Source organism: Mauremys reevesii, linkage group 21 (assembly GCF_016161935.1).
Source record: "Mauremys reevesii isolate NIE-2019 linkage group 21, ASM1616193v1, whole genome shotgun sequence".
Classification (NCBI taxonomy): Eukaryota; Metazoa; Chordata; order Testudines; family Geoemydidae; genus Mauremys; species Mauremys reevesii.
The window spans coordinates 17049655-17191754 of NC_052643.1; the positions used below are offsets into that span (position 1 = coordinate 17049655).

The following is a 142100-nucleotide window of genomic DNA, read 5'->3' on the forward strand; positions in this document are numbered from 1 at the left end:
GAAGAGCTCTATATATACAGAGAGACAGAGAGAGAGAGAGAGAGAGAGAGATGAATTTTATTATCAGGCTTTGGCTCTGACCCTCTTACACCAATCACTGTAACTGGCTTCTACTCTGGGTTATCTGTTTTCTTTTAATGCTATTGGGCCAGCCAATGGGGCCATGCTGCATTCCATGAGCTGAGGATCTGGCCTATTGTTCTCATGTTGGGCCAGATTCTGCCACCCTTATGTTGACTATACAATACCCCACAAGCAAGTCCCATTGAAATCAGTGTTAGAAGAGAGAGGTATTACTCAGTGTGAGATAACAACTAGAGCACCTCTGTCTTGTCTATTTATGTCCTTCTGCTTGTATGTCAGTCTGTGTTGTGATCCTGTGTGTCATATCAGTGCGCTTACATGTTCTCATACATTATACAAAGAAGTATCTGACAGATGTTCAAGGAGCAGATTTATACCACACAGATTTATGCATGCGGAGAATTGATGCATTCTGACTTGCATATTTAGGGGTTTTTTTGAAAGTCATAAAATGTCAACATAGAAGACAGTTTCGCATTGTATTATTTTGCAAATGTCAGTTGCATACATGCTGCATTGATCTGTGCATTTGATCATCACCAGCATGAATACACAGTTAAGTAATTGAAAACAATCACCCCACTAGATATGAAATTGTTCTTTTGTGAAAGGAGTTATGCTGAAGGGTTGCCATGTTGTCAGAAGGTCAGACGAATATAGGGCAAGAAGAGCTTGTCTTTTACCCAAAAAGGTCCCCAAGGTGGGAAAGCCCCTCAAGGGAAATTAGGATTAAGAGGGTTTAGTTGATGGCCCTTACTGGTTGTCTAGCACAGTTTGGGTCTAACATGGAGATGAAGCTGCCCATAAAAGGAAAAGTACAGGCAAGCTTGACACAGACCAAAAGAGGATAAGAAAGAGAAATGATGTGGGAAATATGCCATGAATTTTGTTGTGGTGACATAATTGTTAGATGAACAGTAGGAGTAGGGGAAATATAGAAGATAATTATTTAGACCTCGTTGGAAGACCTGTTATTTTCTAAAAGGTATTTATGGACTGGACAGCCCAACAGTTTTTGACATTTTATAAAGCCTCTAGCTTTGTGAAACAGTTTTCATGATGGTGGCAGGACAATAAACATAACAGTGTCTAGTAGAATGGAGAAAACATCCTCCCCAAAACAAAAATGGGTGCCTTGAATAAATACCCAGGGATGAACATGAAGAAAAAAGACACTAAAAATTATGAAAAGAAACCACCACAGAAAAATATGTATCTCGCTTTCTGTGTTTTTTGACAGGTGGGATATGAATTTGTTCCACGTTTAAGAATAGAAAACAGATCCAAAAATCAGTAGGTGTGCTTCTTCCAGGTCCAGTTATTAGGTAGCCAAAATCTCATGAGCGAGTCTAAAAATGGGATATTTTTTTTATGATCAGAGTCGGCGCCGGCACTGGAGTTGCTGACTTTCTTGGTTTCCTATAGATGCAAACAGACTTGGCAACAGTCTATTTGAATGATCTACATCTGCTTTTTCTATCCTACGCTTTTCCCAGGTTAATCATTACTGATGGGGAGTTTACATAAAGCCCCTGAAGATAGTATGTAAAAGTGAAGCATTAAAATGGCCTGCTTGAAGAGAGGTTACATCAAATTGCTTCTATGCTTTGGCTGGGCCAATATTTTTCTTGCCCATTCTGTCAAAGTAAAGTGTCTACACTTTATATGCTAACTCAGGGGTGGGCAAACTATGGCCTGTGGGACTGTCTTGCCCGGCCCCCGAGCTCCTGGCCTGGGAGGCTAACCCCAGCCCCTTCCCTGCAGCCTCAACTCACTCGCTCTGCCGCCAGCGCAAAGCTCTGGGCATCTGGGCTGCGAGCTTCTGGGGCAGCGCAGCTGCAGAGCCCGGCCTGGCCCAGCCTCTGTGCTGCGTGGTGGTGGTGGCAGTGACAGACTTGAAGGTGGCAATTTTGCAACAAAAAACTTCAAAAACAGACTCCAAAGAGAGACTGCTGAACTCAAATTAATATGCAAATTAGATACAATTAACTTAGGTTTAAACAGAGACTGGGAATGGTTGGGTCATTACACCAATAAGGTGCCACAGGATTCTTTGCTATTTCCCTATGTTAAGTTCTCCTCACACCTTCTATGGGTCATCTCAATTATCACTTCAAAAGTTTTTTTTCCTCCTGCTGACGATAGCTCATCTCAATTGATTAGACTCTTCCTGTTGGTATGCATACTTCCACCTTTTCATGTTCTCTGTATATATAAAGCTCTCCTGTGTGTTCCATTCTATGCATCCGAAGAAGTGAGTTGTAGCCCATGAAAGTTTATGCTGAAATAAATTTGTTAGTCTCTAAGGTGCCACAAGTACTCCTGTTCTTTTTGCGGATACAGACTAACACGGCTGCTACTCTGAAACCTAAAGTATTGTTGTATGTAAAGTAAATAAAAAAATTAAAATGTTTAAGAAGCTTAATTTAAAATTAAATTAAAATGCAGAGCTCCCCAGACCGGTGGCCAGGACCCGGGCAGTGAGAGTGCCACTGAAAATCAGCTCACGTGCCGCCTTTGGCACACATGCCATAGGTTGCCTACCCCTGGCCTAATCCGTTTAATCTATCTGAAACTGGAGTTCTAGCTGGCAGATGTGGGTAAAGGTGTCTAAGCATTTACATTCTATTGCTCTGTTTTCAACTGCTCAGAACTTTACAAAACTGTCACTTTTTGGCCTGAAATTTACCAAAATTGGCCTCTTCTTGGGGATGATTTTTTTCCCCTTGAAATTTTGAGCAAAAACAGTTCCGCCATTTTTAAGAATGAGAGGGGAAAATAACATTTCTCCCATTATTAAAATGATTGTGATTTTATTTTTAAGAAAAATCATGTCTGGCACTGAAGTAGGCAGGAATAGGAAGCTAAAAGCTGGCAGGAAAATTGCCTTTTGGGAGAAGTGCCTTTCAAAATTGTCATGACATTTGGTTTGAATTTATCACAGTTATGAAGATTTGAAAATTATACTTTGCACACGTACAGTCTATTTCAACAACATTAGCACTTTACTATTTGAAAAACAGGCTTCATGGGGCATGCACATGGCCTTATTAGCTGTACAGTTTAAAAGTCAGTGAATCTGTGCATTACATTGATTTGAACAATAACAGGTGTGGTAAGGCAAAAATCAGTAAGCAATATGGTGCAATAATCAGTAAGATGCAAAGTCAGTGAAACTCTATGCTATATACACAGGGCAGTTAGGACTTAAGCTTTTCGGCTGTTTGAAAAATCTGCATAGTACACTGAATTCCATGCAATTTATCTTCTTTGGAATAATTGACATGGGGAATATTTACACTGCAGCTGGGTGCGTGCCTCCCAACACTGGCAGATAGACACACACTAGGTCTAACAATAGCAGTGAGGATGATGTGGCGTGGGTGGTGTCATGAGCTAGCCACCTGACTATGGGGTACAGCGGGCTGGTACTTGGGTGGCTAGTCTGTGTCATGAAATCAACACTACTATTCTTAGCAAGCTATCTCGAGCAGATCTAGGGCATGTCTGTCTGTGCATGCTTGTAGACACGCTTTCAGCTGCAGCATAAACGCTCACTTAAAGGCTTGTGAAAATACCTGAGCAAGAATTTCAGAGGTTCTGAAGACCACTGTGAAAGTTAATAGCTCAGATAAGGAATTAGAAAAGAAAGAAGTTTGGAGTAAGACAAAGACTTTTTCTATTGCCTACTGCCCCACAGAGAAGCCTACAGGAGATAAATAGCAGTTGATTGATGCTCAACTATACAAAGTCTACATTTTTGAAGAAAAACATATTGGGAGGCTTATTTAGCCCTGTTTAACATCATATACCAAATGAATGGTTGAGGAATAAGCAAGGAGGGTGTTTTAGCAGCTAAACTAAAACTACAGCTAAGCAACCGGCTCTGACAACGCTGCAAAATTTAGCCTTAGGACACATACCGAGGCATTCTGAGTAGGTACAAGTCCTTGATATAAGGTTTGCAGCCTGGCATCAATCTAAGCTGGCCAGAGCTCAGTTAAGGGTTAACAGGAGGAAGAAAAGGAAACTCCACTTGAACTAGCAGAGGATCTGTGGTGACTTGTGTGTCTGATGTGTGGCGTATCCAGACAACCAGTATGGCCATCCAGATAACAAAGTGGTGGTGATGATGACCAACTGGACTTGAACTTGAAAAGTCCAAGGACACTTTGTGAACCTGTGGAATTTGTGGCAACATTAGAATCTTTTTGTGCAGCAGCCTAGTAGGGATTAAAGCCACCTATTATGAAGAAAGTAGAAATGATTCATTATGAATCCTGTGAGTACCAGTCTATCTCTGATATTCATGAGAAAGGGGATTCCAGTTGGATGCATTACATGTTTGAGAGGTTTTTGGGGGGAAATGTTAAATTTTGTTTGTAAGACAAAGAACATGGACAATGATGCAAAACATAAGGGCATCAGTTCCGCTAAATGCTACTTCCGTGAAAAAAATTGACCATAAAAGGATCATTATGAATTTTAGGCAAACCAGACTGGAACATCATAACTGACTAATGATAGGCCTCATTCGGCTCAGGAAATGGCTGACACCAAGCTGAATGGACAAGGCTTAGGGTTACTGATAGTAATTCCATAATATTTTTGTTTAATTCTGTGCAGTTAAGCTCCAGTAATGGACTTGGGTTATTGAATGTAAATTAAAAATATGAAATGGGTAGTAACTTTGTACAATTACAGTGAATAGAGCAAACTTTCTACAAAAGCTGGAGAATACAGGTTCTAAAGTGAAGCAGTATAGTTTCATATGGAGTAAGTGACTAGAGAACTTGTTCCCTCCAGTACAAACCGGGGAAATTGGGTTTAAGAAATGAACCTTTGGTATCTGAACAATTGGTCTGGAAAGCAAAGATAGTGGGTGAATTCAGATTTGGATTTAATTATAGCTAATGATTGTATAATATATGCTAATAAGGTGTCTTGTAGACCAGTCCATGGAAATTAATCCTGATAAATCATGCTATTTTAATCTAAATGTGTGATTGAAATATTAAATGTAATGAGTTGTGTCATCTTGAATTGCATTGGAATGTTTCATGTAACCCTGTGTTGGAACTAGAGGGGAAGAGACTGACTATTACTTAGCTAATCATTCAGGCAAGCTGCCTTAAGTAGCTTCAGAGTCTACTCTCAACATTAGCTTCACCCTGGAGTAATTCTGACTCTCAGGTTCCAGCCAAATAGCTGATACAGCGAATATCTTGATTAGCATCAGAAGGCTTGAGGCATTTAATATACATTGTCAGCTGCTAGTACTGGGCATAAGATGGTTTGATTTTATCAGTAATAGGGATGTATTATTGAGAAATAGCCTGGAGAGGACTGACGTTATAATCAGTCACTGCTGGTTGGCACTTTTTAGTCAGATTACCTGCCTTGGAGATCATGAGGGGACTTTGCTCAGCCATGGACTGGCAGCAGCCATGTGATTGTCCATGATTAATTTGGCTGCACCAAATCTGCAATAACCCCGTGGGGCTTTTAGACATGTAGAATAAAGCTATACAATGTGGCCATGGGTATTTGGCACTACGGACCCTCGCTGTCTAAGCGTGCTGTTGCTGTATTACTGTGGGGGCTGATAGCTTAACAAGACTGCTACATAGAGTCTAAATTACTACATAGAGTTTTACATAGGATATGGTTTGATCAACCTGATTAGTTTAACTTGATATTAATCCACTTCATTCTAAGTCGATTTGTTTATGTTTATAAACAAATCAAATAAATGTGTGTGCTTTTGTTTTGTTATTTAGTATGGATAGTAAAATGATATCAAACGGAAGCATGTGTGGTTTGGATGGTTCTTCCTTAGAGTTAGGGTCCCTGAGGAGTTCCAGGGTAATAAAAGAGACAACTCTTTGATGCACCTACTGGTGATGCATAGAACTACCTTGTAGTTCTGTTATAACTGGTGCCTGAGCAGGAATCTTGGTTTCTGAGGGAAAATTGACTTTTGTATTGCCCATTTCTTTCAATAAGCAACATGGGCTCCAGAAACTGTGAGGGCTTGGGATAGACAATATGAGCCCATCAACTTAAAGGCTAACCAGTTCCCTGTAATCAGATCAATACTCCTTACAAGCAGGTCAGAGGAAATGCTCGCTCAGTCTTTCTCTGCTTTTAGCAGAGGAGGGGATGTGCACTTTGACATCTTCTCCACAACTGCAGTTTGCTGCACTTATGTGAAGGGATCTGAGAGATCATTGTCTCAGCACCTCTAGCAAATGGTCTAATGCCAAAGGATGGGCCTCTGTGACTTAGTGGGAGACACCTAACCTGCGTAGGTGCTTTTGAAAATCCCACTTGATGACTAGCAGCATCTTCAGGCACATTTGTAAATCTGCACTAAGTTACTTTTAAAAATTGGGCTTAAGCCTCACGTACATGCTTTTGAAATGTTTATACCTGAATATTAGCTAAAAGCTATTCTTGGCAAACCCAGTATAATACTAACTTTGTATTTCTGGGAGTGAACACGCTTTGGGTGGCATACTTTACTCATGTTCTGCAGAAATCAGCTCTGCTTATTGTATTGAGATGGAAGCACTTCAAATGAATATTTGTCTCTGGAGAACGCAGCTTTCCCGGAGAAAGCAGCTTTCCCCAGGAAAACTATTCAGCAGCCTCTCATGATTGTCGAGTTCTGTATCCCAGCCCAGACTAATGATTTGGCAGTGGTGTCTGAGGTAGTAAGAGAGAAACTGGCAGATGGGGTATTCTCAAGCCTTCAATTGTGTGCGTGAAGGCAGACGCACATCAGGTTCAATGCTCAGCATTATCATTTTCTTGTGCAATGTGTTTCCTCCTGGCTAATGTGCTAAATTGACCTATTGGATGATTGAGGCGCGCGCTTTCACTGTTTTGTGTGTGAATACGTGAAAAGGGAGGTAAGGTTTGGGGGTATGGAGAACGCCCCTGACCCCAAGGTGATAACCAGAGTGGCCCCTTTCATTTTTTCCACTGGCTTCCTCCTTGATTATTTCCAATGACTTGGCTGCCTATGCACCTGTCACTGGTCCGGGGATGGTTGTGCCCCTGTCACTGGTCCAGGGATGGTTGCAAATCTGGAGGGATGGGGTTTGTGGTCGAAAACGCTCACGATCTGCTTCCTCCTGGCTAATGTGCCAAATTGACCTATTGGATGAGTGAGGCGCGCTCTTTCACTCGTTTGTGTGTGTGTGACATTATTGATATAAACTGGGACCATATAGAATATGGTTTGCAACCAAGGTCCTGTAGTGGCACCAAATCTTAGGTAAAGGGGGTCATATAAGGTGGCTAAGACCAGGTTATGGGTTGGTGGTTATGATTATGCTGTCTATATGTATGTATCATTTTGTAGTTGAAGTTATAAGTATTGGCTCTGTACTGTCTGTATTTTGTATTTGTGCTCTGCTTCTGGGTGACACTGCAGACAAGTTGGTGTTAGCAAAACTCAGATCAGTTTTGGTTGTGCTGGGGTGGGGGAAAAGACTGGATAATGTGCCCTGGTTTCCAAAGAAGACAGGTATTATCTGTGACCGCTGAGTTCTTAACAGGCTATTGATCATAAAATATTTAACCATATGTTGTGACTACTTACATTAAAGAAATCCATTCACCTTAGTTTAGGAGAGAGACCACTGATTGACAGAAATTAATCTGTTGTTGCAGATCCCCATAGTGTAATTGTTTTTTCTTCTCCACTGTCAGTGCAGCTTTCATTTTGGCGAGTTTTGCACAAAGATGCATCCAAAAATTCTGCAACCACTGGTCATCAGCCCAAGCCTTCATTGTTGCAGAAGATTTTTGCCCTTGGGAACGATGTAGGGTGAGACCATATAATACACTTACTGACTATTTGTGAATCAGCTTCTACACACAAGCAATGACGTGTGAACATGGGACTGGATTCACAGGCAAGAGTAATGCAGCAAAAGGCAATCCTAAAATTTGTGAACTGTTCTGATACTTTACATAGACAAATAATTATGAGATACTCTTTTAAATACTCAAGAGATGTGATGCAGAGTTTGATGGAATATAGGGAAATTATTTCACTGCATCAAGTCTCCTGTAGCAGTAAATTAGCACCGGGGAAGCAGATTTTTATATTTTTAGTGGCATCCAGAAAAGGTCCAAGGGCGTTTTCCTGTGGGAGGGGGATTAGAGTCAGTACTGACTTTACAATGGTGCCAACGGTGCCGTGGCACCAGGCCCACCCTGCATCTCACTGCAGACGCAGTGCTCAGAATTAAGCAATGTTCTCAACGCTATTGTACTCTGTACTAGTTTTCAGTTGCCAGCTACATGCTTCAGCCATTCCACTTTCTCGCTAGGCTATATCCTGAATATTGTGACTGGGAATGAGGCGGGGGCAGGGAGTGTAGCAGATGCAAATACGAGGTGAATATTGTCTTATCAATACTGTCCTGGGTTTTGATGCTTTATGCCATGGACTGAAGCAAAGTGGCTGGTGAATAACCAGGAATCTGGTTAATAATTATCTAAATTCAGCTTTCTTCTTTCTCTCTCTGTGAATTATCACTAATTCAAAATAGTAGTGTGCAAGTTGACTGGATAATGGTAATAGCATAATCTCTTGTTATAACATTGTAAACCATACTATCTGGTTTTTATATTAAACACCTACTATACATAATACAATAAATCTGACAGAAACAAAACCTAAGAAAAGTTTATTCTTTCTGCATCTTATTTAAAGTTTTACAGTAATCTCTTGCTTCAGAATGCCTCATGGGTCACCCATACTGTTTGCAATAGGATTCAACATGTGGCTTGTCAGCTGATTCTTTACTGATTCCTGAACAGCTGGTAGCTCAATATTAATCTGAGATAGATACTATATGCAGAAGCACAACTCTGTATATATGGGGAGGGGGTGATTATTGACCTTTGTGCATATGTATTAGTTTTTGGTGTTTGTAAGACAAGGTATAATAATGAACTTTGGAAAAGTTCCTGTTTGGTGTGAGAGATGTTACTTGTACCTAAATGCACTCCCCTTCCCCACTCCCAGCCCTATGCATGCTGGCTTGGGAATATCACTACTGTAGTGTCAACTTTTAAGAGAACTTCACATGCAGAGCCGTAACTAGGGATTTTTGCACACAAGGCAAGCAACAGAGGCAGCATGTCCGGCTCTTCCCTATTGGAAGGAAGGATCCACCAACGAATTTCTGCAAAAGAGCTGTATGTGCCGCCCCTCTCCATTGATGACGACCAGCGGCAATTTGGCAACGGGTCCCCCAGTCCCTCTCAGAGGGAAGGACTTGCTGCCGAATTGCCGCTGAAGGAGAGACTTTCTGAGCCCCTCACTTTCCGTGCCCGAGGCAAGTGCCTCACTCGCCTTGCCCTCGTTACGGCAATGTTCACATGCACCACTTCTACTATTACGGTAAGTTAAAACAAGCTACAGTACATTGGGACATTAATGCTCTATTACAGTGTTTGCATTAGCATATTAAAAGCTATAACACTGAACAGACTAGTTAGGGCCGGCTTTAGGAAGTTTGGGGCCCACCCAATTCAAACATTTTCGGCGGGGACGCAGCAGGGATGAATTTTAAAAAAAGAAAAAAAAGGTTTAAAAAAAAGCCTTTCCTTTCTTAGCATCTGGTTCCCTATAAAAAGTTCTGATTTAAGGGATGTGCCAGAGTATGTATTTTTGGTACCAATAGGGTTACCATATGTCCATATTTAAAAATTCCTCCCGGACAGCAATTTAAGAACCAAAAAGTCTGACATGTCTGGGAAAATGTGGCTGTATGTTAACCCTACCTACAGTTATTTTTTAAAAAGATGGGACTGAACTAGAAATGAGCTCCGTTTCACATGTGTGGGTCCCCGCCACTCCCGGGGAGTGTGCTAGGGTGACCACATGTCCTGATTTTATAGAGACAGTCCCAATTTTGGGGTCTTTTTCTTATATAGGATCCTATTAACCTCCACCCCATCCTGATTTTTCACACTTGCTGTCTGGTCACCCTAGGGTGTGCACATGTGTGGGGACCAGCTGCTCTCTTCTCCCATCATTGAAGCAGGTGTGCAGGGTTACTGCCCAGGGAATTGCAGGGCACCAGTGGACATGGGGCTGGCTGCAGGCAGGGCAAGGGGTGCGGCAAGGGGTGCAGCAATGGCTAGAGACAGGGGTGGGTGGGGTGGGGTGGGCTGGCTGGCTTCAAGCAGGGCCAAAGGGGGGTGTGGCAGGGGTTGGCTGGAGATAGGGCAGGGGGTGCGAGTACAGGGGGTACAGACCCCTGTATGGTAAGTGCTCCCTCCTCCCTCCCCCACCAGGGGCTCCCCTGCTTCCACAGCCCTGGCCATGTGCACAGCTGCCGGAGCCCTGGGGAAGCGGCGGGGCTCCAGTGGCTATTTAAAGGGCTGGGATGATAGAAGCAACGGGAGCCCCGGACTTTTTAAGTAGAATCTGGAGCGGTAAATGTTTCTGTCGTTACACCGGGCGCCCTGCGTGGGAACGGGCTCCGCCTGCGCTGGTCTCGGGGCGCCACTGGCCGTGGGGGGGCGGGGGGCGGCAGGGTGTCCTGCAGGCACGAGGCAATGCGCTGGCCGGGGCGGGGCGGGCGAGATGGGTCGCAGGTGGCCTCAGGAAGCCACTCGCCGTGGGAGGCCCGGGTCCGTCCCCCTCTCCCTGCCCGAGGGGAGCTGGACGAAGGGCTCTGCCACCTCTCGAGGGTGCGCGCCGCCCCGCAGCGCCCCAGCCAAGGGGCCAGAGCAGGGAGCCTGCACTGCCCGCGCTGGCCGCCAGGGGCGCAGCCGCTCCAGGGCTCCCAGAGGCGGCTTTCGCGCCCCCCCCGCCAGTTGCTTAGCAACAGCTGTCCACAAGCCGGGCACCTCCCCCGCCCGCGGCTCGCCGTTCCCTCAGCTCATTGGTCACCTCCCTGTCCGTCCCGCCCCGCCCCGCCCCGGGCTTTGTCAGGCTCCCGCAGGCCGAGCGGCTGGGCTGAGGCTGCTTGAGAGTCCAGCGTGGGGTGCAGGGGCCGCGGCAGGTGAGGAGCCCCGCCCCCAGCCAGCCCCCCAGCCAGCCCCCGGCTCCTCCCCTCGCGGCCCCGCCCCAGCCAGCCCCGACAGCCCCCGCCCAGCTCCTCCCCTCCTGGCCCCGCCCCAACCAGCCCCTGACAGCCCCGTCCCAGCTCCTCCTCTCCTGGCCCCCGCCCCAGCCAGCCCCCAGCTCCTCCCTCGCGGCCCCGCCCCAGCCAGCCCCCGACAGCCCTGCCCCAACCAGCCCCCGACAGCCCTGCCCCAGCTCCTCCTCCCGGCCCCGCCCCAACCAGCCCCTGACAGCCCCGCCCCAGCTCCTCCCCTCCTGGCCCCGCCCCAGCCAGCCCCCGACAGCCCTGCCCCCAGCCAGCCCCTGCTCCTCCCGGCCCCTCCCCAGTCGGCCCCAGCTCCTCCCCTTCCTGCCCCGCCCCAGCCAGCCCCTGACAGCCCTGCCCCTAGCCTGCCCCCATAGCCTCCTCCATCCCTGCCCCCACCAACCTCCTGCTGCCCCAACCCCAGCCAGTCCCTCTCCTGCTCCCGAGCCATCAGCTCCCTGCTCCCAACCCCTCCACTCCCTGCCCCCAGCCCCTAAACCAGCTCCCTGCTCCCCAGCCAGCCCTCCACTCCCTGCCCCCACTCCCTGGCCCCCAGCCTCTAAACCAGCTCCCTGCTCCCCATCGCTCAGCCAGCCCTCCTTCCTGTTCCCGAGCCCCAGTCCCCTGCTTCCCTTGGCCCCTCAACCACCCCCTTCTCCCTCCAATCCCTCAGCCAGCCCCCTCCTGCTCCCTAGCCACCTGCCCCAGCACCCCAACCTCCCTCCAGTCCCTGGCCCCATCCCCTAAACCAGCCCCTGCTCCTCCCAATCCCTCAGCTATCTCCCCTCCTGCTCCCTCAGCCTCCAGCCCCTCCACTCCCTGCCCCACCACCCCTAAACCAGATCCCTGCTCCTCCCCCCCAACAGCCCCGCCCCCAGCCACCTTCAATTCCTGCCCCCACAACCCCCTGGTCCCCCCAATCCCTGAGCCAGCCCTGCTCCTGCTCCCCTAGCCACCAGCTCCCTGCTCCCCCAATCCTGGCCCCCAGCCAGCCCCTGCTCCCAATCCCTCAGCCAGCTCTCCTCCCTCCTGCTCCCCACAGCCGAGATCCTCATCCACATTGGGCTGGTGTCCCCCATAAAGTTCCTCTCTGCCCCCTCTCCGGGGGGCAGGCCCCACAGTTTGCAAACCTCTGATTGAGAGGTATCAGGAACACAAATGAGGAAGTGTGATTTATAAAATTATAGGCCTTTTAACCCCGCAGGCTCTTGTTAATTCTTCCCCTCTCCATTTTGTGAAAGGCTGAGATTGGTGAAACACCATTAGAGAGATGAACTTGATGACAAAGGGTTTCAGTGAGCTCCAGGAATTAAGCAGCCGAAGGCAACAGACACCAGTATGGAAACTTCCCAGCGGTAGATCCACGCTGAGTAAATCAGCTCAAGCAGTCAGACGCTACTATGAGAACCAAGTATTTAATATGCTACTATTTTAATCACGTATTAGACATGATAAAATAGGATTTGATTTGGGAAGCAAAGGGTTACAAGGGACTGCCTTGCTAACACTATACACCTTCTGAGAAATACTTAGCACCTTGCAGGTTGGCATTTTGGGCAGCAGCTTCTTTCAGGTTTGAGCTCCAAAGAAAGGAAAATCCCATCAAGTAGAATGGATTCTGCACACCACAGGAGCCAATCATATGCCATTTGCTTACCCACAAAATATTGGGGCCTCTCAAGGCAAGTGCAGCAAAGGCCAGCTGTAATATGCAGATAATGGCAAGAAGTGGATTTTCATCCCTCCTATGCAATTGCAATGCTTTGTTTATCAGTAACATCATAATCCAACCCCCAGGATTAATGCTGGCAGTTTCAAAAGGGGTTAGGCACACCGTTGCAATGGGATTTGGGCATTTAACTCCCTTGAAAAATCTTAGTTGAAAGAAAGTGGGAGAAAGCCTTCATCAAATGCTAAAATTCCTTTCTTCATGAGAGTCTGATCCTGCAGTGAACTCAGTGCCTCCTCTGACATGCTGAGCCCCCTCTACTCCCTCCAACTTCAGAATGGAGTTGAGGATACTCAGCACTTTTCAGATCAGGCCCTGACCTTGAGCAGCCTATCATTGCTGGTTGTCACATCACAGAATGGACGTACACCTACCTTCCTGCCAACCTACAGTTAAAAAGCACTTTTTGAATAGGACACCGAGTTAATGGTCTAATTTCCTCCTCTTTGCCAGGCTGATATCAAACCTGCTGGCTTCTCTAAGTCAGAGTATGAGCCCCAGGTGGAGGAATTACAGAGATCTTTTCTAATGCGCCCTGGATGTCCTAGATTCAGTAACAGAGCAACTTCAACATCCCAGCTTGGTAAGGCTCACAAGAGAGATCAGCAAACCCCCAATACTCTTTCCTGTGATATATTAAGCTATTTCTCCCACATGATAGCCCTTATTTCCCCAGTACTCCCATTTAAGTCCTACAAATTGTTTCCCCATTCATTCAGCAAATTGCAGGTAGCCAGAGTACTGATGATTCCCTCAGCACAACTTTAACATGTAACACGAATCTTGCACTTGACTAGTATGTCTTATTTGCTAGTAGGGGCTTTCGACAGTATCATTTATTTAGCATTTCCTCAATGCTACCACAAAAAGTTAAAAAAGAAAAGCCTAGCTGGTAGCAAGTGAAAATCCCAAAGGCAAGTGTACATAATCCAAGAAAGAGGAGGCCAAGACCACCCAAACAAAAACCATCCTGCCTTCAGAGGGCCTCCAGCCCTCCAGAGTTCCAGCTTCTCCTATTGTTCTAGGAGGCAGGCAAGCTGTCTCCCTTTCCTTAGACAGCAAGTCAGGGAAGGAACAATTTAACTAAGTTCATAAGGCTCTTAGCTCCGAGGCTTGAGTCAGCGTAACCAAGCATATAATCAGAAAACAAAGTCTCTAAGCCTAGGTCAGGCTGGTGACCAATGGGAGCGGTGGGCCATTGTCAACAACACCACTTCTGGTTCCTTTCTCTCTCTCAGCTGCCTTTCCCTATTTATGTATAGCCCCAGGGCGGAACAGGGGGCTTCTTGATTGCACCCAGGCTGTTTAGGCTGTAAACTCCACACATCTCTTGAAGGGGTAGTCGCAGAGTAGGGGAGTCCTACTGAGAGGAGTTTTTCCCTATGTCCTGAACACCAGCCCCATTTGTCAGGCTAAGGAACCTTTGGGCTTATGCTGGGCTGTGACAGTTTCATGCTGAACGGAGTTTCAGAACTAGCTTCTGGATGCTCTGGTGGTCCCTTTTAGCCTGCTCTGTGACTGAAGACAGATTTTTCCTTATTCAGAAGGGTGAAGTGACTCAGATCTCAGCCCCTTTCATTCTATCATAAGTTTGTGTTACCATGACCAGGTAAATCTACCTGGATATTAAAGGTGATAGGTTCCTAAAGGATTGCCTGGCAGCATGGTATTTTGGGTAAGATCCAGCCTAATACTGACCTGATAATACCGACTAAGTGGGTATTCACCCACGAAAGCTCATGCTACAATACATCCGTTAGTCTATAAGGTGCCACAGGACTCTTTGCTGCTTTTAGAATCCTGAACTAGGAATTCAGTATAAATGTATAATATTTAAATCAGTCCATCTCATTTTGCATAAAACCCACATTCTCTTCACTTCTCTGAAACTGGTAAGAGTTTCAACCCTTTATTGTGACAGAAGGTATAAGGCAGCGTGCTGAGAATCTGGAATACGTCAAAATAGATATTTTTATTGCCAAAAACAAAAAAGAAAAACCACTTAGAAGTAACTAGGATATTTGTTTCAAACACAGAAAGTACTTCATCAGACATCCCTGATTTGGCCTTTAATTTGAGTACCATCAGTCTGTCCTCCCAACTCAACTTTGAAGAGTGGAATGCTGCCTTTCAGAACACATATCCATCAGAATTGGCCACCAAAGGTAAGGGTAAGGGGATGACTGTGAAGACTGTATGCGTGTGTGTTTTCCCAGAAGGGTGAAAATCCGCTGTGAAATCGGTGCTTTTGCAAGACAGCACATTACGTTGCTATAGGAAAAACCACTGGGCTTGCCTTGGTTGCTCTTTTTAACCAGTTGGTGGCATGACATGATCTCCAAGCAATATGAGCAACCTGCACCGGGTGGTAAAAGTGCTGCCTATAGTCCTTCACGGTCCCTGTTCCAGTCTAGGTGTGGTTATATGCAGGACACGGCACATACAAGTCCAGTCACGAGTTGGAGGATTTTGCTGATTAAGGTAGAAGCCAGCAGGCAGTTTGAACAAGACAACTCCTTTTGAAGCCTACCCATTGCAGGCTGGGTCACTGTTTTTAATTCAATATGGTAAATCTTTTCTGAGGAGTATTTTAAATGGTACAGTAAGTGGAACCCAAAAAGTTGAGGCTAGTAATAGAGATTTGTTGCCAGAAGAAATAAGTTTGATAGAACAAAAACGTTTTTCCAGTCTCTGGGTGATATTTAGATGAATGTTCTTTCCACTATTTCTCCCCCCGCCCCCAGCAGCTGGCCAGCTCCTACCCAGTAAAAGTTTCACTGGTCTCTCTAAATGGAAGAGTTTCACAGAAGGAATAGTTCCGGCTGAACAACAAAGAGGACCTATAGAGAGTAAAATCCCATGGTATATTGATGTAATCCGTGAGAAGGTAAGAAAATGTTGCTATAATACTTCAAAAAGAAGAGTAGACCATGCACATAGTTAATTGCAAAGTGATCCAGCTAGAAAATTCACTTTCTAAGGGTGTGATGTAAATTAAGTTAATTATAGAATTGTATTTTGATAAATGGATTCATCAAAGGATCTCAAAGTTCTTTTTCTAAACAGCGTGAAGTGCAGGAAAGAAGGGAAAGCAAGTAGAGAGGAGAATGGCAGTAAGTCCATGTCAAAATAAGAAAGAGAACCTAGGAGTCCTGGGTTCTAGTCCCTTAGACTAGATACCATACAGTAAATCATCCACTTGTATGCCACTCATCCATCTTTTTCCTGCCTACCAATATCCCATCAAACCTCAGATGCATTGTTTGAGTGAACACTATGCCTGTTTCTGTTCCCAGGAACGATGCTTGTTGATGATGGGAGAAGAGATTAATCGTCTTTCAAGATGTGAAGCAGAATGTGCAAGGAAAGATGATGTAATCTCTATCCTTAGGGAGGAGATGGAGAATCTGAAGAAGCATCTGGAGCTGCTCAGGAGGGGAAGTGTAATCACAAAGGAGGTGACTTACACTCATTTTCTCTGTATGAAATGAAGCACGCGTTTAAGATAGACTTCATAGTGAGAGACAAAATGGCTATCAGCAGTGGCCATCGCTAGTGGAAAAGCTGATGATGATGACCCTTGTGGTCCCTTCTGAACCTATGATTCTATGATGTAAGCAGATAGGGGATTTCCTCAAACAGGGGCTCACACACAAAAACCAACCAGACTGAGGAAGTGAGGTTCAAAATAAAAGCTATTTAAGGCCCTCCTTGTGCCCTGAATTCACAAGTAACACAGTGAGAGTGAAGAGCATTCTGGGTAATTATATGCAAATGAGACCCCTCCAGCAGTCCCACTTTGATTACGATCCTCATAAGGGATATAATAAAGCTACTGACTGTTACTGTGCCAGTCGGAGGCAATCTGAAGCAGAATGGAATGCTGAGAGTGCTCATTTGTGCATCATTTTCTAAACACATTATCAGCTTCCCCAGACCCATTGTGGAGGCCTAGCACTAAGAATTCAGTGACAAGGTGAGGTATAATTGCGGTTACTGCACCAAGCTCTTTCCTTTATGTGCTGCAAGCCAGGAGTGTGGAAAGCAGCTTCCTACTTTTAGCTTCCTAGGTAGTTTTCCTCATACTACATTTTCCCTTGCAGAAAGATGCAGCCTCAGAACCTGTAGCTGACGACAGCAAGACAAAGATGCCTAGGCTAAGCAGCTCAGTGCAGGATGGCTTAGGAGAAAGTGGCACTAAAGAAGATTTGAGAGAGGAAGTGGCATGCTTAAAATTAAAACTAAGCTACTCTGATAAAATGCTGGACTCTAAGATTGCTAGCCTGTCTGAGTCCTTGATGAAAGACCAGGAGGAACTATGGCAACTGGAAAAGGAGGTGAAAGAGGATCTTCACTAGTCCAGATATGGCAAAAGAAACTGACAGTAGAATGAGAGGAGTCTGTGCTATGATGTTATTTTCACACTGCTGCTAAAGGTGTCCTTTAGTGACTGCATCCTCTAGATCAGCATTTCTCAAATGTGACCACCAGGGGCTTTTCTTGCAGCCACAGCCTCTTGGGCAGTGATTCGGGCCCCGGGGGCAGCAAGGAGGGGTTGGGTCCTGCCCCCATCTTGAGCCACAAACATCGGCGGAGCAGACAGCCGGTGTGAGTTCGCCACCTTCCTGGGGGCGGTGGGGCTCAGGCTTCCGGCTTCAGCCCTGGTGTGGCGGGTGGCAGGCTCTGGCCGCAAGCTCTGACCGTGGGGCATTGGGCTCTGGACTCTGGCAGCTGGGCTTCAGACTCACACCCCACAGGATTGCCCCCCATGGCGCCGTGAGCCCCGCGCCGCTCTCAGCAGCGGCTGGCACCACTTCCCTGTGGCCCCCGGGTTGGGGGGCAGAGGGCTCTGTGCATTGCCCTTGCCTCCAGGCACTGCCTCCCGCAGCTTCCATTGGCCTGGAATGGGGAACCGCGGCCAATGGGAGCTTCGGGGGAGGTACCTGGAGGCGCGGCAAGGGCAGCACACCCGGCACCCTCTGCCCCCACCGCTCCTCCAGGGGCTGCAATGCTTCCTCGAGTGGCACAGAGTCAGGGACAGGGACAGGGCAGGCATGCAGGGAGCCTGCCCTGGCCCTGGTGCGCGCTGCTGCCACCCCAGAGCTGCTTTAGGTAAGCGGCGCCAGGCCGGAGCCCAAACCCCACCTGCAGCCTGCCCCCCAACTCCTTGCCCTAAGCCCCCTGCCTGCACCTTGCACCCCTCCTGCACCCCAACTCCCTGTCCTGAGCCCCCTCGTATACCCTGCACCCCAACCCCCTGCCGCACCCCTCCTGCACCCCAACCCCTGCCCTGAGACCCCTCTCGCAGTCCTCACCCCTCCTGCACCCCTGCCCTGAGCCTCCTCCTGCACTCCACACTCCTGCACCACAACCCCCTTCCCTGAGCCCCCTCATATACCCTGCACCCCTCCTCTGCCCCAATCCCTTGCCCTGAGCCACTTCCTGCACACTGCACCCCGTCCCGCACCCCACACTCCCTCCCCCCGGCATTGCATACCATTTCCCCACCCAGATGTGGCCCTCAGCCCAAAAAGTTTGCCCACACTGATCTAGACATTGTGAGGTCCCCAGGGCTCCAGTGCAGGACACAATAGACACTTTTAGATAAAGAAGAAGAACAGGAAGCACAGTTTTCCTGCATTTGGACTAGAACTCAAGAGTTTAAAAGGGAACCAGTAATTAAGCTGCAGCAGTTTCTGAGTCATTTTCTGAACCCGTGTCAATGTTTCACCATACATTACATTATTCCAGTTGTAAGGTCTCTGGCTCAGGGTTAGCGAGGTGCCCTAAATGCAACTCCAGAACTAGACTCCCGTCCCTCCAAACATTCAGCTCCAGAAATGGAGCCTTATATGACTAAAGCCAGTCTACCTAACGCTGCATTTTGCTTTAACTTTCAAAATTCTTCTGGTCCTTTTGTCCTTACAGTACTCAGAAATGCAGCAAAAGGGCTTGAGACAAGAGGACATGGAAAAAGCGCTTCTTAGTGGTACAGAGCTTGAAGTGGCTTCTGAAGAGGAGGGGGAGAATGAGGCAGAGGCAGAGGCAGAAGAGAAAGCATCCCTCATCAAGCTCAGAGAATTCCAGCAAATGAACCAAGAACTCTGTAAAGAACTGGAGAAAGCAAAAACGGACTATGACATGGCCACAGGTACCAGGACTAGCATACGGGGAACGCAAAAGACCAGAGAGTATCTGAAATTTTAGTGGCTAGATCCCAAACTCTTCCCCTATTCTGTGAACAATTTGTATGCTGGTTATGGGGAGCAAGAGGAAGTCATTACTGTGGCTCAGTTCCCTCTGTCTAGGAAGGATCTACATTAGATCTTCACTGAGAGGCTGCAGCTTCTATTCCCTCTGCAGTTTAAAGGCAGCTTCCCAACAGCAGCAGCTACTTTTTGAATTATGTTCCCTTACAGCTTGCCTGGGAAAGATGCCCATTACCAACCAAGGGCAGATTCTACTTAAAAGTGCTTGGTAAGGTTTGGACTGCTAAACAATGCGGGTGCTAATCAAGAGCAGCTTTTGAACAAAGAGGAGCAGCTCTGTATAGCTAGCAGCACCTCTGTGACGGGTCCAGCTTCTGTCACTAGCCTGGAGGGAGCTTCTGCATATCAAACTATTTCTAAGGGCTAGTCTACACTTACCTGCCGGGTCGACGCGGTGAGTTCGACTTCTTGGAGTTCGAACTATCGTGTCTAATCTGGACGCGATAGTTCGAACTCCGGAAGCGCTGCGGTCGACACCGGTACTCCACCACTGCAAACGGTGGTGGCGGAGTCGACCTTGGAGCCGTGGACTTCGATTCCGCGGCGTCTGGACGGGTGAGTAGTTCGAACTAGGGTACTTTGAATTCAGCTACGCTATTCACGTAGCTGAATTTGCGTACCCTAGTTCGACTCCGCTTCTTAGTGTGGACCAGCCCTAAGTCTTTTGACTCTTGCACAAAATGAATTTAGCTGGTATTAAGAAATGGACACTTCAATTCAGTGATGTGATAAAGTATCATGCAGCTGAAGTGTACTTCTGTAGTGACTGTAGTTCTAAGATAACTTATGTCCACAGCCAGATGACTTTTGGATGATGGAATAAAATTACTGGCCCCTTTTTCATCACCTGGGGGAGGTTTCCTGAGGGCTTTAACAGGGATTCAGTTGGTTCAGAACTCTACTCTGATTGTACAGGTGCCATCACTTCCTTGCAAAGGCAGCTGGCTTTCCAGGAGTCACAGCTACGGAGAGCTGAGTCTGAAAAGGAAATGCTACAAAAGGAGCTTCGAGAGCGGGGAAATCAACTACAAGCCATGTCTGCCAAGGTACAGTCACTCAGAGCACAACCATTGGCCACCAGTGGTGGGGGAAACTGGGAATTTATTCTTTGTGAGACTTTTTATTCCTTTTTAACAAATCAGGAAATCATGATTCTGCGACCTGTAGTAATGGGGCTGATGTGTTAACTGGAGCCTTTTCTCTCAGTTTTCCAGCCTTCGAGAAGAACGGAAGCGTGAAGAAATGATGGGAATAATAGAGAGAGAAAATTACAAACTCCGACAGGTGACTCATCAGTGCAAACTCCTGTGCTCAGTTACAGCAGCCAACACCCTAATTCTCCCTGCTGTGCCCCAATTAGGCCTAGGCCTGCATAAATTAAACAAAACAATCCCATTTGGTGAGCACCTTGTGCTCCTTTAGGTCCTTTCCTGGTCTCTCTCCAAATCCTGCACTGATGTCCTGTGTCTTTCACGCTAGTTACTCTCAACACTAAACCCATCCATATCCTCCCTAGTTTTGCAGGGGAGTCTGTCCCATGAAAAGCAGAGCTGGGATAGCCCTGGCCTGTTTTGTTTCTCAATACACTTTATTGCTCAGTTTAATTTTTCTAATGAGCCTGAATTGGTGAAGAAGGGAACAAACGTGTTTTAATGGCTCTTAATTAGAATGATTAAATACTATAGGTAAACTTGGCGGGGACAGAGTCCCAAACCAGTAACATTACTGGGCTACTGCTGCCTTCTGGGAAGTTTAGGAAGGGTTTGGAATAGCAGGGCAAAATCCCTAGCAAGACATGTTTGAGTTAGGCAGCTTTCTCCTCCACTCCTCCCGAACTGTGTTTCTCCTCAGGACATTGTGGAACAAGAATCCAAACTGGCCGAGAAAAACAAACTGATTGATGATTTGCAGAGCAAGATCAACCAGCTCCAGGCAGAGGTTATGGTAGCCCAGCACCACATACAGAAGCAGCTGTGCGACCAAAGTGAGACGCAGAGCCAAGTCGAGGCCTTGAAGCACGCTGAGCAGCAGGCCAAAGTTGCACTGGAGTGCATCAGTGCCAGGGTAAAGGTGGCCTCCTTCCTCCTTCACGGCGGGCCTCTCCCCTGAGGAAGGGCTCCTGCTAACAAGAACAAAGGCCCCCGTTTAGTCAGGGCCCAGACACAATCATTGGGTGGACTGCCTGGGGCTCCCTTTGGAACCTCAGCTCCAGCAGCAGGAATGGAGGGGCTGGCAGTTAACAGTCCACTTGTTCCTCAACCTTTCCCTGGAGGCTTGGGCTCCTGCGCTTGCCAGGGGCCTTTGTTTAAGTTATGGGTCTTATGGGATACCAAGAAAGAGAGACCCCGAGGTTTCAGACCAGAATAGTTACAACGCCAAACTTCTTTCTGAATTTTATCCCACAGCCTCCCAGCCCTTCTGGGGATCCCCCTCTCTCAAATACAGCAACAGGCTAAACAGCCATCATGGGAAGACATTTCTCCATATTTATTCTTACAGGGACATACTCAGACCTGCTGCAAGCAGGTGCGATGCCATCCAACATCAGGTCAGATTTGCTTAGGTTACTAATTCAGAGAGACATGTTGCCACTAGGTGTCTGTGTGGGGCTTCTGGTGAAGCCATCTGGTAATTGCACATACTCAGCCCAGGGCAGAATTTCACAGAATTTCAGTCCTGCCCCTCGCTGGTGGCCTGGGGACATTCGGAGACACAAGAACCTGTCAGAAATGCCAGCTGTCATTCCAACCCTCTTGTTGGCGTAGCTTAAAAGCGAGGGTTACTTTAAATTCTCCCTCTAGTGAGAGAAGGTCTTTGCTTGTGTCAGACAACATCCTTCTTTAATTGGAGGAAACCTGGTTAATTCCTGGTTAATTAAACTAAGGTCATTTTTTTCCCTCCTTTTTTAAATCAAAGTTTGAAAGATTTCGAAGCAAAATAATTCAGGCCACATACAGCAGTGCAGGTGCCAAATCCCCCCAAGCTGAAATTAGCGATGAGGAGGCACTGGAGGCTATGCAGGTATGTGATTCAGTGTGGAATGATGCTTCTGCTGGGGACCAGCGGAGAGGTGAGGGGAGAAGGAAAAGCTTTAGGATCCTGTCACCTCCATGGCTAATGCTGGATTCTTCTGTGAATGTGTCTGATTTCCAGAGAATAATTAGCGAGCGGCTGGATTTTCATCAGATGCTGAAACAGAAGGGTGTGAAGGTCCCGTCTCTCTTCAGCACTGAGCCAGCAAATTTGCCTTCTCCTAATTCTAAGACCACCAAAAAGAGTCCTGTGAAATAGGGTCTTGTACGCGGAGAGCTGATTCCTGCAGCTGAGTCACAGAGTCAGAAAGGCACTTTCTCCTGAGGCTCTTTCCTGGTTGCGTTTTGGTTTGTTCTCTGATGTTTTGCTTTTTATTGACAAATTAAACAATTATATTTGACTTCAACTGCGTTCTGTTAAGCCAGCTGATCTCTAATTAGTCTACACTGTTGCCTCATGATTGGAATTGGGGACTGGAATCAGGGCTCAATTTGCCATAAATCACTTATTCTCTCAGGTTTTCCATCTATAGAATAATCTCTGCCTCTCACGGGAGTTATGAGAGTTAATGTGAGTTTGCAAAGTGCTTTGGGGGTTCTTGGATAAGAGGAGCTAGAAAATGACAATGATTCCCTCTGTGTTGCACACCACCTGCTTTGGCCAGGTTATCCCATTGCTGCTCATCATGCTCCTTTTAAACACAGGGTGCAGGCATAATCATTGGATCACCAAGCTATTCTGACCTGAAACGAGCAGGCCTTCCAAACTTGCCAGATTCTAGCAATCACATCCAGGTCATCTCTGAGCATATCCTACAACAAGATGGTTCCCAACCACTGCTAGATATCACTAGTGCTGGCAATCTAAGCTTTAGTAATCAGTCTTCCCCTTCCCAATCTTAATGATAAACCACTGGGCCAGGCTCTCATACAGTGTCACTGCCAACCTCCCTTTCAGCTGTGCACCCTCGAACCCACCATAGAGTTTGGACCTGGATTCTATTCTGGCTCATGCGCCCTTATCAGAATTATTCATTGAGTTCCCATTGCAAAATCTTTTTCGTTGGCAATGCATGAGCCATAGACAACCTGCTTGATTTTCAGATACCAAGATCAAGTTTGCAGGCTTGGCGATTAGAAAAATAAAATCTTTTGAATTGCAAAGTGAGCATAACCGAGCAACAAACACAGAACCCCACTCTGTCATTTTTACAGTCACTTCTCAACTATACCTTATTGCCATTAATAACAGCAAGCTAGAAACCTGCGTTTGTGACCAAAATTTGTAACCAGTTCCATAATCAATGATGATCACCTCCTTGACATGCACACGGTTATTCCTTCTAACTAACAGAACAGGTCAAATACCCTAATATCTACTTTCCAGCAGACTTCTCCACGTGCCAATTCTGTGCTCCAAAGCCAGTTACAAATCCAAATTGCATGTTCGTGTTTTACTCCGAACCAAGACCCACACTTAGGAATTTCCCATTGGACAAAGTTATTCCAAATGCATAAAACAGCCTCCTCATCTGTAAGAGATTTCTGGCTGAATGATGTCACAGTAAATAAAAGGTCTGGTTCTCCAGGGCCTGGACCTTGTGACCTCATCTACACCAGTGTAAAGTGGTGATGAAACGCTGCGAAATCAGGATTCTCCACTCACTTGTACCATTTCACACCTACTTTGCAAAAGGGCACAGGGTGACAAGAGATTCAAATCCAAAGCCCTTAGGAAGGCTAAGGATGCCAACCTCTCTGCCACCGAACAGAACGATAGGTTCGCAACTCAGATGGTTGCCTCATGGTTATTTAGAAATGAAATCCATCCCCATGTGGCAGTCCCAGCCCTTTGCCTCGAGTTCTACAATGCTTGCATCCAGAGGTCTACTACAAAAGTCAACCAGGCTAAAGGACATTTTCCTCTTCATCTTAGCACAAGGCTGAATCTCCATGACGGACATCTGCCATTGTCCTCTTTGGTCTGAGCTTTGCATTTTTCTAGGTGGCGTCTTCACACAGCTGAATGTCTCTTGGAAAACACCATTGCAGATGGTTAGTGAGGGATGTGCCATTGCTTTTCTCTTCAGTTTTAATATTTCTAATACACCCAAACACAAAATCAACTTCCCTTTTGTATTTCCCTGTGAACTGATGAGAGATGCTGGACTAAGGGTCCTACATAAGCAAGCTCCGTAGGACCCTGACATTGGGCCTCCCCTCCGGCCTGGAGTGGACCATCTCTGGGAGCAAGACAGGAGTTAATTCCTTAGGCCCCTTGGAGCTGTGCCCTCTCTGCTGAGATGGATGATCCATCTCCCAGTTGTAAAGGTGATTTGGGGATGCTGACACCTGCCCACTCAGTACTGAACTGAGGCTACTGCCTCATTTCAGACAGGGCACCAGACAGCCTTCAGTTGGAAACAACAGACCAGAGCTGCATTGCAGCAAGCAATCTGGCCATGTGAAAGGCTCTGTATCCCATCAGCAACCTTCCCCCGAGCTGTCCAGTTCCCTAATCTGCACCATTAAAGACAGAAGTAGAAGTGAAGGATTTTGCTTCAGACTGATAATGCTGACTAGATCTCTGGTGCACTGTACCTATTCTGATCTCACAACACCGATGTAAAGCTGGAGTAACTGCATCACATCGATGGAGGACAGCATGAGAAGCTCTGAATCTAGCTCAGGAGGAGTAAGGGCTGTGTGAGTCAGGGCTGCGGGCAGAATTTACGGGATTACAGAATATTCAAGAGTGTCCCCTGCTAACTGTCCAGCTTCTCCCGGGGCCGTGCACTCCTTTCACTGGAATCTCAATGCTGTCATGGCACTGAGGTCCGAATGCTGAAATAAAGGAAGGACCAGGTCCAGTGGTCAATGTTTCTGGTAGTAACCCTTATACTCCTGCCTCAAATCAAGTCTTTGGCATGCATTCTCCATTGCATGCACCTCATTTGCCTTTAGACGGAGTGAGGTTAAAGAATCTGCATGTGGGAACTGTGGAAGTTTTGCCCCAGCAATTTCGCTGGGGAGGTCAGAATGTATGGAGTCAGCCAGCTGTAGCTGGCACCTGTGTTTTTGGCTGAAAGGCACTGAACGATGGACCCCGCCTCCTTCTCCGCTCCTCCTCTAAACTTGGTTTAACACAACAGCACACACAGCTGTTAAAAGCTCACAATCAACCCAGAAAGGAAAGAGCTAAAGGCAAAGGTTATTTTTCACCAAGAAACAGCTCGGAGCGGAGTCAGAGAGGGATTTTGAGCCTCAGGTGAGAGCACGCTGCAGCTTTAAACAGGCTTTGGCAAACTCGCTTTTCTTTTCTGACTTTTTTTCCACTTTTCCATCCTATTTTCAGGGGTAGAATTGCTGAAGCCCAGCTCTGCGCAAACATTAGGAGGAGAGGAGGAGTATAAAATCCAAGCCCACTCCAGTGGTAAACTACTTTTTACTGGTTGGTTTGGGGGAAGTGGAGAGAGGCAATATGACTGCATTTAAAAAATCTCTCAGCCACAAGTAATGTGTCTGCTCTAGCCAACTGGTCAATATGTTGTTTGAATACACTGATCGCTGGAGAGGATAGGAGACCTTTGGATCTGGAAATCATACAGAAGGCAGCTAGGGAGGCACCTGAAAGGAGCAGCTCCTCAACATCCCAAAGTGCAAGGATTCCCATTGGGCTGGGTCCTTCCCTGGGACCCTAAAGGAGAGTAGGCGCCTTGAGCCACCCCTGTACACTGTCAGATTGAAAAATGGGGCCAGATTCCCAGCTGGGCTGCAGCTATAGAGTGCCAGCAAAGCAGCCATATAACCCAGCAAAGTCAGGCAGTGGAATGTCCCCTGATGTGGAGGAATCCTCTTGTGGCACAGAGTGCCTCCTGCCCTGGACAACTCCCCCTTCCCTAGCACAGGAGGTGCAGCCTACCAAAGAGGAGGCTTGGCCAGGACACTGTTGTGTCTGGCTGATAGTCTGGGATAGTCCCATGTGGCCTCTGGAGATGGGTGTAAGTTAGAACAGCCTACAGGCTGCTCTAACCCACTTTCCACCGGCCCCAAGATTGGACAATTGCTAAAGTGGATTAAAGCCACGTTTGCCCCAATCTGATCCGGCACCACACTGTTCAAAAAGGGGCATCTTAAAAATATTTTTAAAATATCCCTCACAATACGCCAGGCTCATGCCAAGTTGCAGATAATAGTAAATGTTTCTAAAGACCTGCAATATGCTACAGAGATATGCACAAAGAGGCATTTAGATTGCAGAGCCAAAACTCTGAAGGGAGCTGCTGGGTCTAATCTCTAACATGGTACGTTAGCAAACACCAGTGCAATTGCTGGCACTAGCAGGCTTAGAATTTAGACCTTAATCAGGGACATTGTTATGTCAGCAAGCCAAGAACGTAAAGTCCCCTATTTACAAAACATAGGCTAGGATCCAAGTGGAAATAATCACAGTTAAAAGGGCAAATTGAAAATACGCCCCAGGCAGCATAATCCCTCCCAGTCCTGCCCCATCTCTGTCCCAGGTCCCCTTTCTTTCCCAGACACCCATCAACTAGCTGCATTTCTAGTTTTCTTTGTGCTGCTTCCCTTTCTTCTAGCCCCCTTCTGCCAGGCACAGCACTGGGTGCTTCGAGCCGAGCTGTGTCTCAGGAGCGGGAGGGCTGGGTCAAAAAGGAGGTGGCAACAAGGGGAGAATTTTAAAATTACTGCAAATTAGCAGTTGTAAAGTATGATCTGTTAAGTGTCGACGGCGTGTTCTCTACAAGACACAAATATGTGGTACTCCCAGTTTGGAAGAGCTTATGACGTGAGAAACAGATAGACAAGCTGCATTGCAGGACCTAGAGTAAGGAGTAACTTTAGACAACTCAGCCTTGGCGAGAGTTTTAGGTAGGCTTCATAAAATAACATTTTACATTTCTGTAGGGGGACCTTTCACCATGAGAATCCCAGTACGCTTCAAAAACCATGGGACATACGTACATCTCCGTACTGAAGTGCAGACACCTTTGGGGGGTGGAAGACAGCAGCTAGGTTACTGCAGTCCTTACTCTGCAGGGAGAAGACTCTTAAGCCTTCCAAAGATTTGTGGGTGTTTGGAATCTGGACCCGAGTCAGATGCATATAAAAGATTGGATGGGGACTCGATGGAGTCTTTCACCCCAGATTGTAGGTTTATTTGCCTGGGTGAATTGGTTTGATAGTCTCAGTCCAATTCCCAGTGAACAGGTGTTTGCACGTCAAAAATTATCATCAGCTCAATTGATTGATGTGTTTGGATCTATAAATGAAATCCCAGGAGTGGTTTCAGAGTCACCCATCCCCTTTTTTTAAGCTTGATCAAAGTTCCCATTCAAAGTCCTGTCAGACTCTTCAGGGGGATTCCGGTTTAATCCGGATTGGAATTGGTACATGGGGCTGTCTCACTGCTTTGTGCCTGTACTTCTCATTATTCTTGACAGCTACTGATCTGGGGTCAGTAAGAGAGAGTGTAACCCCACATGCTCATGCCCGGTGTCACATCATTGACTGTAATTGTCACTTGCATAAGGAATAAAGGAGAACAAACAACAGTTAGGAAACTGCATTAAGTTTTTCCTCTTGTCAAGGCATCAGCTTAACTTGTATTTGCCTTTGCCTCCTTCCTACAGTCTTTTTCCTTCAACCTTTTCCTTGGAAGGATGCAGCCTCAGGACACAGGTGTTCAGTACAGCAGGTGGAACAACAGTAGTCGTGATGAAGTCAGTGTGAACACATCCACTGCCGAGGTGTCAGGATGTAAAAGGTGAGACCCCCGTGGCTCAGCTGTCTGACAGGTGTAGACTCAACAACACACACAGGAAGACCAGCTGTCCAGAACCTATTCCTCTTCCCAAGGTGTTCCTCCTGAGCTATGGAGGATCCCTGCAGGCCCTCCTGCCCTTCTCCTTAGCCTTAGAGAGTCTGTCAACCTTTTATCCTTCTATGCTGGAAATAAAGAAACCCACATGGTTTGACTGCCAATGGTCAGTCAGCAGAGTAGCCCTTCATCCACCACACATGGTCCTACAACCAGACACACTGTTCCCCAGGATCTACCAAGAGCATTTCTGCAAGGCCAACACAGATCACCTTCTGGAAGATAATTGAGTCAGATCTTCCAGGATTGTCTCCGTCTCTCAGTTTAACGAGCAGTGCAGGAACACACAAAGGTTCCAATCGTACAGTGCATTGGATGTCAGTGAGATAGTGCCTTAGTATTGATTGCAGGAATGGGAACCAAATTTGGAATTTTTAAAGCAGAGAAATTGGGCTCTGTTCACAATCTAGCTGAAGTTACAGATACAGCTGGCTGCCATGTTACTATTTTAAAAGCTAAGCTGTCCGTACACAATTCTAAATAATTCCTTTTTTCTAACAAATTGCAAACAGTGACTGAGTGGCTTAGAGCATCGTGATTCTTTCCCCCACTCACCCTCACTCATAGAAAGGAAGAGAAATATGGTCTCTTGCTCTCTCCCCCCGTGTAGACTCCGTAACAACACTATTCACCCTAACATGTTTTACAATAAACTAGAATCACTTCACTTGCCACTAAAACCAACCACCTCTGGCCGGAACACAGCAACGCTACACAACAGTTCAGGGTGTGCAGTGAAAAATATTGTGTTGAACTGAAGCTTCAGAGAAGGTTGAGGGGGACAAAGTTTAATTACTCCAGGTGGAATGTGCCCTGCGTTAGGGCTAAGATTTCTACTCTGAGGAGAGAGACTGTAGAATCTTCAGTGAGACCACAAGCAGTCAGAGCCTGGGTTTTATGTTTCATCCAAGAGATGGCACAGCCCTCACAGCCCCTTTCTGAGGGCAGCTGATCACTACTGAATCACCAGCACCACTTCCGGTACCATCCTGGAGTTCGACAGCAGGTCTCCCAGTCAAATAGCAAGCTGAGTCAGCTCTGCTTAGCCTGTTAATGCAGCCAGGATTTCAGCTGACTACAGCTGTTCTTTATCCGTGTTTATCTCCCCAGAATCTACACGAAGCTGTGCACTGGGAAAATCGGCATTGCGGTTAAAGTGATTGGAGGAAACATCGTCTTTTGGACGGTTTTTGTCATTGGCTACGTGACAGGTTACTACGTGCACAAGTGCAAGTAGAAATAACAGTGAAATTCACCGGCAGGACCCAGGCCTGGATTTCTCTGATGAGGTAATCCCAAACCCCCCTGTCCAGTTCCCACCCCCAATCAGGCAAGTCAGCAAGCATGAGCACACAAAGGGAACCATCAGCGTCAGGATTAGGGAGGTGCACAGAACCAGTGCTAGATGCAGCACTTTTTGCTGCCTATGAGAGAACTGATTGTCCAATCTCAGCTGAAGGCACAACAAAGGCAAAGGAGGAACTAGAAATGGATGTGCTCTCTCTCATGAATCAGCAAAATGTGCTGTTTCCAAAATGTCACTGCTGCCAAAATGCCCTGTATTGCAATGAGAACAGCTTCTTGGTCCTGCGGTTTCCATCCCTACCCCTTATGACACAACCATCAGCAGGGCATCTGGGTACCGGTTTTGCATGGGCATGTTTTCAATGAGCTTCTTAATGGCATCTGCATATCTCCTGGCACATCTGTATGCATGTGAAAACACCTCTGTTCTGTGAGCAAACCCATTACTGGGCACCCAACCCGTTTGTGCACCTGATTAAAGTCTCCTGCATGTGCAATCAAAATTCCTTAGCAGTCACTGGAGCCCTTTGTTGATCACTGGCTTCTATTTGACTATGACTTTTCCAGGAGCAAGGTGCTGCTCCCTTACATGTGGGATCTTTCTCTTTTCAAGCCCTTATTTCTACCCCACACTTTACTAGAGGCTGTTAGTGCCGTGCCTGGATTCACAGGACTTGCTGAACCAACCTTTGAAACTTCTTTATGCTCCATCGGTCACGTCAGCCAGGAAGATTAAAGGCTTTTGCACACAAGCCCTCTACTAACTCTTCAGGAAGGCTGCATGCCAGCTCCCAGTGTAGTTGGGTTCATTATAAACCAGTGTGATGGGAACCTTTATTTTAATCAGCACCTCACTGGCTTCCCCCTGCGAAGGAACCTGGTGCTCTTTGTAATCATGTTAATGCTTCCTTTAGAAAGCTCTCTTCAAGGCCAGGGCTCTCTCACAGCCTGTTTTATAGGATTTTCAAACTGTGCAGCAGGCATCTAAAGTTCTGTATATTTCTGCAACGGAGTCAAATTATTTTAAGCAATAAAAAGCAGATTTAAAGCCAACAGGCTGCCCATGTCTCTGATCAGTGCTGGACTATGTGTCTCAGTGGGAAGGCATATACAGGGGAGACCACTGAAGTGTATGTATCTTGCTGTCTTCGTCTCATTTCCTGTGAGTGCAGCTTCAATAGGAAGTGTCAGGGAAACCTACTCTTGGAGTGGCCTGGGACTGTTCGTTATGTATTTGGGGGTCAACTACTTGAAGGTCAAGGGCTCCCCCAAAAAGAGTCTGGGTGTGATCCAGATTCCAGCTCCACCCCACCCAAGGTGGAAAGATTTGAGCTCAGACCTCTGCTAAACAATCCTGACAAGAATAATTCACCCCATCTGAGAACAGCCCCAATCCCAATCCCAATCCCACTCCCCCAGGCAGGCCCCGCTGGTAGAGCTCATCTAAGATGTGCATTAATGCTTTCCCAGCCGCATGTAGGACTGTTGCCATGCACACACGTGCAGCCTGTCCTGGCCCAGCCAAGCAAAGGGAAGAGATTGATGCAGTTATTTCAGCGATTTAGTACATGAGCATTAGCCAGAGTTATGCAGATTGTTCTCTTCCCACCTGCCCCCGGCTCACGGCTGTTTGCAGACAAAATGGCGGTAGGCCTTTGTTCTTTTCATGTCATTTTCATCAGCATATCCCTCTCTTCTTCCCCAGAAGACAGGGTTCCCTCAGGTACATGCTGCCTTTCCTCTCTTCTTCCCTCATTCCTCACTGGACCACAGCCCATGCAATGGAGCCTTTCGCCAGGATGCTTTTAAGAGCAAAGATGCTGAGACAACCCAGATCTGTGCTGTGGAAGGTCACATAAGGGAGAGGAAAAGCATTTGAGCCACCCTGTGAGCAGTATGTTTGCAGCAGTATCTATTGCTCTGGATGGACAGGCCCAGAATGCATCTGTGGGAGAGAGAGGCCAGCGCCAGAGAAGCCACATTCGATAGCACAAACTGCAAACTAAAGCAGCACAGAGTTTTTTATTTACCAAGGGGTCTGGGGTTTTTTTTAAGTCACTGGTAAAGAATGAAAGCTGGTCAGCAGCCTGGGGGGCAGATCAGGGCAGGAGCTCGGGAGACTTCAGGGTAACAAAAGGCTGAAGCAAGGGAGGATTTTGGGTTTGATATTCATTGTACTAATTTCTCAACTTCCCCTGCTGCTACTACCCACAATTCATGTATTGCCCTGAAATAGCTTCTGCGTCTGCTCACTAGTGTCACTGATCCCTAGGCCACTCGTACGTAGGGCTCAGAATCCTGATGATTGTGGGGCTCTCCGGGAGTTGTGGAGGGTAACGGCTGTTTAATAGGCATATTAAGCTCTCGGAGTGCTTTTCAGCCGTGGATCTCCAAGCAGCTCATTCACAGGACTGCTTATCAGAGGAGTGTGATTCATCCCAGCTGGACTGTCTGGCAATCACTTCAGTGAGGGTAAACACCTGTGGGGTAGGTCTAACTTGGCAGAGTTGCCTCTTCTCCTGTTTACAATGGTATTGCTTAACTTTTCATGAGAGGAGAGATCTTGGCTGTTAAAATAACTTTTCACCAGCTATCTCATGAGCAAAATACATTCCTGACCTAATCACCTGACCAGAATGAAAGAAGCAAGCACAATTAAACCTGTCAGCCAGCAGAAAGCAACAGAGCAGAAAGAATATACAAAAGCTGACATTTCTCCTCTGGCAATAGCCTTTACTAACCTGCCTTAATGCTGGTTTCCTTGTTTGTCCTCAAATGTGGTGGTGCTGCTAGATGGGAGCCGTCTCTTTCCAAACACAGTCTGACACCGTTACTGGGGGCCTGAATCGGTGCTTGTCCAAAGAGCTATCCTGAAGGGGCAGGAGCCTAATGTCCTCTGAGCACAGGCAGCAGCAGTGCCAACTTCCCCACGCTGTGCATCTGACACCCATCAGTCAGGGGTACTTCTGGGTCTGAGCAGAGTTCAGCCTCCACCTCAATTCTGTGCTCCCTCCAACAGACCACAAACAAGGATGCTCACTGGTGCTGGATGCAATGGTAGTTTTGTGATGTGATCACCTGTCCCTCCTGGAACTGGGCTCAGACCCACCCAATTGATTTCACACACAGGCTACCATGTGGTGGTAACTTTGGTTGCTGTTGACCTGGCTGAGATTTGAACCAAGCAATCTAGAGAAAAAAGTTTTCAGTAGAGGAGTGATTGCATTTTAAAACATTGTATGAGAGCACACCAAATCTTTGGTGTTGGAGATCGTTAGGAGATTGATGTGTGGCAAATTGAGCCAGTTTCTTATCTTACACCTACATAAATCCAGAGTAATTCCACTCCAGTATCTAGCTAAGGTATTTATGTGTTGACCCCTGTTGTATCTCATGCCTGACAGTAATGATGTGTGGAAGGAATTATGAAATACAGTTATCACTTAGCACACACTGGTCTCACTGATGTAACTTGTGCCAGTGTCTGACACATTGCTAGAGGCTGAAGCAGTGTTGCAGAGGAGGGAATATCACAGGCCAAGGTTCTGATGCAACCTTAACACTTACCTCTTGGTACAGCATTTGTGGATGTATCTTGATAACTGGTTTATTGCATATTTAGTCCTTTTCCCAAATATTAAAGTAGCACATTCCCAAGGAACAAGATGTACTGCTCAGGCGCTTTATTGCTTAAAAGTCTAATGAGTCAGCAGTTTGGCCAAAGTGGACTCTGATACCCTCATCCCACTTCCCCCACAGCTTCTGAATACTAAGGCTTGTAGTTCTTGTTTGTTTTAGGACACTTGTCAACCTGTTTCCCTGGTCCAGAAACTTGCTGTAACCTTTTAGGAAACACGTCTCCTACATTTCAAACCGATTTAAACAGAAAGAAAAAATCCCATGTGTGCCAGTGAGTGTGTTGCTAATAACGATGGCTGCTGTTGTGACACAGACCATTTTTGGTAATGCCACACGATCCTGCTTAAAGATCATCTTCAACCTTGATTTCCACTTACAGCAAGACATTTCCATCTAGATGCATATTTCTAGTGCACCAATCACTATGGTATGTTGGTCCCATTTCCTGAGCCCACTATGCTATTGTGTTATGTGTTTCATTGTGGATACACTGGGCCATCTGGTACAGATCAGAGTAACTTTACTGACCTGAACAAAGCAATGCTGATTTCCCCCACACAAAGATCATTTCTTATCCTTCCCAAATCCTCCAGGTAGAGCTGAGATGAATTATTTGTAATAAAATAACTGATAACTGAGTCTGCCTCAGCTTCTCTTTGTGAATTGTCTGCAAAGAAATGGTGAAATTTGGTACTTTTGGTATTTGAAATTACTTGTAAACTCTTGGAACTGTACATTATTGAACAGGTGCGGGTAGCTGTTTTCCAACACATTAGTCACATGGTGTTGATTGTGTTCCGATTGGATAATTTATTTAACTGGCATCACTATGTTGCTAGCACCTTGGAGTGGAAAATTCACCAATGGAAAAATCTGCAGGCTGGTCACTCTCACTGTTCAGAGCATGGGTCTGGGGAGGATCTAAGGCTGCAGTATTTTTGCACTGGGAATATAGCTGATTCCCAGCAAAGCTCGCACACCAGTGCACGATGGGGATGGTGGTGTCCTGCTCCAGTGTGGGGCTCCCCAGGGCAAATCAGCTCTGGTTGACCTGCAGAAGCCAGTCCCAGATGTGCCACATGCTGTCAGGGTCCAGCTGCGGGCTGGGCAGATCTGGCTCCCTTGGGACAGCCCTGCTCAGCACTGCCTGGCTCCTTCCCTGGCCGGCAGGTGCAGGCAGTGCCCATGCCCTTCCTTCTGGCCAGGCTCCACTCAGCCCCCACGTGCCCGGGCACCTCCCCTGGCCGGCCGCCCCCACTCCCTGCTGAGCCCTGCAGGCGAGGCTCTGCCATGGGGCACCAGCCCCAGCTGGCTCTAGGAGTCCCCATTGCATAGTAGGGACCTTCCTCCTCTGCTCCTGGGCCAGCCTGCCAGGACAGTCGCGCTTTCACTTACCAGCTGCTCCCATGGCAGAGCTGATCCCACTGCAAGGGGATGGGGTGAGGGCCACAGTTTATAGTGGGGGTGCTGAAAGCCAGCTAATGAAACTGTAAACCACGTGTCTTCAAAAGCAATGTGAAAAAGCGCAATTCCCGCTCACACCACAGCTCCGGGCTTCTGAACAATTGTGAAATGCTGCTAGGTTCATTCTGACAACACCAGCAAACTTTTCACAGCACAACTGGGGTGCTGCAGCACCTGCCATGCCTCTAGTTCCCACGCCCATGTGCCCTGCTCTTTCACTTAGCCGCCAGGCGTGAGGGAATAGCTGCCATGGTCTTAAAGGAAACCACGCACCCAACTGCTGTTAGCCTAGGCTGTGAGAGGCCACAAGCGTCAGCCCTCAGGGCACAGAAAGCCAACAGCAGGAATCCTGGCGCACTTTACAAGTGACCTGCACAAGCTTATTTTCCAAGCAGTAACAGAGCCCTGCAGCAGTGCTTCATTTGTGCCGGGGTGTGCCCAGACTCCTCTAGGCTTGGCCCTTCATATTGCCATCAGTTAGGAAAGTAAAAACATTGTTTGAGCCCTGGCACCTCTTTCACTACCCATTAAGCACCGCCCTCGAGGGGCTGCAACCTCCTGCGGAGCGCGGCTGCCAGGCTGAGCCTGACTCGGAGTACAAGCGCGGGAGAGAGGAAAGAGGGGTAGTCAAACGTCACCCACTGTCACTGCTACTTCGGTTTAGGAATGAAAAGGGCTTTGAGCAGCAGTAAAGTGCATGATCCATTTATGGAATTTTCCATGCCCTGCATTTACTGTTTTAGAAGATGGTATTTTGTGAGGAAGGGGGTGGGTAGGACACCAAATTATCTTCTATAGAAAAACACTACATACCACATTCCCTATATTAAACTAGGCACTTGCCCAGCCACAGAAACAGTTTCTGGAGGGTGGAGGTTAGAGCCCTACATGGATACAAAATTTATATCTGCATCCAATCCACAATCTGCAAAAATGATCCATGGCTATCCACATCCATGGATTTGGCTATAAAATTTGGATCCACATCCATCTGTGATCCGCCAAAATGGTCTGCGGGTATCCATAGACTTGCAGGGCTCTAGTAGAGGTGCTTCTACAGTAAGGAAAAGGCACCAGAACTTGCCTGTATGCACATCTCTTCTCCCCACCCACAGCAATACCTGCAGCTGTGGAAGTGAGCATTTCTGAATTGCAGAAAGTGTTACCTTAAGAACAGGGTAGTTTATAGTAGGGCTTGAGTATGACACAGTAACTCCTCACATATACTATTTATCTGTATTCTCCGTGTATCACTAGTGGTTTGAGTAGTACAGCTGTTCTCGTGTTGGACTGTGATTGGAGCGAGTACTGAGGTCCCTGAACTACAGGTTCAAGAACTAGGAATGGAGAAGACTCTAGTGAGAATAAGCAGAGTTTTGTAAAGCACTGCCCTAGCCGAGGAAGTATTTAATAGTACAATGCAGGAGTTCCTTCATGCTCTAGCAGGAACACTCAAAGCTATTTCAGATGACGTAGACCAATTCTTTGCAAAGCCTCTACTGTATTTTCATGGGGCATATACATGAAAAGAAAAAACTTTTAAGGAAACTGAAGGCAAGTTCAAACTGCTCTGAAAAACCCGCAGAAACCCGTCTTTAACTAGAGGCTGGCTTACTGGAAGGATCTCCTCCACACAGCTGTTTACTACACAGTTGTACCTCTGGCAGGTTACGTGACTTGAACACAACAATGCTAAAGACAACACTGACATCTGATTACAGGCATCCCTACTTTAGTTTTTCCATCTATTATGAAGATCTCTGCAAAATTCAATGTGTTTTATAGAACAGCGAGTGGTTCAACTACGGAGACACAGCCTGTCTCCAGGAGAAAAACAGTTTACATGTCATCCAAGAGTATGGAACCATTAGCATGTAGGCAGTTACTGAGTTAGTAGCTGGAATTAAGACCATCCCCCACACAAAGACTGCAAGGAATTTGTTAGTTTCTCCATTAACATTACCTGGCTGTTCAAAAAAGCTTTTCATTATTTCACCCAGTGCATTCCTGCTAATGAGACATTCCAGCTGGCGAGTCACTCTTCAGCAGCAGCTCTCTCTGTGCTGCAGGGTTAAAGGAGAGTTTGAGTGGTGCACAGCACAAGGGGGATCATCAATGCTTTTGCAAACAATAGACCTCAAACACAGGAGTGTGGGATAAATTCTGAGCAAACTCAACAGGCAGCTAATGTCATGGTTATGGGAAGGTTCAACAGTGGCTGATACTTCAATGTGAATGGATTATAGCTTCAAAATGCAGCATGATAAACACCCCTTGAAGTGGCTTGCTGGTGCTTTGGTGAGCAAGAGAAGCAGCATCATATCTATAGCAATATGTTGGAGTAACTATCATATGAAAGTTTCATTGCTGAAATTTAAAAAAAAAGATTTGGCTGCAGTTAGATTGAAGAGTTTAAAAAAACCACAAGAGGGTACAGGGTTTGCAGTGATTCAGGTTTAGTCCCATATAAATACATTACAAAGTAGAGTTGCATCAAGAAAAAAGACTCAGATGATGATGATAATCACCATTAGCTTTAACTCATCTTTTTATGGTATATTAGACAGCTGATGCACAGGTTTTGCATAATGTCTTTAGTACCAATAGATGGGATATATCCTTGTTGGTCAGTTTTTATGTTATCTATTAATTTACTCATTAAGTCACAAATAGGTTTCCACATTAATTCACACAAACAAACCAAAAAACAGGCTTATAAACAGACTGATTTTTGGGGAGCAGGCAATTTCATAAACTGGTATTTTGCTTCAAAGCTTCTTAGAACAGGTCAATGTTATTTCAACGTCCAAGGTCACCATATCTATATATTACAACTAGATGGGATAAGAATGCTCCTGAGCACAAAATATGTGAAATACTTAGATCCCAAGGTTAGCATTTAAAAACTGATTCACATCTCTAACCAGTTATAACATTGGGACTTTATTAATGAGACAGGAAAGAATGTAGTACTCCTTGCCACAGTTGGATCAAATCATCCAAGTTATGCATCCAAAAGGAGGGCACTTTACATGTTTTCGTAAAGACAGGGGTCTAAATAATTTAATTTTACCATATACAAACTCTGTATTTGTAAAATATGCAACAAAATTCAAAATCAAAGCATTTTACAAGAACCTTGATGGCTGTTAACGAATGATGGTTAAAAGAGACGAGACCAGAGTTAGGTCAGTTTTAGATGGATACAGTACTTTTAAGTTCCCATCCATGTCCACAACACGAACCTGCTCCACCATTAATGGAGAATTCTCTTGCTCTGCATTTTGGCTGGGATTTGAATTCACTGGTTCAGAAGTCATGTCTGATTCACCATCAGACACGGATTCTTCCTCCTTATTCTCTAAAGTGAATTTGTTGAGTTCTGCCATTTTCTGATTAGGAAACAAAAAGGAATCAAAGATTTCAATGTACAGGATAAACGCAGTAGATGGGCTGTGAATTGCTTAAAGAATTTCCAATAAGCAGGCCTGAGCTTTACATACTACTGAGGGACTGATACCATCAATGGAAACCTTCAGTAATCATTTAAGCATTTTTTTTTTTAAAGAAACTTACAGCTCTCTAGATAGAATTCACTAACCTATCTGAAATCCTCCTGCTACCCTTGTCCCCACATTCTACACAAGCAGGTTTACAAATCAGGCTTTGCATCCCAGCCCTTGGATTCTAAATGAAAAGAACCTGCTCCAGTGTCACTATTAAGGACTCTGCTTTCGACATATTTTAAGTTGTCCTCATTCCTGCCCTATATCAACTATGCATGTGTCATTGAACTTGGACTTTAGAACATGGTAATGATAGTTAATTAATGAAGTGTAGGAGGAGCGGAACCAGGGGGGTAAAGCATACATGAGTTTCTCTTTTCAGTGCAGGAGGAAAGCATCCATCAGACACCCTGGACTGCGGGACCTTCACATGAACAAAACTGCAACTCATCACAACAAAGTGTCATCAAAGAGGTTTAAGTGTGGAATCCCCCACTCTTGAAAAATGAGGCAGGCTGTATCTGGCCCGAGAGACCATTCGTGATGACTGGTGAAAGATCTGCTCAATCTGCCAGACTATTCTGGAGACCTGGATGGTGGGAGACTTTGAAGTGAATTGGAAGATAGATCTTGTCAGCCTAACTTCACATTTTTTTGGATGAGATTACAAGTTTGGCTGATAAAGGTAATGTGTTGATGTAATATAATTACACTTCTGTAAGGTGTCTGACTTGGTACCGCATGACATTTTGATTAAAAAAATTGGAATGATATAAAATTACCATAGCACACATTAAATGGATTAAAAACAAGACTAACTGATAAGTCTCAAAATGTAACTGTAAATGGGAAATAGTCATCGAGCAGGTCTGTTTCCAGGAGAGTATTGCAGCGATCAGTAATTGGCCTTAAGCTGTTTAACATTTTTATCAATGACCTGGAAGAAACTGTAAAATCATCACTGATAACATTTGCAGAGGATACAAAATTTGGGGAGTGGTAAACAATGAAGAGGACAGGTCACTGATTCAGAGTGATCTGGACTGCTTGGTAAACTGGGCACAAGCATGATGTGTTTTGACAGAGCTAACTGTAAATGTATTCAGCTAGAAAATCAATGTAGGCCAAACTTGTAGAATGCGAAACTGTATTCTGGGGAGCAGTGACTCTGAAAAAGATTTGGATAATCAACTGAACATGAGCTCCCAGTCTAACTCTGTGGCCAAAAGAGCTAAGGCGATCCTGGGATGCATAAAGAAGGGAATCTTGAGTAGGAGTAAAGAGATGATTTTACCTCTCTACTTGGCAGTGGCGTGACCACTGCAGGAATACTGTGGCCAGTTCTAGGGAGGGTTCAGAGAAGGGCCACAAGAACGATTAAAGGATCGGAAAACATGCCTTCTAGTGACACACACAAAGAACTCAATCTATTTAGCTTAACAAAGAGATGGTTAAGGGGTGAGCTAATTACAGTCTAAGTACTTACATGGGAACAAATATTTAATAATGGGCTCTTCAAGCCAGCAGAAAAAAGTGTAATATGATCCAATGGTGGGAAATTGAAGCTAGACACATTCAGACTGGAAATAAGGTGTACAGTTTTTCCAGTGAGAGTAATTAACCACTGGAACAGCTTGCCAAGGGCTGTGGTAGATTCTCCATCACTGACAATTTTAAAATCAAGACTGGATGTTTTTCTAAAAAGCTCTGCTGTATGGATTATTTTGGAGGAGGTTCTCTGGCCCGTGTTATACAGGTCAGAGTAGGTGATCACAATGGCTCCTTCTAGCCTTGGAGCCTATGAATCTATACAGAGGTGTGCATGTTCAACAGGCAGTAACGCATCTGAAGTCCACTGGCACTTCCTGATTAAGAAGTGGCATAGTCACATGCAAGAAAGTTACCAATAATAAATGTTCACAGTAACATGCAATAAAGACAAAATAAAGGGAGAAATTAAGCTCCATGTACCTCTCTATTCCAACTTGGTTCTCTTATTCAGGGGCACACACAAAGAACAAGCTATAGAGTCAGCTTACTGGAATACTTACTAGAATAAGGGTGTCCATGACATCTTTGCATATCTGGAGGCTGGTGCCGCTTGTCACTTCCAGAAATAGCTCACAAGTGGTTTTTCTAATCTGAAAAGTATTGCAGATGGACTCAGAAAAGGGAAGGTTGAATTGTAATATAATGAAATAGAAACTAGTGCACACAGCTCCATAATCACATTGGTGCATTTGTTTTTCAAAGAATATTTCAGCTTTATTTGAAAAACATCCACGTGCACAAGTAACTACCCGTGAATCTTGCTAACTTCATAAAGGAAGAACTGTATGTTTGCGCCTATCTGGGCAGCTCAATAACCAGCTGTCTCAGGCCGAACCATCGTACCTTTGGAACGGCTTACTACAGAGCATGGTTTCTCAGCCTGTGGGTTGCCATCCAAAGACCAGGTGGCCTGGATTTGTCAAAGGCTGTGTCTGCACTATGAGATAAGGGCATGATGCCCTTGTTTGCAAACACATACTCATGCTAGCTGTATCAATAGCAGTCTACCCCCTACAGCCATGCTGAGTACATATCTACTGGTTTCAGGGGGGTACATTCCCAGCATGGCTTAGCTGAGCCTCTGCTGCCATTACCTGTACTATGATGGCTACACTGTTATTTATACTCCTGCTAGTTTGATGACAGCTAGTACAAGTATATGTACACGATCACGGGAAATCACATCCCTAGCTCATGGTGTAGATGCAGCCAAACAGTTGAGTGGGAGGCATGGTCAGGTCCTGTCTTTGGGCAGATGGGAGGCCCTGGGATGGGGCAGGAAAGGGAGGCTCATCCCACAGCAGCGACTCCTACAGCTCCAGTCCTGCAGGGCTGGCTGGGCTCGTATTACTACCTGCTGCATGGGGTCACAGCACCACTTCTCCATCATGACGACAGGCTGCTGGCCGGGCCCAATGAGAGTGAGTAACCCTATGACCCCAGAGTGGGGAGCCAAGCCCAGCCAGCCCCACAGGACAGGAGCCCTGCTATGATATGCCCAGTGTTCTTGTTTAGTACTTATGACAGTAGCAGGCATTATACAATCTAGATACAAAATAGTTAGTAAGCCAGATTTTTTTTCTCTCCAGTAAAGCTATTCACTGGGTTGCTACAGGTCATCAAGGTTAAGCAGCACTGCTAAATAGCTTAACATAATTTTGACATTCAGCATTACAAATGCATAGTTTGATTTTTTTAAATCTAGCGCTTTTAGTATATAAACTTTAGACCTTAAAAGTTCAGATTCCAAACTCAGTCATGAATTTCAATGGAGACCTAAACATATGGCAAGATCAGGAGTATTTATTCCACAACACCTCTGAGTATCTCCTGACAAGGAGAGGATTGGAGTGATTTCATTTTGAAGCCTGGCCCATTTCCACTATCATTGAGACTCAGATATAAGCGGATTAAAAAACTTTTGTACCTTTGTTCTCTCACTGTTAGTGATTGGTGGGAAAGAAATCACAACACCCTCAGCATCTACTAGACAAGGATAGTTCTCTTTCCCATCCAGTAACTGAAGGTACCTGTCAAGGAAAAAAAGTGAAGATAATGGAAAGAGAACAATCAGGCAATAATAAATAAGACAGTTAGAAGAGTGGGAAAATGGAGGTTATGCGTTTCTGATCCAACACAGAAAAACATAACTACAGCATCATGACATCAGCGACTATACGGCCTGCACTGAAGGTGAGTAATGAAGTAATATCATGAAGCACTTTAAAGTTGAAGTAATATTCCGATTGCCAAAGTGATCAAACATGTTCTTAATGCTTTTATTGTGCCCAGTGCTCAAAATATAGCAACATTTTAGAGCTTCTTTTACTGACGCTTCGAGTTTGTATGTTTAAATTTAAGTCTCATTGCATATTTCTGTACGTGGTGGAGAAAGGTAATCTCCACTTTGTTTACCTGGTCAGTTTCCCCAAAACATGCATGATGATGGACATGTGAGATGATCCCAATACAAATGGGATGGGAAGGGTGTCGCTTTCCTTCAAATTAGATATATGGTCACTTAAAAGTTTCAGCTCCTTACAAGCTGTTCTATTGACAGAATTTTGGACATTTCACATAAGTAAACTAATTGTGCTTACATTTATATTCAGCTCCCCTCCACTTTCCAGCCTCTCAAACATCCACTGTCTTTAGGCACAATTTATATTGTAGTAATGACAATTTCCAAATTAACTCTTGGTATAATAGGAGGCACAACAACCACATTTTTGTAAATCTTTCCCTCCAACCCCTTTTTCCCCTCTCTAGATTTTCAGGAGCTCATGTTGAGTGTATATGCACTGTTACCATTACGTGTCGCCTTTCATAACTAAGCACAGAGGGCAAATCTGATGTTCTTTGCAGTTACGATACTGTGGCTTTTCACATGATCTTAAATTGGCCAAAATGTGTCTGATCAACCTGAAAAAAAGATGTGCATTAATACACTGACTTGTGCAATCCAGAAACATTCTGACGCTTCTTCTGTTTTCTTTGTTCCTCAGCCTCTAACTGCAACTGACGGACAAGATCCTTTGCCTTGATCTCCTTCCGACCCAGTGGCATTACCTGTATCAGAGAGAAAGCAAATACTTAAAAGCTAAGAGTCATTCACTGACGTCAGGACTAGTTCATAAGACCTAAAGGGATAAAAAATGGGGAGATTATAATATTTAACTGAAAGTTCCTCATAACTAATTCTTCTATTTCAATAAAGAGCTTGACCTGAGATACAGATCTTAGAACCATGGTTCGCCAAGGACTTTCCAGTGCTTGGACTATTTTAGAAGAAAAAACTGAATAGTTTTACTATTAACTCTTATGCCCTCTAGGCCTAATTTGTGATGTGTATATCTCAGATTTTACTTTACTATAAAGAGCTGTAGAGCTTAAATCGAGTCTGCAGAGTTTAGAAAACTCCCCCACCCCAATAAGTGCTGCTGAAGTCTCTTCTAGTTGTACTAGGTTTTATCAAGGGTGGCTGCTGTTACATGCTCAAGCAGTGATTATGGTCCCTCACTATTTGATCTGCTCTGCAATCCGCCTTCTCATTGGCGCTGCAAACAGACTGGAGCAACGCAAGACTCAGAGGGAGCAGCAGGATGGAAAACGGGTAGAAAAATCATCATTAAAAAAACAAAAACTTTTTATTTAACTTTACATGTTGCTAATTCTTTGCCTTCTACTTCTCTTTAGTTTAACTGCTTGTAGAACTTCAGATTTTACATAGAGATTTCTTTCCAAGAACCATCACCCTTCAAATGCTCATCTGTGCGGAAAAACGAGTCCAGAGCCTCCTAACATCCTTACTACGAGAACACCCACAAACTCAAACACAAAATGGCTACGCAAATAGCCCATGTTATATTTACAACTAACATCTTCTCTATGCAAAAAAATAAACGGACACAAATCTGACATCAGAAATCATAACACTCAAAAACCAGTAGGAGAACACTTCAACCTCTCTGGCCACTCAGTAACAGATCTGAAGGTGGCAATTTTGCAACAGAAAGACTTTGAAAACAGACTCCAATGAGAAACTGCTGAGCTTGAATTGATTTGCAAATTAGATACCATTAACTCTGGCTTGAATAGAGACTGGGAATGGCCGAGTCATTACACTACTTGAATCTATTTCCTTATGATAACTATCCTTACACCTCTTGTCAACTGTCTGTAATTGACCATCTTGATTATCAATATAAAAGATTTTTCCTGATGATAACAGGTCATCTTAATTAATTAGCCTTTTAGAGCTGGTATGGCATCTTCTCTGTATGTATATATAGACTCTTCTTCTATGTTCCATTCTATGCATCTGATGAAGTGGGCTGTAGCCCATGAAAGATTATGCTCAAATAAATTTGTTAGTCTCTAAGGTGCCACAAGTCCTCCTGTTCTTTTTTCTGATAGATTGTACTTCCACAAGTCAGGAAAGCTGAAATGCTTCAAACAGGCTATACTCCTAAATCACGGTTCAGTCTGAAGTCAGTCAATGGGACTTGCATTCCCATGTCACGCTGGTGATTTTGAAAACTCCACCCAGAGGTACTTACACAGGGGTTTTGGAGCCTAACTTTAGGCTCCTATATTTTAGCCTGTACATATAAAGGCCACAATCATTTTATCATCATATTGAAAATCTAAACTTCTTGTGATTAACACTGAAGCAAGCCATTTAAAATGACAAAGATGATTATTCTACTCAGAGAAAAATATTTAATAACATACAATTTTAGCCCCAGCTGCTGCAAACACTTGATTTTAAGCACAATGAAATCAATGGGGCTATTAGTGAGTGAAGTTATGTACCTACTTAAGTGTTTGCAGGATCAAGACCTTAGTTCTCAATGTGTTATTTTGCCTATAGCAGTTACATAAAACTGAAATAAAATACCCTAACAATAGTGCAATTAAAACAGAACCATCCTCATTTATAACCCAGCACAATTTTTTTTCATCTAAAGTTGCAATGGACAAAATCTAAAATTCATTTCATAAAGCCTCAATGTGATTTAAAACAGTTATTTGTATTTGTTTTAGATCAAGTAATTTAAATTATGACAATGATTTAGATGCCTTTATTTTAATCACTCCATGCTGGAAATACTCCTGCACAGCTGGGAGGAGAAGGTATGAAGGGGAGCTGTGTCCAACTGGGAAAACACACTATGGTTTGTTTCTAATAAGCAAATAACCCCTGCTTCACCACTTTGCCTCCTCCCACCACCTTAAAAAAAAAAAAGGGTTAGTCAATTACTCTCCTGTTGTATTAATGGAATGAGAAAAACACTTTTTTAGGTGTATCTCATAGGCTATTCCCATAGTTTGGTCAGCAATTAATGATAACGGCCAGAAAAAATATAGCACTGGCTCATACTATGAAGAACTACCCCACAATTTGGATTCTGGTACCTTTAGAATCATGATGCTGTGGACAATTGAATTTGAAGATCCAACAAAATCTTTCCCTGGTGACCCAAGGAAATAACTGGACCAAAGTCTCCAGAAGTGAAAGACGTGTTCATTAGCTTGCTGTATTCTGTGACTATCAACACAAAATAACTTGTATTAAACATGTTTACCTGACTCTGCTTGCCAATTGGGCAGTTAGATGTCCACAGTCTAGCATTTGCACCGGCAATTAAGGCCACAAGAGAGGCAATGAAGTTCAGGATTTATCTGTGATCTCTTGGCCAAAGTCCACATGTGCAACATTTTTTCTAATTTCAATTATATATGAAAGACTGGTTCCTGGATTCTACAGCTGGCTGGTATTGTTTGCTGTGAGTTAAATATATTCTGTGGAGTGGGTTCTCAAAGCCTTGTTTGATTAGGGATTACTTTGTGGGCTGCATGGTTTAAATCAGAGATGCTTTGCCATCTTGACTATTAAAAGTAAACAAAGAACCAAAGATTAGCAACATTTCATCAGGAAGTACAGTTAAAAGTGTTTTTGCCTTGGGCAACAGGTAGGTAAGTTTACTATAGCCTGTCAGTTCCTTTGTAGCAAGAGACAAGTACTGGACTTGTTCCAAGTAATTTCTAGCTTCAATGGCCTCAGTCCATAAGAAGGCAACTGTTGGAGGCCTGAGCCTCATCTGTATATGATTAAATGCTTTAGACAAAATGCATTAACTACTAACATTTGCCTGCACTCCTATGGAGCTTGAGAAATGAACAGAAATGCCTTGATGATTGCATTATTAGGGATGGAAACGAAGGCAGTCTGCATCTAAGAGTTCTAGCCAGCCAAAGTGAGGTCATGGGCCATGTTTCAGGACTCTATAGCTTCCGAACCTCAAACTCTCCCCCCGTTCCCCCCCGCCCCCAACCTGGTTTGCAATCACAGCATCTAGAATTAAACAAACTTTAGTGCCCTTGAAAATTTCTTCTGGCTCCCACTGTGCAGATGTGATGATTTAAGAGACCTACTCTTCTCTTCGTGACAACACATTGCCTACTATCAATACCAAGAGATGCACAAACACTGACAGAATTATGTGTGTTCAAAGAGTGCAGCTATTTCTGATAGAATATCCAAGTGTAATACTGAGTTATGTTTTACATTAGCTTCTTTCCAGTGTTTACCTGAGTTTCCTGTCAGGAGGCTAGCTTGCTCATGATTAATAAGAAGGAACCAAGAACTGGAGAGAGAGAGAATCTAGTTTTTAGTACTGCAAATGAACCTGAACACTAGAGTGCGCATCTCTGGTGGAACACAAATTGATGTGGACCAGATTGACTTCTATTCTAAGCATGCAGTGTTACTGTTTGAAATGGCTCATTACAGATGAGTTACTGCAGGAGCACCCAGAGCTTAGTTTTACATCCAAACTCTGGTGAGAACCTGCAGATTCACTAACTGGACACTATACCACCTTGGAGAAGAAACATTACTTTTGGCTCATGTAACAAATATTCTGAGAGAGCTTTTCAAGTGTAGGACCTCGAACATAGCATGGTTTTCTGCTACTTGTTACAATTTTGCCAGACATATTCAGTCCTGAAACTTACTTTCTAACATGAAGTACTACTCTCTGTGATAAAAGCTACCTTTGAAATGACTGGCACAACATCTAATTAATTTGAAAGCAGCAAGCGCATTAACCATCACAAAGACTGGTACAACCATCTTGCTATTATCATACACTGAATGAGGATAACTACGGTATCACAGCAGAAGCCATACTTGGGCAGTCCTGGGAAATGAAGTACACAGCCCTGCTGATTAGACCGTGTGCAGAGAGAAGAAATGAACAATGCTGAGCTACTCAAAATCCACACTACTCAGACTTCCCTGTTTAATTAGATCAACAATGAAGTTAATGAGTTCACTGACTTCTTCTTACAATGGCAAGTCACATAGGGGTTTCCTGAGCAGCATGTTAAAGTAACATTTTGTAGCATGGGTTTAAGTCTCTATCAAGTTTAGCTTAAGAGTGCGGTATACTAATGAGTTGTAAATGATTACATTATCTGGGGATGTGGCAATAGAAACTGCCAGAGAGACAGAATTGGTGAACGAACAGAGCCTGAATTTGGTTCAGCTGATTACCTTATAGACTGCTGCCGATCACTCCCGGTACATTCACGTGAATGAACACCTCCTATGCTGCACAACACTCCAGGTATATCCTAACATTTTATGGACTTCCACTGAACATTAACTTGGCAACAGCTCAACACAGATGAGAGGACCAGCAGTGAAACTGTTAACAGGGAAACACCAAGACCTCTGTCACCCTAAGCAAAGGTGCGTAACATGCAAGATCAAAATGCTCTTTATGGAGAAACACATATTGGACTGCTTTACCAGTATGAATTTTTAAGGTATTCAACTAGTGCTAGGGATTCTATGACTACTAGTAAGTCAGATAATTTGATAAACGTGCACATTCTGAAGGATATTTGAACAGTGAGGAGTTTTCTGAGCCTGATTTAGATAGGGATTGGTACAATGTTGGCACGCTTTCTGAACTTAACCGCCTGGTTCCAGTTAGATTTTCTCATTTCTTTAGCGTGCAAAATTGCATCTTTCCATTTCTGTACCACTCCAAAGTTTGATAAAGCAACAGGAAAAAGGTTATTTATCCTACCTTTAATTCGTTAGGTGGCTGAGCATCGTACAGCAGGGGCCCTTTGATCAGCTGCAGGTCATGTGTGGCAATGGTTGCTGCTGTTCGTTTCTCACAGATGTCATCATGAAGCTTGATCTAACAAAATGTGCAGGACACAGAAATATGACGTTATCAGCCAATGTTCTTCAGCATTCCTGTACCATTACCAACTTCAACCTTACTCTAAGTTGTCTTATTAAACTAGTCCCTTAGTATCCAAACAATTTTTCCCCCTCCATCAATTTAATCTTTTTCCATTTGACAAGCCTTTGCTTCCCCCTCTGTTGGATGGGACTGAAAGCAATAGTTCTCTTTACTTTTTTACAAAACAGAGTAATTCACCATTGTCCACGTGGCACTGGAAAGAATGCTTAATTTCCTGATTATAATTACGCTCTGTAGCACTCCATTTAAATGGACAGATGTTGGTAAACTATTTCAACTGACATACTGAAATTGACAGGGAAAAAAATACTGATTAGTTTTCGTTCCCGCTGACTGTTGCCTCCACCCACCTTGGACCTACAAGGACTGGGTGTCACCATCCCTGTGGCAGTGCAGGAAGCCCTCTGCAGCCCCTGCTCTCACCAACTGGGAGTGCTGGGGGTCTCTGCTCTGCTATACCAGGATGACAGCATTCTTCACCCCTTCCGCCTGCAGGGATCCAATGTCACCAGCCCAGGGAGCCCTCTGCAGCAATGCTGTCACAGCCCCACCCACTCACCAGCCAGGAATATGGAAGCCATCCCTGTGCAGGAATTGTTCAGCAGCAACGTGAGGCCAGGGGCTCTGCCAGGCCAGGCCCACAGTCTTCCCTGCACCTTGCACCCTTGGTCCATTCAGCCATGCAGGGAGTCTCCTGTATTCTCCTACTGTCAGTGCTGCCCTAACCCCAAATCTAACTCCTGCTTAATTTCCAGATACTGTAAAAATTAAGGTTATGTTTATATCGCAAAAAAAAGCCTGACAGCAGCAAGTCTCAAAGTCCATGTCAATGACTTGGGCTCATGCTACAGAACTGTAAATAGCAGCGTAGACATTCCCGTTTGGCTGGAGCCTGGGCTTTGAAACCTAGCAAGGGGGGTGTATCTCAGAGACAGGACTCCAGCCCAAGGAAGAACATTGACACTGCTATTTTTATCCCCATATGCGAGCCCGGGTGAACTCAGACATGCTGTCATGGGTAGGGTTTTTTGCAATTATTTTTTTTTACTCTAAAAAAAATTGTTGAAAGTAGAGAAAAAAAATCAATTTCTGCCAAGCCTAATTATAATGCAGAGACAGAAGAGGAGTTCAGATTGTAATTAGGGAGCAGATAAAATGCTTCTATTTAGACATTTAATATATCAATTACACAGACACAAGAGGAAACTTCCCTCCAGTGTACAACTCTATGGTAGGTCAAATTTTGCCCCGCACTACTTGTTTTTCTTCCAAAATAATCTTCCCCATCCTCCACTCTCTCCTCCCCACCCCTAAATCCCATACTTCTTAACTATACAAGTAAGGAAACTGAGTATTCGAAGATGCTTATTACCACATATGGCAAAGCTAGCAGATCCGTGAAATGAAACAGATCCAATCTCAACAAGGTGTTTTGGGGAAAACACTCCATTGCAGCCTGCAACTTTAAATGCAATTTTTATGCATAATATTTTTAAAGAATGTGCATTTTTAAGCATCAATTACTGTATGGGACCAAAGTTGGGCACTTACTTGAATGAACAAAAAGCACTCTGGATGATCTATCCCACTAATTCATCATTTTCAATTAGGAAACGTATAGCAGAGCACAAGGCTATGGCTACACTTAAACTTCAAAGCGCGCGGCAGCGGCGCTGGCTGGCGCTGCGCGCGCGCGCTGTAGTCAGCGCGCGCCAGCGAGCTGGAACTCTCTCTCCCAGCGCTGTCCCCTCTCCAGCTCCCTGTGGGGGACAGCGCGCTGGGGGCGCCAGCGCTGGCGGCTGGGGCTGATACACTGGGGCTTTGGCGCCGCGCGCTGCAGAGCGCAGTTTGTGTGTTTGTTGCTGCTGCTGCTTGCAGCTGTGCGTATTAAAAAAGCCCTTAGTCTACCAAGGTAGAAAAACTATAGATGCACAGGGACCTGTACATTTGAGAAAAGCTAGCCTCTGCCACCTAGTGGACAAGGTGACTAACATACTAGTTCGGAAATTTTTTCAAACATATTACCTTCAAGTCTGAAAACTAGAGTACAAACATGTGCTATCAGTATGGCTTAATACAGTTTTAAAGCCACATATGGTGTTAAAAATGAGACTGGACAAAGCACTGAGGAACAGTTATAGGAACCTACCAGTTCAGCACCAGAGGAAAACAACACTATGATCTATATCAGTGATACTCAAACGGAGGCTCGTAAGTTGTAAGTGGCTCTTTAGTGTGTCTCCTGTGGTTATTTGCAGCACATATTAAAACACTGAAATTTAATTATTAACCAGTCTAAGTTCTTAACCAATCAGGATGCTTGTATTATGTTATTAACCAACTGTAGTTAATAAAATAATAATATAATCTATATACTATATAGATATTTTCACAGCAATATATAAACTAAATATTTCCTGTCATACTGTTGAAATATGACTATATAGTACGATAGTGAATGAAACAATTAATTCACACTACTGTGGCTCTTTTAGGTAATGTTGATCGCTAATTTGGCTCCTGAACCACTGAGGTCTGAGTATCACGGCCAGAAACAGTCTTTGCTGTCTCTGATTTTAACATGGATTCACATTTATCCTTTGTTCCCAGTACATAATATATATGGCAAAGCTACAAGGGGCTTTTAAACTGGTAGCAGAAATCAGTGTGTTTATGTGGCACCCTCCACAATAGTATCTGAGCTCCTATCACCTTTTTCATAAAGAAAGGTTTGAGTGATCATCTGCAAATTTCAGTTTAGTACAAATTGGGGCAGAAATCTGAAATTAAAGCAAATTGCACATAAAAAATAGCTGCAAGTTGTTTTGTACTGTTATACTGCAGTCAATCTAAGAGTCTCCCAGAATTTAAAAACATCAATGTTCATCATAACAACTGATCAGTTACTTTCTTGGTTGGGAAAAGCTCTCTCTAAACAACTAAACTCATGTACTTACAAGACGCAGTCCTTGAGGTTTATGCTTGTGTGCAATAGCTTCTTTAGTCACTCTATTTTCTCTTTAATGGAGTCTATACCAAAGAACACACTGTTCCCAATTCTGTTAATTTGCAATGGGAGTAAAATGATCACATTGAAAACGGATTCACAAAAGTTCTAATCTAATCCTTCAATAATTACCTGTGCAGAAAGAAATCTCTTCAAGGCATTTCCTTGCTTCAAATTCATTCCCTTCACCACACAGCAAACAATGTATGGCCGAACTTCTTTGATATTTGGACTAACTTTAACTACCACTGGAGCTGGATTTTCTGCAATGTGCAGAATCTTGATCATCAGTTTATTAACCTCTTCCAGCTTGTCCAGTTCCCCATCTCCACTATCCTTCTTCTGGCGTTTATCCCTCTTCTTTTTCTTACTCTCTTCTTTATCAAAGTTATCTGGTTTCCCTTTTCCTTTGCCACCTCCTCGGCCTCCAACCCGCAAGTACTCCAGAATGGATTTTGTCTGGCAGCTATTGACCATTTTCTCCAGCCGCTTGTCTTTCAGTTTGTTTCCTCTGAAGTTGACCTCCTTTAATTTAGGGCAGTCAGCAAGCTCAACAGGGATTTCTGATAACTCATTATTGGAAACATCCAGGATCTGAGGGAGGAAAAGCATTCACAAAGTTAGACTGGCTGCTTCTAAAAGGCTTGGGCCTAGCTCTGCTTTGGTACACTGTTTGCTCAGAAGGCAGCTAGATGCCACATGGTAAGGCATAGCATAAAATGTCTACATGAATAGATTCCATAAGACCAAGTTGAAAATGCTTGAATTTAAATGTTACTCCTCTCCCCAACCCCCCCAAAAAGATCATTTTACCTAACACTAGAGCCAAGATGTGTCATTCTGTCAATGCACCATTACATAGTTCATGAATTCTGCCAGTTCCTCTATACAACACCCATCGCTTTTAGAACTTGTAATTTAGCAGACTCCAATGCGTCAACCTTTTCTCCTGAAGGTCTAATCGCCACCCATGCTGACAACACTCACAAGTCATGCAACATTTGTGACTTTCTTAAAACCCCAGTATCCAGAATCAATGAAGTGAGAAGCTCATCTTCCATTAAAAAGTGTCTAGCCCTCTTGGTTGTGCAGAAAAGCTTGATAACATGAACCAAATACATTCTAAAGGCTAAGGTAATAAGGTAATAATTGGAGATATGCCAATCTCCTAGGAACTGAAGGAAGCCTTCACTAGCAGGACCAACAACTCACAACCCTGGGTTTAGCAGGCCAATGCTCAAACCACTGAGCTATCCCTCCCCCAGCTCAGAAACTAGAAAACAAATAAAATGAAGCCCAAATGTGGTGTTAGTTAAAAATCACAGGGTTTTTTTAAGTGCATAACCTGTGCTATTTGTACACAGGGGTTGGCAAAACAGTCTCTCCCCCTTCCCACAGGGCTCCAGCATCACCCCATTCCAACCTACAGGAAACCACCTGCAATCTCCCATGGGGTCCCAGCCGCTCAACTTCTTCTCCACCCACCATACGAGGGGCCCAACCTCACCTCCCCCGGGGTAGCCCGTCTCTGTGCCCAGCCCCTTCTCCTCACCCTCTCCCCCTGACCTTGAGGGCCGGCAGGTTGGCGATGGCAGAGCCCAGCTCCTGCAGCCCGTTGTCGGCTGCCTCCAGCTGGCTGAGCAGGGGGAGGAGGCCGGAGGCGCCCGGGGGCAGGAGGCCGCCGGGGAGGGCACTCAGGCGGTTCCCGGAGAGCAGCAGGGTCTGGAGCTGGGGGGCGGCCCGGGCCAAGCCCGGCCCCAGCTCCCGGAGCCGGTTCCCGGTGAGGTTCAAGCTCCGCAGCTGGGGGAAGGCGGGGCCCCCCCCAGCAGCGCAGGGCCCGGCCGGGTCCAGGGCTCCCCCCAGCGCCGCGGGCAGCGTCTCCAGCCCGTTCCCGGACAGGTCCAGCACCCGCAGGGCCGGCAGGGGGCCTCCGAGCCCGGGGCCCTCCGGAGCGCCCAGCCCCGCCGGGCCCAGCCCGTTCCCGCGCAGCACCCGCGTGTGCAGGGCCGGCAGCGCCGCCGCCAGCCCCGGGCCCAGCTCCCGCAGCGCCCCGCAGCCGCTCAGCTCCAGCGCCTGCAGCAGCGGCAGGGCCAGGAGCCGCGGGGGCAGCCGGCCGCCCCCCGCCCGGATACGGGCCTCCACCGCCGCGCCGGGGAGAACCAGCTCCCGGCGCCGCTCCCGCTCCGCGGCCTCCAGCTCCGGCCAAGAGGCCGGGTCCGCCATGCTGCCCGCCGACCCCTCACTTCCGGGTCACGGCACTGCTTCCGGGGCGGCGCTGGCCTGGGGTTGCTCGCCCGACCATAGAGAGCGGCGCGGAAGGCGGGTTAGAGTGTACAGCGCCACACCCGGCACTGCCATAGAGTGAGGGGCCGCCAGAGAGGCTAGAGGGTCGCGTTCCCATTTCCAAGGGAGGAGAGTGGCTATGGCTGCCATAGAGAGCAGCACAAAGGGAGGCTAGAGTGTCCCACTAGCCTCCCCCTTATTGCCAACCTGCCTGGAGTCACCTTGCAGGGTGGGGGTCTCAGCCCAGCTCTGGGACAGCTGGTGCCCGTAGCTGGGGGTGTGTCTACACTACAGCCAGGGCAGCTGGGCCATTGTAGCACTAGGGTCGCCAGTTCTGGTGGGATGAATTCCTGGACGTTTCATCACATGACATAACATTGAATTAGAGATTAATCTTTAATTCCTGGAGACTCCAGGACAATCCTGGCGGGTTGGCAACCCTATGTCGCACCGTAGCACAGATCCTACATCCATGGTTTTCCATTGGTGTAGGTAACTCAGAGCAGCCAACCCATCCCTCCCAGAGGCAGTACAGGCGGCAGCTAGGTCAACTGGGGGTTAGATTGATCTACCTACGTCATGCAGGGCATGGAATTGTTCACAGTCCTGAGCGGTGTAGCTAGGTCAAGCTCGTTTTTAAGTGTAGACCTGGCCTGTGTGTGCAAAGCCCAGGGCAGATTTTAGCCTGTGGCTGTTGCCTGGCTGCACCATTTTGTCACAAGGTGGCAGTGCCTATAAGGGCCCATTTTTTCACTTCAAAGGATGGGAAGTACCTTCTTTCACTGACATAAATGGGACTAAATGTACATGAAATGAGTGTGGTTAAAGGACATTGAAATGAGAGGGAGGGCTCGCTATCACAGCCTAGGTAGGCCGGGGATTCAGGGGAGAATCATTCTCCTTTTCCCCACCTCTGTTCTCCCAAAACTAAAAGTTTTGGTAAAACTTTTTGCAGCAAAAAGTTATGGTAAAAGACCATTAAGGTGCAAAGTCAATCACTCAAAAGTTAGGAAATGCCTAGGCAGCCTTAATTCATCTCCCTTCTGCATATGGATTATGATACAGTCTTTACATAAGCACATACAATTTTTTTTCCAAAGGAATTTGTCCCTTTAACTCCACACAGATTTGACCTTAATTATACAACATGTAACCTTTACATGTGAAATAAAATGTGTTAAAAATAAAACAGGAACTGTTTAATATCCCAACTAATTTAGAAAATGTTTTTTGGATACTTTGTGGACTTCCTGCAAATATGCATATTTGGATGCCCGATGATATATTTAAAAGATGAACATTTAATTGCTTTATTATTATTATTAACAAGAGACAATAATTAATCAACCTTATTTACAAGACTCCCCTATGAAGGGACTTGGGATTCTTCAAACAGTGAAAATGTAATAATTATAAACTAGAGCTATGCAAACTTTTTAGGAGACACAATATAAAAGCCAAACACTTAAAAAAGCCAAACCAAGAAGGATAATTAAATATACTCTCTTTTGGTATCATAAAGAATCAGTTCACATTTTCCTATCATACTGAAAGAAACTTCAAACAAATATACACTTATGTTACAGAAGCATGGATACCAACAAAATCAAATGCTCCCTGTGTCTTCAGAGTATGTCTCTAACTTCTAGTTGAAACACTAGGAGTGAATCTATTGCTCTGCCAACAGAGGGGGCATCTTGTCCACGTATGTATATTACCAGAAATCAAGATGACTAGTGACACATGTTGCTCAATTAGAGCAAGAAAATATTATAAAGGGGTGGTATAGCGAAGAATATTAATACTCTTGGCTTGCCAATAGTTTTGCACTTGCTTAAATTTAAGTTAGTGATCTGATCACTGGTCATTTACTGACAGCCAACGAGCTTTCCAGTTTTCCTGTTCTACTTCCCTGAGAGTTGAGCAATAATATGTGTGTTGTGATTATAGTAGATGTAAAATAATCTGTTTATTTGATAAAAAAAAATCGTATTCCCAATTTTCATACTTCTGATTTTCTAACAGTCAGGGCTAACTCTCAGTGCTCATTGCCTCGCTTAAAAGACTCACACAGCAACTTCTTTGTCAAGGTGGGTGAGGTACTGTCTGTCATTGGACCAGCTCCTGTGGGTGAGAGAGACAAGCTTGGGGCTTACCCCGAGCTCTTCTTCAGGGGTATGCGTGTGTGGGCAGGGGGTCATTTTGGACAAGCTGCACTGAATATGCCTGCACAGCAAGAAATGGAGTCACTGGGGTCATATTAACATCCCAGCCATCTGAGTTACGTAGCAAGTTTGCAGTGCTTTAAAACCCTGGTCCTATCTCCAAAAGCCTGCTTTGATCTGTGCTCATGCTGCACTCTTATTCCAACACCCAGCCAGACCTTGCAGCCCCAGGCTTACCAGCAGAGCCCTGCTAAGGCTGCACCCCATGCCTCTCCCCGTTATTGTTGGATGGGATCAACATGAGAAAGGCTGAACAATGCATTAAGTCAGGGAGGCCAGGAACTGCACTCCCTTCCCCCCTCTTCTCCGCACAGAGGGCCATGCTGGTATCTGCAACTCGGGCATCAAGCCAAGCAGTTCTGGGCTCAAGTGGTGGCCCAGGGAGCCTGTCCTAGTCTGGCAGGCCCGCCCTGGGGAGTGGCCCTGCAGTCGGCCCATGGCCAGGGCACCAGAAACACTCTGCACATCTCTTCATCTCTTGGGGTGGGCTAGCTCCAGGCTGGAGAAGTGGTAATCTGGAGCCAGACCTGCTGATGGTGCCCCCGGCAGGTGGCGAGCGCAGGGGCCCAGGCGGGGTGCATGGATGCCTAACTGCTGGCAGGGGTCTGCTGCCCAATATGGAAGGCAGCTGCTGCCTGTACGTGGTGCTGAGGACTGGCCTGAGCATCTCCTGTCTCCTGGCCATGCTGCTCACCCTGCACCATCTGCAGCAACTGGAGCCAGGGTCCAGGGGGCACTGGGCCCCCCAGTGCTGGTTCCAGTTGGCCCATAGTAGCCTGAGCCCGGGCTCCTCTTGGGAGCTGCTGTGCCCTTCCCTAAGGGGCAGGGCGCTAAGCTGTGAGGTGCCGGGTGCCCTGTGCTCGCTTGGGCAGGTGGCTGGGCGATTCCACCTCTTCCTACTGTACCGCCACTGCTGTTACTCAGCCACCCGAGAAATGCCAGGGCGACCACACTGCCCTGCTCTTCGCTGTCAGGTCAGGGCTGGAGCACTTTGAGTGGCAGGTGGCCGTGCGGGGCACGTGGGGCCACAAGCTGGAGGTGGCTGGGGCGGCCGGGTCCGGACCCTCTTCCTTATGGGCACCCTGCAGGTCAACTTCCTGCGCTGGTTCCACCGGCACTGCCCACAGGTCGAGTTCATCTTCCAAGGCAGCGACGTCTTCGCGCACACGGGTAACATGCTGGATTTCCTGGATCCCGGCACAGACTCCAACCTGCCCTGGCCCTTTGTTGGGGACATCAGCAGTGGAGCCTTCCCCATGTGGAACAGGCACAGCAGGTACTACATCCCCAAGGGGCTCTGTGACAATCCCTACCCCCTGTGCCGGTGGGGGAGGCTTCCTCATAGCCTCCACCTTGGCCAGAAGATTGTTCTTGGCCTCTGAGACAATCCAGCTCTTCCCCATTGACAATGTGTTCCTGGGCATATGCCCAAGGCCCACTTTTGGGACTGTCAGGTGCAGAAGCAGTGTTATGAACAGGGACTCTTGCTTCTACAAGGGCTTGGTGTTGGTGCACAGGATGACCCCAGAGGCATTACTAAGGATGTGGGAGCTTGTGCATGACAAGAGAATCAGCTGTGCTAGGACAGTTCATTTCACTTAACTCAAAAACCTCTGGCCAGAATGGCCCGGTATCATTAATGCTCCGGGGCCTTGCGATGAGCTGCTCTGCGCAGTGAAATCCTTTGCTTTGCAGCGTGACTGGGCATTGCCTCACCAGATTTACATTTCCTGCCCACTTCTACATTTATGCTGCTGCAGCTTTCTCAAAGAACAAAACCAAAGGCAAATTTGTGAACCCAGACCACAGCACCCTCTTGCCTCAGACACCAGTGATCAGCTTTAAACTAGGCCCCGAGAAAGGCTTGTTTTTATGAATAAATGAGACTTGTTGAGTCATCAATTAACTAGGTTTTTTTTTTAAACCTGGTTACAAGATACAAGGACAAATTCAGAGATCATGCGTTACATGGACATCAGTGTACCCTAAGGCAGGAACGCAAAGAGAGAGAGAGTGTGTGTGTGTGTGTGTGTGTGTGAGAGAGAGAGAGACAGTAGGAGAAACAACCAACAGCGAATACGTTTACTATGATGCAAGATAAAGCATGGTTCTCCCCTTGGAGACTACATTACATATTTTTATTCAGGTTTACACATGTTGATTAACCTCTAACTTCTTGTTCCAGATTTTCTCAGGGCATATTTTCAGGGGAAAATAATCAGTGATTTGGGTGCCTTGTTTGAGAAGAGCAGCTAAAAATCTGCTTTTCCTGGGTTCCCTTTTGATGTTCCTGAAAGGTGAGGTGCAGTTATATCAGTGAGCTGTGCCTGCAGCTCTAACTTCACCTGTGAAGGTTTTGTGTGGGAATTGAGTAAATCAGAAATCAAACCACTGGAAGGTTAGTGAGCTCAGCAGACAATAGCACACACAGGACAAAGCATGTTTGTCAAAAGCAGAGACACCATCAGTACTTGCTAAAATAGATGGAATTTTATTAAAATATAACAATAAAAATTATTTATTTATTTCATCCAAGTGTTAGCCCACTGCACATGATGGCTGAAGACGTCTAGGATCAGGCCTGCTCTCCAGAAATAGATTATTCTTATCAACCAAGGAAAAACATCACAACTGTTAAGTACTGAACAATCAAGTAATTTGTTGTAGTGGAATTCCAAGCAGAGGCCTAGGAGACTCTCCTGCAGAGAGTGGATGCTGTATGCTCTTGAAGTCTCTGCCATTTAGATAGATGAAAATATTGGCAGATAGTCTCAGAGCCCAGTACATTAAAATGGAAAAACCACAGAATAGGTGCCAAAGTCTGTTGTCTTTAGAAGTGATGCTGCAATACTGCTGAGCTAGGAGTGCACATGATCAGGTTGTTTTTTGGGGGGAGGGAATTCCTTTACCCCACAAGATGTGACCTTGCAAAATAGTTTTAGCTCTAGAATATTTTACTCCAGAACCCACAAAAGCCACTGGAAACATGTTTCATCTTTTATAGCATGGGAATATTTCTCATGTTTTTCACTCAGGAGTTTATTTTACCAAAAGATGGAAAACAGACTGCTGATTAAAAAGGAAGCAGTCCCATTAAATAATAATTTAAAAAATGTATCTATAATTGTGTTACTCTGTTTATTAATAAAGGTGTTCTGAGGTCTCTGAAAATTTCCACTTATCCACCTCTAAACTGTGTTTCTAATTCTAGATAGTTTAATAAGATTAAACCTCTATTTTGGGATTGCAATTTTGACTTCATAGTACGTGTTCAGATACATATAGACTATTACACACTCTAAAATCCTTATTAAAATGTGCATTTCCTAAACCGTTGCAAAAAACTTAATCTACCCTGGACTTAATTGAAGGAATTAAGGACTTAAAAGATGAATTCACAGGAGTTGCCATGGGGTACATATATTGTTATTTTAAATGCCGTGAGACAACAGGCTGCATCCTCGTTTCCTCCTGTGAATACATGCTTTCCAATCCATAGTACGTTTTTGTAAAATAGTTGAGATAATGTGGAAAAAAAGATCAGAAAAACTCTGTTACTATGTTACTAAAACCTTAGGTATTACCCTACTATATTTACTTTGACAAACAGAATTTTAAACCTACTTTTTTTTCACCATTTATGCTGTGTTTACTTTTTGCACATCCGTCACTGGGGACAATGAAAACAGAACTGGTCTGTCTTGTCACTTTCACAAAGTTGTGTTTGGATCACAACCCTGAAGGGGAAAGTTTATATTTAAACAAAGTTTCCACTGAAAATTAAAAACACACACAAATACAAAAACATTGAAAAGCTTTAAAAAGTAACAGCATTCCTTTGGGTCTGATCTATACCAGCAAACCTTATAGCCATAACCTAACCGCAGTGGAACTGCTGAAGGCAGCAGATGTTGAAGTTGTAGTGTAGGGCTCAGCTATTTTTGCTAGTCTCATCTAACTTTGCTCAATAGCTGAATGACATCAGTGAGGTGCAGCTCCTTAGTGCTAGCAACGGTATGCGTGGAACAGTGATAAACCTGCCAGTGCTTTAAGCCCTGAGGTGCATAGACCTGCAGAGAACAGAATTTGTGCTGCCTCGAGAGTGAGTTACAGCGATGATGTTTACTAGGGCAGATGCAGCCAACAGAAATTTGGATCCATTCTGCTCATCCCAGAAGCTTGGAATGTTAGAAGAGAAAAAGTTATTTACAATATGTAATCCTGAGTTTATTCATAGAGAGAGGAGCTGCTTGCATTTTAGAATTTCATAGTGCTAGCCTGGAGAAAAAAAGAGTACCGTTCTCCTTTACACAACACAAAACCCATGTGCAACATTCAAAAACTATCAAAATAATGTGAGAATGGACTTAGTAGGTCAGACCAATGGTCCATCTAGCCCAGTATCCTGTCTCTGACAGTGGCAGTGGCCAGGCTTCAGGGGGATCCACAGGTCTTTAGCCATTGGTTGATCTATTCTCCATGAACTTATCTAGTTCTTCTTTTAACTAAGTTTATTTTTGGCCATCACAAAGCTGTTTCATACTCTGGATCATCTTTGATGCCTTTCTCTGACTTTTTTTTTTTTTTATATGGAACCAGTTCAGCCCCAAATTTATCAGCTATTCAAAATGATGAGTAACAGAAAATATGGCCTTTATTCTAATTCCTGGGATTAAACCTTTCCAGACAGGAGTAGGTCCACTGAATTCCATGCATAAAAGATGACAGGTTTGGGCCATTCAAAGGTAAGCTGTACTCTGGGATCTTATCAACTGACCCTACAGTCACTACACGAGCTAACTCTAAGCAAAGTCAACAGGACTTTTGCCTGCATAAGGGACTCCATGATCAGGTTCTAAAATAGGGACAGAGTTTAATTTCTAACAAATATGTGAAGGAGTGTTTAAAGGTTACATACAACAGGATTTCAAATGCAAGTGCTGCAATGTGCTTATAAAATTCATAGACATGTACAGAGCGCACAAACAAGCTCTATAAAAACTGTACACTACAAATATAGTATTGTATATACAAAATACAATAAATACAGCAAATTCGTATCAATGTGGCAAAAGAAAAAAATATTGCTTTCAGATTACTATAATCCCGTCTTTCTGAATCCTGCTGTGGACAGTGGTGCAGAACAATTAATTTTATCTCGGAAGGAAATGTCCTGAAATTTACAATGAATAAAAGTTGTTAAAATTCAGGCACACCCTGGATTAAAACACACTACACCTCAGAACTCAGTGTTCTGTTTAAAGCAAAACTGCACAGTGGAATGTCTATTTATGAATGTTTATTTTACTAAAAAGCTAATGAGAGAAACTGTTGTTATGAAATTAGGGCCCTGAAAATAGCCCGGGGAGAAGGTCACTAGAGCTAAAGCTTTAAAAATCTTTTTTTTAAAAAAGAGATTTTTATTTTTTTTTAGTAATTATAGTTCTTAAAACCCTTTCCCATTTTTAAGGCAATATTCAACCAACCTCTGGGATTCTATTTAGAGCTGAGTCTTGGCATTAACTAGGATTTGGGCAGCACTCCTCCTTGAAAAGTCTAAACTTATGATTAAACAAAAGGGAAGGCCAAATTTCACTAAGGGTACTGGCTCTCTCCTCTCAGTATAAACAGCTTTTCTTAGTGTCTCCAAGTATCATTTTGGTGGCTGAGCTACAGAGGGGAAATCAGTCTCAAGACTATACCCCTCCCCTAATGCTACCAGCAGTGGAGCTACACTGGTGGCAAATAATGGGTCAAAAATTTCCTAGAGAGAGACAACCTATGAGGTGTAGCACATTTTCCTTCTCAGGCAGTCAGTGCTCCTGCTAATACCTAAGGAAGCTGCTTGTCCACACACACAAGGGCATACAGTTACACATTTTACTATACATTTATAGTAGTGTTGTTAGTAACAATTTAATGAACTGCAAATTCCTGTGGTTATACAATCTGTTCCCTTCTAATCAAGAAGTATTTTCTCCTGCAACAGACACTTTCCCCTCCCACTCTATAGCCTTTACTGGTAGCAGGTTTCTATTAGCCCACTCTTACAATATCAAACAATTCTATCTAAAGGAACCTTTTGCCATCCCCACAGACTACTGGGCAGTGGAGCAACAATCTTATTCAGCTCTTTGGGAGGAAAGTGATGTAGAAGTGCAGCATGTTATGTTAAAAGTTAAACAATAAATAGATTAGGTTAACACTTCAAACAGCTGCTCATGAACACATAGCTGTAGAATAAGCTAGACTGCGGGTGAAATTCAGCCCCACTGAAGTCAATAGCAAGACTTCTATTGAATTCAACGGGGCCAGGATTTCACCTGCCTTTTTATGAATAGGTTTGTCTCTTATTTGCAATTCAGAAAGTGTTATGTTGTCTGAGCAAATAGGATGGAGAAATCATTGACGGAGACTACGTGGCTATCAAAGAGGCTATTTAAATAGCAACTTTTCTGGCACTTTGACTTAAAAAAAAAAAAAATGTATTGGGAACTTTTATTGTCCATCGGAGAAACACATTTTGGTATATGTACTGCACTAACTGTGCACAGCAAATGCATGTCGTAAAACCCACTGAAAAGTGTAGTAAAAGCCTTTGAACAGTAACTTCTCTCCTTCTAGAGAAACTATTTTTCAAAGCTACACTTCCTGGTAGCTTTTACTCACAGACATGTATTGTTATAAGGGCTGATCCAAAACCCACTGAAGTCAATTGGAATCTTTCTATTAAACTTCACTGAGAGTCGAATTAGGTCCTAAATGAAGTATAAATTATTGTTACAGAAAAATACTATGCACAATCTCAGTTTAGAAACATAGCAGTTTTGAGCTGAAGCATCCAAGAGAAATGACTAGCTTTTTACAGTTCTGTAAGTTAAATGACCAAAATTATTTTGTCCACTTTTGCTAAAACAAAATTTGCCCCCTCAACCAATAACCTGCCTCCCAGAATGATTAGAAACCCCTGAACAAATGGGATTGCTGTAGATACATTGATGGTACTTTAATTAAGGCTCAGTCAATGGGTGTTGCTGAATTACTATCAAATCATGTTAGTACGTGGCATAATGGATAATTACAGTCTCCAGAGAATGGGATTTTTTTTTGCTTTACAAGATTTTAGGGTGGATAACAGAGAACAAGGCAGTTGACAAAAACTTTTCAGATTCTTGTCCTGCTTATAAACTGGGCACCTTATGGGTAGAGAGAAACTACAGGTTGGGTCTTGCAGGATTCAAAATATGTTCCTGGCCTGCGCTGGTGACTCTCCAATGTTATTTCTGAATTAAACAGCTCTGGTAGAGTTTTAATTTAGGGAAATTGCTATTTCACAAGATCACTGTTCCAAGCGTGTATCTGTTCACACGAGTCCATCTAATCATATTTATAAAATAATTGTTTTGGAAGTACAATCTGCTTTTTTAAACGTGACTTTAACTGACAGAATAATTTATGCTTAAGCCCTTGTTATAAATGTCTAACAGGTACTCTGTATAAACAGGTATATTTTTCTATGTATACATAGTTATAATATAAAAGCTGCTACCTGAAATATTCGTTATACTCATCATATCAAACATGGATCTGGAGGTAAGACAGCTTACCCAAAAGAATGTAAGAGCAGTTAAAGTTTTTCTAGAAAGAGCATATTGTTTACTCACATCATTCTGTGGCTACGTAACATTGGCCAGCTAGAGAATTTCAAGGTGTCTAGTAAAGGAATACTTTTAGCTGCTCAAGACTTACTTTCTACTTTAATTTTTGTTAGCTGTACATTAGAACAGTTGGGTTGTGACACTCCTATGACACAAACTTAACGACAGCAAGGCTACTGTGATTGCAATACAGCTACTGTGTTTCTAATATTCAGTGATGTGTTTCAAAGCCTAAATATGATAATTTCTTTGTAGACTGGTTTTGATTTGCTGGAGTGGTGCAGAAATATACACAGTAGACCTATACTGTAGGTAAGTGATACTATAGTCTTCTTGTAGCTCTATTTCTGTACAACTAGTACTTATTTCCCCTCAATCAGGTGTGTAGTGACACTATTACTTTTACTGTGTCACACAACCAAGCAAGTTTTGGCAAAGAACAATTACCAACAAATTTTATAGTGACTTCATTAAACTGATAAAGTCATATGATACAATGATTGCATTTGGGGAGTATTTGTAAGCGAACATTAGCTTTGGTTCAAAGGAACAGATACCGCAAAGCTTTGTTCTGAAAACCTGATTTAGTTTGAATCAGAAGGGCTAGAGTCTCAGCTATGCCCCGAGGAAGGGCCAAAAGAGAGCCAGTTGTGGCATCCTGATCCTGGGGCCAGTTCCTTACTTGTCCTAGCATCCAGGATGCTCTTGTTACACTAGCTACCACCCTAGTCCCATGGGACAATACACTGACCAGGGACAGCCGAAGCATGCTATATTTTGGCCAGGATCTCTACATTGGTTGCTGCTGCAGTGGATAGCTCAGGATCTGGCTATGCAGGATCTATACTACTAGGGACTCCCCCGGGCTGAGAGAATCCTCATCAGGGAAGGTTCAGCTGCTTTCTGCTCCCTCCATGCTATTGGGGAAGTGCAAAAGGAGTGCAGCAGGCCAGAGGCTCTGTCCCCAAAAGACTGCTCATCACTAAAAGTGAGATGCAGGTTCTTGGGATAATTATACACAACACTGCACGGAGAGAACCAATATATAAGTGTTAACTATTGGGTAAATGAAGCAGTCAAACACTATTTGTGGTTGATAAACAGCAGTGTGTAGTTCAGGTGAAATGGATGACGTGGGGCTCCTATCACTTGTAAACAAATCTTGGAAATGTTGTGCATCACATAAAACTTGCTCAGTTATGGAGACAAAGGAAACAAGTACTTCTCATGTCATCGCTTTGCATATGTTCTGCCAGTGCTTTTATTCAGGCCCCCTTTTGGGGTAGGGATCTTGCTTCCTACAGAGGGGGATCGAACCTTTGTTGCAGTAGGACCTGATTTGTTTATGGTTAATCCTGCTGCTTTGCCTGGGAAAAGAACATACAGATTATCAATCACAAACAAATACTGCACATTTCTTGCATTTCAAGTACATGACTGAGCTACAACATTGACAGAAATAATAAGATAGTCTTTGAAGTGACAGGATTATTCACAGGCATGGTAATAGGAGATGGATCGTAAATTTGAATCCAGGCTAGGGAGTAAACATTAACATCTGACATCAACATACCGTCAGCTTGTTCAGAGGCCCACCGTATGTGACACGAGTCCATGGTCAGAGTTCAGTTCCCATCTACCTACCTGCCTCAGGCATTTGTATGATGCTTATCAACCTAGTGTCCTAATTTCTAGTTCTCTACAGGACAGATAAAGACTACCTATTCACTTCACTCTGCCCCATAGTTAGGATTAGATTAGCATCTCCAACTGGCCCTTCTCAGGCCTGAGGCACATTGACAGTATAGCATTTAAGCGGCTCTCTGTGCACTACTGTATCTGTTCGGTTCATAGCGTAACGTAGGATATAAGAGGGCAACTACAGCAAGACCAGCAAAGAATCCTGTGGCACCTTATAGACTAACAGACGTTTTAGAGCATGAGCTTTTGTGGGTGAATACCCACTTCGTCAAGACGAGTCTTTGGGGTATGCTGCTCCATAAAACGAGACAAACGATAAAACAAAATTAAAAATGATGCAACTTCTCCATTCCATTCCAACAGCGCATCTGTGCTGAAGTCATTGAGATTGACTGGAGTATCAGAGGGTAATTTGCCCTGTGTGTGCTATTCTATACCAACATATTTAGAAATACAGAGTCAGCATATACAAATACTTGAATAATGCATTCAGCTGTTATTGACTAAGGATCCACTTGTTTTCTAGAATAGAGCCTTCTGCTTAAATAGGTAAACAAAGTGAAAAGCATAGTAATCACAAGGAAATCCATACCAGGCTGCATCAGCAGAGTTTTATTGAGTGTATGCGTCCTCCGCAGATTCATTTTACAGCCATCTTTGCCCATTAAGTGAGATTTCCACGCCTATGATAAATTAAGAAACAAGCGGTGTTACAAAAGCAGAGAAATAGCAGGTCTTTCATACGAATGCTATTTCTGTATCTACACATGTGCAGGCATGCGCATGCACATGCACGTTTTACAGCATGAAAGGAAAAATGAAATGCTAGGTGTTATTTTACTGAGAAAAGCAAGCAGATTTCAATAGTTTTGGCCCGCACTGAGGACAAAATCAGGAACATCTCACAGACAGCGTGGGTTTAAGATGACACGCTGTCTCATTCTTTTGCCTATTAACTACTGTCTTGATCAGATTTAGAAGAGACCTCTGAATGAAAGCCAAACAGGGATAATCAATGCCTGCTGTAACCTGAACAAGCCTAAATGTAACTCCATCAAATCACTTCGCAAAGCAAATTAAGGTGGCAGGAGAATTAGAGGCATCCCTTTCTGCTCCAAGAGCTGATCTCAAAAGAAGCAAGATGGCCATTAAAATCCTGTTTAGCACAGCCTTTGAAAGTAGTTTGCTACCAGTTGGCATTTACTATCATTGTCCTAGAATCTGAAACCACAGGCAGAGACTGCAGGCACTTTTTGATATGGTTATGTTCAGGCAATGTAGGTAATTTCAGTGTTAAAGGACAAATTATTGAAGTCTTAGTGACAAGACTAGCAAGACCAATTTGCCATTACACTCATTTTCTCTTACCTCCTCTCCTGGGGCGAAGTTTTCATGGCACAATGGACAATGGTTTGCCACCTTTTCTGGTTTTGCAGCTGAAATGATTAGAAAGAGAAAAAAAAAAAGTTACGCTATTGCCATGTGCTTTGCCAAATGCAAGAGGAACAGACTGATCTCTGCCAGTTTCTGTGAGCAAAAGATGGAACTGGCTGCTATTCTACCTTCCCCTGCCTAGTCAAGAAACCGATCTCATTATCAAGAGGAAAAAATGAAAAGGGAAGAGAGAACAGCTAACACAGAAGTGCCTTCAGCTTGTTCTACAGTGATGAGGAGCAAACTAAACTGTGGAGCAATCTTCAGGAGTTTTCTGTTCTTGCTCAGAAGACACTCCCACGTGCATTAATAGGAGCTAAGTGCAGGGAGCACTGAAAGGCAAACACATTTAGGCCAAAAATATTCAATCCTTAGCCTCACGTTAGGATTCCAAATCCATAGTTCAGCACCTAAATAGAAGTGGCCTGGTTTTCCAAAGGTATTGAGTCCTAGCAGCTCCCCAGGCTTCACTTATTCCATTTGAAACTACTCACGATTGCAAGTCTTGCCCTTCACATGTTTGGGCAGTTCCTCTTTTGGAATGGCCTCACTACAGCGCTGACATTTCCCAAAGCCATCTTTTTTATCACACTCAGTCAGCAAGTGCTCTGTCAGGCTTGCTATCTCCACCACCTGCAACAGGAAACCAGACAGGTGGCTGAGAACAGAAGAGATACAGGAATAGACTTGTATTGTGCTATGAAATTAAGAATAATATTTTCAAAAGATCTCAAGTGACTTTAGAGCTCAAGCCTCATTTTTAAAAGTGACGTAGGCACTTACAAGCCTAAATGTCATTGAAAATCAATGAGACTTGGGCTCCTAATTCACCTTTGAAAATGGGGCTCAGGGTAAAATTTCAAAAATGCCTAAATCTGATAAAACTCTGCTTGTGTTTCTTACACATGTAACCTGCAAATTTAAAGTGAAAAGGTATCATTATAGGCTTAAAAATAAAACAAGGAAAGATACCTTAGAACTTGTTCCTATGTTTAACTCTATTCTTATCTTTAAATACAGTTGTTAGAAATGATTCCATGTATTGTACTGTGTATGAACATAGAAGTTGCTAACACTGCATGTATGTCCAGGCAGGCACTGGGACAAAACAGGAACACATGCTTCTTTCTGGGATAATCTTTGCACAACATAGCTAGCAGCGTCTAGACAGATGCTTCCAAAGCCACCTTGACTGCCAGTGGTTGAGTAAATCAATGAAAGATTCACATTGAACACCTCAGTAAGGGCTCCTAGGCCAAGTTCATCCTGAAATAAATGGATGCAATTCCCTTGGAAGTCTCAGGTAGAAGTTGGTCACAAAGCAGATGCAAATATTGAAGTAAATTTGGACTGATCTAAAAGTCAGTGGGTGTACAAAATAATGGAGCTTACACACTAAAGAACAGAAAGATAGAGGTGGGAGGAGAAAGAGGAAAAGCAATTGAAATAAGCTATCCCAGGCCTCTCTCACTTTTTAGTGCTTGTTTTAATTGCTTCTCCTGCTACATCCCTCCTCTTCTCCCCACCCAAAGTGTAAGTTAAATTGAAAGTGCAAAACAAATGTATGACAAATTAGAGCAAGTTACTCGACAAGTAACACTGGAATGTTAAAATGCCCCCCAAAATAAATACATATCTGAAACAGGGCCCATACTAAGCTGGTTAGTAGTCATATGGCATGCTGCCTTGTTCTCCAGAATCTCATGTGTGATCATATTTTGAACATCTGCGCAATCAACTCTGACTATGTGTCTTCGGTGGGCAGAGCTGATTTTGTGGGTGGAGTTTGGAAGAGTATCACTAACTTCTCCTCCCCCAATATGACATTTGGTCTGAAATGATTTAGAATTTCACACACAGCAAGAGCTCTGATTTTCACACATGCATCTGCAGCTTATACTGCGTAGCAGTGATTCCTCTATAGATGTGACACTGCCTTTCCTTCCAAACAACACTATTTAAAAGGTATTTGTCCTAACCCAGAAGAGAGATCCCCTTCCTTTCCAGTTTCCTCATTCTAATGGTGCTGTTACATTTTAAATGGACAAGTATGTTGAGCAGCTTTACTTTGGTTGTTAATCTGGTTCCTTATACTGCTCGTCTCATGTTATTGTCCATGACAATGATTTTGCTACAAACGGAACTTTTTGTTAAACAGCAATTTCCACCTTTTGCAGCTTATCTATTGACAACAGAATAATTCACTGCTTGTGTTAGTTCTGGAATGTGTATGTTAGGTTGTATAGAGGCTTTTGAGTCCAATGCCTGACCTGTTTGCAGTGCTCACATCTTGTCAACATAGGGCAATGTTTCCAGTAATGGAGATCCAAGCCTTCCTCTGTGAAGGATTCATCCCTTTCACCACAAAAAATGCATAGGCTGGAGAAGACAGAGGAATAATAACAAATGCTATAGATTACTAAAAGAAACAGGTAGTCCAAGTCGAGAGGAAACATCCTGCCAGTTTAAAATAATTCTGTACAAAACATCTTCCCTACAGAATACCTGCCTCTGATTGGGCTCAGGCAAGTTGTAGTGTAGCTATAACTAAAAACGTTCACTCAAAAAGAGAGATGATATTACAAATAAACACTGGGAGAGCTCACTTGGACAGTTTACCTGATCCCAGAAAGCATTCTATATTCTCATCAAGCCTCTAAGTGTAACAATCTTATTCTTAGCTTTGCCTCTGTTCCTGTAGCAGTGATACGCTGTTATATTGTGACAGTTTTCTAATCCATGGACACAACTTCTCAAACACACGTACAAACCTCACATTGTACAAGTGGCGAAGGATATGAAATCCTGATTTGTCCATTATTAATTATATTTATTTTGGAAGATAAAGAATAAGGAGGAAGAAATTAAAATATTCAAAATGGTCCCTATTAACACTTAACAATTTAAATCTTATTTAATGAACTGTCCACAAATGTCAGTATAGATATTTGCATTTGGATGATCACTAACTGCTCTTTAGCAATTACTCTTTTAAAGTGGTTAGATGCTGCTGATTTTACTTACTTATCTAAATAATTTGCAACCGAGGAATGATCATCTGGAATCTCTGTTGCCGCAGGTAGGGTGACTTTCTTTACCTGCTCACCTGTAACAAGGAATCTATTAAACTCAATAGCTGGTTCTTAGTTATTTTTGGATAAATATTGTTTCTCAAGGTCTTAATGGTAACTGACTATTTGGAATAGTACACTCCTAAACATCAAAAAGGAACTAAAGTGTACGCAGTGCCATGAGGAAACGGCTCCTGGATACAACTGGACAATTGCTTGCCTTTTGGGTGCAGTGCCATATACAAAACAGCAGCCATGGACCGTTTGCACACACAGTCACCACTTAAAATGTTAGTGAACATTTTGAAAATAAAGTGGCAGATGATTTTACCTCAGTGTGAGGAGAAATCCAAACTGGCTTCAATCCAAGCCAATCTGATTGAATCAAGCCAATCTGATCTGGTGCAAGAAACCACCCACCTAGCTGATGGCAACCAATGTTGGCACACTAAATGGTCAGTTCTCCCCTGAAGACTGAATGATTCTCTCTGTCAGATTGAGTCAACCAATCCAAAGCTTTAGGATCTGTGCGCTTCTGAACTCAGATGAGTCAGTGTGCATTATGTCATAGTCACCTATTGGTTGCCATGTGTCCTAACTACTTCCCCCTCCAAAACATTTCAAGGCTAATTTGGTTTCTGTGTTTCTTTGAATAGTTTTAAGCTTTACCTACCTTGAGTCTTTGGCTTCTGAAAATCATTTTCTTTCTCCTGCCAAAGAGAGAAGTAGATGTCAGTAACTCCCTTGGTGACTAAGGCACCAGCCAAGAAAGAATGAATTCTTGGTATTTCAAGAAAGAAGAACAGATAAATCCAGAGAAAGTCCAGTCAGTGAACAAACAAGATGCACGGTCAAGGCAGCATAGGTTGTGGTGCAGACAGGCAACCTTCCCAAAGAGGATGTCTCCTATGTGCTGGGACACAACAGTGTTCCTCCAGTAGACATATTCCTTTCCCTGCCTTGGTACAGGCACGTATATTGCAGTAGAGTGGGCAACAGCCCCTCTACCATGTCAGGGTGCAGTTATTAACCTTTTATAGTCAAGTATGTTCAAATCCAATTGCTGACAATTATATAGTATAGCATCATTCTAAAGTGACCTACACGAGTTATTATGTATACCAGGGAAGGCAACCTATGGCACAGGCGCCGAAGGCGGCTCGGGAGCTGATTTTCAGTGGCACTCACACTGCCTGGGTCCTGGCCACCGGTCTGGGGGGCTCTGCATTTTAATTTAAATTTAAATGAAGCTTCTTAAACATTTTAAAAACCTTATTTACTTTACATACAACAATAGGTTAGTATCAGAGGGGTAGCCATGTTAGTCTGGATCTGTAAAAAGCAACAAAAAGTCCTGTGGCACCTTATAGACTAACAGACATATTGGAGCATGAGCTTTCGTGGGTGAATACCCACTTTGTCAGAGGCATGTAATGGAAATTTCCAGAGGCAGGTATAAATATGCAGGCCAGAATCAGTCTGGAGATAAGGAGGTTAGTTCAATCAGGGAGGATAAGGCCCTCTTCTAGCAGTTGAGGTGTGAACACCAAGGGAGGAGAAACTACTTTTGTAGTTGGCTAGCCATTCACAGTCTTTGTTTAATCCTGAGCTGATGGTGTCAAATTTGCAAATGAACTGAAGCTCAGCAGTTTTTCTTTGAAGTCTGGTCCTGAAATTTTTTTGCTGTAGGATGGCTACCTTAAAATCTGCTATTGTGTGCAATAGTTTAGTTATATGTTATAGACTTATAGAAAGAGACCTTCTAAAAATGTGAAAATGTATTACTGGCACACGAAACTTTAAATTAGAGTGAATAAATGAAGACTCGGCACACCACTTCTGAAAGGCTGCCGACCCCTGATATATAGTATCCTTGCACGGCTCTAACAAGTACTTGGACATTTTAAAGTTTGTAGAAGCAGCCTCCAAATACCACATGATGGGTTAAACAATTCTACATGGATGCAATTTTTGTACACCTGTACCAAACACAAAGCATAGAATTTTAATTTTGACTTCTCTTTCTGATGTGAGTAAAGACCAGTCCCTTCATGTAGTTCAGTTAAACTTCTTGTGGTTTAATATAGAACCAGAGTTATCACAAAGCAGCTTTCACCTCACAGAACACAGCAGCTTAATCTGTTTCCAGCATCCATCAGGAAAAAATAATAGGACCAGTACCTGTAATTACACCACCCATTACAAGATAATTTCAACCCAGGACATCAGATCAAAAATGATATTGACCTTTCCAGCCTGAACTTCTGCCTGGATCTCCTTCAGCGCTGCTAGCTGCCCTTGCAGGACCTTAATCTCCTCTTTCTTCTGTTTTTCTGCTTTTTCTGTGGCTGCCTTTTTCTGTGCCTGTTAAGAAATACTCTTTTGGTTACAGTGGTTTTGTAACACTCTCTCATACAGGGAAGGATGCAAACCCACCATTTAATCTAGAACATAAAATAGTTTTACACACAGTAAGAAAAACAAACAACTGGTCCATCACAATATAAACAAAAAAGGATCTTCTATGCTAATTTTAAATAAATGCATTATGATTTAGACATGTTTATCATATAAATGAATAAATTAACACATCTTCCATTCATCCCACAGTCACAGAATGACCATACTGCCATTGAAACCTAGATTTTTACCTTACTGATGTGAAAATATTGTTACTGTTTCAGAAATATAATCTGTGCTTTTTTCCATGTTTGATCCCTATCATAACAGTGATTATAATCAGATGTATATAGTAAAGTGAGTGTGAGTCTGTTTTTTACTATACAACCATTATATTTACAATTATGAAATTCTGCCATAAGTGTTAACATTTTTTTTATATGATCAGTGCAGCTACAAATTCAATATACGGTTCCACCAAGACACTGCTTAAAATACAGTATCTTAACATAGCTGCACACTTTCCACAGTCTTATTACTTACCCTAAGCTCAGCCTCAGTAAGTCTACCATCTATTTTAGTAAATCCATCAAAGAGTGTTTTATAGAGAACATTCTTGCGTGTGTTGGCATCATCTGGAGGAAGATAGTCCAGTATAATGGCCTGGTGCTGCCTGTACATGTCGAAGATAATCCGTAATGCTGTATCGCGTACCTCATATACTCTGTGCTCCAATGCCCCTGTCGCAAACTGAAAATATTGGTGAAAAAAGTTATTCTAATTTTCTTCTGGAATTAAACTGGGCTGGACTATTCTCACCACATTGGGGGAAAAACAAAGGTGGCTTTAAACCACCTTCACCAGTCCCATTTCCACTGTGTGCTAAGCATAGCTCGGTTAGGCCAAAGGATCTGTCCCTTAATCTGGAGTGACTGCCCACTGCAATGGGAGCATTGTTATTACCTAGTTAGACAGACAGACATGTTTCTCCAACCGAGTATCCTTTATAACTTTTCTTTTGCATTATGGATCTTCACAAGGTTGACTAAAGCCACCTGGAGAAGCTCACTGGGCCTGGTTACCTGGTGTATGCGCCAGGCACTAACACAAAAACTAACATTCATCCAAGAAAAAGACTTAAATACTGTAGTTTCAGACTCTTACCCTCATGACGTTGTCAATGGTAAATCCAGAGTTTTCTGTTCCCAGGTCTTTCAACAGCCGTTCCACCAAGTCCACCTGACTCATTGCCAGATGAGTAGGGGAATTCGGTTTCAATGGTTGGACCAGATGAACCGGAATGATTTGAAGAGGTTTAACTTCATTACATAGTGCCATTTCCTATAGGGAAATACAGAGTTAACTCGCACAGGAAAATGCTGAAACACAGGATGAAATGGTTTGCAAAGCCAATGTTATTCAGGACCTCATAACCAAGAATGTCCCGTGTTAGTTACAATGAGATAAGCCTTTCAGGAGAGGCAGACGGTCATTCACTATTTCAACACAGTCTGCTGTACACAGCATAAAGAGAAGAAAAAACAGTGTCAGTCTTGCTATTGACAACAGCTTTATTGACAAAGAACATGCACATATTGCATCTGCTGAGAAATATGTATTTCACTGGGACTCTTCTTCAGAACAAGACCTGCAGAATTGGATATTAAGGTTTTTTTGTTTTTAAATAACTGAAGTAGCGAGGACATCTACTACCTCACATTTTATTGATCTACTAGGGAAACTGCCTCACAGCTGAGTTCTGTTGTCATAAGATGCTTGCTGTTTAGTCCTTTCAATGCTAGACAGTACTTATTCTAGCTGTGTGCGCAAAACTGATAATTTTAACATTTGTAGAAAAAAATAAAGTTAACTTTCACTTAACATTTTAGTTTTATTAGGCTAGAATCTGATTTCAGTAAGAAACCTGGATTAAATCCAACAGCTCCTGATCTACTATGTAGCACAACAGATCAGAATCTGACCCACTGAGTAAATTTAACAAATAAATACAGTTATTTTTCCCAGTGAATAAATTTTAATATGCATGAATCAATAAATGTTCCTTCCACTAATGAACAGTGAAGACTAGCATTTTCATATATTCTGTGCTTTTATGAAGGGTAAAGAAATGCATATTTCTAGGACAGTTCTCCATTCCTACGTAAGTTCTAAATCCTAAAACATGGTCAATGCAATTGGAGTCTCACTTGTGTTCAAGTTACACTAACTTTTGTGCCCATTTCACTTCTTCAGTGCCACATCTTAAAGATAAGGTTTTGGTTTGTATTTTTTAACATTTCAAGTAATGTTTGTAATTTGGTTAATTGGTTTATTTTTACTTTCAGTGTGGTGCCAAGCATCATTATTGTCTTCAACACCAAAAAAAAAAAAAGTCATAACATTTAGTTTAATAGTTGTGCTTTAAATTTGCTAAGGTCACATGAAAAAGGAGAAAAGTATATTTAAGCTAAGGTTTCCTGACTTGTCTAAGGAACTACCAACAACAAGTAAATTAAAGGAAACACGCAAGTCAGTTGTGACAATAGAAGTATGGAAGCACAGGCACTAGATCACGAGGCTATGAAGCCAGGTAGTATTCCCTTGAAATCACTGCTCTCTGTTCTCTTGTAAGCAAACCTGACAAAAAGGGGAACAATAGAGAAGGAGCCAGACATTAGTTCAGGTAGGTTGTACAGAAAGAAGAATCTGTTTTAACAGGTTTACTGCAACATAGCTCAGACCATAAGCCACTATTGGTCTTGCCAGCACAACTGACTGAATACTGGTTGCCAGTAGCTAGGAAAGAGAGAGTAACAGCTTACAGGAGAAAAGTGAGACATGTGAAGCAGCTTGCACCAGGATCAAAAGAATATGTGGTGGATGCACATGGAGGAAGAACCCTGATCTGCAGGCACCCATTGCACAGGATAATTTATGAACCTTCCATTTGCACTGTCTGTGTGGGACCCCTGTGCCAAAGGAGTAAGTGGCACTAGAGAAACAGCTTCTTTCATAAATTGGTTTGATTTTAAGTGATTATGGAGCAATGGTTCATTTAAACTTAGTTCATATTTTTTAAAGGACACATGAATGATCTGCATTCACTTTTCAAGTAAGAGGCAAACCTACAGGAAAAGGTACTAAGTGTATATAGGAAAAGGGCTGTTTGCCCATCTTTTATACCTCCTGTAGGGAAATGTCATACAAAAATCCTATGGTAATATTACACTGTCACTCTAAATATTTCTTAAGTTTTATTGTTTAGATTCTATTAAGATTTTTTTTTATTTTCTGCTAGCAATAATATAGTAAGTACATCCTCCTCCTTTTCCAAGTAACAGTACTCTATGTCCTGGCTACAAAAACTACACCACTAATGGCTTCCTCATTTCCTTTCAAGTATACAATTACAAATCTATTATGAATACCTCTTGGCTCATGTACAAGCAAGCAAGAAAGAAGCCACCTTTGGCTTTAGAGTGACAAATCAGAGCAGTGCTCACACTATCCCTATTAAAATCCGAGTCAAGTCTGCAATGAAAGAAAAACCTTTTCTCCCCATCTGGATGAATGCAATGATAAAATAACCCAGAGCCAGTGACTCACCTAGTACCCTCCCCTGGCACTATATTAACACATATACACACAGATAATTACTTTTCCTGCTTGGAAGTTTTACTGGAAAACAGAGTCTGTACTTCAACAGCTGTTCACAAATGCTCACTGCCACCACACGAGGAATGGATTGTCAATTTTTAAATTGGCACCCTTTTTTTCTTTTGCTAAATCTGATATTTACATCATTTGTTTACTTCTAATTAAAAATTTCCCTTAGTTTTTATTGCAATTAGGTTAAAAGACTCTATAAAATGACTCTAAAATTCAATCACAGAACAGGTAAGTTTACTTATAATTTTACAATTAGTTTGAGTGTAAATATATTTTCTTTTAATCAAAAATTCTATCATATTACAAATAGGAGACAAGGACTATCTAGGTACTTTCATAGCTCTCATCACTGCAGTGCCCCTCAAATTAATCATAATAAAAAAAGAATGGCAAATTAAACTTTGTGTCCATTCTGCTCTTGCAGGAGTAGACGGAAAGCTAGCAGATTATTCCACAATCAGTAGATTCGAGAAAGCTGCTGAAAAAGTAATTGTGAGGAAGCAAAGTCAAACAAATGGAGTTAGTTCCAACTACTGTGAGGTTCATGGTCATTATCTCTCCTGTGAGTGAGTTCCACCGTTTAGGTCCAAATCCTGTGAGAGGTCTGTCTCCTGCATTCACAAGCAGTACAAGATGAATCTCAGGAATTCCAGTTCATGAGATAGTTCAACGGTTTGAAATATGGTTTAATTCCAATTCAGCACAATATTTTGAAATTTCTTATGAACTGGAAATCCTGAAAAATATTTTGCTTCTCATACACCAACACATTACATTTCCAAAAAAGAAACACGCTTTCCAGAGGGCAGCTGTTGACTAACATTGACTTTCTTGGCAGTTTAGCCACTGCTACTGCAATTAAATGGACAAGAATGTCAATTTCAGTCAGCAGGTGCTGGAGCTTCCAAATTTTGCAACTTTTGGGGTGGACCTTCTTGAGGCTGGTGATGGAGGGCTTTCAGACCTGAGGGCGAGCTGGCTTCCATGGCTGCCTGCTTGGGAGCTGAGCAGCACAGGAGGCAGCCAGCCCAGGAGTCTGGAAGTCCTTGGTGACCCTGAACAATCAGCATGAAAGTATGATAGTGTAATCTGTAATGAAGTATTTACCAGAAATATCACATTCACACCAAAAAGGGTAATTAACATTTAGTGTCAAAACAACCAACCATGATATGGAGTTTATTTAGGTTAATCTAGCAGCAGTAAACTGATTACTATAGCACCAATATATCTTATTACATTTTCATATATTAACCTTATATTTGATTTTGGACTGATGTCATGCAGTCTGTGTCTTGGTGGCATTCTCAGTCTGTCGTATGTGTGGGTAAAACAGCTAAATGTTGTGTTAAAAGTCAATCTAATATGCATTTCCAGATGACATTCCTACCTGAATGAAGTTGGCAGCCACAATACGAAGACGGGTTGAGGAGTCTCCTGTTCTAGAAAGCAGATTTGGAAGCGTTCTTTCCACACAATGAGCTGTTTCCAGTTTACCTAGTTTATGCTTTGGTATATACTGAGTGATGATCATTTTCAAAAGTTTCAGGGAAGCTTGGAAAACCTGAGTTAAAAAGATTATTAAAACAAAAAATATTTTAAAATTTCCTACTTCCATGTAATACAGGTCACAGGCAGTAAACAAAAATTCATGGCCCGTGAACCTGTCCATGACTTTTACTATATACCCCTGACTAAAACTTGGGGAGAGGTCAGCTCGGGAGGGCACTATGGGTGCTCAGGGGGAGGGGGATGGTGGGGCTGGGGCAGGCTTCCTAACCAGCTCCTGGGAAGCAGTGATCCCAGCTCCTAGCTCCACATGCTGCCTCTGCTCTGTCCCAAACCCTGGTTCTACAGCTCCCATTGGCTGGAAACCACGGCCAATGGGAGCTGCGGGGGCGGTGCCTGCAGGCAGAAGCAGCACGTGGAGCTAGGAGATGAGGGAGGAGAGTTCCTGTCACCCTTCTGTGGAGCACCCCCCCCCACAGGTAAGCACCGCCCCACACCCCAATCCTCAGCCTGGAGCCCCCCAACACCCAAACTCCTGCTGCTAGGGGGCGGGAGGCCCTGAGACTGCCCCAGCAGAGGCCGGTGCGCCTGGCCTGGGAGCTGCCTGAGCTGCTCAGGCGGCCCCTGGGCCAGGCGCACTGGCCGCTGCAGAAGTCACAGAAAGTCTCAGAATCCGTAACTTCCATGACAAACACGGAGCCTTACCCATCAAATATATTATTTGCTAAATAGCCTAATAGACTCTTTCTACTATAGCATTTACGTTCTGTATAAAAGTTTCATAAAACTTATTTATTGAGCACTGTCACTATTCTTGGTGGTATGCAATATACAGACAACCCAACATGCTCACATTTTATAAACTATTAAAATATTTACCTCTCTATATTATGCAGTTCCCTAAATTCTGCAGCAATTAAAAACCTGCATGAACTCACATTTTTGTAAAATTGCACCTATTATTCAAAGCCAAAATTAATATAGCAGCATTTCCTTTTAGAGTGTAGGCTATTCAGATATTTAATATTATTAAATTACAATTATTTTCTCAACTAAAAGCCTTTATTTACTAGGACCTGATCCTGCAACTTGTTCCATGTGAGTATAGCCCTGCAGAAGGCTGTGCAGACTGGAGCTTCAATTAGGATATTTTTATTATGAAACAGTATTACTCACTGAAGACACTATGTCTTTTATGGCTCTTCTTATAAGAAAGATAGCAGCTCTAAGCATATTCTTTAAATCATCCTTAGATGTGCTGGCAGACATTTCCATCAGCTTTTTATATATAGCAAGCAATGCATCTTCTCGATATGACCAAGTCTTGGAATATGCTCCTGCAACCTGATACAGAGCAAGATTACTGTTAAAATGACTAATACTGGCAACTCAATGCATAATTTAGTGTGACACAGAAAGAGATTTGCAAAGGCAAAATGGGAATTAGGAGCCCAAATCCCATTTACTTTCAATGGGACTGAGGCATCTTACTTCTTTTTGCATCCTTGAAAATCTCTTCCATAAGATTGCTTCAAGGAAAAATGAGACTTTACACCAAAAGAAAAAGGATTAATAACTTAATCTCAACAAACTATCCCAGATTTTGGCAATTACCTATCTACTGACAAAGCACCAATCGCTGGCACTAGCAGTGAAACTTCCATCAGAGGACAAATTTTAAAGCAGATAATCTGTAAACATCTTCTTATTTCGCCCCCGAAAATGGATGAACTAAATGGACGAACTACATAAACTTAACTAGATATAATAGATTCCTCTGATAATATGTAATCAACTCATTAGCAACAGAAAGTTAGGTAGCCATGTAAATACTGAAAACAGGCACCTGATTTTAATACTAGTTATAGCAATATCAAACTTTAGATTTGCAGTTCTATTTAATCATTACTTATATGAAGCCATTATCTCATCATGCTTTTGTTCACAAAGTGAATTCTAAAATGACTCAAGATCTGGATTATAAATGTGAAGTGGTTTATTTTTCTGGTCTTTACCAAGGCCTCTCCGAAAACTTCAATGGCAGGGCTAGCCTCCCTCAGCGCTTTCTCAGTTAATGGTTCTGGTTCTCCAGTGATGCCACTTCTTGGAGTATCACTGATATCTTCTTCATTCATCTCTGGCTCAAGGTAGGCAAATCCATCCTCATGCTGCTTACGAATAGCTGGAAGAGGTCTCTCATCATATGGCAAAAATTCAACCTAATGAAGAAGACAAGCAAAGTAATTCTAATTGTGACTCAGATCCGATCGTGTTCCATCACTACTTTGATTCATTTCAACACAATCCATCCAGACTTTTCTACAGAGTTGTATCGCCTGCATTTTAAATGCAGGTTTGGAAGTTTTCCTTTTTCCCCATCCTGTTACCATGGCAACAGTGCTTTCAGAATGGAAGTCAGTACAAAGGATATATTTTATATGACATTAAGCAGATAAGATAAAAACATTATGGAATTCCATTTATAGCCACTCTCCAGATATGAAGACAATGTAAACAGCTACATTATTTTACTCCAGTGTGCTGTAAAGAGATTATTGCTGCTCTTAGGGTCCAATCCAATCCCTACTGAAGTCAATGGGAGTCTCCACTGGCTTCAGCGGAAGTTGGGCTGGCCTTATTGGTTATGTCTATACGGCAATTAGACACCTAGAGCTGGAGGGTGCATCTGACTTGGGCTCAGGCTAATAGGCTATTTAACTGCAGTGCAGCTGTTCCAGCTCAGGCTGCAGCCTGCGCACAGGGGCCATCCCACCGCACAGGATCCTAGAGCCTGGCTCCAGCCTGAGCCTGGATGTCTATACTGCAACGAAACAGCCCTGCAGCCCCAGCCTCGTGAGCCCGAGTCAGCTGGCATGGGCCAACCATGGGTTTTTAATTGCAGCCTAGACATACGCTTAGTTTTTCTGGTTCCAAGAATTTTATTACGATTACAGCCTGGATTACTTTTCCTCGTGGTGCATGTGCCATCAAGCCATTACTATGTTCTTCAATCTCATTCCAGCATATTCTTTGCTGCTGTTTTGGCCGTGAGCCTGGACTCACACATGATAATTCATAAAAGAGGAGTGTTATCAGATCATTAGAGGAACAGTCTGAGTTGTAGCCCAGGTCTAAAGTGAATCAGCAGTGTGACCTTGGACTAATCACTTAACCTCTCTTTACGTCAATTTCCCTATTTGTAAATTGGGTATAATCTTACTTAACTCAGTCTGCATGAATTTTTGTAAAGGCTTTCAAGAGTCTCTCACAAGAGATGCTAAACATTATTATTACTAGATGAACACAGATTAACAGCAGAGAAAGCCAACCTCTGATGCCATATGAGACATCAGCATAACCAAAAGATTATCAGATTTCTACAGGAAGCTGAATGTAATAAAATCTTTTTCTCTGGTAGATTCCTATAGAAATGGCCAAGAAAGGTGACTTTTGGTTGGACATGATTATATGATGATCTCTTGTAAATGTGGTAGGTCTTGAAGCAGAGAAGGCTTAGATAAACAAGATCACTTACATTTATCTTTGGAAAACCCTCTACAGAGACTGGTGGCTGAGCAACAGGAGAAGCGGAGTGTTCAGGAACAGTGGGCTCAGGGGAAGTTGTCTTGGGTGGCTTTTCTTGTGGCAAAGGCTCGGTCTTCTGTGCTTCTGTTTTCTCATGCTGGGGTGACTGCATGGGTTTCTTTTGCCGAGGGCTAACTGAATAAACCATAGGCTCAAGTGGCAATTCAGGAGGTCTTCGGATCTGAGAAAAGAAAGGGCAATTTTGTACAATAAGGTTTCAGTACATTGCTTCAAAATAAAATTCTGAAAGTGAAGCTCAGTTACCACTACTGCATCAGCTGTTTTCGAATAAACACTACAACTCCACTTATAAAAATTAGTGGAAATCATGGTTCTAAATGCAGGTGTCTGGCATAACAGCAAAGCAACACAAGGGAGAAGACAACAGATTATAAGCAGCCTCACCAGTTGGCAAATAATGCTTCCCAATAGCTTTCTAAGCTATAAATACACCTTAGGGTTGTGGTATGTCACTCATTTTGAACTCCTGTGGTTTGCAGTGATGCCACCAGAAGCCCTTTATGCATTTACGTTAGTAACAACAAGAGGTGCTTAGAAATATGAGAAAGCCACGTGTCTTGGTTACGTTTAGGTCAGACTAAGTGATCTAATGGTCGCTTTTATCCTTGAAAATCTGTGACAAAACATGTGAGTATATCTAGTGTAACTGTGATATGTTAGTGCCTTTTCATTATTATTTATAGACCATTAAGTGTATATAGCTGGAAAAACTAGATGAATACAGATCAACAGCAGAGAAAGCCAACCTCTGATGCTATATGAGCAACTAACAATCCAAGTAAAAAATATATAAACATTTAACAAAAATACTCTATGACGATTATCTTATGAGTCCTAACCCATGAGTTTATTTTAGCTTCTCAGGCACATCTCTATTTATAATACAACTTGATAAAGCCTTATGAGTCAAGCCGCCATGTGTTTATTTTTATATTATGACTAGTGTTCCCTACCATCAGCTCTGGATCCAGAAGGTTGTGCAGCTCCAGTTGCTGATACACCTTCAGGCGGTACTCTTCCATCTGCTGTTTCTTCTGTTTAGCAAGATCATAATCTTCTTTCTCTACAGCACAGCGCTTTTCTACCTCATACCGCCCGAGTCGTTCCCCAACCTGAAAAATGGTGCTTTCATGTCATGAAGATTGCTGGAAATCACATTCTTTTAAATGTATATAGAATTCCAGCCTATAAAACTCAATTGTCTGACTCTTCATTTGTTATTTTTAAACACACCAGAGAGGTGACCTGCAGCCACCACAAATGTATTTTACTGCAAAGACTGAGGACCACCTGATGGACAAATGAAAAAAACTCATGGATTTGTGACATAACAGTCATTAAACAGTACCTTTTGCAAGTCAGCAATAGCTTGTTTGAGTTTCTTGGCATAGTCATAACGTTCATGATGGACAGCTTCATGCTTTTTCTCATCCAGTTTACGAATTATCTGAGCAACTTCCGGATCCTGGTACATATCAAAAGCCAAATCATCCAGTGGTGAAATAGAGTCAGGTTTTCTGGAGAGAAAAAAAGAAAAAGAAAAGAAGAAGATGATATTTTTGAGGTTAATCTGAAGCACCAGCTACACTATATTCCTTCTCTTTTTGCTGTGAGAAGATTAAAATATATTAAAGATCACAATTATTTTTTTCTCATTCTTCAGTATACTGTGGATCTCACTTATTTTAAATGGCTCATCAAAGTCACATTTTTCCTGTTTTACTTTGAAATACAAGTTTAGCTCTTGTAACAGTTATTATTGAAACCAAAAGAATATTTAAGCAAATGTATATTTTCCATTTTACTCTACACTGAAGTTTAGTGGATATGCTATCTCCTAACTCAATGTTCTAGACCTACCACCACCGAGACTTTGATTTGATCTGTTGTGATAATATAATCATATAGATGTCACTGAAAACATTTCTATGTAAACGAAAGAGCTCCTCAAGACTCTGGTCATTGAGATTTTCTAAGGAAGAAGAGCAGATGTCTGTTATAATGTTTATACACGGCTCTGAAGATTTAAAGTACTAGGTAATAGCTAATTATTATACTCCTGTTATTTCCATCATTCACCAAATCCTCTTCCTCCCAGATCCACTCTGAGGTGCTTCTTCCGCCAAATGAGAAACTGGAAAATACTGCCTCTAGCACTAGTCAATTTTGCTATGACTGCAGTGATTTTAGTAAGTAAACAATTTGTCAATGTCCACAGAAAATTGTCTTTTATTCAAAAGAAAATACCTCCTACTTACAAGGGTAAGCTGTTCTAGTGGTTAATTTCCAAGGAACATGGTAGAGTCTTCGTCATTTAAGTCTTTAAATGACAATTAGATGTCTTTCTAAAAAATATATTCTCTAACTCAACCACAAGATAGGGGTTTGATAGCATTTCACCCAGTAATTTCTGCAAGGTCTGTGTTGTACAGTTCAGACTAGAATCCTAGATGATCATAATGGTTCCTTCTGACCTTAAAAATATATGAATTTATCACTGAGAATAACAGTCTCTTCTTCTAAGTGAGATGCTAACATTTTTAAAATGAACAAAGAAAAAAAGATCCAGAAAAATAACATTCCTGAAAACTAAACGATTGTGTTATTCTGATAGAGTGTTTTTGTGTACCAGGCATGCTATGATATTTCCTCCAGTTGTCACACAGATAATTCAATAATCTGCTGATTATTCTGATCAAATAATGCTAGAATTGGATCAATTTGATCAGAACAAGCAGGAAGTATTATAGGCCAAAATATCAAAATCCTATGCAATGGACACAGATTGTTCATACATCAACAGCACATGCAAAAACCAACGTGTGTAAATCAAGTAACTGCACATTTATTAGCATACAAACTGAATTAGTTACTTGATCTGCATGCCCAAAAGAGGGCTTCTGTAGGAACAATTTGCATGGCTTTTGTAGAGGTTTGAAAATGTGGGCCATATAATTATGCAGCCAAAAAAGCCTGACTGAGAAACACAGGGCTGGCTGTTGGTGGTCTCTGACAGTTACATGGCTGTTTGCTATGACAATAATATCGGTAGGAGAGTAACTCAGAGACCTAGATAGCTTCTCGAGAGTATAGGCTAGTCTGTTAGCCAAACTACTGTCCTCGTCTGTCAGCTGATAGAACTACCACACTGGCCAAATTTGCAGTGCTGCCACATTGGCTGAATCCTTGACTGCCGGCATACACATTGTGATGGCAACCACACTGTAAATGTTAAAGAGGAAAATGGGATGAATGGTAGTTAAAGTTGTGCTGGTTAACAAGATGCCAAGAAGAATAGCTAGTGCTATCAATTCTGTAACAACTGCTTGGGTTCAAATTTGGCATCTAAGGAACAACAATGTTTCTGAGAAATAAGACACAAGGGTGGCTGATGAAGAAATAAGACCCAATAGAATGTGACTGCACACTGTTCATTCACTAAGCATGTAAGACATAATTAAGTTAATTAAATGCTGAAGTCCAACAATAATCAGCACAATTCACAGCTTGGAAATGACAGTTCTGGCACCTAAATTGTTTTTAGTTAATGCTCAAGATGTCACTAGTTTTATTAACTCCTCTGATCCAAATCTGAGCAGAGAAGTCTTACCCGAGGTATGTTCCGTCTAAGGCTAGGTCATCTGGATTGTTCCCAAGGTAATGGTCAATCAGCTTCTCTCTTGAAGGCTTTGGAAGAAAAAGGTTAATGTAATGTCACTAATTTTTTTGTGAAGAGGATAGAAACTATAGATTCAAACAATTAAATGTGAGACATCATGTCATGCCTTTTCCTAAACGCCTCTATATTTAGACTTAAATAACTAAGTTGAACTAACAGTATCTTCAAACAAACTCACATATATAAAAAGATCTCACAACGTTAGTAGAGTTTTTACTACATCTCTGACAAAATACTAGTTTTGTTTAGCACAACAGTAAAAGTAAACATGGCAAAACTATTCTCTTATATGCAAATTACACAGTAAGTTTGAAAATAAAACTCTGTAATTTATATTTACTGTACTATAAGAGAACAACAGCATTTGCCTGAAACACCACACTTCATCATCAGGTGAGAATCTAGTAGGGTTAATGTTAACTAGGTTCTACTGGACCATCACTTCTGTGGATAAAGCTTATGCTCAAATAAATTTGTTAGTCTCTAAGGTGCCACAAGTACTCCTGTTCTTTTTCTGGAGATGGAAGTGACTCTTAGGATAAAGAAACGAGGGTGCGGGTTGAGCAGTCCAATGTGAGGAATACTACCTAGCCTGATGAAAAGGCTGGACCTGAAATTTGCTACCTTGTTGTTGCTTTGTTAACTCCAAATCCAGGAAGGGGGCACATTTTGCATTTTACATGAACTGCATGTACACATGCATGTAAAATAATCTGTGCCTTTTAAAAGGCTGAAAATACAAAATACTCAGTTCCATGATGCTATTTTGGTTTACTCCTTCCAAGGGAATTTCTTTTCAAAATTACATTAAAAAGGAACAACCACACAAAAAACAGAAAATAAGTGCATGACAGCTCTGTTTAAACAACACTAATGTAACAGCAACAAAAATCAAATAGGTGAAGCACATCATTATTAAGTACGTGTAGCAACATTCAAAGGACAGTCTATGTTTGAGAGGGAAACTTTCTTCCATAATCATCTTTATATACTTACGTTATTGCTGTCATTGCTGTAGTCTGCAGGTTCCCCAATTATATTTATTGCTACCAGAGCAACCTAAGATAGAATTAAACAGAAATACGGATACACAAGACCATTATTACTTTACTTGTATTTATGAAGACTGGAACAACGTCGTTATATAACATGCACTGAGCCACTACACAACTTGTGCTGGCACCTCTCAAATATTTTTATCACTTTCCAAAAATTATCTAGTAGTGAATTATTTAAATTCACACATTCTATGGGCCCTATGCACCCAAACATAGGTAGGCAAGAGCTCACTGTAAGTGTAAGATGCATATCTTTAACAATTTATTACTAAATTAGTTAAAGGTAACTTGGCAAGAAACAACATGGTGTAGTGGTCTGCTACTCCCTTTTAGGGTGATAAGTCTGATTCATACACAGCATAACTATGCAAAGTTAGAGAGGCTGATTCTCAGTTTCTCTCATTTTGGATAGATATGCAGTGTAACTACTTAATTCACTTACAAAAAAAAATCAGATCCCAAAGCACTGCTGTATTGTGGTGTGCAAGATAGCAGCAGCATTCCATCTCAGAGAAAGCTGTTTGTCTTGGCTGTGTAACACATTAAACACTCAGAGGTCAAAATGAAAAGAGGCATAGAAATGCACACTTGATTAATCTGGTCTGGACACATTGAATGCAGTGCTTGGATGAAAGTGTGCCAGAGGAAAGCGCTCTTGATTATATCCAAATTTCTTAAGTGTAGTATAGAAATCTCTAGACCTCTATAAATTGAAGCTAATAATTTGCACATTAAAGAAAAGAGACACCAGACTTTTAATTGACATTTTTTCTGAGAATTACTCATTCACAACTTCCTACTGGCAATTTTAGTTTTATAAATCAAAGCAGCATTTTGCTTCGGCAGTCTTGGACAACTGCAATACTGTCTAGAGCATCAAGTCACCATTTTAATTCATCTTACCTGACTGTATAAGTTGTATCTATTGATGTAATTTTTATGGAAAGTGAGTTTTAGATACTGTCCTACTGCATCCACGTAGACTGACTTCAGCTCCCGTGCTTTGTACCCCGTCTTCTCATTGTCTGAGAGAGAGACATAACTGTAGAAGGAAAATTGATTAAGCAGATGAAATGTGTAAAAACATGCGCAAAAAGGTAAGATATATTTTGTTAATATACAACATCCATTCAAATTAGTATTTTGATAAATTTTAAAATGGTATTGAGAACTGAAATAAAGAACGCCATTTTTCTTTTTTAAAAAGCACTCCACGGATTTGATTCAACATGCGCAGAAATCAACAGGAGTTTTGACACTGACTTCCAAGGGCTTTGGATCAGTCCCTATATCACTTCAATAGAATAAGCCCCATGGCCCTGAGCCCGCATTGAGAAAACGTGAGGGAACCCTTGGGGCTCTACTCCGGCAGCCACACATATGGACGCAATTGCAGCACTGGGGCCTATGTATTAAAAGAGTTGATGTGTTAAATATGCTCAACTATTAATAGAATACCAGAGAACAGAGATGCATAAAACCACCTGAAGTGATGGCAACCACCATCCCTTTAAAACTGCAATAAAAAGGACTTTTCTATCTGAAGATATTAAAATTCAAATTATGTATTTAGATTATAAGCTCTTTGGGACATATTTTTGTTATGTGTTAGTGGCACCTAGCACAGTGAGGTTCATAACTGAGGCTTCTAAGTGCTACCACAATACAAATAAATAATAATGACACAGCACTTAATACATACTGGGTTTTGATAGATTTTTCTCCTTTCAACAACTGTGCCTGTTCCACATGCATATTTAAAAAGATGACATGTCAGCTTGTGTACTGAGAGATACTGGTCGATAAGTCTAGTAAGATGTCTATATCCGTGTTTAATAAAAACACAGAGAAGAATGCAGCTGTCATGTGTGTTCTGAAAGCCCAGAGAAAAATTCTGTCCTCAGTTGCACCCATACAATTCTAGTGACTTCAACTTTATTACTGTGGCATTCCACAGGTGCAGCCGGGGGACAGAATTTCCTTTCCCTATTTGCATAACATCACATCAACATTTTACCCATGACTAACATAACATACCACTCCCTTCCCAAATCTTACCTTTCTGATTAAAGTGACACTATCATTTAGCACATTTTGACTTACCCCAGTCTGCGAAACCGCTCTGACTGATACGGTGCAAAGTACTCAGGCAGATTTTCACTAATGTAGAACTCAATTTTGCTTGAAATCATATACTGGTGAGCGAGTAATTGCAGCTTTCGAACTCGACATCTCTCCACCATCTGAAGGACGATTTCTTGTGGATACTGGCAGAGTCTGAAAGTAAAGAAAATGTTCAATAGCTATCTTCTTAAAGAATTATTGTCAACTTGAATCACATTTTGTCTAAAAATTGTCTCTCTCTTATTGCTACAAGTAACCCCTAACATTCAGAGCCATGCTGGGAAGGAAGTGGGGAGGAGGGACAGCTTGCTTAGGTCCCTTGTTTGAGAGGGCTCCTAAAACCAAGTGACATTGCCGCCTGGCATGCAGGGTCATAGTGCCATCACAATAGCAGGTCAGCCAGATCAAACCTCAGTGGCTCTGCAACTCCACATTATAGGTTAGAAAGCCCAGACCAGGGAACCAGGCCCAGCCCTGTGAGACAGGAGCCAACCTCCTACTGCGGGCTGAGTGTAGTGTGGGCTCACTCTCCAATTCCCCCTGCCTTCCCTCAGTGGTATTTTTTTAGCAGGGTGGGGGCCCTCAGTTTCAGATTTTGCCCTGGGCACCCCAAAATATGCAACCCTGCTAACATCACTATATAGCAAGTTAGGGTTTTTTTGCAGGGGGGAGGGAGGCTCTTTTTTCAATTGATTTCGTATATTTAACAGCAGTGTGTATAGACAGGTCCCCCTGCTGGCTGCGTGGGCCTGTAACACAATAGAAATGGAGAGAAAAGCATTAAAAAAATTAGAGAAGGCAAGTGATTGTAAAACCACAAAAATTGGCAGGGGGACTCAGAGGCAGATGTAGTGCCCAAAATCACTTTTTTCTTTAATTGACTTGTTTCAAGTTAATGATATCCCTTTTAAGAACACTCTGGAGTTTTGGGAGACAAGGGCTGCGTGGGATGAAAGGCAACTACAGAACTTGGTCCATAGTTCTCACAGCCAATGAGGTTCCTCACCCTGCAATCTGCTTTGGGCAGACAGAACCAGGCAGCTGATTTTGATGGGATCTCATGTGGACACAGGAGTCTGCCTGGAGCAGTTCACAGGACTGGGGCTGGATTTTGTCAAACTCTTTGTGATCTTGAATGAGAGGCAACTATGCAAAATCCTGATTTTCTATCTTAGATTTCTTATTTTTTGATGTAATCAGATACCCAGAGTAGAATTATTTCCCTGTGAATTACTTATCTCTCATATTTTAGAGACACTTCAATGCTTCCTTAATATAAATAACTCTTTCACTTACAGTACCTTGGTGATCTCCATCCATTGACTGTTGGTGCATGAACCATCAGTTCTTTTGCACTGAAGCCATCTTCATGTCCTGATGAACTGATAACTACGAATCCAATTTTGTGTGGCATTCTGCACAGTTGAGCTGATCAAAACAATGACTTTTTAAAATCAAGTTAATCCATTTTATAAAAGCTACAACTAAATAAGTACAACCCACTCCTGCAGTCTCTACTTAGACAAAATGTTCTAAATCCTATCAAACTTATCAAAATATTAAAGGTATTAGTTTTAGCTAACTTTACAAGCATTGTTTAATAAAGCCAATAAAAACTTCCAAACTCAGAGGGAACTTTGTACGATTTGCACAATTTCAGAATTTCCACTTTAGTAACATTGTTTTCTGTGCAGTTCCAGCTGGAGTTCAGTGACCAAGTTTCCATATCCACCTGTCTATGAGAGCCCAAAAAGTGTCAGGACCAATTTAGTGAAAAAACGATTTTAAGAATTCCAAGCATTTTAACCAACAGGCTTAAATGTAAAGGAAATGAGAACCAGACATTCAGAAAGCCTTTGGCAAGGTCCCTCACCAAATGCTCTTAAGTAACATAAAGAGTCATGATATAAGAGGGAACGTTCTCTCATGGATCAGTCACTGGTTAAAAGAGAAAACAAAGGGTAGAAATAAATGGTCAGTTTTCACAGTGAACAACAGTAAACAGCAGGGTCCCCCAAGGATCTGTACTGGGACCAGTGCTGTTCAACATCTTCAGAAATGATCTGGGAAAAATGGAAACAATAAGGTGACAAAGTTTGCATATGATACAAAATTAGTCAAGATAGTTAAGTCCAAAGCCGACTTTGAAGAGTTCCAAAGGGATCTCACAAAACTGGGTGACCGGGCAAGAATGAAAATCCGTGTTAATAAATGCAAAATAATGCACATTGGCAAACAATCTCCAACTACACACACAAAATGATGGGGTCTAAATTCGTTATTACCAGTCAAGAACAGATCTTGGAATCATTGTGGGTAGTTCTCTGAAAACATCTGCTAGGTGTGCAGGCAGTAAAAAAATAATATTACCAACCATAAGGAAAAGGATAAATAATAAAACTGAAAATATCATAATGCCACTATATATATATGAAAGAGGATTTAATCACATTCAGCTCTAATACTAACATGTTCTCACATCTTGTGTCAAGTCACTTAAGGAACACTGGTTAGGTTTAAAATTTTAATGTATATTCTTTGTTACTAACTCTTGAATACAACAACTGAAACAAGTGTAGAAATATCTAGATTACTTTCTATCACTTTTTTTTTGCAATTCATGAAGCTTGGAGTAGATCATTTAACTTTGGAAACATCCTACTAGGGCAACTGCCCTCCCCTGTCAGTTTATAATGTACCTTCCTGGGGCTCTAGAGGTGTTACCTCACTTCAAATACTAGACTAGAAACTAACCTTAAACAGGAGTGAAACTGACACTTTCAGGTCACTTTCACAGTATTGCCAATCCCAAATGTTCAAAAATGATGAATCAGGCTCACCAAAAATCATGAGATTGCCTTTAAAATCATGAGATTATGTAAAAACAACAGATTTGGGGTTCTTTTTATTTGCCTTCTGCTTTTTGAGCCTTTAGGGTGCACTGGGGTCACATTTTGAAGCGTTCTCTACAGACATGAGGACTAAAAACTTCATTTTTCTTTACGAATGAAGGCTGAAATCATCACATATCCACTTGACTCCAGGAGTTGCGGCTTTAAGGAAAACAATGACACCTCTACCCTGATATAACGTGGTCCTAAGGAACCAAAAAATCTCACCGCCTTAGAGGTGAGACCATGTTATATCAGGTTTGGTCTGGTATGGTGTACCGGCAAGAGCCAGTATGCCGTGCCAGACTGGACCGGCTTCCCCGGTGGTGATTTAAAGGGCCCAGTGCTCCAGCCGCTGCGGGGAGCCCCAGGCCCTTTAAATCACCACCGCCCGAGCCCCGTTGCCAGCGCTCCGGAGATTTAAAGGGCCCAGGGCTCCCCACAGCAGCTGGAGCCTCTGGCCCTTTAAATCACCAGCTGAGCCTGGCTGCCAGAGCCCGGGCGGGGATTTAAAGGGTCTGGTGTTCCAGCTGCTGTGGGGAGCCCTGGGCCCTTTAAATCACCACTGGAGCAGGGCTTGGGCGGGGATTTAAAGGGCCTGGGGCTCCACACGAATTCGGATATAACGCAGTAAAGCAGCGGGGCTTGGGTGGTGCTTTAAAGGGCCCGGGGCTCCCCACTGCTTTACCACGTTATAACCGAATTCGTGTTATATCAGGTCACGTTCTATTGGAGTAGAGGGGTATCATGAGACACAAGACAAAAATCATGAGAGTTGGCAACACTGCTTTTACTTCTGTTTAAAAGCTAGTTACTTTTCAGAAGGCTCTTAAACACAACACTACAGCAACTGAGTTACAGTTCTCACAGGAGAATATTTAAAACCAAACATCAAGAAAATTCTATATTTTAAAGCTGAGGAAAAAACGGAGACTTCTGAGGTATATCAGGGCAACTTCAGGCAGGAAAGGAAAATAAACAGGCACAGGAGCTCTGGGCAGCTCTTCCTTTAGAAAGAAAGTTGGAGGGTCAAATCTTCTAGTCCTTAATCAACTAAAACTTCTATTGCCATCAGTGCCTTCACTCATAGCTATAAACATCACAGCGGACATATGATAATGTGTGATCAATAACTATACACCTCACACTTAAATATCTGACCCATCTTATCCAGAGTTATATGCATTGGCTCAGGACTTTATGGACAAATCGTTGACTTTATGGACTCTGCGGATACAGTTTCTGTTCTTTGTTCTGGAATTGGCCTGAATACAGCTGAAACCCTAAGAATATGAGGCATGAACACATCTGAAACTTATATGACACTTTCTCGTTTCTGCCTTTTCTCAAAGTCAGAACAAAAAATGGCTGAACAAAATGGTTTTCAGTTAAAATGTAAAATTGCACAGCAGCCATTGCGCTACAACCCAGCATGGGGCAGAACCTGCCACCCCTTGGGAGTTAAGCTATCCCCTCTCATCTGACTCTTATTCTCCATCCTTCCTAACCTCTGTGCTGGGACCATCTGCTGGAGTCTGAGAACTGGCTGCCATGGTTTTGCTCTCATCTATCAGAATCCTCTTTTTTTTACAGCATGCAGCAGAGAGAAGGGCTGGTCTGCTGGATAGGGAGCTAGCCCTGAAAGACCTGGGTTCTACTCCCCACCCACATAGACTTCCTGACTGACCCCACCCCACCCCAGGCCAGTGCTTTAAGGACAGAATTTCAAAGGTTTTTAGGCACCCAAAGATGCAGTTAGATATCTAGTGGGGTTTATAAAGCACCAAATCTTCTAAGTGCATTTGAAAATCTCATGAGGTGCCTAAATACCTTTGAAAATCTGGCCTTTGGTCTGTGTGTGCCTCAGTTCCCCACCTGTACAAAGGGGATAACAGCCCTGCTCTATCTCGCCAAGGAGCTGTGAGGAGAAATAGGTTAGACATTGTGAGGTGCAGCCTCAGATACTATGGTGATGAAACCACAAATACCACAGGTAGAGTGGGCACTTCTCTATACACTGGCTATTTCTTCTCTGGGTCTGACCCCTTCTTTTTGCCTACATCCCCAAATCGTCCCCTTTTCTGAATGTAACCTTGGCTCAGTGCTTTGCTGTATTTTTTCTGAATCCCCTGTTCTCGCTAAATCAAACCCTCCTCCCTCTCCCCCCTCCACGGAGGGATTCCTCTTTTACAGGCTAAACTTCCATATCCTTCATTTAATCCCCAGCCCTTTCTGATCTTAACCGCCTGGCCGCTGTTTGTAAACAAAAGAGCGACTCCCTGCCCGGGGGCACCTCTCCTCTGCACAACCTCACCCTGACCCTGTGCTGTAGTTAAAGGCTCCGTTTGGGAGCTGGCACCTCCTGTATGAAACTCGGGGTGGAGGGGGCTCCAGCCCGCCTCTGCTTCCCCCCCCCCCATTGGCGCCCTTGTCAGGGGAGGGGAGCCCGCTGAGACGCCTGCACAGAGGGGTAACCAGAGAAGCGCGGGGGGGGGGGCTCTCTCTCCAGGACGGTCACAGGGGAAGGGTCGGGGGGCCAGGCCCTAAACGCTGGGGCTGGGGGGGTTTGTAAAGCAAGAACTTGGTAAAGATCCCGGCGTGGGCGTCACAGACAAATTCAACCCGCTGCGGTGCCTCCCCCCGCCCAGCAACGCGAGGCCAGCAGGGAAGCGCCCGCGGCCAGGGCCGGCTGAGGTAGCAGGGGCTTGGCCAGAGCGCGGAGGTGCGGCGGGGGGGCGGGGATGGCCCTGCCCAGGCCGGCCGGGTCTGGGGGTCCCCATAGGATGCGGGGGTCGGGGCAAGGACAGACGTTACCGCTCACCTCGGGCATGACAGGACCGCGAGCGGGGCAACGATCCTCCTCCTCCCCCCCCAGCCCTCACCTACTTCACTCCGGCTCCATCGCCAGGGCCACCGCTCTCATGGCAACCGGCCTAGTACACGCCCCCTGCGCATGCGCGGCGGCCGGGCCACATCTGCGCATGCGCCAGACCTGCTGCTTCTCGGGGGACTGCTTCCGCCTCGGTAACTCCCATGGCGTCCGGAGGCGGGTGGGTGTCTGTGAGCATGCGCACACCGAATGAGAGCGGCGCTAGGGCCCGGAAGCTGCTGAGGCCACAGGCTCGGGCCCCGCTCTCGGCCGGGCCATGGCCCCGCGGCCCAAGGCCTTCAAGATCCGCAGCCTGCGCGGCCCCCAGAAGTACGGGGTGGCGGGGAGGAGCCTGCCGGAGCTGCTGCGCAAGGGGGGCAAGCTGCTGCAGGTGCGGCCTGAGCCCGCCGCCCCGGGGGCATCGGCGAGCCCCGGCGAGCCCGGCGGCAGGCAGCCCCCCCCCAGCGCCTTACGGGGGAGATGGGGTGACCTCGGCCTGGCACAGCCCCTTCCCTGCGGCCCTGTCAGTACAGACCCCCCCGTACAGGATATCGGCGGGGGCCCGGCCGCTTCCTGTATCTCGGGGTGTTTGTGGCGCCCCATCACCCTGAGCGCCTCTGACAGCCAGTAGCGCAGGGGTGGGCAACCCATGGCACGCGTGCCGAAGGCGGCAGTGGCACTCACACTGCCCGGCTCCTGGCCACCAGTCCGGGGGGCTCTGCAGTTTGATTTAATTTTAAATGAAGCTTCTTAAACATTTTAAAAACCTTATTTACTTTACACACAACAATAGTTTAGTTACCGGTATATATTATAGACCAGGGGTCGGCAACCTCTGGCACACGGCTCGCCAGGGTAAGCACCCTGGTGGGCCGGGCGATTTGTTTACCTGCCGCGTCAGCAGGTTCGGCGGATCGCAGCTCCCACTGGCCACCGTTCGCCGCTCCAGGCCAGTGGGGCAGCGGGAAGCGGCGCGGGCTGAGGGATGTGTTGGCCGTGGCTTCCTGCCGCCCCCATTGGCCTGGAGCGGTGAACCACGGCCAGTGGGAGCCACGATCCGCTGAACCTGCTGACGCGGCAGGTAAACAAACTGGCCCCTGGCGAGCCACGTGCCAGAGGTTGCCAACCCGTTACAGACTTATAGAAAGAGATCTTCTAAAAACGTTAAAATGTATTACTGGCACGCGAAACCTTAAATTAGAGTGAATAAATGAAGACTCGGCACACCACTTCTGAAAGGTTGCTGACCCCTGCAGTAGTGTCTGAGCGTGGGGGGTAAGGGGCGCATAACCGCTTTGAGCAGGAGCAGGGATTATCCAGCAGCACTGATAATATCTCCCCGGAGAATCACACACACTTTTTGGGAGTGGAAGATCATGGTGCCAATGTGCCTTCACCCCGTCTCAGAGTGCAAAGATGCTAGCTCTGTAACAGCAAAGGCACCTGTAGGTGCTGGTAGAATCTGTATTTTTGCATTTTCAGTTACTTTATTTCTTTTCACAGATTTAACTTTTAAAGTTTTCTTTGTGTCCATTCTAACTTTATTAAAGTGCAGATGTGTGCCTGTGTGTGTTTTCTTTTTGTGAACAGCTTTCTTTTCCTGACTGCCGGCTCTGTTTGTATGAGGATGGGACAGAACTGACTGAAGGTTACTTCCACAGCATTCCAGATAATACGGACCTTATACTACTAGCCCAAGGGGAGACCTGGCAGGGTTGTAAGTGGGAAACATTTATCAGTTTATCTTGCAACTTAAACAGTTTCACATTTCAAAACCCCAAATGGGAAGGAGTCAGAATTTGGGATTTTATCTCCATTTTTGCAACTGTTGCTCAATATGACCTTGTAAAGGCCTCCTTGTGCCTCAGTTTACCAGTATGTAAAAGGCATATGATACCAACCTAAAACTTCATTACAACCTTCTATTGTGCATTTACTAGTCTGAACAACTAAAACTAAAGCTAATCTACAGCTTTCATCTTAAAATACACTTGGATACCTTATCATTGGGTTTTTGTTCACACCCTTATTTTAAAAATGTGTGCAATGGGCAGGGGCGGCTCCAGGCACCAGCAAGCCAAGCACGTGCCTGGGGCGGCAAGCCACAGGGGGCGCATTGCCGGTCGCCGCGAGGGCGGCAGGCAGGTTGCCTTCGGTGGCATGCCTGCGGAGGGTCCGCTGGTCCTGCGGCTTCGGCGGACCTCCCGCAGGCGTGCCGCCGAATCCGCGGGACCGGGGACCTCCCACAGGCAAGCCACCGAAGGCAGCCTGCCTGCCGTGCTTGGGGCGGCAGAATACCTAGAGCCGCCTCTGGCAATGGGCCACTCACTTTTTAGTGATATGTTACTGTATTACTAAGGTAGTACTGTAAAAAGTAAACTGGAAGAAATTTCCCTCATTTTTCAGAGTTGATCACTTGGGTGGAGAAAAGCTTGGTAGGTTTTTGAACAGGTGCAGAATAAAACTAAAGATGCCTTTTACTCACCAGGTAGTCATGTTGAAGTCAGTGGGGCTACTCAGAGCAAGATGCTATTCAACATGAATAAGGTGCTGGGAATTTGGCCCTTTGCTCCCAGATTTCCTATGAAACACTAGAAAGTCAATACTGCAGTCTTGGATTTACTTTTCATTAAGATATAAATGTTGAAAAATAGCATAATACTCTTAAAATATTCTTTGTACAGTCCCAGACAAACTTTTTATGGAACACACCAAAATCCTAGCTGAAAGCACAGTTCAGACTACATAAGTTTGCCTAGCACTAGTTTAATTTTTTCTTCATTTAAAACTACAGTTGTCAGTGACATAGATCACTTCCTAAATACATTTTACACACAAAAAGATGACATTGTTGAGGCTGCACAAAAGCTGCTATCAGATGAACAGGCTCCCAAGAGACAGAAGCTTCTAGTGGATCTCATTCAAAACCTAAGTGAAAACATTTTGGCGGAAAACAGAGAGGAAGACAGAAAGTGGTTTGAAGGTAAGTTCTGTATCAGTATAGCAGTTAAACCTCTCAACAGTTGATAGTTGAGATAGTTTTAAATCGTTTCCATCTTTAATTTCTGTGATTTGATCACAACATATTGTCTATGTCCTCAACTTCTCTGTATTTATCAACTCTTAATTCTAAAATGACCCAACTGAAAAGGATCCTGCCATTTTCCTGGGAACACTATTGCACAGTTCAGTAGATCTGTCAGATATTCCTCTTACTTTCCTCCCATTTCTTCTACACGTAAAGTCTCTGGGCAACTCTTTAGTGTTTAGTTATTTTTGATTTATATTCCTCTTTATGTTTAGATATCTATTCCCTTTAGATGTCACTCATTGAAAGACCCAAATAGATATAGCTTAACTATCTCCTTTTAAGCCCATCCATCTGGTACTCTAGTAATTGTGGTGTTCCTTTCTGAACACCCTTCAGTTTGTCATCTTTCTGATACAGAAGTGCCTGGAACTAAACACAGTATTCCAGGTATGGGCCATCAAGGAGTACCATTAAGAGCAATGATTGATCTATGATTTATTAAGTGCAAACAACATGCTGAGCCCTCTGTAAAGCCAAAATAGTAATGCATTCTTGGTGTCCAGGGTCCTTACGCTACGAACAAGGAAGCAATACAAATAAACAACCATACTCATTTCATAAAGAAAAGGAGCCAGAGGTCCAGCCAAGTAAAACAACGGCTTGAGAGTTTTTGTACAAGAAGCAAGTCATAAAATATTTTTTTATTTCTTTTAGGTATAGAGTCTCGCTTTAAGAATAAATCAAGTTATATGAGATACAGTTGTGAAAGCAGAATACGAAGTTATATGAAAGAGGTAAAAATTGCTGTTATTGCTGAAACCAAGCTACATTGTTTTGAATGTAGCTTGGTTTCAGGCTGTTATTAAAAATAAATCTTTACATTAGACCTGAACAGCTTGTTTTTTCCCCATAAACAGCCATGGAACTATAAGTATTAAATTTAAATCTATTGGATTTATTAAATAGATTCAGAGTGCAATAGGGACTATCTGAGCTGACATAGTGCTTTCTATTTTCTTAAAGGTTAGCAGTTATACTTCAGCTGTTCATCCAGCAGCACAAGCAGAATATAAAAGAATAACTGACTTTATGTTGGATAAACTGAAGTCTGTTAAATATAACGGCTGTTACTTTGACAGAAGAGAGGAGGCGGCGGTCCGCCTCTGCACTACTGAGGGATGGTTCTCCTGTCAAGTAAGAAACTATTTATAAGATAAATAAGTGTGTGTAAGATATATTTTATATGCTATGCTCATGAAAATAAATTGTAATGGGAGTTAGCATTTAAAGGCAGAATAAGCCTCTGGGCACAGCAAACTATTAAACCGAAGAGAAACAACTTACCTACCTACAGTGACTGAAGGACGCTGCCAGCGTAATTTGTTCTCAGATAAAATTCTTTGGGGTTTTTACTAAATTTAAACAAGACTTAAAACCCACAACTGTTTTTTTTTCGTTTTGTTTTGTTTTGTTTTTTTGGAGTGAAATTTTAAACATTGCAGCACTGAGCGTGAAACTGACTAATTACTTTGAGCATCCAACTTTTGAGAAGCATAAATTGTGACAAATTACCTCTCTTAATAATCAAGGGTGTGGGTAACAACTAACTTATTTACAACATTTTTAAGTTGACAGTGTCCCGTTGCTGATTGTCATACTGCTGAACAAATTCAAGCCTTACTAGGGGAGGGGTGGGGCTTTCCAGGATTCTGGTTTTATTTAAGTAAAATGTCTGATTTAGGCTGACATTTCAGTTAGGCTTTCAGCAGGACATGGTGCCAACTGTTGTGTAAACAATCACGCAGCTTTAAAAGAGGACTTGTTTCTTGCCCTTTATAAGCTAAAAATTGGATTTCACACCTGTTGTCCTGAACCACTGATCCACAAATTGTTGTAAAACAGCAGCGGTATCAGGGGCCTCAGTACTGGCTTTCCAATCATTATTAAAAGTTCCACCATGCTAAGAGCTGCCCCCTATTCACCTCTTCCATAGGCACACATTTCACAGTCATTTCTTAGTCAGAGTTCTCGGTTGCAAGTGCCGGCATGCTCTACAGCAGTGGTGGGCAACCTGGGTCCATCAGGGTAATCTGCTGGCAGGCCGCAAGACAGTGTTTACATTGACCACCCTTTGGCATGGCTGTCCGCAGCTCCCAGTGGTCGCAGTTCACTGTTGGAATGTCTACAGTGATGGAATTTGAGGAAAGAGAGAACTACTTAGATACCCAATTAAATACAAGCACAGGTTAGCAATATTGATTGCTTATCTGTGCAGGGAAGAACTATTAAAATTTTATCCTGTATTTCCAAAGGGAGGTTTTGTCAGTGGATGGCCTTGATTCTTCCCATATCTTTTCCTATGCAACAAGTTGAATACATTTTGCTGGGTGGATACCATCCCACTGCCTTTATCTTTTGACAGGGTCCTTTTGACAGGAATTACTGCCTGTGTAAACATTCCATCAATCCCTACAGTAACAGGGAGAGCAGAATCCTCTTCAGTACATGGAATCTCGATCATATGTACGTATGAAACATTAAATCAAACATACCTGTTACACACTGTCCACCTTCAGTGTCAAACAAGTTACCACCCAGCTTGTTTTCATCTTACGGGGAAGTCTGATGGTTGGTCTGCTCATTTTATCCTAAGTCCACTGAGATGGAAGATACTCAGATATTGCAGCGATGGGTGGCAGGATAGAGCTCTACAGTAGATACTACATTCTAGTACATACATCATTAGCTGCTCTTTCCTTACCCCTAACTTCTTTGTGTATTACAAACATCCCCCCCACTAGGCTCCTCAGGTGACTGTTCTCTTTAATTTCTGCCCCTGTCCAAAGCTATTTCAGGTGTTATGCACTTAGAAATTACATAGGATTCTAGGGTCCATATTATTCATGCTAAGGTCCTTTTTTTAGAAGTTAAAAACCACCATCACACACATCCTAATATCAATGCAGAAAATTCTTACATATGACTGAAAAGTTAGCTCCCATCACTCCTTCAGGGAATACATACATGGTTCGTAAAAAAAAGAAAATTTGTTACTGTCAATAATGGGAAATGCGCCTTTCATTTTATATTGCAGAATAGAGAAGAAACGTACTATTGTCCCAACACTGGCGGAAGCTGTCAAAGAACAAGATGGAAAGGAAGTGGCCTGGGAATACTTCTATCAGTTGCTGTTTACTCTGGAAAATTTAAAACTAGTGCATATTGCTTGCCATAAGAAAACCAGCCATAATCTTACCTGTGACAAAACTAAAATATACAGAAAAAGAAAGCGTATGCGGAAGGTCTCAAAGTGACTTTCCTGAAGGTGGCTCTTTGCTGGGGTTTTCTAAACTATTTGAAAGGACACCATTTTTAATATTTCTAAAATTCATAGTGAAAGAACATTATAGATTGATCTCTTCTTGCTAAATTCCCTAATATAGATGTGGCTGCAATCAAACCTAGTTCAAACATTTGTCATTCTACCTTTCATACACTTGGTTCCTGAGGCTCCAGCTCATTTTCCAAGCAACTTGCAGTTTATAGAATGTGAAATGTAGTTTATATAACAGACCTTTTATACCAAGTGTCCTGGCCCTTTAGCCATAGGTACAGCCTAAGCAGTTGAAGTCTCTCCCAATCCCAATCATGTTGGCTTTTTTGTCTCACATGAAGCCAGACAGGAGTGCTGCCTGGAAATAAAGTTCAGTCTCTATAACTGATTCAATCCTGGCCAGTTTTGTAGGCTTGCCAAAAATGGGAAAAGTTGTACTAATGTGGACCCCACTAAATGACTTTGAGGGAGATTTTCAAAGGGTACCTAAGGAAGTTAGCAGCACAGATCCCCTTAAAATTCATTAGGGCCTGTACTTAAACATTTAGACATTTTAGAAAATTTCCCCCTCAACTGACTACAAACTGCCAGAAGGGTAAAGACTTAACATGTTCAGAGCTAGATCTGATTGAGAGATGAAAGGCTTAGTATCCCATTACCAATCCAGGCTCTGATCTCTTTCTTACATTAGAAGTGCAGGTCCAAGAAGCAAGCTCCAGCAAAGTTGAGCTATTTCAGCAAATCATTAATTTCCGAGTGCTCTGGAACAACAATGCACTTAGCTATTGCTTTCAACATTAAGTCTGTGAGGTAGTTAAGTTGTTTTACAGAATTTACAGCTGGGCAAACAATCCCTGTGCCTTAGATTTACCAAAGGCCACCACACACTCAGTAGCAGAGCTACTCCCAGTCCTGTGTCCCAGGGATCTCTGCTCTAATCTACTACTGACTCCCATTTTTAACCTATACTATTATTTTGCATACATATTTTCTAAAGAAACTCTATCAGTGGTGCTAGATAGTCTGTTTTTTTGGTTCATGTTCTGATTTTGTTTTTTAAAATACCATCTTTCAACGTCCTTGGCTGCTTGACTTGCAGTGTTGTACAGTACTACATATGAAGGATATTATAGGAAAAGGTATTGTATGTTCAATATCTTTGATAATTGTCTGTTCAGCTGTGCTCTCCTCTACCTCTTAATTATGTAGTAAAATGTGAATGATTTTTTTTTTTTTAAAGCCATCTGAAATCAACTGAATTCTCAGGAACTATGTAAATGTAAAACTTTAATGTATTTTTATATATTTGTTTAATAAAGTTCAGGCATCTTTTGCCTTGTACATAAGTATAAAGGAGAAACAAGGTGTGTACAAGCAACTAGTGCAAAATCAAATGAACTAAGACCCACTTCTGATAGAGTGAAGTATAAATTGGTCAGGCTAGAATAATGTCTTTGTGGCACAGAGCTGTGTTTTTACATTTGGTGAAACACTACTCACAACATGCATTTCTTCTCTTCTCTCTAGAGAGGTCTCTTTTTTCATGTTCTTCTCTCTCTCTCTTCCACCACAAACGCTGCTCCAAGTAGCATTAGGTTATTAGTACAAAAGTACCATCTTATTGTTCAAAGTGGGGAAGTTTTACTATATACAAAATAAAGTGAGTAACAAACTCAGAAAATAAACATTCAGCATTGCTGCTATACAATGAGCGGGTGCATTTTTAAAGCAGGGCTAGGGCAGTCCCAATAGGTACCTGTCCCCGTTAATTTTTAAACATATACTTCTTTACACAATCAAAACAATTGAACAATAATTTGTAACTGTTTTAATACCTGTCAATAAGAAATCTACACACTCACTCCAGGATATGATTTTTGGAGATGTCATAACAAATGAAGATCCTGTTCTTGCCCTGCTGACAAATGTAATGTGGTCTATACAGTATGTTCCCTAAATAATTTAACATCACCCTTCAAGATGCTATTAAAAATAAATGTTATTCCACCTGAATAGACACTTATGAGGGACAGTGGTTTACAAATAAATCCCCAAGAGCCTGAAGGACAAAGGTATAGGGATTACAGCAAGATTTAGTTGTTAAAAATCATAACCACACTATTAAAAAAAGTTGAATGCCTTTATATTACTGCATTAAAAAAGAAGAAAAGCAGTAAGACATTGCTAACAGCAATAGCATATCAGATGAAATGAAAATAAGGAAATGAACATACCCTATACAATTCGTTAAGCTTTTATGTGGATGCTTAATAGGCAATAGCTGTAGAAAGGAATATTTATGTAAGCCATCTGCTGATAGATTTCCTACTTTTCTAGAAATATAGAGAGCAAGTACTTAAAGTTTCAAAAAAATATAGATCTGGAAGCTTATTGCCTAATAACCACTTCCAATTAAGTGTTATCAACGTTAGATGAACTAATAATTTTCATGAAGTCATTTGAAGCAGCTCATTTCCCAAAACCACCACAACCTTGGAAAATCAGGCAGACCGACCTTATTCCATACTTCCAACACCATTCATCTAGTAATAAACTGTTGGAGAAAGCTCAGAGATTCGTTTTTATTCCTTGAGCATCAACAGAATTATTTACTGAGCTCTCATCAGTAAGAGCTGTGTAAACCAACCGGAGAAAACAGCAAGGTTACATAGGTATAAGTGAGGGCAATATTTATTCTGCAGTATCTTTACTGCTGGTAATATATATATGAAAGAAAGAAAACCCAGCTAATATCTCAGATGGCAGGTGGAGTTTGTTGAACAGGCAGAGAGTAAAGCTCCCATACTTGTTTGTAAAATAAGCACATCTGGTCATTTGGAGACAAATCATAGAACCCACACTGACATTTGTACAGGGCCAGTTTTCCCAACAGAACTGCAATTTAAAGGTTTGTAAGTAGAATTGATTAGTTTCAGAAGTGAACAAATGGTATAACACTAAACATAAGAAATACAGGATAGACTCCCTCTTAGGTATTGGGTACCAGCAGTTTACTTACTAGGCACCTATGAAGAACACCATACAAAAACAACACAAATGTGTTAGTCGCATTTTGCTTTTAAGATTTTTCTGCTTTTTAAGAAAATAACTTAGCCCCACGGCGACCTGTGTTGTATGCGCTCAAATTTACATAATGCTCTTGTTAGCTGTTCCTCTTCACAACAAAGAGATAAAGTAAAATTGCTTAGTTTATTAAAGCAATCAGTCCTTTAATTCTGTTAAATTGTTTAATTCTGTTAAATCAGTAGCTGTGGCTTCTAAATCCTGCAGACTTCATACTTCCACATTCACTAGTAAAGGCACTCTCTTCCACACTCAACTTTGGGGTTTTGTCTAGGATTCCTATAGAAATAGACAGTTTCTCTCTAGGAAAGGCACTTGCAGAAAGATGTCATGCCAGTGAAATGTGATGGATAAGATAGCTAATTATAAATAGGATCACTAATCATTTTAACAGGCTTGTAGAAAAATAAACAATTTAACAACTTTAAAAAGTTCTTTTTTGCATTCTGTGCTTAAAGTGCATCATCGTCGTCATCGTCTTCCTTTGCAATGAAGTGCAGCTTTCTAAATTCCCGCCTGCTCATTGTGGTGCACGTGACTGCAGCTGCTGGGAGGTCCTTTAAAAAAGAGAATTTATTAACAAAAGCCAGCTGCTGTAGCAACCAAATAGCCCTCCCATACAGACATTTCACATTACTATATACAGGTTCCACAACTGATATATGCTAGACATTAACATCTCTCTACTACAGCTGACTGTGTTCACATAGATCTTAAGTAAAAGCAGAAGCAGTCTGAAGTGAGCCTACTCAAACTATTCATATGAGCTCATGCTAAGAGCAAAAAATATCTGCCTTAGCGTGTGGTGCTTGCTTTCTTTTTTAATACTTGGGGGAAAAAAATTATTGGGCTAAGTGCTCTACAAACAAATCCACACATTACCCCTGTATGATGGTTAAGTATTATTCCTCATTAAACAGCTGGGGAAAAAAGATTAGGTCTTGTCCAAAATTACAATGTGTCAGTGGTGGGTCTGGGAACAGAACTCAAAATCCTGTCCCGAAGTCAAAATCCTGTCCCATTCTCAATCCATTAGTAGAGCTGGTGGGAAATTTCTGTTCTGTGGGGAAATTCTCAAAAATCCTGATTCAGAAACATTCTTTTGCTAAGGTAAAAATGTTTAGTTTTGGTTGTTACATTAGAATATGAAAGATGATCTTATATTATTATACTATTAAAATATAGTAAGTCAAAAATTTGACATTATTGAAATGAAATATTTTACCTTATCAAAACAAAATGATAAAGCTGAAAAAAAACATTTAGACATTTTCCTTTCAAAATCAAAGTTCCTGTGAAATGTTTTTTTTTTTTTTTTTTTTTTTTTTTTTTTTAACAGCAAACCGTTACAGTTTGAAAGATTTTCAGCCTGCTGTATCCAATAGCTCAGGATGTTTCTCTAATAGATTGTCAATATTGGCCAAATTTTGGCACCACTCTAACATTCTTTGAACATATAGACTAAAAGCTAGAAAGGAGTTCATAAGACCAAAATTAAAACAACAACAATAACAAAACACTTCAAAGTTTTATTCTTCTAACCTGCATGAACTCCATGTTTCCAAAGAATCGGTCCACTGGCATTGGCTGGTTACTGTCCTCATCTAAGAAAGCACTATTATCCAATTGTATTGGTTTCTTCTGGAGATCCACGGTCTCCAGCCCAGACTCATCTGAAAACGCAGTTCCACAGCTGCTCTCCTCTTCCACATTTGGGATATGGTTTTGCAGGAAAGTTTCATCTTCCTCTTTCTTTGGTGGACAGCTATTTCTCTTCAGTGCAGATGGTTTTATGGAAACATCATCATCATTCCCCTGTATCCCTTCATTAATCTTTGGAGCACTTTTGCTTTTACTCTGTAAAGGCTTCATATTGGGGTCAACTGAATTTCCCAAATGTTGATCCTCATCAGATATTTCCGTTGGTTCTTTCAGAAGAGGAACACTTCCATTTCCAGATACAAGTTCTTGTAACTCCAGTTTCACTAGACTGTTTTTTTCACATTTTAGCCTCTTTGAAGGGCGTCTGTCAGTTGCTTTGTGTGAAGAAGCCTATCACAAAGAAAGAAGATCTAAGGTCTACTTCAAACAAACTTCACTAGACAACATTAGTGACAGGCTGGATATGAAGCTGAACAGCTTAATGAAGTGAGCACTGCCTAAGGAAAGTTGATTTTATGATAAACAGTGGGTTTAAAATTTGACTCAATTACATTTCACAAAATTACAAACAAACAATTAATCACCATTTAGAATCCTCTTCCCATGGAAAGCACAGAACTAATGTAGCATGTGGATAACCACCCATCATATTTTTCACAATCTTCTTGATAGTTACCATAACAGAATGAACTTTATACACTTTAAATTACGAGACAGCTATTATATAGGAATTCACAAGACAGTACATACACACATGGTTTACCACAGTGCACTTTATGCTGTGAACAACAAATCTGGAAAACTGATTCCACAGTGTATAAACTTGTTCCCTTGATTGTGTTTTTTGCTTGGCCATATAATCAAATAATGTAAATATAGCGAATCTGGAAAAAAAATTTTTTAACAAATTCTCAAGCTAAATCTATCGCACCGGTGGCTCATTTTGTAGCTGTTTATAATTAGATGTAAAAAAACCCCTCAATGCAGTGTTTAAACAGATTTTAAACCTCAGAAGAACTGTGGTTCCCACAGCAGCCATAAGTAGGCCACATTGCACATATATTAATGTTAAAATCCTATACAGAAAGTAAGTGATAATGATTGCTGGGGAGGACACATTATTTCCTAGTAAATAGTGACTTGCTGAAGGAATGGAGTCATTAACCTCACCAGTCATCAACCGACCAGAAAATGCCTTAAGTATTCATTATTGCCATTATTAACCATGAAACTATAAGTTTAAGGAAAAATAAATTACCACTTTATAAACTGCAAGATAAAACTGCATATTACTATAAAGTACCTTTTTTTCTTTTCTTTTTACAGAACAGGTTAAATGCTAGTACAGTAGCCAACAGGAAGACAGGATTTCACTTCCAGTGTGTTCCACTATAGTATGCTGTTGTTCCTTAGAACCATTTCCAAGGTTTTATGATACAAAACTTGGACAATGCAACCTTAGTATAGACATAATATGCAAAAAACTTTCTTTTACAGCAAAAAGAAAAAAGGTGCCAGTGCATTTATTTGCATGTATGCACTACTGATTGCATGAATGCACCACCGCCACCCTGATATCCTGAAGTAACAACTTGAGGAATCAGAATTAGTTTTTTCTGATCTGCACTACCTCAAATTACTGACACATCCACATTAACAAGCAGAAATGAATGTTCCATATGTCAATATATTAAATGTTCATCGGTATATTTATTTATATAGCTAATACAAGGCATGTATGTTATGCATGTTTATTTCCATCTCCTTAGCTCTCTGGATAATCATGTGTACATTAATTAAAGTTTAGCTGTAGCCATGTCAGTTCCAGGATGTTGAAGAGACAAGGTGGATGAGGTAATATCTTTTATTGGACCAATTTCTGTTCAATGGTCCCCTATCATTTAGCTGTGGCACTCCAGAGCAGGGGTCCCCAACGCGATGCCCGCGGGCACCATGCCCCTGCGTCCTGTCCGGCGGTCAAGCATCTGCCGAAATGCCACCGAAATTCAGCGGCATCACCTCTGGATGATGCCGCTTGTCGGCAGCAAGCGGCGTCATCCAGAGGCGTCACTGCTGAAATGCAACCGAATTTCAGCAGCATTTCAGCAGATGCTCAACCGCCGCCACGGTCCTTTGTCTGGCGCCTGCCAGACGAAAAGGTTGGGGACCACTGCTCTAGAGCAGTGCTTCTCAAAGTTGGGCCGCCGCTTGTTCAGGGAAAGCCCCTGGCTGGTTTGTTTACCTGCCGCGTCCGCAGATTCGGCCGATTGTGGCTCCCACTGTCCGCGGTTCGCCGTCCTAGGCCAATGGGGGCTGTGGGAAGCGGTGCAGGCCGAGGGACATGCTGGCTGCCCTTCCTGCAGCCCCCATTGGCCTGGTGCAGCAAACCACGGCCAGTGGGAGCCGCGATCGGCCGAACCTGCGGACGCAACATGTAAACAAACCGGCCCGGCCTGCCAGGGGTTTTCCCTGCACAAGTGGTGGACCAGCTTTGAGAAGCACTACTATAGAGCAGGGATCGGTAACTTTTGGCATGCAGCCTGCCAGGAAAAGCCCCTGGTGGGCCGGGCCAGTTTGTTTACCTGCCGTGTCCGCACCTTCGGCTGATCGCAGCTCTCACTGGCCGCGGTTCACCGTTCAAAGCCAATGGGGGCTGCGGGAAGGGCGGTGGCCAGCACATCCCTCTGCCCGCGCCGTTTCCTGCAGCCCCCATTGGCCTGGGACAGTGAACCACGGCCAGTGGGAGCTGCGACTGGCCGAACCTGTGGATGTGGCAGGTAAACAAAATGGCCCGGCCTGCCAGGGGCTTACCCTGGCGGGCCGTGTGCCAAAGGTTGCCGATCCCTGCTCTAGAGTACCTTTCCCAGACCTGAAGAAGAGCTCTGCGGGGCTCAAAAGCTAGTCCCTCTAACAGAAGTTGGTCCAATAAAAGATATTATTACAGAGACAAAGAGGGCGAAGCAACTAAAAACATTTTGCACAACATATTATTTTCATGGCCTTACTACTAAAAGTCAAAACATCCCTTATAGCATATTCCAAAATGAACAGCTCATTGCAAAATGAATGTACATAACATTTTTAAAACATTTCACAACAAGTGAAAGTCATAGGTTTTTCCTACCAGACACACTGTCTTAGTGGATTTGCAAAGATCAACCTCTTGATGAGATGAAGCCTGGGCTGCTGCGTTGTTCCCAGCCTTCTGGCGTGTTGAATATGGCACTCCATCTGCAAGCTAAACCAGATGCAATTTTACAATGCAGAAAGGATGTGGGGGTTTTGTTAAATCCTGAGTGGTAGAAGCATCCATTCGAGCAACAAGGACTCTCCGAAAGCATCACGGAAATGATCATGACACAGATCCCACAGGAATGCAGGGCAGACAGCTTAGGCAGAATCCGCTCTCCATTTACTTAGGCAGGAGGTTCGACTCCTTATCACCTTGGAGAAGTCCGCACCAGAGCTTGAAAGTGGTTAGGGTTAGCACAAGAGATCTGGACAGGAACAGGACGGCTACTGCGACCAGGGAGGCAGAAAAGCCACAGAACCACAGACCAGCTTTAACCTCTGCCCAGCACCCCCAGCAGCTGCTCCCAGCAGGGCAGGATGTGGGGATGCTCTGGGGGGCACTGAGGCGGGGTGATGGTTGGGGGGCAGTCTGTGGGGGGGGCGGCGCTGGTTGGGGGGCTCTGTGGAGGGAGGCGCTGGTTAGGGGGCAGGTGCTGGTTGGGGACACTGTGGGGATAAAGGGTGCACTGGGGACACTGGTTGGGGGCAGCCTGGGGAGGTGCTGGTTGGGGCAGTGGGGGTGAAGGGCATACTATGGGGGCAATGGGGGTGAAGGGTGCACTGGGGGCTGGTTGGGGCGCTGTGCGGGGCGCTGGTTGGGGCAGTGAGGGGTGAAGGGCGCACTGTGGGGGCAATGGGGGAGAAGGGCGCACTGTGGGGCACTGGTTGGGGGCACTGTGCGGGGGAGGCGCTGGTTGGGGTGCACTGTGGGGGCAATGGGGGGGTGAAGGGCGCACTGGGGGGCGCTGCTTGGGGGCACTGTGGGGGGAGGCGCTGGTTGGGGCGCACTGTGGGGAGCAATGGGGGTGAAGGACGCACTGTGGGGCGAAGGGCGCACTGTGGGGGCAATGGGGGAGAAGGACGCACTGTGGGGGCGCTGGTTGGGGGCACTGTGGGGGGAGGCGCTGGTTGGGGTGCACTGTGGGGGCAATGGGGGGTGAAGGGCGCACTGGGGGGGCAATGGGGAGAAGGGCGCACTGGGGGCGCTGGTGGGGGCACTGTGGGGAGGCGCTGGTTGGGGTGCACTGGGGTGCACTGGGGGAGAAGGGTGCACTGGGGCGCTGTGGGGCACTGCGGGGGCAATGGGGTGAGAAGGCCGCACTGTGGGGTGCTGGTTGGGGCGCTGGTTGGGGCAGTGGGGTGAAGGGCGCACTGGGGCGCTGGTGGGGCGCTGTGCGGGGAGGCACTGGTTGGGGCGCACTGTGGGGAGCAATGGGGGGGCGAAGGGCGCACTGTGGGGGCAATGGGGAGAAGGGCGCACTGGGGCGCTGGTTGGGGGCACTGTGGGGAGGCGCTGGTTGGAGTGCACTGTGGGGGCAATGAGGGGAGAAGGGCGCACTGGGGCGCTGGTGGGGAGGTGCTGGTTGGGGCAGTGGGGGTGAAGGGCGCACTGTGAGAGGCAATGGGGGTGAAGGGTGCACTGGGGTGCTGGTTGGGGCGCTGGTGGGGGCACTGTGGGGAGGCGCTGGTTGGGGCAATGGGGGTGAAGGGCGCACTGGGGCACTGGTTGGGGCGCACTGTGGGGGCAATGGGGGTGAAGGGGCGCACTGTGGGGTGCTGGTTGGGGCACTGGGGAGGCGCTGGTTGGGGGCACTGTGGGGCAATGGGGGTGAAGGGCGCACTGGGGCGCTGCTTGGGGCAGTGGGGTGAAGAGCGCACTGGGGGCAATGGGGCGCTGGTGGGGCAGCGCTAGTTGGGGCAGTGGGGGTGAAGGGCGCACTGGGGCGCTGCTTGGGGCAGTGGGGTGAAGAGCGCACTGGGGCGGCGCTGGTTGGGGCAGTGGGGTGAAGGGCGCACTGGGGGCAATGGGGGAAGGGCGCACTGGGGCGCTGGTGGGGGCACTGAGGGGGCAATGGGGGAGAAGGACGCACTGGGGCGCTGGTGGGGGCACTGTGGGGAGGCGCTGGTTGGGGCAGTGGGGGTGAAGGCGCACTGGGGGCAGAGGACGCACTGTGGGGGCAATGGGGAGAAGGGTGCACTGGGGCGCTGGTGGGGCTTGGGGGAGGCGCTGGTTGGGGTGCACTGTGGGGTGAAGGCGCACTGGGGAGGCGCTGGTTGGGGCAGTGGGGTGAAGGGCGCACTGTGGGGGCAATGGGGTGAAGGGTGCACTGGGGGCTGGTTGGGCGCTGGGGAGGCGCTGGTTGGGGCAGTGGGGGTGAAGGCGCACTGGGGAGGCGCTGGTTGGGGCAGTGGGGTGAAGGGCGCACTGGGGGCAATGGGGGTGAAGGGCGCACTGGGGCTGGTTGGGGCACTGGGAGGCGCTGGTTGGGGCAGTGGGGTGGTGAAGGGCGCACTGTGGGGGGCAATGGGGGAGAAGGGCGCACTGGGGCTGGTTGGGGCGCTGGGGGAGGCGCTGGTTGGGGCAGTGGGGGTGAAGGGTGCACTGGGGGCAATGGGGAGAAGGGCGCACTGGGGGCACTGTAGGGGGCACTGGTTGGGGCAGTGGGGGTGAAGGCGCACTGGGCAATGGCAATGGGAGAAGGGCGCACTGGGGGCACTGTAGGGGAGGCGCTGGTTGGGGCAGTGGGGGTGAAGGGCGCACTGGGGGCAGTGGGGGTGAAGGCGCACTGGGGGCTGGTTGCGGGCGCTGGGGGAGGCGCTGGTTGGGGCAGTGGGGTGAAGGGCGCACTGTGGGGGGCAATGGGGAGAAGGGCGCACTGTGGGGCACTGTAGGGGGCACTGGTTGGGGCAGTGGGGGTGAAGGGCGCACTGGGGGCAATGGGGAGAAGGGCGCACTGGGGGCACTGTGGGGCACTGGTTGGGGCAGTGGGGGTGAAGGGCGCACTGTGGGGGCAATGGGGAGAAGGGCGCACTGGGGGCACTGTAGGGGCACTGGTTGGGGCAGTGGGGGTGAAGGGCGCACTGGGGGCAATGGGGAGAAGGGCGCACTGGGGGCACTGTAGGGGCCACTGGTTGGGGCAGTGGGGGTGAAGGGCGCACTGGGGGCACTGTGAGGGGAGGCGCTGGTTGGGGCAGTGGGGGTGAAGGGCGCACTGGGGCACTGTAGGGGGCACTGGTTGGGGCAGTGGGGGTGAAGGGCGCACTGGGGGCACTGTGAGGGGAGGCGCTGGTTGGGGCAGTGGGGGGGTGAAGGGCGCACTGGGGGGCACTGTAGGGGGGAGGCGCTGGTTGGGGCAGTGGGGGGGTGAGGGGCGCACTGTGGGGGGCAGAGGACGCACTGTGGGGAGTGGTGGGGCGCTCGGGGGAGGCTTTGACCGTGTAGCCCCCACCCCAGGGGAACGTGACTGGCCCGGCCAGAGCAGCTCCAGTGCGGGCCGGCCCGGGCCCTTCTCACCTTTCGGGTCCTCATAAGACGCCCGGGGGGGGGGGAGCTCTAGCCGGGCGCCCCCAGCTCCAGCTGCCTTCCCCTCCCCAGCCGGCGCCCCGCCGCTTCCGGGACGAGCTCGGACGTCGCGCACACGCCACTACGCCACACACGGAGCGGCCGCCATCTTTGTGATGGGTATTCCGAACATGGCGGGGGGGGAAAGACAAAGAGCAGGCGCCATCTTTGTGAGGGGCGCTTAGCGCATGGGGAGGGGGAAGAGTTCGGACGCCATCTTTCTGAGGGGCATGAATAGGGGCGGGGCGAACACAAGCGCCATCTTTGTGAAGGGCACAGCCCCCCTGAGCGCGTGGGAGCTCTGTGAAACAAGCAGGCTGGGCAGAATGCAATGTTTGTTCAAGGGGGGTGGGGCTCGTGTTGCTGTTCTGTTTAAAGCATTTTCTTTTATATCGATTCAAGTTTTCACAGTTGCATAAAATTATGGGTTTTCCAATTCCTATAGATTTGTCAGTTGTGGGACATTGGGGGCAGGTGCCGGAGAATATTCAATACAGTCCAGGCTGAGATTCAAGAAGTCGAGGCTTTATAGCCTTAAACAGAAATTGTCAATGCACCGCATGTCAAAATATGCAAAGTAAATGGCCTTAAATCAAACTCTCAAGCAGCATTTTTCTTACTTTGACTATCTGTACATTTCCATTATTATTGATGGGAATATTTTTCACCAATTTCTCTGTGGATGGTGAAAAAAATGTTTACCAATGTTTATCCATAAAAATCTATTTTTCTAACCCTAATTTTGTGCAATTTGATGGGGGAATTCCTCTCCACAGAAGTTCCTATGGCTAGGAGGGGCGATGCAGGTTCCACGGAGAGATTAAATCACTATTGCCAATCACAAGCTTTAAGAAATCATGAGGCAGCCTTGCCCACTCCAAAATAGTCACAAGGTTGGCTTAAAAATCATGAGATTTAAAATATAATGATTTTGCAGTTTGACATGATATTTGATACCATGCTTTTGCTGCCTTGTGTTGCCATCCAGTGGAAGTCTTGCAATGACTAGTGTTTTTCATGAAGCTCCAGTTCTTGGAGTCATGGGAGTATGTGGGAATCTCAGCTCTAATTTAAAATACAGTAAATTTCTTGTTCCTCGTGGTTGTGAACAAAAGCTTGGAAATGGGACCCTTAAAAAAAGCGAAAAGCCCAGAAAGCAAAAAGAACCCCACATTTATTGTTTTAGAAAAGGTCATGATTTTATACTAATCTCATGATGTCTGGGGCCTCACTCATGCTGTTTGAATGCCTGATGTTGCAATATTATAGCTAAAGTTTCACATCTCTGGGATGAGGGCAACAGGGGTATATGTGAGGGAAAGTCACTTCGTCTTGCTCTAACCTTTGCTTTCTCAGAAATGTGGCACACCTGCAGAGCCATGGCACTCAAATGTCCCTCATCACAAAGGAACATCACTCATTTTAGTGTTAAAGTTACTTATACCCCTCTCCCTTATAGTGACAGAAACTTTTATTATGGACAATTATTTTACATCAGCAATAAAGAATCTGGAAACTTGAGTTATCAAAAGACTGATTACACAACACGATGGAATCCTGCAGCATTTGAAATTGCCTGAATTAATAATTTTGGTGTGTTCTCCATTTTGGGTCTGTGTCACATGACATTTGGGCCTTGGCATGGCGAGTTTGGAGGAAGGAACACATGCATCTTGAATTCATTCCTTCACTGTTCTCTCCTTTAACTTCCCGTACATTTATGATCTTTTCTGTAATGGTTGTTTTTGTCAAAAAACATTGTGGGAATCACACAGAATCCCCTTTCTGAAAGGAGGGAGAACAAAGAAGAGCCATTCCCCTCACCAAAAGGTTGCAAACAAACAAAAAGGTTATATTTTGGGAGATAATAGGGCATAAAAAGAGTTTTAAAGTGGATATAATAGTAAAGGGGAAAAATTCTCCTTTGCATGCTGGGTCTCTAGTGCACATTTTGAATGTGGAATAGCAATTGATGCTAATTATGGGTAGAACATTCACTAGAGGCTGGCAGTGCAGCTGGGAGAAGAGAATTTTACCCACAGACAGGACTATGTTAAAATCACCTTTTTATAAAAATGAAGAATCTTGCTTCAAGTTGCTCCCCAATGGGCTGACGTTTGGAAAAAACACAAATTTTGCCTTATCTCTCTCTCAGTTATAAACATTACAGATCCCTTTCCTTCCCACTGCATCTCCTTTCTGTAACTGTAGTTTGCTTTATAATATGTTCAGTTAGGGACTTATTCAGATTTGCCTCTCAGTTCATTTTTGCAACCCACAGGGAACAAAGTATGTAAGTAACTCAAATCTCTGTTTAACTTCAAGGACTCCAGTGGCATCAATGATAATAGATGAATTTATGTGAAGCAAGGAATGAGACACCTGCATTTAAATATGTAGTTTTTTTTTTAATAAGGATTATTTAGTATTTTATCATTTCAAGTAATTATTGGTATCTGTGGTCTGTAACTATCATGCTACAATACCCAGAGCACGTGTTGGGAAAGAGTTGGAGCCCTGTCCAAAGTCCATTTAAGTCAATGACTTCAGTGGGTTCTGGATTCAGGCCTTGGTGCATGCACATCTGTGAGTGTCACACTAAATTGCACATCTGCTTTTTGTTGGTTTAATGGATCAAGAATAATATGGAAACTTTTATTGCTATGTCACCAGTTGAATAACAGTGCAGTAAAATACCACAAATGTGACTCTGAAGTGACAAGTGACCAGATTAAAGGCCTGAGAGCTGAATTCTTCACAGGAAATTTGCAGATTTCAAAACCATACAAAACATTCATCAGTGGTTTGATGTTGTTACCCACCGTTCTTCTCCAAGTCCCTATTGCTCAGGGAACAACTCCTGTCCACACCTCTCGGCCTTAAAAAAATGAACAACTACTAATGTATTAGAAACAAATGGCAACAGTTTACTGTTTTACCTATGAGAAAATTCAAATGAGACATTTTTCTCAGCAGCATAAAGTTCTCACAGTTAAACTGAGGTTGAGAGACACGCCTGCTATGTTGTTCTGCAATTTCATGCACTGCTCAAGGGTCCTTCTGTGCTTTGTTCTGTAGCTGAAGTGTAATTCATATCCTCCTCCAAAAGCATCCTAATGTTCTCTATTCCCTTACAGAATTGTCGCTTGCAGCCAAGCAATACAGACGATTGTTTTTATTATATAGTGAAAATGTATACCCTGCTTTGTAAACACATCAGGACCAATATTCAGCTTTCCTTTAGCTTGGCCAATACTTGAAATTAATAACTCTTCCTTTTCAGAATAATCTAATCTAACACATTGCACTGTCTGAGCGTCTCTCCTCTGAAGATCTTAAAGCATGTTCTGAACAGGGCTCAAAGTAATTTAAGAGACTTACCCGTATGCAGGGCCGGGGTCCTGAGCGGGGGCCAGGGCCTCAACCGGAAGGGGTGGGGCCTTAACTGGAAGGAGTGGGGACTTTAAATCCCTGGGCCCTTTAAATTTTGATTTAAAGGGCCTGGGAGTCTGGCCCTTTTAAATTGCCACCCGGGGAAGCTGCCCCCTGCCGGTACGGTTGGCTGTGTACCAACTCTTGCCGGTTCGGCATACCAGACCATACCGGCTTACTTTTACCTCTGGTTCTGAACAATTATACCTCACATAATTCATTAAAGTTGGGAGGTGGGTATTGTCATTATGGGGGAAATGAGATGCTCAGTGGCAAAGGTACTTGCTCATGGTCATACAGTGAATCGGAGGCTGGTGTGGGAAAATAATCTAGATGTCCTGCTTCCAGCTTCTAATACTGTTCCTTTCAAATACTCCACCCTGTAACTGCTGACAAGATAAAGGACACCAGAAACCGAGTGGCTTCATATTCTCTCTAAATGAGGTTCTATCCCTCTCCTCCCTAAACACGTTGCACTCAGTGGCCATGGATATTATATAAGAATGTAGGACTTGCCATGCTGGCTCAGACCAACATTCCATGGCAATACGATATGTTAATTCTGTTCTTTACTGTAGTTTCTACTAGTTTGCCTGATACCAGCCTGTAATTGCTAGGATCAGCTCTGGAGCCCTTTTTAAAAATTGGCACAACATTAGCTACTTTCCAGTCATCTGGTACAGAGGCTGATTTAAGTGATCGGTTATATACTGCAGTTAGTTCTGTATTTTAATATTTGAGTTTCTTCAGAACTCTTGGTGAATACTTCCTGGTCCTGTGGACTTATTACTTTTTAGTTTATCAATTTGTTCTAAAACCTCTTCTACTGACACATCAGTTTGGGACAGTACTTTGGATTTATTGACCAAAAAGAATACCTCTGATGTTGATATCTCCCCAACGTCGTCTGCAGTGAAGACCAATGCAAAGAATTCATGGAAGTTCTGAATTCTTGCAGCTGAAAATCTGGGAGCTTTTCTGAAGTAGCCCTGATACCATGCAGAGTAAACATCCATAGTGTGACACAGAAAGTGCACCATGAAATGGGAGCTGTTATGGAGATCCCCTTTGAGACTAGTCTAGACTTCTTCAGGGGACAAGTGACTTGAGAAATTGCAATGTGACTAGTAACCACCCAGGGGATCAGATTGCATAAAAGAGGATGTATTTTCAATTAGATTAAAAAGTGTCTTTTTTAACCTTTGGGCTGACAGGTAGGGGAAAAAAAGAGATTAAAAGTGCTGTATTGAGACCTCTCTTGCCTTTAAGCAAAGGGGGTCTGTAGTGGGGGAACCAGCCTATAATCTTATTAAACATGTGGCGAGGTACAAGCTGTGAAATGGAATGTGTAAATTAGTCTGTTGCAGCACATTTCTCTTTGCCTGCCACACTCATCAGTGTGTCCATTTTTTTAATAACCTTCTGGGCTCATTTGGCTGAACATTAGGGACATGATAGGGACAGCAGTCAAAGGAATGAATTGTGCCTGTAAGTGTAATGGCTATTAACTGTTGGATGTTCCCCGCACCCCCCAAGCCAAGTAATTATCGAACAGAGACATTTGGCGATGCTTTCCTGAATCAGAAAGGAACCATCTTGAGCTAAGGTGTCCAAATTCCTCTTTGTTAAGAAAACGTGGGTGTATTGAGAGTGAGAGAGCATGAAGGCTAGGGAACTGTCTACGAATCAGCATGATGCTTCTGCCCAGAGTGGGCTACACATCCCTTTCTGTGTCTGATTGAGAAAAGATGTCAGTTGGTAACAGTCCCAGTTGCATGAGTTAATCTTTAGTGCAAGCTGTCGAGACTTGCTTTCGCTCCAGAGTTCTCTGGTTCAATCCATAGTCTTAACCAAGTTGTCACGCGTGGCAGTTGTCACGCAAGTTCAGTTAATACATTAGACCTCTGCTCCCAGGTGTGGTGTGTCCTCATATCATTTCACCTCAGTTCAAATAAAATAGATCTTATATGGGCTCCCGAAACATTCTAAGGTGCCCAGCATGAACAGCAGAGTACCGCTTCATAACCTAACTCTCAAATGTCCCAAAGTCACACCGTACAAATCTAGTGTGCCTTTATATCACTGAAAATTATTCACATCAGAAATAAAGACTCCCGAAGCAGAGATTATAGCCAAAGTTATTTACACTAAAAGAAGTAATCCTATGGCATTTTAGGTTTCCTGCATGTAGAGATTTTTTTGTCCTGCTCTATGGATCTTTCTCACACACTGCATCCTTCATTAGAGCCTTGGCAGGGTGAGAGGTGTGGTCAGAAGGGTTAGAATTAAGCAAGTTCCGCAGTAAGGAACAGCTAAGAGGATTTATGACATGCCTGACCTTAGCCAAAAACCTTAAGGGAAGGAAACAGGGAATCAGAAATCTCATGGTCAGATGGGAATGTTATTTGCCAGAATATACAGTTATCTCTTGCAGGCCTCTGAATGTTTTCTGATATTACAAAAGATACTGGCCCCTGGCCTATGTTCCCTGTTGTTGGCAGTAGAATCCATTTGGCAGGTCCCAGTAATCAGCACAATTACTCAGTGATAGTAACTGTCCTTAGCCCTGATGTGTGCTACTCATTGTCAAAGCACTTTACAAACCTTAACTCATGAGTGAATGGCTTTGAAATGAGTCTGCCTCAGTTCTATATCCCTTGCAATGCTTAATTGCTTTGTACAATGCTTATTTTCAAAGAATTTAATCAAATATAAGTAAATCTCTCCCAGCACAAATATCCCACTGAGCATCTAAGAGTATGTCTACACTGCAATTAGACACCCGCGGCTGGCCCATGTCAGCTGACTTGGGCTTGCAAGACTCGGGTGAAGGGGCTGTTTAATTGCAGGGTAGAATTCCGGCTAAGGCTGCAACCCAAGCTCTGGAATCCTGCCCCTCACAGGGTCCTAGCGCCCGAGCTCTAGCCCAAGCTGGAACATTTACACTGCAATGAAACAGCCCTTTAGCCCAAACCCTGTAGCCTGAGTGAGCTGGCACAAGCCAGTCACCAGTGTCTAATTGCAGTATAGACATACCCTTAGAATCGCTACCATTGCTTCAGGAGCCCGTCTGAGCCTTTAGAGCAGGGCTGAAGGAATGAGCATTGTCCTGAGGAAGCAACAGAAATCAGGGACTTACAGAACTTTTGTTCTGAGTTAATTTAACAGTTGGTTTAACTATGGGTAAGTTAACCAAGCCAAGGTAACACCGACAGAGCCCGGTCATCGGCGAGCGGATCGAACCTCAGACCTCTGGACCTCAATGCATGAGCCTCTACGGCACGAGCTAAAAGCCCTATGGCTCTGAGTTAAGGCTGTAGAGCAGACTCATTAATCTCTCTCTAAGTGGTCTCAGTGCTACTAGATGGGACAGAACACCACACCCAGGGGGTATGTGGGTTACACCAACACCCACTTTTTAACCATTTTCCATTTCCTTCCCAAATCTTAGTTCTATGGGTTTATGGGTGAAATTTCATCAAGCTCTGAATGTTTCTACCCACCTAGTTACTTATATGGTCCCCTCACTGGCGTATCCGAGTATCCTCACGATCATTAGTGAATATCTCTCACAACCCCCACACTCTCCTTTTGTGTATAGAGAAAGGGGAACCGAGGCACAGACAGATTAAATGACCTGGTCTAGTTTACACAGAAAACAGGTGGAAGAGGTGGGAAATGAAGCCAAATCTCTTGACTCTGCATCCAGTGCAAACCTCACAAGCTTCACTGGGTGGGGGGTGAACCAGGATTAATTTGCAGCAGCAGCTACTTGTTTTTAGTCCTTCGGTGCAAATTACTTGTCAGCGGTTTGTCTGTCTGTCTGTCTTGGTGCCTCTCCCCTTGGTGTTGTAAAGGCTAAACAGGTCATATAGTAAGCGCTGGGTTGGAAGCTCATTTTGTTTAAACCTCCCAGCTCCCAAACACTTGGGATCAGTATTAGATAGGAAATTAACTACACAGACAAGGAAGCAGGCAGCAAGGGGAGCTCGCTGCCATGTGGTCATAGTGGTTCTAGACCCTGGCTATTCCTATGTGGGGGAGGAGAGGAAAGTTCCAGGTGTGGGGCAGGGAATGGGATTGACAAAAAAAAATAGAGGGAGCAAGCAGCTCCCAGGGTTGTCAGAGTCCAGGGGGAGTGCAGCCTGAAGCTACAGCAGGGCTGGGGAAAATGTTGATTTTCCATTTCTCCATTTGCAGACTCCCTCTCAGCACCCTTGAGACAAACAGGGAGTGAGCATGTAATATTAAAAATGTATTAATGGGTGAGGAGCAGCTGTTCTCTGGCGCAGAGCTGATTATCATGAAAGGAACTCACCTACTGTGGCAAGCCATTTAGCTCTCTTGTGGGTGGCCAGAACGCTCAGTTCCAAGCCCGATTCCCTTGCTGCGGAGCCCATGGGGATTCACAGAGCCAGAGCTGTTATTTTATTTAATAGCCCTGACAATCTGCTATTCCCAGCCAGTGTGGCACTTAGCATCAAACAGTTTCACTCTTGTTTCCATCAGTCTACTGTCACTGTTTCCATTTGCTGACTGGGTGCAGGTAAGCAGTCTGGGCTGGGGTCCCCACCACTCTCGAATTTCAGCCGAGCAATCCAGTTTTACTCCTGCAAGACTAAACTTGGGGAATCCTTAAAAGTCCAAAGTTTAAGGCGGAAATTCTTTTCCTATTGTTTATTTGTTTTTATTTACTCTCCATTAATTTAGAAAAGGGTGTAAAATGCACCTGGTACAACACCTCTGGGCACATGAGCAAGATTTCACACAACACAGCAGGTGACTTATTCCCACATAGACTGACTACTTTCCACCCACCCGCAGTTCCTCTCAGGCAACTCACACACATCCACTCCCTCACACACACATGCTTGGCACATCGAGCTGGGTTCCATCCTCCATGAAATCTCTTAGCCAGGATTCCAGAAAGCAGGCTAGGGAATTGATTAAAATCAAATTTTTTTTGGATACTTGAGGTTGCAAAATGAAGTCCAGGTAGAGGAAGGGCAAATTCTGGCTTTGCCTGGCATCTCTCTCACCTTAGAGCAATTCCACGGTGGGGCCTTACATGTGTGGCTCAGAATCGTTCCCGCCTTGCTCTGAACCACCCCCTACGCTGGACTGTGCAGGAGCTTGAGACTAGCGAGGGAACCCCTGTATATAACATTATATTCCTTTACAATGCTTTTGTGCTCACATCTGTCCTCTACGGCTGCGAGACCTGGACACCATACCGATGGTGTATCAAACAGCGAGAGGCCTTCCATAGGCGGTCTCTGCACGCCATTATGGGGATCTGCTGGCAGCAGGGCCGGCTCCAGCTTTTTTGCCGCCCCAAGCGGCGAAGCCAAAAAAAGATAAAAGGTGCGATCGGCAGCACTTCGGCGGCAGCTCTACCGCGCCGCTTCATTCTTTGGTGGCAATTCAGCGGTGGGTCCTTCCCTCTGAGAGGGACCGAGGGACCCGCCGCCGAACACCTGGACGTGCTGCCCCTTTCCATTGGCCGCCCCAAACACCTGGTTCCTTTGCTGGTGCCTGGAGCTAGCCCTGGCTGGCAGGACAAAATTACCAACCTGGAGGTTCTCCAAAAGTCAAATGCCACAAGCATCGAGGCCATGCTGATAAAAGCCCAACTACGCTGGGTTGGACACACACGGATGGCTCAAGGTTCTGTGGCTCAGAAGATTGCCTGTTATGTGGGGAGGGGTTTTAGTGGAGAGGGTCCCCAGCTAGATTGCTGGATGTGAGCTACTCCCTTGCTCCCTAGGCTTTGGGGAAATCCCATTTGGCTTTGATTCCAGGTCTATACTTGGTGGCTTAAGCCCATCTCTGGTTCTTAGACATCCTTGAAAGTCAGGGACACACGACACATAAAAGCAGACCTTTGTGTTATGAACTGGGGGACAGAAAGGTGGTACTGCCTTACCTCACTCAGTTCTAAAGCTTCTTGTTGAGACTGGATGTAGGAGGTCTGAAGCAAAGTTGGACAACCTGGTGTGCTCATTTGTCCCACCTCCCTCTTATCCCCAGGTATTTCGTAGCAGGCTTCGTGTCTGATCTTTGACAACAAATTGAAGGGCATAGTGTGTTGCACTGAGATCCTGTCTCTGCAGTTTGCAAGCATGTATTGTAGGAGGCTAAACCCCATGTGCCTCCGGACATCTCTTCCAAGGGAAGTGCTGGACACCTCATTGCCTGAAGCTTTGAACACTAGCCTGGATAAAGCAAAGGAGAATTTTCTATAGACTAGATGCTGTCTCCAGCTTCTGTAAATAATCAACTATTGAGATACAAATTCAAACATTAGGTGCAGTAAACATGGCTGTAGGCTTTAACTGCTCAGGTCACCCTGTGTCAAAGCTTCCCGTGGAACATATTTCAGAGGAAACAGCAAGAGAATGTAAGATGCATCCATCCTACACTCTAATGAATATCAGCCTTAACTGCATCCAGATTTTCCTTCAGTAACAGGAAACATTTTAGTAAATGTTCTGCATTATTTAGCATTGTTTCTTTAGGGAGATTAAAATTGCTTTGTGTAAATGTAGCTCTCTGCCACACACACCTGACAATGACAGAGGAGCCTGCTTTACAGAAGGCTCATTAAAAATATAAACGTTATGTTGATTTCAGCAGCTTAAATTACTTAAGCCAGTGTAATGGGATAAATATTTGATGCTGAAGTTTTATTAAATTTCCATCAATAATATGTTGTTGCTAAATATGTGGAGGGCTCTTTAAAAGCGGCTTGGTGGTCTAGGGAGGAAGATTATTTAAAACCCATCTCAAAGCTCCCTGCTGATTGCTTTTGGGCTGGTAATGAACTACATTCTTCCTGTTATCATCTGCAGGTAATAGCAAATAATTTCTGATGCCATCAGACCACAAAATATCCTGGGTCAGATCCTCAGCTGGGGTAAATTGGCTTAGCCCCATTGAAATCATTGATGATTTACATCAGCTGAGGATCTAACCCACTCTAGCCCTGTCTTTAAGCAGTGGGTAATTTCTAGGCATCCCATTGAGAAGTGAAAGCACATTCTGTCATGCTGCAGTGGAAGGCTGAGTTGTGGGAGTGCATGTTTAGGGATGTTCTACTTTTTAAACTGTCTGTTTGCATAGTATCTTTTATTGTCACCTTCCTGGACTTTCCCCCCCCACTGCTGTGCACTTGGCCACAGGAAATGGATTGAAGTGAGAAGCTGATGGGGAGGAGAGGCAGAGCTGAGGGCAGAACATGCTGCATTAAAGAGAGAAAACCCAAGGAAGCTTGAAAGAGAATCATCTGACATAAACGATGCGTGTTCCTGAAGTCCAGCTCCTAATCAGGCAAAAAGTGGCATTCACAGAAGGTTACTGTAGAGATGAAGTCAGACAAGGAGCCTGAGAAACTGCTGAGCCAGCAACCTCCTCTCCTGGGGAGGTGGGACTGGGAAGGGAGTATCTCTTAAGAGGCTTGTGTGACAGATGTGACAGATACAGGAAGTGGTGCTGACAGGCTCTGGAGGGAATCTTACCAAACCTTAAAAAGAACAGGGGTACTTGTGGCCACTTAGAGACTAACAAATTTATTTGAGCATAAGCTTTTGTGAGCTACAGCCCACTTCTTCGGCTGTAGCCCACGAAAGCTTATGCCCAAATAAATTTGTTAGTCTCTAAGGTGCCACAAGTACCCCTGTTCTTTTTGCAGATACAGACTAACACGGCTGCTCCTCTGAAACTTACCATACCTTATCAATCACAAAGAGGATCCTTTGTGAGGAGCAGAGTGTTAGGTCAAATGGGAAATCCCAGACGATCTCCCCGCTCCCACAGATCCAGGTGTATTTTATTGCTAAGCCATAACAAAGAGGTTGTTTTCAGTGTGTTAGTTCCCCGAGTGATTTGGGCTCCATTCCGCACTCCTTGCTCAGGCAAAGCTCCCTCAGAAGCTAATGGGACTTTTGCCTGAGTCAGTAGTGCTATAAAGTCCAGTGCATTCCAAAGGGCTGAGGCAGCCACCTTGGGGCCGTGTGTAATAAAGGCTTGTGTTTTCCAGGCCACTGCCCCAATTATTTAAGCTGAGAATTGCTGCTTCCCAAAGTTGCTGGGCTCTGCAGAATGGGGGAAGGAGGTGGGTGCTTCACTCCGTTTAGCTCTGGAAAAGCAGTAAAGGGTGGTTGCAATGCAGGCGACATCTTCTCCTAATCCTCGAAGTGCAGAGAGGGAGTTAGGGGAAAGGGTCTGGCTTTGATTCATCTCTAACTTCTAACCTGCAGTCTCCTCTGCCTGGAAGCTGACTGACATAACGGTCTCAACCTCCCCAAAATTGCCACAAACCACATCTTTCCCCTTTATTATGAGTTTCCTTAAAACGCACTTGGGTGTCCAGTTGCTCCTGCTTGTGCCTAGGGACTGAGGTATTTCTGTTTTGCTTATTCAGGTAAGAACAGTGCTTAAAGGGTCAGCGTGATTTCAAATTAATCGTCGTCTGTCCAGCCATCTGACAGGGCACATGGCGCATTAGCTCTCTGAGTGGAACTGGGGTTAAGAGCAGGTGAAGAGGGCCAGCCTGAAGGATGGGAGGCAAAATGGAGGTGGCATCACTGGAGTCTGAGGTGAATATTTAGCTCCAGCTACATATATTAAAAAATAAAAATCCAAACAGTCTCCTAAAGAGACCTTTTCCCAGGGGTGCACGAAATTCTGACCCATCAATGACACTATTTGGCTGTGACTAAAGATAGGCCTTTGTCAGAATAGACTGAGTAACACCATGAATCTCTTCAGCAAAAAACATTGTATAATGCTGATGAGGGAACTGGGGCAGACACTAGGCCTAGTTCTACAGCCCTTACTAAGAGGAGTAGTCTCATAGACTCCAGCAGTATTACTGACCCCAAGTGTCCAAAAATCACAAGTGTGGCTGAAAAATCATGAGACTTTAAGTAATGCATGTGGTGTTCTTTTTATTTGTCTGCTGGTGTTCATGTTCTCCACCTTTTCTTCATAACCGTGAGGGATAGAAACATATGGTTTTATAATAACATGAATCCAGGAACTGGGACTTTCAAAAAAAAAACCCACTAAAATGTTGCGAGACTCTAGAATTGTGAGAATTGGCAACACCACTTTAATAGTACCTGGATTCCATCTAAAACACCGTATGTAGATGGGCTAGTCTGAGCGAGAGCTGCAGGATTTGACCGTTAATTTGTATTTGTATTGATAACAAGTATATCGTAGCAATGTTATTGGCAGTCACTGGCAGTGAGCAGTAGCCATGTGGAAACTAGTCAAGATGGATAGAAACTAGAAGGTTGCATGACTAGATTCTGTGCTGAGGCGTCTTTCAATTAATTGTCATTGGGGCCAGCTGAGGAGGAACCGCAAGATTTTCCGTGGTCAGATAGTTTGGCCGCGCCATTTTGTTTCATTTTTGGGGGGAAAAAATCTTTAACAAAATCTACCATGAAGATAAAGTGTTTCCACTTTGATTTAATTTCATTGAAATCTAGACCTTCCTCTTCAGTGTCTGCATCCCAAACACAACAACCTTTGCTGGTGCAGGAGAATCAGAAAGCGAAACACCCATGCACCCAACTGTCATGAGCACAAATCACTCAGCACAACCCACAGAACAACACAACCAGCCTACCTAACCCCAAACACACAGTCCCTCACCACTGCACCCCCCATTGGCCACTCACACAAAACTACACAACTTTGCCAGCACAAATACACAACCATCACAAACAATAACCCCAAACACATATAGCCCCTCACTGCAGCATACATCCCTCATTCCCCAATCAATATAAATCTCCCAGCACAACACCTCTACACAAATCAACACAACCACCTACATCTCAACACAACCAGCATGTACAACCTCCCCACAGGACTCCCCCTCCCTGCAGTCACCACCCGCACAAATCCACACAACTCTCCCAGCACAACACAACCCACACACAAACCTACACAACCACTCACAAGAACAACAAATCCAGAACACACAATAACTCCAAACATCACTCAGAAGCCTAGAATGCCTGTTGAGTCAGTGTGAAGTATGGAAACAGTTGCAAGCATCACTGAGAGCTTTTTGTTTAGAATATCACCAGGTGGAATCATCACAGAGATTCATGGACTGTTACCTCCAGTTTTAAGTTCTCAGGCATTTTTGGCTTTTTTATGCATATGGCTTTATGAATTATACTCTTGCGACAGCATGGGTTTTCATCTACTAGTGTGCAAATATCCCCCCACACGTCCTCCTACCAACCACCAAAGGGACCATTACATCACTGATTCATTAAAAGCACTTTTTGCAAGCACAGGAATGGTTGCCTGGGTGTCCTGGCCAGATTCAGACCTTCTGCAGTTTCAGCTGGGTATGATGTAATTCACATCACAGCTTCCCTTGTTGTGTGTAACCATACAGAGTCTCTGCAATCAGTTGTTCCATAACAGGTGGTAAGCTCTTCCAGGCTTCTTCTGTGCACACTAATAGTGCTCAGTGCATGACGCGGAATCACTCAGAAACAGAATTAAATAATAAAACCTTTGGGATGAAAAGTGCTGTCAAAATGCACGATCCTGGCTGGAAATCTACCTGGTGTCTCCTGCCTGCCCTCAATGTACTATATCTCTTTAAAACCAATCCTCTGGGACTCCTGGGAATGAAAACAGCTTTTTATACTTGGAGAGTTTTTGATCTGAGTGACAGGTCTGGGCCTGAGACTGTCATGCCAGGTCATTTGTGCTGAGTCATGAACTGTCACTGAAAGGAGTGCACTGTGAGCATGTGTTTGCAGATTCTGGGGTGGCTTTGCTTTGAGGACATAAACACAGATTGTCACTGCCCATCTTCGTCTGGCCGGATGGTTGAGATGCAGCAAGGTAAATAACAGGCTTTACAGTTCCAAGGCATGTGTGTTTTCAGTCCATTTGCACACTGACTCTGGTTGAGTTTTGCGTAATACAACCCTGTGTCTGTTGAAAAGGAGCAGGTTTCTGCTTATTCTGTGAGCACACTGATTTCTGCTCTTTGGAAATACTAACATGCTGCTCTTTTGCCATGACTTTCATGGCTGTAAAAGATGTCAAGAGCTTACTGCTGTCTTAAAGCAGCTAAAGCACTAAAGCCTAATTGGTTATAAAGTCAGGGCACATACAACATCACACAGGAATCATCCACCCTGGCCAAATTCACTTTTGGGAGAACTCCACTGGCTCCATTAACCAAATATAGAGATTTTTGTGATTTTTTTTTGAAAGGACACTTTTCCTCTTTTATGAGTGCAATTTGAGCCTGTAAAATTTGCATTCTCATTTTCTGCCCACAAATCAGGGATGCAAATCAGGTCATTAGAGGTGCAAGCACTCAAAGCTGTGCACACGGTTCATTTGCAGATGCCAGCATGGCAGATGGGACTTGTGCCCCCAAAAAGGGAATCTGGGCCTTAGCCAGGCTTGATACATGACCCAGAGTTTGTAAAGAGCTTGGGATCCTTGAGGACAGAAGGTGCTAGACATACATGTGAGATAACAGTGACAGTTATACTTGTTAGCGTACATACAGGATCTTCCTTACCAGATTTTCTTAGCCAATCCCCGCTGGTGATTTGTTTTCAACCAAAGAATCAGTCCTTCAAATGCCATCTTAAAGGGATGGATGGTGTGTGCTGTGGCATTTTGACATTTTGTGACATGATGTCTGCCAACATGAGAGACTTCATAAAAGAATAAACTATTTCCTGCTTCCCATCCTCCTGTTGTGATTTTAAATAGAAAACAAAGCATTCAGCTCTTGGCACTGTTGGGGAATTGGAGCTTGGGCATGAAGGACAATTTCCCCAAGGGAGCAAGCATAAGAGAACAAAGTAATGGACTGCAAGGAGCAGACTGGCCTCCTGTGGCCAGTGAGATCAGAAGGAAGCACTTGAATGGATCTGTTAATCCTATGCCTGGGTGGAGGATGGAAAATGGTCTTAGCTGGGTTAACATAGGAAGGATCTAACCTCGATTAGTCTGCATGATAAATAAGCCCAAGTATTAGTAGGGTTAAAGTAAAATTAAGTCAGTGTTGTTATCTCTATTATGCTACAAATGAGTAATATGGATGGCCCAAATAACGGTATTTGCCACACAGAGCTAACAATATGAAGGTACAAATGGGTCAAATACAGAATGCCTAGACAGCAGTCGTTCTAGGTGTGGGCTCTATCATTCTGGGGCTCTGCTGAATGACAGAGGAAACAGGTAATTTTCTATCTAAGTTGTTCAGAGATGCAGTTAATAAGCTGATTTTCCACACATTGAGTGGGGCTGCCTTCCCCTTTGTGAGTCATAGATTGTGTATGAGATGAGAGGAGTATTCTTGATGAAATATGCTGTTTTGTCAAAGCCAAAATGTTTAGGTTTTGACGGAGTTTTCATCAGGAAGGCTATTTGGGTCAAAAGTAATGTGGGAGAGAGAGAGCAAATGCTACTGAGACTGACTTGATAAACTGGTAGCTAGGACATTGGCGTGGATCATAGAAAACCCAGGTTTAAATCCCTACACTTTGCTGGACTCAGAACAGAGTTTGTTATCCCCAGTCCTGCTGAATCAACAACAGAAGAATAACAAATGTCTAAACTTTGAAAGTTACCACGAAACACAATTGCTGTCCTCTGAAGGGCTCTAGTCCTCTATGTTTCCCCTAGGCCCTGAATTTTTAGGGCCACGTGTGTCTCATCTGGTGCTTAAGCTAAGGTTGCTACATAGATTTACATCGGGGTGTTGATCTGGTTCTTTGCCATCTCACATCTATGTCAGTGGGGACCTATGTTATTCCTCAGGGGAGTGCATTGTGTTGTTTACTGTCATATGAGTTGTCCACAGGATTGTGCCGTGGTCAAGCATACAGAGTATAGGTCCCCTAGCTGCTTACCTATGGCAGTTTAAAGGCAATGCATTCTAACGTAGGATATATGTCCCACTTTACTTTGTGCTTTGGGTCACAAGCTCTTGCTGCAGTTGTGTGCTTTCTCCTGTTTTGTTTCAACAGTATATAATCAGGGAAGGGAAGAAAACCCCCAGACTCATTCGTGTTGCATCTTCGGTAAAATGTAAAGAAATGGATCTCCATAAATATTTCATGATGGAGTTTATTAAACTACTAAAATGATGATTGCTGCATTAAATATGTCCGAGGCTCCTTTGGAGGGAAGCAGACTGCTTCCCTCTAGTGGGGTATTTTTTAAAAACAATCCCAAAGGTTCCTGCTGTGCTCGCTATCTTCAGAGTAAAGATACCTGGCCTGAAAGGGTGAATGGGGCCTGCACAGCCAGCGGGGACTTTTACTTCTAGTGGTGGTTTGTTCCTCTCCTCTGAAATTGAAATAAGGCACGAAGATGTGTTTTGTTATTTGGTGGATCCTTGGGAAGATGTTTGGAATACATGGGCTTCATTAATTCTGCTGCAATTAAACTCTGAGCCTGATTATAACAATAACAATACCTAGATCTTCATCAGTAGATCTAAACGTGCTTTACAAAGGAGGTTAGTATCATTATCCCCATTTCACAGATGGGGAAACTGAGGCACAAAGTGACTTGCCCCAGGTCACCCAGCAGGCCTGTGTCAGAGCCAGCAATAAACCCCAGGTCTCCTAAGACTCCATGCAGTGCTCTGTCCAGTGGGTCACCCTACCTCCCAGGGTGCTGCACAGGACCTACCCTTTATAGAAAATCAAAATCTATAGTTTTGAGAAGAAAGTAAAACGTGGTGGTGAACTATTAGATACTGTGCCTAGTGGCTGGAGCGGAGGGCAGAGACTGAGGAGTCCTGGGATCTCTTGTTGGTGGAGAGAGGAGTATTTCGGGCAACTAACTGAGAACTGGTTCTCTTGAGTTTCCAGCTCTGTGTGGGGTTGGGAAGTGTGACCTAGTGGTTGGAGTGGGAATCAGGCGTTCACATTTCTATTCTTGGATCTGTTTTTCACTCACTACAGAGATATGATGAGAAGGACTATAGAATTGCAAAGCATTATTACTGGTATAAGATGCAGCACTCGCCATACACTGTGTGTGTGTTAGGGATAAAAACCAAATCTGGAATAGGTTTTATCCTTAGTAATCAGACGTCCTGATTGGCAGCTCTGAAAGCTGATATTGTCCAGCCCAGGGATGTCTATTCCAGGTCATTAGTTTGTGATTTCAAAGGAAAAAATTCAATCTGAGCATATTCATAAGAGTGACAGCAAGGACTGTAATATCCTGTCAGTGCATAGGATCATCTTTGATATGTTTGCAAATCCCACTGTTAATACTAAGGGAAGTTTCCTGCACAAATCTCCTTTCTCCCCAAACAGAGAGGAAAATATGCCTCATTCATTTAGGATGGATCTTGAGTCTCTCTAACTGTGAAAGGGATGTTGCTCCTTAAATATTTAAGATTGTCAGTGTGAAACACAGGAGAGACAGCTGTAATGTTCATTTTGCTGTTTGTGCTGATATCTTCACCAAATCCCAAAAGGACTGGAGAGAGAACTCCAACTCCATTTTCTTTGTGATGGTAACAGCGCTGACAAGTGTTACTGCAATTACAGGAGGGCTTGAATTTATGGTTTGTCTGGAATCACAAGCACTCATTGGTCACAAGTTCTTTGCCCAGGCAGCAGAATGACAGGGATGTGCAGCTGGGCCCAAAATACCATGGGGAAATAGTAATGCTGCTGAGTTTGCTGTTGGATCAGATGAACTCTCTTTTCCCATCGTTTCAGCTCTTCTCCCATCAGCTTCAAGTGGGAAACTTGATAAAGGATCAGAGCAAATGTGGGCAGCCTCAAAATGGCACCTGACTTAAAGGAAGGTTTTGTTTTTAAAGTGTGGTTTTATTTGCAAAAGTGACTATGTAAAAATGATGTCACTCCATAGGTCTACTGAGTCTTTAGTCCAGCTAGCTCACTTTATTGTCTAGAACAAGTTGTACTGCTCTTTACCTAGCTTAGATTCTTCTGCAGCATCCATCATTCCCATATCTATGAGCTCTCAAATCCATTAGTCCTGCAGGGCTAACACCGCTAAGAGAGCAAGTGTGCTGGATTCTACCCTACTACTCATCAACAGAACTGCTTGCTACATTTCCATCACTTGCACCTGGCAAACTTGCTGGCAACAGTGCGGCTGCATGGGTGTCAGCAAGGGCCTCATTTGACCTGTGGAGACTTTACTGGTGGCAATGAGCAAGGGAAAGAGCCCAGCTTGGCTCTCCGATACCAGGTTGAGTTTGTAGGGATGAAAGTTAGAGAGAAAAGCCACTGTTTTATTAATAAACTGAGTGGATTATGGCCGGAAGTCCCTGAGAGACAATGAAACCCCTGCAAAGCCATTTTGCAGTCACGTTTCCAAGCAGAAATGCACGTTAACTGACATGCAGGTTCTGGAAAGACTGAAACCTCCCCTCTTCTGAAGCTCCGCTCCTTGAGACCCAAGGACTGCATTGTTCTGCAGGCTCTTCTATGAATGACTTGAGGGAAGCGTTTGACAAATGCTGTTGGGAGATGCATCCAGCCACCCATCCCAGCCACAAGGAAGGTCAGCTTGACACAACAGGGAGCAGAGAAAGACAACTTGGGGCATTTTTTTGCCTAGAATGGCTGGTGAAATTGTCCTTCTACTCTCCCTGCTGTCTCTAGGGCTGCTCTGAATGCTGGACAGTGACACAAATGCAGGGCCGATGAGAGGTGGGGGGAAGCCGGTACAAATTACCAGGGCCCAGCGGTCCAGAAGGGGGCCCGGGGCCCAGCTTCCCTGGCTTCGTTGGCCCTTGCTGGGGGGCCCGAACATTTTTTTTCACTGGGGCCCGAACCCACTCTCGGTGGCCCTGCACATGTGATGGGTGGCTGGTCTCAATCAGGTTCCCTGAGATCAGGTGCCCACATCACCCCAAACACCCTGGAGCCGCTAGCTCTCCACTCAGCAGGGAGGTTAAGGAATAAATGTACCAACCTCCACTCTCACTGTTGGGAACCGCAGGGCAGTGGTGAGACGCATTAAGCAGGGGTCCACTTGGGTGTGTTTTCACTGCTGTCCCTGGTCTGTGAATAGATGTAGGATCTCATTCTCCGGGATGATAGTCTGACCCCTTTCAGCAATGCTACATCCAAGTGCAGGATAGATTTAAAAAAAAAAAATCAGCAGACTCTCTAGGGATTTCTTCTTTTCTTAATTAGGTAAAATGCATCCGCCTAATGCGATCTTGTTGCTTAAATCCCAATTCTAGCCTCCTGAGATTAATTACCTTCCCCCTGTATTGGCATCCCGCCTTTTGCATTTACATTCAAATCAGTTTAAGCGATTATGTGGTCTTGGAAGTAGAACTCCCGTCACTAACAGGCAAAACAACTTCTCGAGAAGTGGCTTAGAAGGGAGCCAAGGGAGGGTGCATGTGGTGAGCGCTGCCCAGCCTGAGTTACAGTCACTGGGAAGAGAGAAATCACACTCCCCCCTTTGGCGAGCTGGCACTTCACAGCGCCGATTACACAGGCCTCTGGACCTGGCTCTGCCTTTTGCACTTCCACAAAACATTCTGTGTCTCGAAAACAACCACAGCAAGGGATGTGCAATGGTACAGCAGCACCTAGCGGTGAGGGAGGTTCTCAGTGCCACTGAGAAAAAGGGTCAGCATCAGCTGATGCTTCAAATGCTGCCAATGGCCCCTCTTCCCATTTGAACCTGGGAGCTGCTAGCTCTTGTAAGTGCTTGAAGTAAATATATATGGAGATAAACCTATCTCCTAGAACTGGAAGGGACCTTGAAAGGTCATCCAGTCCAGTCCCCTGCCTTCACTAGCAGGACCAAGTACTGTCCCTGACTATGGGTTGGTTTTGTTTTGTTTTTTGCTTCCGATCCCTAAATGGCCCCCTCAAGGACTGAGCTCATAACTCTGGGTTTAGCAGGCCAATGCTCAAACCACTGAACGACCCCTCATCCATGACACTAATGTGCCAGACATATTTCTCTCCCCTGGAAGTACAGTCTTGCGGAATGCTGTGCCGCACATTACAACCACACGAGCTAGCAGCTCCCAGGTTTGAATGCGGGGAGGTGCTGGTGCTGGCTTCTGTTCAGTGAGGGGCCATCGATATTGCAACTTACTCCCCTGCCTCAGTGTATCAGAGCTTGGATGCATCAATTTTCAAGGCATGCTGCAAGGTCTATGCACTCTCCCTGGCTGTTCCTGACAGGACAGCTTAAATGGGGCGTGGATGGGAGATAAATGCACAGTGGATGAAATTTCTGGTGGAAGGACGGTGTTTGAATCTTTGCCGACAATTTTGAAATAGCCGATATTGATTTAGATTGATCAAGTATCCTTTTGTCACTAAGTCCATGTCCCTCCTTCTTTCCTTAGGTTTTTATGGTGCTGGATACAGAGTAAGGACGAAAGGATCAAACCTTAACTAAAGAGGAACGACAGCATACACACGCAATCAAACAGTCATAGGTGCACTCCCCCTAGACACAAATGCCTAACTCCCATTCCATTGACATTTACCCAAGCACTGCTTTGTGCTGCAAGGGCAATTCATTGCCAATAGCCAGTCCTCCTCTTGGCTGCCCATTGCTTTGAAATCCTGAACTCATTTCCCACCCCAAATCACCAGCCGCAGCTGCTTTCTGCTAACTGGGCATGTATGTTCCAAATCCATCACTCTAACAACCCCATGGAAATGCAAATAAAAGTGAGATTATGATATTTTACGTAAATAAGCAATGTAGCAACTCCAATCTGGTTCAGGCTGTCAGTGGAATTCACTGGAGAGATATTAACACTGAAATATTTGAGCATGTTCTCATGGAACATTTATTGTGTAACTCTGGATTCCAATAAAGCTTTTCTATAAATTATTCATTATGGAATTCAGATGAAATGCCAAAAATCCCTCCCATCAAGAGACTGTTTTGTTTATTACTACGAAAATCTAGTCTTAGTTAGCAACTAAGCTATTAAATTGGCATGCAAGGTAATTAGGAGGGGAAAACGAACAGTTATATCATTGCATCACTGATCATACAATTACCCTTCAAATATGCTGGACATCCACAGATAGCTAAAACACAAAGTTTCTGTTTATCAAAGAATATCGGCATCTACCTACTCTGCTTCTCCTTCTGGCATCTGGAAAGGGACAAGTACATATTTTGCACAGAGGGAACTACAGGGGTCTGTGAGCAGTGCAAAATTACCTAGCACACTGCCCTGCTGTTGCTCTTACTGTATCTGTTCTGGGAACAAACATGACTTAGGCTGGTCTATGCTCCTGTGGTAAGTTGACCTAAGTTATGCTACTTCAGTTACACGTCTAACATAATTGAAGCCAAGTATCAGAGGGGCGGCCATGTTAGTCTGGATCTGTAAAAAGCGACAAAGAGCCCGGTGGCACCTTATAGACTAACAGACATATTGAAGCATAAGCTTTCATGGGTGAATACCCACTTTGTCAGATGCAATTGAAGTCGACGTAGCTCAGGTTGACTTGCTGCGGTGTTGACACTGTGCTGTGTCGACGGGAGACACCCTCACAATGACTCTTCTGGGGGAGCTGGAGTCGATGGGAGAGCACCTCAAATCACATCACCTCCCTAAACCAGGTGATGCAAGTCCTAGATGACACAAAGGCTTAGGAGGTAGCAGAGGAGGTTTGGCTAAGTCTCTGGAGAGTAAACTCCTGTGGCTTCTATCCCAAAAGCTGAGATCCCACCAAGAAGGATGTTAGAACTAGTCAAGGGATGTATCTTTAGCAAAGGTACGGGGAGCCAGGCGCAGCTGCACTGAGCGCTGCCTTAGATGCCAGCACATTAGTGAACAGCTTTGAAGGCAGAGCAGCCAGTCCTACATCAACTAGGCAAGACTTCAGAGTGTAATACAACACACACAAACACTGCTGATAAATAATGGATCGAGCCTGCTGCCTTCCAAAACCTGCTCAGGGTGAGAGTCCACAGGCTGGGCTTCACTAGAAGATGGTGCCAGCTGGCAAACAGTTCCATTTAGTGATTTAACTGGCCTAGTGGGCACTTCTCATCTTCTCTCAATTCCTTCCACTGCAATTAATGTTGATCGGATGCAAGAAGCCAGCCCAGTCCTGGGGGAGGGGTTAGGCAGACCTGCTGGCAGCATTGCAGTTTTGCTGTGACTCCGTCACACACAAAGTCCCATTTTCTACACATTGAACAGAGGAAAGTTAATGCCCTGTGCAGACCTTGTGAGAATGGCTACAGAGCTGCTAATCCGAGGCTGGCTTTCCATCTCCCTGGGTGGGTACCAATCCTCTAGGAAGGCTTCTTGGCTTTTTTAAACAATCACTCCTAGCTTGCAAGTTCCTCGGGGGCAGAGGCAGCATTGCAGAAATAATCAATTATGTTCTGAATCTCCATTTAAAAACTCCTTGGCAAGCTCCTAAGCCTCCATTCTCAAGGTTCCCCCCTTTAAATTGTAATAAAGACTATGTCCTCATCAGGTTTTCTGTCCCCATTTCTAGCACTGGTCAGGCCCTCCTGCTGGCAGCAGCAGAGGACGCCCTAGTGTAGACCAGCTCCTGGCGTAATTCCTGTGCCACTGAGACCTGCTCTGGCAGTCACCACATTGCTTAAAACACTGCTGACCAGCTGGCCTCTGCTGTCCTGGCTGATGTTTCCATGTCTCCAGTGCCTCACGAGGGTGATTGTCACAAAAGTGCAATGCATCCTGGGAGATTAAGGGATTTTGGAGAGTAAAGTGGTTATATAAGGAACTGATGACTAGGAGCAAAAGAGCTTCCGAAGGAGACAACTGCCAGTTTGCTTGGAAATAAGATTCTGCCTTTCAAGGAGGAGCGTAACCATCTGTGTTATGGCTACACACACGCAGCATAAGTGTTTCCCTTTATGGTTGTGTGAAGGACCACAGTGTGGCAGTTGCCATGGCAACTCCCTTTTTGAACACTTCCTTGTTAAATAGTCACGTAAACTCCCCAGTAAGTGTTGCTGCAGCGCCCTGGGCTCTGGCACTCTCTGGCTTTTCTCTTTTCACTCCAGGAGCCCGTCTTGCTTCAGATCACCGGTATCCTGCAAAAGCGTGGGCTCGTCAGCTGATTTGTACTGCCTAGAGGTGCTGTTGGATGCTGCTCATGTGCTGACCATGAGAGGGTCCCTGACCCTCTGGGCTGCAGGCAGGGGGTGGGAAAAGGAAGGCCAAATGGAGCCCAGATCACCCAAAATCTTACATTTCTGTGAGGAGGCTTAGTCCCCTGACCTGTCCTTGGGCCTCTTGAGAATCCACCGGCCCATTGAGAGCTTGCTCTCTTAGCCGTTTGGCTCAGCTCCTGCTGTCTTCAAATCCTTATGCGGTATCCCTCCTGGGCGTGGCCACAAGGCCTAGGGGGTCCAGAGAATAGGAGAAGGGGCACTCACTTAGGCTGGTGGGATTTCCCCAGCTGTCTCACCCCAGTCCCCAGGGAACTTCAGGTTCTGCTCCCAAGGCAGCCTCCTGCTACTTGGCTGCTCAGGCAGGGTATTCCTCAGCCTCTCTAGCAGCCCCCCTCTCCTCGTGCAGCCCCTTATCCCAAGCATTGCTGGGCAGCCAATTAGCTGCAGCTGGGGAGATGGTGATTGTGTCCCTTAACCCCTTAGTGGCTGTGGCAGAGTGGGGGTTATTCACCCCTCCACTATGCCCCCAACAGATGCCTTCTCTTAGCCCTTTTCCTCTCCAGACTCCTGGGTGGATTCTTGTTCCCTTCTGCTCCCGAGGGCCAGGTGTTCACTCACATTCACTCTTAAGCCCCCAGAGCAGTGTGAAGAGGTCCAACGAGAATCAGGCCCTGAGCCATAAGAACACAGGCGTGAACGGGCCCTCCTGAGGCATCAAGTCCAGGCTCCTGCTATAACAGGCAAACCCATTGTACAATTCCCGCCTCCCCTTTCTGTGCAGTGCCTAGAAAGGAAACTTTTCCCAATTTATTACAGCTGCTACAGTTTTTTTTAAAACTATTTATTTATTTAGGAAATTTTACAGGTTTCCAAATTCTGGCCTATAATACCAGAGACAGAACCACCACCATTACAACAGGGAGCTTTTGTTTAGAGAAACATTACCCCGCAATCTAATCATTCGATCTCTCCAATATAATCCCTTTCTAATTTTCCTCTCATTGAAGGCTGCCTGCCCTTCCCCTAGGTGAAAGGCACAGTGAGTGTCACACGGAAATGAACACAAGCAACGAGGAGTCCTTGTGGCACCTTAGAGACTAACACATTTATCTGGACATAAGCTAAAACCCACTTAAACATTTGCCATGCTGGAGAGCCATGGATACCTCCACACGGGACCCTTCCAACAGGGGTCAGCCCCAAGACATGGTAGCTAATCCTCGCTGCACCCAGTATACAGTGCCCCAGAGACATGGGAAATGCCATGGTACTAACAATACCATGGGGCAGTTGCCATTTACTTGTCATTGGTGCCTAGGGTTCATCAGACTTTGATTAGAAGTGTTGATGGTGAAGTAGAAGTATCATTATCATGCCCAGAGGGTGCAGAACCAAAGGCAGGGTTGGCAGCAAGCCCAGGAGCCTGTGAGGAGGCTGAATTCCACAAGGATGTGGTGTGAATAGCATCTCCCCAGGGGCATCATTAGGGCTTGAAAATATTAACAACGCCATGGCAAAACCAAAGAAGAAAACAGCACTTAAAATAGAGCCTGGAGCTTCCAGGGAATGGCTTGCCCAATGCCCATCGACTTTCAGTGGGATTTGGGTGCTTTAGCCTCCTTTGAAAGTTCCAGCCCGTATGTTGGTGATAATCCCATGGTGGATGTGATTGGGTGACATGTAAGTTGGGCCCTTCCAAAATCCAGGGCAGCCCTGGTAACTATGGTGGGTCCTGTCTTTGCAGGAGATCATGTTATTCTCACCACCTTCCTATCTACTCCCCTCTCTGGTCAATGTTGTTTGGTGATGATGTGTTATAACATGCTGCTGTAGTTCTGGGGTAGCAAATGGAACATTTGCAACAGAAGATTACTTTTTTCACTTTGAATGCAACGCTAACACCCCCGCAGCGTAGCTGCACTTGCAATTAGTTATTTTGTGGGGTTTTTCCACATATATTGTTTTTTTCCATTTGTGACTCTTCCTCGTTAGCTTCAGTATATGTTTCTTCAGGATGGTTTGGGCTGCCCTCATGGAGGCAGGTGGATCAGACCCCAAACAGGGAGACTTTTGTTTCTCTACTGGTTTACAATGACTGTGCCACAGATTACCCCTAAATTTAAACAAAACAAGTTGAAGTTAACAGCTCCTGCATTTGTACACACAAATGGACAGTTAGGCCTGCAAAAGAGGCATTTTAAAATGTTGATCTGAGCATCCAGATGTGGGATTTGTTTGTGTTATTTAGCTTCCATGTTTATAAAGTAAGCTCCCTTTCTTTAGAGAAACCTTAAGGACAGTGCACGCTGTGAGGCTTGCTTGTTTGCAGCCTGACCTACTTCCCAACAGACATTTATATTTGTAGCATTACACTGGGGCCTCTGGCTAGAATGTTAACACGCTAAAATTCAGTTAAACTAGCATAGCAGCTAAGTCCCCATTGCTCTGGATGGTATGGTGATAACATCTAATAATGACTTTAATTTGTTAAAGAGCTTTGGGAAAGAAACAATCTTGTAAAACTGCACCTACATCTGAAATGCAGCCACTTCTACAGCTGTTAACAACTATACAGTGATACTGCATATGGGTTAGGACAGGGAATAAGAAAAAAATCACGGCTGGATTCTCCACTGTTTTGCATTTGGGGCCATAATTTATTTCTGTGCAAACCTGGAGTAAAACTCTACCAGATCAGAGTGGTAGCATTTTACATGAGTCTTGCACTGGTATAAATGACCAAACTATCTGCGAGGAACTGGACACTCCTTCCTTGGCCAGATTCTGATGTTATTTATCGTGGTGTAAATCCAGAGTATCTCTATGGAAGTCAGTTGCATTGCCTTGGATTTACACAGGTGTAAATGAGCTCAGGGTCTAAGTGTCATGGGCCTGTTCTGGTATAGAAATGGCCAAGGTCGTTGGCTTTACATCTCATCTCAAAGACAGCATCTTGAGTCCTCCCCCCCCCACCCCACCCCCCGCAACCTCTCAGGGCCACTGGTTCAGTACAGGCTCAGAGGGTAGGGGACTGACACCATTTCCTGCAGTGCTTGTGGGGGCAGGAGATTCCTTAGAGGGATCTGATCCTGTGAAATAACGACAGGAGGGAGTCGCACACCCAGGGAGATCAGAGTCCTACAGACAGACCCCTAAATGGACACGTGGCACCTGCATAAATACAGATGGGAAAGGAACAAATTGCTAGTAACTGCACTTTATTAGCTTGTTAACTGTGTAGCACTTGCAGTCCTACATAGCCCATAGAACCGTAACTGTAACTTTTTTATATCAGCAGCTGTCTCTGCCTCTGGCAGCCTTTTATGGATCATCAGAAAAGCTAAATGGAACTTTCCCTTTCTTTTGGAAGCACATCAAACACCACTACCGGCATATTGTTCTCTGGAGCAGAGGGCTGCGTGCAGGCCACTTGGAAAGGAGAGAGCAGTGGTGAGTTGAAAGCAGTTCAGCGGCTTCTCCTGCACCTCTCTGCTCCTTCCTTACCCCACTGCCAGCCCCCTGCTTTGTGGGAGACAGGGCCAACCTCATGGTGCTGGGGCCCCAAGCAAGAACTCAGAGAATTTGGAATCTGTAGCCACAGGCATGTGCCAGGAGCTAAAGCTTCCAGCTTTTTGACAGTATGAAAGTATGCCCTGAAATGAGTGTGTTCTGTGCATCCAGGGCCGGCTCCAAGCACCAGCCCAGCAAGCAGCTGCTTGGGGTGGCCAACGGTGAGGGGCGGCACATCCGGGTCTTTGGTGGCTATTCAGCGGCGGGTCCCTCACTCCCTCTCGGAGCGAAGGACCAGCTGCTGCATTGCCGCCGAAGATTGAAGCGGTGGCGGTAGAGCTGCAGATCGCGATCGTGGCTTTTTTCCCCCTTTTTTTCTTTTTGCTGCCTGGGGTGGCAAAAACCCTGGAGCTGGCCCTGTGTGCATCGTGAGTATATCTGAACATGTGTGTTCATGTGCATGGTTAGTGCTCTGGAAATCTGCCAGGCAGGTGGCCCTATAGATTGCAGTCCTCTGTTTACCCCCAAACAGGGAGAGGGCAGGACAAGCATCCATGGCCGGGGGCTTTGGCCTTTCTCTGGAGGGACCACTTCAAAAGCTGAGAGGAGAGTTCTGGTTCCTCCAGCTGTCTGCTGGCACTGCTCACAGCAATGCCTGTTAGTGCCAGCTGGGATGGTAGTTTTTGTGATGTGGGCACCTGTCTTCATGCATATTGAGAATTATACAGCTCTCAATGGCAGAAATGGAATTGCAGCAACTTATCCTGGGGGAGGGTTGGGTGAGAAGCTATTGCAGCTTGTCCTGCTTTTGCACGAAGTGAGCTGGGGCTGGAGATGCTGTTGGCTCGAGGCAGAACTCTATGATTTTGCCCATTTGAAACATTATTTAGAAAGTAAAACAATGAACTAACCCCGCTTGTTATGTCCACGAGGCTGCGTTCAGCTGGGAGCTGTTCACTTCCCTACTCCTGGCTTCTCCTGGGAAAAGTAGGATGTCTGTGTCCCACCAAAAGGAACAGCAAGCGCTCTCTGTAAACAACAGCAGCCACCTCAGCTCACCCTCCCATAAACTAGCCTGAAAGAGTTCCTCCATCTCCCCCACTGAAGGGGAAAGGCAAACAGAGGGTAAACACATGAGGAAAGGCCCAGGGACTTTGCCACGTCTTGCACTGGCGGCACTCATGCTGTGACCTACACCCAGTGAGTGACAACCCAGCTGGACACGTCACTCTCACTACGGACACAGAGTGAGTGCAGTTGCTCAGTGTGTGTGCACAGGCAGCGAGGGTGCTGCTCTCCAGTGAGTGGCAGAGGTGAAGGGCCCCGGGATACTGACCTCTGAAAGGACTCAGATTCTGGAAGGGAGTAGGGAAGCCAGGGGGCAGGAATCAGAGAGAAATTGTAAAGTGCTGTTAAGAAGCCAATCAAGGCAGTGAGGGGAAAGGAGGTGCCGCTCCATTCTGCCAGAGTCAGGCGGGATTGGGAAAGGTGCCAAAGGAGCCTGGGCAGCAGAGGGGAGAGGTAAGGACAGTGCCCTTTGGCGGGGAGGGAGGGCATTCAGCACAATAGGCAGGAAACACAGATCAGCAGGTCAATGGCAGACAAACACTCTGACAGCAGAGAAGCACAGGAGCTGCTTGTGCTGGGAGAGGGGAGCGTGAGGCTGGCCAGGGTGGGAGCTGTGCTAGAGACACAGGCCTGACACAACCCGTGCAGGAATGGAACAACCGACACTGCAAGGGGAGAGGGTAGGTCCTAGGGGGGCTGACATCGCAGGGGAGAAGAGGCGAGGAAGAGGAGGAATAAGAAACACACCTTCTGGGTATGGCTGTACAGTGGGGGTTGGGTGTGGAGGTGGAAGGGGCTGGTGATCCTGAGGTTACCCTGTGATCCTTGGCTTCCTGGGAGCAGAATGGATCCCTGGCTGGTTATTACATGACAGGCCTCTAGCTTAGCTTACCTTGGCTGGCACAAAGGACATCCCAATGTTTGCTGCCTCCTGACAGGGGCAGCTAAGGACAAAGCATAGACCAGGGCTTGGTGGTACAACAGGCTCACGTGTCAGCTAGTCACTTATCTACCTTCACTGAAGTGATCCAGCTACACCTAGACTCCAGTTCTTCTGGGGTCGATGTTGTTTCCCTAAGGCAACTGTCACTTTAAATAAAAAGAAGTGGGATACGGCAGAGGCAGAGTGGAGCAGTCGGGTTCAGTGTGAGGCTCACATACTGTGAGTGGAACCAGCTGAGCAGGCTTTGTGGTGGCTTTCCCTGTGCACCCTTTGATGGGGAATAGGGGTCACTTCTGTTCACTCCAGGGACGGAGACTCAGCTTCCCTTTAGAGTGTATATGACAGGCACAAGTAGAAATGCATTTACTGGGTCTCAGCCAAAGCTCTGGGGGGCACTTCTCTACACCACACACTCACTGTGTGCCATTTGTACCTGACCAGTGCAAAAGTCAAGCAGGGGGAATGGAAAATGTTAAGAATGAGGCTCAACATTAGGCAAATTTCTATCCCACTCACGTGTTTCCATATTGCATTAAAGGAACCAGCTAAGGAACACATGAAATATTTTCTGTCCTTCTCCATTATGGTACGGGGGTTATCAGGAGGAGGAATGGCCAGATGCTATATTTCAGTGAAGCATTAGTAAATGCTGACATGTAGCACTGGTGAAAGGTTACTTTAGCCACACCTTTGTGAAAGTGCAGAATTGATTGATAGGATGGCTTACCCCCAGGACACAATGGGAACTTGCTGGAAGCCACAGGTCATCTTATCTGGCAATAAATCGAGCAGATTGTGGTTGCCTTGGTAGTACTCACAAGGGATCCTGGTCTGGGAGCGGAACACCTCTCCTTTGTTTTTCCTAATGAGGTGTGGCTCACATGGAGAACTCAGCTTGCAATGCTCCATCCTGGGTGGCACTTCTGTGTTAAAGGACAAGAAAGCCAGTCTGTGGCGATTGCTTTGACAAGCCTTGATTTGTTTCTTGTAGCTCTGTGTTCTCGTGGCAGGCAGCAGTCTCAGCACAGGGTGTGCATGTCTCTTTGTGGGCGTGATTGTGTTGCTAGACCTTCTTTGGGAGTCTAGTTTTTGCTCACCTTGCTTACAGTAGTTTATCTCTGTGTGGTAACGTCTGCACTGAGAATGTGTCCTGAGCAGCACACAAACCATACTGGAGGTCACTCGGTGCATAATAAGGACAATCTCAATGAGCATCAGCATTTCAACAGGCTACCAAGACTTCAGAAAGTTCGCTGACACATGGATCCTGCTGACACTAGACAATAGCAGCAAAAGGTATTTTTCCTCAGGGATGGGGAATGCCCCAAGTTAACCCCCTTTTCAGAGCGTTTGGGCCTTGTTTACATGAGAAAGTTGCCCCGGTTTAACTTAAATTGGTTTATAAACCAACATAGCTAACCTGGGGCAATCCCCTCTGCAGACCCCATTATTTCTGTTTAAAAGAGGTTTATTTAGCTTAAACTGATTCTTCCCTCTTGAAAGCTAAACTGAACCAAAGGCCTCCCCACAGGCTTTTGTGCTGGTTTAACACCCCACCTTAAGTTAAATTGTTGCAGCCTTCTCACATAGACAAGGCAAGCCCTTAGACAGACAGATGTTGCAAACAGGAGTGACAGCCCTACCACATCCTCTGGATCCTTCCTCTACGTTAGATGCCTGAGAATAAGGTGACAGACAGCGATTTTGATAAGTTCTGCTTAGTGCAGTGAGAATCTCTGGGGAATCCACATTTAACAGAAATAAAACTGTATCCAGTTCTGAGCAATACGATCTATCATTTCTAATATACATAACAATTAGAGATTTAAAACAACAGCAGTTTTCTATGACAGCATTTGCTCTTAGGGCAAAAGTCTGCCCTCCAGTGTGCATGTAGCGCTCCCAGAGGGCAATGTAAGCACCTCAGAGAGCAGAACCTGGCTCTAAACATCTGCTTCTCTTCCTACAGAATCACACTCCTCTCCCTAGAACTCCTGGAAGCAAAGTGTGAGTTTTTTGCCATTCACTGAAAAGCTGCACAGTGCCCCCATGCACTGCCCCTGGTGACACTGCTCTTTGTTAACATAATGTGTGAAAGATAACAGCAGGAGAACAGTAATTATAACATTATGATCTTACGCTCCAACCCGTGTTTGGCTTGTTTCACTG

The 142100-nt window shown here is 44.4% G+C and overlaps 6 protein-coding genes across 23 annotated transcripts; 3 read left to right on the plus strand and 3 right to left on the minus strand.

The window, feature by feature from the left end:
• Positions 1-10536: 10536 nt before the first annotated feature.
• On the plus strand, positions 10537-22644 carry CCDC27 (coiled-coil domain containing 27). Of its 8 annotated transcripts, none has more exons than XM_039509068.1 (13): positions 10537-10548; positions 12449-12618; positions 13390-13519; positions 14973-15101; positions 15681-15823; positions 16233-16394; positions 17040-17273; positions 18865-19087; positions 20121-20251; positions 20412-20489; positions 21057-21269; positions 22122-22226; positions 22359-22496. In XM_039509068.1, exons 2-13 carry the CDS (start codon positions 12478-12480, stop codon positions 22494-22496), a joined length of 1827 nt encoding a protein of 608 aa, XP_039365002.1. In that variant the 5' UTR covers positions 10537-10548; positions 12449-12477. The 8 variants fall into 8 exon arrangements, with proteins under 8 accessions (XP_039365002.1, XP_039365008.1, XP_039365005.1 ...); XM_039509071.1 differs by lacking the exon at positions 10537-10548 and adding an exon at positions 10974-11120 and having other exon boundaries at positions 21117-21269; positions 22359-22644; XM_039509066.1 differs by lacking the exon at positions 10537-10548 and adding an exon at positions 10974-11120.
• Positions 22645-25178: 2534 nt separating this feature from the next.
• On the plus strand, positions 25179-38795 carry SMIM1 (small integral membrane protein 1 (Vel blood group)). Of its 4 annotated transcripts, none has more exons than XM_039509077.1 (4): positions 25179-25505; positions 25593-25670; positions 27889-28022; positions 29247-30464. In XM_039509077.1, the coding sequence occupies exons 3-4, from the start codon at positions 27919-27921 to the stop codon at positions 29371-29373; spliced, it is 231 nt and encodes a 76-aa protein (XP_039365011.1). In that variant the 5' UTR covers positions 25179-25505; positions 25593-25670; positions 27889-27918; the 3' UTR covers positions 29374-30464. The 4 variants fall into 4 exon arrangements, 2 of the variants coding, with proteins under 2 accessions (XP_039365011.1, XP_039365010.1); XR_005590369.1 differs by lacking the exon at positions 25593-25670 and adding an exon at positions 38433-38795 and having other exon boundaries at positions 25181-25505; positions 29247-29425; XR_005590370.1 differs by lacking the exon at positions 25593-25670 and adding an exon at positions 31147-33722 and having other exon boundaries at positions 25181-25505; positions 29247-29425.
• On the minus strand, positions 36984-53175 carry LRRC47 (leucine rich repeat containing 47). The gene is made up of 7 exons (XM_039509075.1): positions 52463-53175; positions 51029-51490; positions 47704-47820; positions 42555-42670; positions 41529-41631; positions 40102-40191; positions 36984-37936 (listed from the first exon to the last, which is right to left on the minus strand). The coding sequence occupies exons 1-7, from the start codon at positions 53117-53119 to the stop codon at positions 37694-37696; spliced, it is 1788 nt and encodes a 595-aa protein (XP_039365009.1). The 5' UTR covers positions 53120-53175; the 3' UTR covers positions 36984-37693.
• A 7077-nt stretch (positions 53176-60252) lies between these two features.
• Positions 60253-93204, minus strand: CEP104 (centrosomal protein 104). 7 transcript variants are annotated; one of them, XM_039508760.1, is made up of 23 exons: positions 93026-93174; positions 88615-88741; positions 87293-87466; positions 86093-86231; positions 85128-85190; positions 84063-84139; positions 81801-81969; positions 81406-81564; positions 80382-80612; positions 78862-79065; positions 78023-78190; positions 76728-76901; positions 72833-73009; positions 72212-72418; positions 71516-71632; positions 69942-69978; positions 69222-69303; positions 68468-68576; positions 66692-66830; positions 66132-66199; positions 65356-65446; positions 64285-64429; positions 60253-60577 (listed from the first exon to the last, which is right to left on the minus strand). In XM_039508760.1, the coding sequence occupies exons 2-22, from the start codon at positions 88725-88727 to the stop codon at positions 64293-64295; spliced, it is 2835 nt and encodes a 944-aa protein (XP_039364694.1). In that variant the 5' UTR covers positions 88728-88741; positions 93026-93174; the 3' UTR covers positions 60253-60577; positions 64285-64292. The 7 variants fall into 7 exon arrangements, with proteins under 7 accessions (XP_039364694.1, XP_039364700.1, XP_039364697.1 ...); XM_039508766.1 differs by lacking the exon at positions 60253-60577 and having other exon boundaries at positions 63143-64429; positions 88610-88741; positions 93091-93204; XM_039508763.1 differs by lacking the exon at positions 60253-60577 and having other exon boundaries at positions 63143-64429; positions 93091-93203.
• Positions 93171-100791, plus strand: DFFB (DNA fragmentation factor subunit beta). 2 transcript variants are annotated; one of them, XM_039508768.1, is made up of 7 exons: positions 93171-93254; positions 94664-94790; positions 95868-96056; positions 96819-96898; positions 97128-97298; positions 98527-98627; positions 99199-100791. In XM_039508768.1, exons 1-7 carry the CDS (start codon positions 93186-93188, stop codon positions 99416-99418), a joined length of 957 nt encoding a protein of 318 aa, XP_039364702.1. In that variant the 5' UTR covers positions 93171-93185; the 3' UTR covers positions 99419-100791. The 2 variants fall into 2 exon arrangements, with proteins under 2 accessions (XP_039364702.1, XP_039364703.1); XM_039508769.1 differs by lacking the exon at positions 93171-93254 and adding an exon at positions 93286-93464.
• Positions 100792-101249: 458 nt separating this feature from the next.
• C21H1orf174 (chromosome 21 C1orf174 homolog) lies at positions 101250-110954 on the minus strand. The gene is made up of 4 exons (XM_039508770.1): positions 110771-110954; positions 107309-107422; positions 104065-104574; positions 101250-103079 (listed from the first exon to the last, which is right to left on the minus strand). Exons 1-4 carry the CDS (start codon positions 110783-110785, stop codon positions 102975-102977), a joined length of 744 nt encoding a protein of 247 aa, XP_039364704.1. The 5' UTR covers positions 110786-110954; the 3' UTR covers positions 101250-102974.
• Between the last annotated feature and the right edge of the window lie 31146 nt (positions 110955-142100).

Excerpts from the sequence above, each read along its gene's own strand:
- DFFB (XM_039508769.1), top strand. The coding sequence starts at position 93,351 with ATGGCCCCGCGGCCCAAGGCCTTCAAGATCCGCAGCCTGCGCGGCCCC. Across the intron at positions 96,057-96,818 it reads AGACAGAAAGTGGTTTGAAG|GTATAGAGTCTCGCTTTAAG; the intron begins GTAAGTTCTGTA and ends TATTTCTTTTAG. Across the intron at positions 97,299-98,526 it reads AGGGATGGTTCTCCTGTCAA|GGTCCTTTTGACAGGAATTA; the intron begins GTAAGAAACTAT and ends ATCTTTTGACAG.
- C21H1orf174 (XM_039508770.1), bottom strand. Across the intron at positions 104,575-107,308 it reads CCACTAAGACAGTGTGTCTG|GCTTCTTCACACAAAGCAAC; the intron begins GTAGGAAAAACC and ends TCTTTGTGATAG. Across the intron at positions 103,080-104,064 it reads GAAACATGGAGTTCATGCAG|GACCTCCCAGCAGCTGCAGT; the intron begins GTTAGAAGAATA and ends TCTTTTTTAAAG.
- SMIM1 (XM_039509077.1), top strand. The coding sequence starts at position 27,919 with ATGCAGCCTCAGGACACAGGTGTTCAGTACAGCAGGTGGAACAACAGT. Across the intron at positions 28,023-29,246 it reads GAGGTGTCAGGATGTAAAAG|AATCTACACGAAGCTGTGCA; the intron begins GTGAGACCCCCG and ends TTATCTCCCCAG.
- LRRC47 (XM_039509075.1), bottom strand. The coding sequence starts at position 53,119 with ATGGCGGACCCGGCCTCTTGGCCGGAGCTGGAGGCCGCGGAGCGGGAG. Across the intron at positions 41,632-42,554 it reads AATGTTTCTGGATTGCACAA|GTACCTTCAGTTACTGGATG; the intron begins GTCAGTGTATTA and ends TTTCCTTGACAG. Across the intron at positions 40,192-41,528 it reads CTAACAGTGAGAGAACAAAG|ATTAGAAAAACCACTTGTGA; the intron begins GTACAAAAGTTT and ends AATACTTTTCAG.
- CEP104 (XM_039508760.1), bottom strand. The coding sequence starts at position 88,727 with ATGCCACACAAAATTGGATTCGTAGTTATCAGTTCATCAGGACATGAA. Across the intron at positions 76,902-78,022 it reads TAAAAGACATAGTGTCTTCA|GTTTTCCAAGCTTCCCTGAA; the intron begins GTGAGTAATACT and ends TTTTTAACTCAG. Across the intron at positions 68,577-69,221 it reads GTTGCAAATTATTTAGATAA|CCTATGCATTTTTTGTGGTG; the intron begins GTAAGTAAAATC and ends TGTCTTCTCCAG.
- CCDC27 (XM_039509068.1), top strand. The coding sequence starts at position 12,478 with ATGAACTTGATGACAAAGGGTTTCAGTGAGCTCCAGGAATTAAGCAGC. Across the intron at positions 15,824-16,232 it reads TTGATGTAATCCGTGAGAAG|GAACGATGCTTGTTGATGAT; the intron begins GTAAGAAAATGT and ends TTCTGTTCCCAG. Across the intron at positions 16,395-17,039 it reads GAAGTGTAATCACAAAGGAG|AAAGATGCAGCCTCAGAACC; the intron begins GTGACTTACACT and ends TTTCCCTTGCAG.